The 144,179-nt window shown below is 36.6% G+C and overlaps 1 protein-coding gene across 1 annotated transcript; it reads left to right on the forward strand.

Moving 5' to 3' along the window:
- Positions 1 to 1,091: 1,091 nt before the first annotated feature.
- WDR72 (WD repeat domain 72) lies at positions 1,092 to 92,898 on the forward strand (the record flags this gene model as incomplete). The annotated part of the gene is made up of 19 exons (XM_084213467.1): positions 1,092 to 1,244; positions 2,217 to 2,323; positions 5,253 to 5,331; positions 8,067 to 8,241; positions 8,742 to 8,818; positions 10,513 to 10,632; positions 11,691 to 11,836; positions 12,198 to 12,294; positions 14,658 to 14,799; positions 15,098 to 15,343; positions 15,858 to 16,078; positions 17,380 to 17,575; positions 28,223 to 28,425; positions 43,789 to 44,606; positions 47,447 to 47,538; positions 48,974 to 49,056; positions 53,642 to 53,753; positions 87,026 to 87,124; positions 92,843 to 92,898. 19 exons carry the CDS (start codon positions 1,092 to 1,094, stop codon positions 92,896 to 92,898), a joined length of 3,222 nt encoding a protein of 1,073 aa, XP_084069593.1.
- Between the last annotated feature and the right edge of the window lie 51,281 nt (positions 92,899 to 144,179).

Genomic DNA, 144,179 nt, shown 5'->3' on the forward strand with positions numbered 1-144,179 from the left:
TATTATCTTGTTTCTTTTTGAACCTCTTTCCTAAGGATTTGCAAAGGGCTCTGGTGTCTCTTCTTTGTCCAGGACAAATTGGACCACACCTCTGAAAGGTGAATTTTGCGTAGTGACTGCTAAGTGGTTGCTCTGAAATATGCCTTCAATTGTATTATTGCTGTAAGATGACATAGGTGACATACAGTACTTTTGAAAAGAAAAATTAAAATATTTGTTTATTTAAGTGACCTCAGATAATGGTGCATCTTCTTGTTCACTGACACCTGAGAATAACATGTTGATGTCCAAAAACAATTTTGACATTGTTCAATCTGTCAGCTGTTGTCCATCTGTCTATTGCCCGGCTGATGGGAGTCAAAACTACTCTCAGCCAGATGGACAGCCCCATTAAATCAATTTTTTTTCAGTAGGGACAAATCTATTAGATGAATTTTTTGGGCAAGGGACTCATGTCTTGAGCAACAAATTGTATTCATTTTCTGTTTCTCAGCTTGCAGCTCTGCTGCCACCTTACTTTTTGTTCTTGTCTCTAGGATGTGCCACAGAATGGTTGGTTAAATGGTTAAGTATATAGCTTTGCCATCCTGGGCCTCATTTTTCTCTTCCTTCCTGATCTACCACCACCAGTTCTCTCCTTTTGGCCATATTATTTTTCTCTTGTCTTATCCTCCTAGAAATCAGTCTATTGACACCCTGCTCTTGTGCCACCTCTGCTCCAGCAGTTTGCTCCTGCTGTTGCCAATGAGCAGTGCGGCTGGTTGGAGGGAACAAGGGAAGTCTTGCTATTCCACCAGCCACATTTGGGGAGAACAATGTGAGCCCCTCAGAGCTAAGCCAGGCTGTGTGGGGCAGCACGCAACTCTTGTTGCTGATGATTCAGTATTCTGATAGTACTGGTCCCTGAAATTGTTAGTGTGATGTTGGCAACAGCAAGAATATGTTTCAACGCCTTATCAGTGTCTTACAGCAATATTCTATAGCTTCCCTTTCCAAATGTTGATTACATTCCCCCCCTCTTTAGGTGATTTTTTCCTTATGTTAAATCCTACTTAGGATCATCATGACTTGTTTGTTTTCAGGTGTTGACCATGAAGGCATCAGTACCAGCTGTGGCTGTGTGGGGGCGAACAGCTCCCTCTCACAGCATCACTGCTGTGATGATCACAGATGACCAGCAGACCATAGTTACAGGGAGCCAAGAAGGACAAATATGTCTCTGGGATCTTTCATCAGACTTACAGGTTTGTGTCCTCTGTGCTACAGTTTACCAAATAGACTGGAGTTTTATCTTTTAGTATTGGCAATAGGGTTGTGCTTATTTAGATGAATTTTTAAAGATAGTCTGATATTTGTTATAGGAAACTCATGAAGCAGAAAGTGAAATGCCTATACAAGCAACCTGTTATTTGCAGACTTTGGAGAATTTCTCACAGATTAGCATGCCCAGTGGATTATAAATTGAGACTTTGTGCTCTGAGCAGTGATAGCAAGTAAATATATACAATTATCATGATTTGTATCTTGTGAAGACTTTTTTCTTTTGTAAATCAATTGCTAAGCATGACCTGTCATTTAAAGAAAAAATATTTATAAAACCAAATCTGTCTACCAAGATGGAAGCAGCAAGATGAAGCTTTTATTTTTGATTTAACCAAGATGCAAATTATTGCTTTATTTCATATATATTGTCCTCAGAATGGAGCAGAGTCAAAACATTTCCTGTTTTTTTTTTATTCTGTGTTTCTAGAACTATGTTTATATTTTTTTTATATTTAGTTGCCCCATTTGGACTCACAGTCTGAAAGTTTGCACTTTTTTGAGGCTACCTTTTCCAATTAAGACCTTTGCATACAGTGATGATAATCAGGTTATTTAAACATGTGGTATGAAACACATGCTTAAGAGCTTTGGTTTATCAGTTTCTACTTCACTGTGCCACTTTTGGTGCATGCTGCAGGATGAAGACCAGAGATGTCCTGCACGTTGCCTGTTTTATATTTGATTTTCCATACATTTTTCAGAAGATGAATGCAGTGAATACAAAAACTTAGCTTTATGCAAACTTCATAAAAATTCTTCCACATCTTTCTGCATTCCAGAAACATGAAACAGATTGACAATTATAAAGATTGACAAGTAATATTATCTTGGTTTTAGATATCCTTAGTGTATATAGAAATTGTTTAAGATAAATCATTATCTTATTCTCCTAGATTTCATCTAGAGAAATTCTCTTTGGCCATACTGCTTCTGTAAGTTGTTTGGCAAAAGCAAGAGAGTTTGAGAAACAGCCATATGTAGTAAGTGCTACTGAAAATGGGTAGGTAACTATATATTCAATTATTCATTTCCTAAATCATGAAATGTCTGGCAAGTGTAGGTCAGATTATGCATTTGCAGAAATGTTTCAATCCACTTCCATGATACTAAAAAGACAGCAGCTACTTAGGATAGTGACTACATTGTTAATACACAATGGTCCAACTGAGAGATTGTCCCACGGACAGCAGGAAGGTTTAGCAGGTTCACATATCAACTTAGTAGACAGAAAAAAGGAATTATTCAAAGGGGTTGACTAGACCCTATTCAAAGAGAAATTAATGGGTTATTGGGTGGCAACAGCATTTGAATATCATGGTGTTTTTCTCTGTTTCTTCTGGAGTTCACGCTTGAGAACTGAACCAGTAGAAGAGGCTAATGTACTCTGATATGGTTTATGGTTCCTCAGTTAGAACATATGGAAACAGAATGGCCATGAATTAAAGGCATATGTGCTCCTTTTCTGTATTTAAATCTGATGTACTGTTTTGGACAATATATCCTTTCAGAGGACTCTGATCTTGCAGCTTTTCTGCTATGTGTGTGTTATGACATAGCCTGTCACTTGAGTCATTTCTGCTAGGTTACATTTAAGAATATTTGATAACTTTTCAGCTGGGGTCTGAGGACCTGTTAGGATTTCATCTGTTGAAAACAGTTAGGGCTAGCTTCTTATTTCCTGAAGGGCTTTCTTAAGCAATTTTGTCTCATGCTTAATTATATTCCGCCCCCCCCCCTTTTTTTTTTTTTTTTTGGGTTCATTGTTTCTAATTAACAGGACAGAACTGTTAAAATAGCTTTCCATGAAGAGCAGCTGTCAATTGTCTTTCAAGGTGTACCTTAAGGCTTCTGGTTTCTCACTGAGTAGCTTATCTTTTCTGGCTGCTAGGATCCCTGGCTGATTCTTTCTTTCAGTCATGAGTATACTACAAAGGGATAACCTGCAAAAAAGCTATTTCAGGCTTCTTAATCTTGGAAGATTAGGCAGCCTCACTGGACAGGTAGTGGTAAACATTACTGTTTATGTGCAGAGAGGGTGAGAAATCTACAGCTGGTTTTGTATTGCCCTTCTACAGTTCTGTTCAAGGGTTCTGAGAAGAAGCTGCTTTTCTTCCCAGTTCTGAAGTTCTGTTAGTGCAATACTGCTTTCAGATCATACTGGGAGCAAAGATGCTGTATTTCCAAAAAAAATCTGGGATGGAAAGTGTTAAGAAACAAATGAGGATATTGCTGTAGATGTATCATACAGGGATGTTCACATCCTAAAGATTATAGCTCTGGAGAGATCATTAGACTTGTTTGGAATGTGTATATATAGGATTGAATTGTGTTCTGGCCCCTTTAAATGTTTTTGGCCCCTTTTGCCAAATTACTCCTGACTTCCCATCTGTATTACATAAGTGCAAAGCATCCATCACTGATCCCTGTAAGGTTGCAACATGAAGTTGAGGTAATTACAAATAGGAATCCTTGTCTTCAGGAGATGGAGGGTTTGCCAAAATGCATTTTCTGGCTTGTGAATAATTCACTTCTGCCATTTTCAAGCTTCCATCTCCTTGTAGTGAGGATGGAAGATGATTCTATGATAAGCTTCCCTGTTTCACTCCAGAATGTTTTCAGAGTTGCTATAACTGACTAATCCCAGAAGAACAAGCATTGAACATTATTTTTTGGAAGTTATTTTATGGAAGTTCATAAAGGAGTCTCTAATGATTCATGAGTTCTCACTGATGTCCTATGAGTGACAAACCTGTCCTACAGCACATACTGTGTGGAATGTGTGATATTGCTCACTCCTTATTAGGACACACAGTAAACTGAATACCTCATCCAGAAACTGAAGTTACATTCTGACATTCTCATCTCATTTGTGTATGTTTTGTAGGTATGTATGTATCACATTAATGTAGCTAAAGCAGTAAAGTTCTGATATAAACAAGGAGAAAAGTATTGCTCTGAAAGGTTTCACAAGTAGTATAAAGCTTTCACTTAATTTCTGACTTGGGATCTACCAACTTTGATGCTGCTATTGCTCAGCTGAAAAATATTAAGAAATAATGCTTTGAGTTTAGCATCAAATGGGAAAGTAGGTAGGTTAAAATGTGAATCACTAAGTAGTATTTCTTATATAATAAAATGCTGTCCCCAATGTATTCTTTCAGTCTTGATACAGAAAATTTCTTACAATGTAATGTGAGAAATAATGAAATGAGAGTTTCAGTTCTGGAAGTAATGTCTAAACACATCAAAGTTTAACATTTAGTTGCTGAGCTATGATATCTCATACAGCCTCATTTACAATATTTAAGTTGATTTTTCTTTTAATCCAGTCCCACTGCATGTTGAATAATGTGTAGATAAGGAACGTGTGCCAAAGTCTCCTCAAACAACCCTAAGTGTGTCCTAGTGTAACTGTAGTGTTGCACAGGTATTCAGGTGGTTGAGTGTACTGAGAGCAGATTTTGGGAACAGCCTCATGATGGCACTGTTTCTTCTTAACAAATGTTGTTCCTCTCAAGAACTGAAGGCTGATGTGGGAGAAGATGCATGATGCTTTTCGAAACGTGTGGTTTAAGTTCGTGAAATGAATCATTTTCAGGAGGATGTAGTTCCAGTGACAGATAGTTACAGTGACATGTTGACGAGCTGTAATGGCAGTATACCTACAATTTGTTGCAGGCCAGAGTTGGTCTTAAAGTCAGGTTGGTTGCAAGGCAGCAGGGTGTAATTACCAAAACAAAAAGAAACAGATACTGTATGTCATCCCCTGCTAATGACTACATTTTCTTACCCAGCAATCTGTAAGAAAAAGCTTTATAAATGACCAGACTACACTTAAATACAGCACTAAAGAAAAACTTGGTGACACAAAATTATTCCAGCCAATTGAGTGGAAATGACAGAGAATAATATGAAGTTATCTTTGGCAGGGAGATGTGTGTTTGGAATGTCACTAGTGGACAGTGCATTGAGAACGCAAAGCTTCCTTATAGCCATACTGCAATCCATGTAAGTATAGCAGCTTTTTGTGGGGCCTGTGTTCCTTACAAGAGTTTTGCTTTATTAACATATTTTTCAGAAACAGTTATAAATGTATAGTTTGTAACATAGGAAAGAAGACCCTGTCACAAAATAAGTAATTTATCTTTTTCTGTTTTTTTTTTCTTCTAAGAAAAGAATTGAGACTTTTATGTTCCTCTGCATTCCTTAATCAAATCAGACTGATTACTTTTAAGCTGCAAATATTTGAAATGCAGTATTGATTAACTTACTGTTTGTGCATCAGGTAGTCAAGTGAAATGGTCTTAATCTTTGCTCTTGTCTTGTTAAAATTGCATGGAATCTTCAAGTTTGATGTTGGCTTTTTCGTGACATTTTAAAAGTACAAGTAATCTGGCCAAGCATTGTGTGACAATCTGCTGAAAGACTTATTTTTAAGCTTTTGAATGGTTTTGGTGCTGAGCTCCTGACCTCCAAAAGAGTTCACCCCTTTTTCAAAAATAAGCTTTCATTCATTGCAGAACTTTAGGACAAATACCTTATTTTCAGAGACTTTCAATATTGCTTCAGATAATCTGGTGTCTCTGGTTGAAACTGTAACCAGGTAAAATAAGTATCTAGATTTTGGAGTGTGGGAGAGTTTGAAATACATATGTGAGTGAGATTGAGGGGCCCAACATCTATGGGTTTGATTCTGGGACATGGCTTATTTCTGGATATGTTAGTAGAGGAGAAGCTCAGGGCTCCTGTGTTAGTTAAAATGCTGGTTTTCTTCACTGAGGAAGTCTAAGGTGGAACTAAGGCTCCAAATTATGGGTATCTGAGTCTTCATGTAACTCCAAAGCACAGGCAATTTGGAATCCAAAATTCTTAACCCTTCCAGAAGAAGATGTTTTTCCTGACACTGCTTTGGTTGATATGAGGAGTTCAAATACAGTTGTTCATTGTAAAGGGAAGAGGAAAAAGCTTGGATATATTGCCAACGAAAATTATGGAAGATTAACTTCTTAATTTTTTTTTTCATATATGTACATCTATAAAAACTGTATAAGTTAAGAATTATTCTACACTTTTATTTGTGCACATGCTAAAGTGTTTATATTCCTCAAATGGATATGTGTACACAAACAAAACAATACTTATATTGCTCCTCAAATTATAGTTTGACCTGCTACATTCTCGGGCTTAATTAGATTTTAATAGATAAAGTTACAGATAAATTCTGCAGGGAAGTAGGCAAATCTGGCCAATCTGATTAGCTGCAATCTGTACATTTTTTTTGTGGAGATCAGAGAGAGAATATTCTTTCCCTTCAAATAGGTGTAGCAAATACTTGTAGAAAATTGGTAGTTCCTCTGTATTAGAAAAGTGCTAAACCTATTTGTGGCTAATAATTCTATTTGTTTAATAACTTGGGCAAGATAGTTAAAGGAAAATAGGAACATCTAACAGGAAAGCTTTCTTAGGGAAAAGTAGGTGTTGCTGAGAGGGGAAACTATTCTTAAAATGCAGCCTTCAGATAACTATAATAAATTGTTTTTCTGTGTTTTGTTGTAGATTTTTTCCTTGTTGTTCCTTGGGGAATAGTTTCTTGTGCTGTAGTTAATGTTTGGTTTTAATTGAACTACTAACCTATCTGCTCTAGTAGGTTCCTTTTGTTCAGTGTAGATGATTTAGCTGTGAATGGCAGATGTCAAGTAGTGCAAACTGAATATTTGCCATTTGAAATGAAATTCAACACCAGGGTCAACACTTAAACATTTGTGGCTCTTAACCAGTGTGGAATTTTCTCAGAGGAATTACTGACTATAAAAATCCTCTATTTTAAGCCTAATTTAATGGTAACGGTAATTGTAAATTCTAACCATTTCTGCCTACGTTTATTCATAACGTCTGTACTACTGTTTATCCTATTTCCAGTTATTTTTACTACTCACTTCAGTTAGTTTACTGAAAAAACCAAGAATTATATAACCAAAGCTGTACAGAAAATTTGCAAATGAGGTGCAGTTTTTTGGGCTGTCTGACTACATGACTGTTCCCTTTAAGGTTACTAATAAATGTAAATCTGCTTTGCGGTGGCTGCTTATGCATTTATAGAAATTGTTTACAATTACAGCTAGACGTGCAATGCAGGTGTCCTTGCACATGTACAACACCTAGGGAAAAAAAAATCCTCATAGTCACTCTGCACTCTGTCTCTGTTCCTTTGCTTTGTCTGTTGTCTTTCTCTTTGTGATTGCTGAGAAAGAATCTTCTGAGCACTAGGGTGTTCAATGTCAGAATGAAGAATATCCTATGGAGTAGAAATCCTTCCAGGAAAGTAATCAGTAATTAATTATGAAAAATTTTATTACAAATATTCTGCATCTTTACCTGATTTTTCTTTTTCATATAACTCTTGATGAAAGGAGCTTTATGAAATCTTTGGAGAGGGGCCTCTCAGAGAAACAAGTCTCAAACTCCTTAGCAATTTATAGGGAAAATTAACACTTGACTTTCTTCCAAAGATTACATAAATCCTAATATTTAGGAAGGACAGATATTGCTTTCAGTCTGAAGCCCCTTTTACTAAGCTGTGTGCCTTGCTAGTGTCATAGTAATATTTGGTATGGTTTCACATATGCCTTAGATTTTTTTTTTTTAGTGATACTAGAAGTGTTGATTTTGACATGTTCAGTGTGAAAATCTTCATGTGACTTGTGTGTGTCTGTGTGCTGACTCTCTGCTTTCCATTCGGACAGTATTACCATTGCTCATTCCGAATGACAGGTGAAGGCTGGCTTCTTTGTTGTGGAGAATATCAAGATGTTCTTATAATTGATGCTAAAACTTTGGGTGTTCTTCACACTTTATCATCATCTCAGTCTTCTGATTGGATAAATTGTATGTGTATTGTACACTCTGCAAGAATTCAAGGTATATGTTTTACATGTATTTATGTAGGTAAATTAAATTGTGATAAAATATTTATGTATAGATGGTATGTTCTTGCTTGATTTAATATCAAATCGTTTCACAGAGCTGTTATATAGAAGATGTTAAGGTTTCATTGATAGCACAAGAGGCGTTTTGAAGGTCCCTAATATTGGTCCTGTTTTATTTAATATGTTTTTAGAGGAAAAACATCTTCTCACTGGCTGTAAGCAGCTCAGTTCTTGGATTTATGTGTAAATAAGTTTGTAATATCAGAGACATTAAATGTACAATACCCCAGGTCTGTGCCTTCTATTAATACATTGCTTACTTACACTGCTTACTTACATCTTCTGTATTTCTGTATATAATTTACTTTTTTGTATGTAAAACTGCTATTTCATCTAAGCAGTGTCCTGCAGAATCCTTGTTTTAGTGCTGAACAGATAGGGACTGTTTGAACTTGGCTTTAAGTTGACTATCTCACTGTTAACTTTTCACAGAAGACTCTTTAGTTGCAGTGTCTGTAGCTGGAGTTCTCAAAGTATGGGACTTGTCTTCATCTCTGAATAGCATTCAGGTCAGTGTTAACATAAATGTTCTCAGGTAAAGGCTACATTAAAGCAGAATATGAGTAAATTTCCATCTTCTGGATGTGTATTAAATAGATTTTATTATTTTTGTATGAAAATGCTGAAAACACATCTTCATAGCATTATTTAAAATTGCCCCATTGGACAGCTCTTGCCTTGACAACTGTACTACCTTTTGGCCAGGCTTCTTGTCTTTTCATATTCCAGGATCCTTAAGTTGCAATGCTTTCCTGCTATCCTGATAATGTCTTTGAACCCCTTCACTCTGTCCTTAAGCTCAAAGCTCTTCAATATTGGCCTTTGTACTCCCTCTTCACCCTTGTTACTCTCTTCAAAATGGTCCTTTAGATTTTTTTTTCCTCTGCTTTTCACAATGCTGTCTTCACTTGGAAAAGACTCTTGCTGTGTCAAGTGTCCTATTTTTCTACCTTCAAACTCACTCTTTTTTGGGTTAATATTCTCAGCAGCTGCCACCTTCCATGAACAAGTGCTAGAATTGGGATGCAATTTTTGTGTTCTAGTTATACTCTAAAAGCTAGGTTCACAAAGGGGCTTCAACAGTGAGACAGGAATGGCAAAAATATCAACAGACTGCTCTGAATGTTGGTAACTCACCCACTGCCTGGACAAACTGCAGGGTGTGGGCAGCATTACTTGTTTATGGGTTGAATCAGGCCCCTGAGGAGAGTCTGTCAAATTTGATACCATCCTGGTGTTTTTGATTTATCTGTGGTGTTTTGGGGTGCATCTTTTCAACATTCTTAGAGCAAACCCCACTGCTGTGTTGTAAAAATTCTGAGGATTCTAACAACTGATTACAGATGTCAGAGGAACATATGGTGTGGTGCAGTCTTTTTACTGCCTGGGGGCACCTTTTGTGGAGGGACTGCTGCAGAGTTCCTAACAATCCTGCTAAATTCTAAAGAGCAGTATTTTAATAAATATTGTTGGATTTACTTGGAATTAACTGAAGCTGCAAGATGTCATAAGAAAATGGCTTTCAGCTTTATAGCCATGATTCCAACCATACATAGCCCTTCTCTGAGGTTTTGAGACTGTTGGTATCTTAAAAAACAGAAACCACACATTTTAAGTGATTTAATCAATAATTAATAAATATAATTCCAATAGAATAATTTTGAGTGTGATGATTTTAATATGTCTGATATTCCCACAAAAAGTGTGAAAATACATACATTGTTTTTAACAGTACATTTAGCAATACAAAGCTAAGAAAATCTTTAAAGGTGTTAAGAGCAAACAAGACATATGGCAGCACCAGCCTCTCAGACTGTCCTGGCTGCAACAAGAATGAGTGGGAAAGTAAAATATTCATTAGCTTTTCTCTATTTGATCCTCTGTTTTATAGGTGTTGTAGCTATTTTTTGACTGAAGAATACCTGGCAGATACTCATTACAGCAGTTTCCATTTATGGCCTGCCTTTGGTCCTTCTCCACATTCATTATCATTTCTTTAAGTAATTTCACAGTCTGAGCCACACTGAATATTTGCATGTTATTTGTGACCTGTTGTCTTTCTAGTGTTAATTGAGAATTGTACGTTGCTTTGAATTTTGAAAGTCTCTTAACAGGAAATTATTTTCAGTGGGTTGTTTCTATACTAAAACCTCAGATATCTGAAACAAATTTTATAGCTTTTTTTCCCCTCTGTGCTGTAAAGGAGAAACAAAGTGTGTGCGAGAAGGAATCAAAATCTCTGGACTGCATAAACTGTCAAGCAGTAAGATTTTGTACTTACACGGAGAGGCTCCTTCTTGTTGTGTCCTCCATGTGCTGGCAGGTACATCATTGAGAATTGCACTGTCTTCTTAATTTTGAAAAGCTAATATGATTTTTACATGTAGATACTTATCTCCTTTGGTTAAAAAAAGCATTCACAAATTATCAGATATATTTATGCCTGTAACACTCCTTGGCTTAACTGTGTGAAAGAAATGAAGCTTTTATTTTTTATGATCGTATTTCTGCTTTAAAAGTTTAACTCCAAGTTGGCTGGGTAGAAGGGGGATTTAAGTGTTAGACAGTTTTAGAGCACTGAGTGCATTATAGTCCCCTCCACAGTGCATTTGAAAGGGAGACAAAGAATAAAAATCCCTGTTTAAGTATGACAGAAGTACTCACAGTTGGCAAGTCCTCAGTAGTCTGGGACCTTTGTTCGTTGATAGAAACAGCAAAGCTAAAGACCCCAGGCTATATTGCTTTTTCTTGAAGCTATAATAAAGTAACTAACATTTTAAAAAATTAAAAACTGTTTTAAGGAACATAATGTATTTAAACTGAAACTTATTGAAAAAAATCTGTATTTTTCTTTTGCACTGCTACAAAATTTTACTTGCATTAATCACTCAGGTTTATTTTAACATGTATACCTGATTACAACATCCTTGTAGGGACAGGAATGGGTCAAAAAATTTCACATATACCTGGGTCAACTTCAAATAATGTAGTTGTAGACTATCCTTGAGATATCTCTTGGGCTACTTAAATTCTATACAGAAACATTTATAGAGACATTTCATGTGTAGAATGGATTTTCCACTTTTAATGGAAAAACATCTGTAACATGCATTGTTTTCTATTAATTTCTATAATGAGACTATAAGACCCTACTGCTACTTTTTGGTTTTTTTTTTTAACTGTCAGTTTCTTTAACTTTGAACTGTATGGTTTGACTCTGACTTTGCAGTAGTTTATCAAAAAATGTTAGGCTTTAAAAAATAGTTGTTCAACTATGAAGAGTTGAACTCATGTTCTACTTCCTGTTTCTGTCCAAATCCAGTTTAGGTTAAAATGAATTTGCCAATACTACTTGTTTGTTTTGTTGTTTTTCTGAATTAGGTCTATGACTATTGTGATTTCTCCTTGCTTTGTACTGAGTTCTGTAAGAGTGGTCAGTGCTTTGCTGGTGGGGAAGTGCTGGCAGCTTACAGACTTATCATCTGGACAGAAGATGGCCACAGTTACATCTACCAGCTGCTAAACAGGTGGGCTCAGATGGGAAATTCACACAAAAAGTTCAGGTACAAGATGAACTTTGGGAGGGTTACTATGGAAAATCTCTGCATGTTGCAAATGATCAAAAACCAGAACAAAACCACTTTGGCACTCAAAGATTTACCCTGAGTTTGACAGCCCTCAGTCTTTGTTTGACACAGCAGGGGACATAGGAATAAGATTAGCCATGTAGAACTTGGGCAGCTGGTGCTGTGATTTCAAAAAGTCTCCTGTAATTACTTATTTGGTTACCTTTAATTGAACTTTTGAATCTTGGATGTTACTGTTCCGCTTTCTAAAAATTGACTTTCTAAAGATTGTATATTTACAATTTCTTGTTTAATTATACAGTGGCCTTTCTAAAAGCATGTATCCTGCTGATGGGAAGGTGCTGAAGGAAACAGTTTATCCTCATTTACTCAGCTTTACTGGTATGAAGGAAAATAAGGTAAATTCATAAGGGTTTGAAAGTTTATTTATTGTCTATTTGTAATAGCCTGAATAATCCCAAAAGAATTTATTAATTCATCAGCAGATTTAATTGTTGAATAAAAACAAGAAGTAATATTTATTCCTTCATTTAAAAATTGTTACTTACCAATTTGAAGAGGCTCATAATATATTTTGTCTTATTTTTTGCTATATTTAGGTTTTTTACACAGTGGAAAAACACCTTTATCTTCAACTCTAGATAGACTGGTCCTTGTTTCTTTTCTCTAATTTTGGGAAAAAACAAAAATATTTTTCTAACAAAGATGTGGTCTAAAATATTTTTAGAAGCTTCTGCTTTAAAATCTATAAAAATTAATAAAATAAATAATAAAAACTCATTAAAAATACAACCATGCCATAAAACCAAAATCAAAAAGGTAACCCATGAACAAAATATGAGCAAGTTACTTAGTTTTTGTTTTATTAAGGACTGTATGCATGTTTCAATGTAACTATATAAATAGGTTGTGTATCCACCTGAAATTGAAGGGGTCAATTTTATCCAGAATACTGCTGGCTTGAGCCTTCAGAGGCATAATCACATGCAGCACTTCCTTGCACTGTGAGCAGACTGATGTACCCAGAGTGCATAAAATGAGACACATATGACTCTCTTCAGATCCATGATCTTGGATTGAAGAAGCCTCTAATGTTAAGAAAAGAGGAAGCTGAAAAAGTAGCTGATCTCTACACTTTTGTTTTCAGAATTTATATTTAGTAGAGCATGTCACACCAATTTCAAATTTGAAGTTACTGTGGAGACAGGTATCTCAAATGGACACAGCTCTGCTGGAAAGCCTGCATGTTCACTCACTTTTTATGTTGTGTTTTGTGTGATCACAAATAAATAAGGAAACCCAGATGATTTGAAAAAAAGAAAATTCATTATAATTAGGGAGTTGAGGAATGGGGGGCAGGAAAGATATGTGGGAGGCCTTCTTACTTGGGCAAAAAATGAACCAGAGGAAGTGGAACAGATTATTCTGTGTAGCTTTGGTTCTGTTTTTTTTTTAAATTTTGCTAATGATGTTAATGAAGTTGCGATTGTTGGAAGAGGTGGATTTAATTCCTGCTTGAAATTGCTTTAGTTTGAGTGTTTGTGCAACAGCTCAAGCAGGTTGTTAAGCAGTTTCTGAAAATATGCGACAGAAACAGATTTTTATTTGTAGCTGACTAAAAATATTGCTAAATATATACCCGTGTGAGGTTTTCTAGCATTTTCTGTTGACAAATGTAGGCTTTTAGAAAGCAGGCTTGTTGCATAATACTGTGAAGCCTGACAGATTTAATTTTCAGTTGCAGGGAAATAGCATAAGCCATTCAGCTTTTCCACAAGTGCTGTGATCTAAAAATCAGATAGGATAACTGCTGAAGGATGCCAAAAGGTCAGGAAAGGTGAAGGAAAAGGAATAGCCAAAACACATGGCTTAGCAAATATTAGTGTTATGGTGGTGGTACAAAGTTCACATATGCTTCTTCCCCCCAAATATATGCTTTTTAAAAAATAATGACCTGCTCTTTTTTGATATTTCTGCTTTAATACTTGTCTTACTGTCTGAATAGTTTTTATAGCAGATTTGTGAGACAACCAAATCACCTGTGTGATCTGTTTTGAGACTATAAACTGAACTATTTTACAGGGCAGTTAATTATTTTGGAACTGATTATCAAAAATCTGTAAAAAAATAAATCTGTAAAACTGTAAATAAGTTTATCAACATATGAGGTAATTGTAGAGAGGGGTAAGCTTTCTCCTGAGCCTTTTTTCTAGAGTAAAGAACCCCAGCTTCCCTAACTGCGCCCTATCAGGATTGTGCTCCACACCCTTCAGCAGCTTCATTGCTCTTTGGAAATGCTCCACCACCTGATGACTGAATGATGGTGTTATAAGGTGCTATTACCTGTGTAAAAACATAATTCTTACCTTTCATTATTTGTAGTCATGCAAGCTGTGATGACTGAAGTTTTACTGAATTTTTTTGATGCAAAGATTATCAATATTTCACTGCATTGTATGTTCAGCCTGTCCTTGGTCCTTATGCTGGTGAAACTATAAACCTGGGGAGACCTCTCAGTCTACTTTTCCATTTAGGATATGGGTTTAACCAAGGATACTTGCAAAGCAAGGGTGATCCTTGAGAGGTTTGTACCAGGCAGAGTAGATTTGGTCTGAGCAGGATTTAGTGGCAGATAAGCAATCAGCTGTGGTTTGTTCTGTATTTTTACAGTTTTTGATGAAAGAAACCCTCTTCACATTTACAACTGTTACATTATTTTGTCTCTTTTCTTTCCAAATATTGAGTTACTTGTTTTTGACAGAGTCTTCCTTCTGTTATGGGCTTTATGAATGAGAGAAAGGAGCCTTTCTACAAGGTTCTTTTTTCTGGTGAAGCTTCAGGACGGATCACTTTGTGGCATGTTCCTGATGTTCCTGCGTCAATGTTTGATGGTTCACCAAAAGGTTTGGCACGTCTGGCACCTTACTACCATCTTTTTCATTATGTCTTGGAGTCAATTTTCATGAAAATCAAAATTCTTATAAAAAACTTTTTACACTAGAAAGTGATGCTCATTTATTTATTGTGTGGTGATTGCTTGTAGTTAGGAGGAATAACAACTTCTGACTTTCCAACCCTAGACTGCAGAAAGGATAAGTTAAGGGAAGTGATCAAGAGATTAAAAAGTGTGTTTTCTTTCATTTGACTTTTTGTATTTTGTTTCGCATAAACAAAAAAATCCTCTCTTGCCCCACCCTCTAGAGATCCCAATTACAACCATGTGGACTCTTCAGGATAATTTTGATAAACACCATTCCATGTCAGAGGGCATTATTGATCAACTTTGTGGATCTGAAGATGGATTTGGAAGTGCAGCTGTCAGTTCCTCTGTGTACATACCTGGTCTTGATAAGCTTGTATGTGGATGTGAAAACGGGAAAATTTTTGTAACATTAGGTTTAGAAACTGCAAGAGCAAGACTTTTAGAAAACTTATCTTTTCTTAAAGGTAAGTTTTAACAATTTGTTCAGATTCATTTCAAACACAGAAGAATTCATAATTCTGGCATCATTTCCAGTGATCCTTGTAAAAATTCTCTGGAAAGTAGGGTGGGCAGTCGGGAATGGAATGCAGAAAATGGAAGATTATGATGACCTTTCTCCTTCTGTAGCTGATCTTTTGGATCACAGCTTAGTACTACCAAGGTGGTTTCCAGTAGTAGGAATCTGGGAATGGCTGTGGGGTTGGATAGCCCCTAGAAGTGAGATATGTGGCATGTCACAGTTTTAGCAGTTTTCTATTTCATTTGCTCTCTAAAATATCATTCCACTGAAGGGAACATAAAAGGTACATCTCAGTAGTGAAGCTCAGAGTCCAGACCTTTGTTCTCCTTTTTAGGGATAGGTCCAAAATTCTTTGACACAATGTAAAGGCTGGTTATATTTATCCTGACTTTCAGGAAGTGTGCTGTAAAATATGGAACTCCTATTATTAAAGAGCAAAAATTGTCATCTTGTTTCAGATAATCTACCTTATAAGGTTCTGAATGGTCACAGTAGCAGAGTCACTTGCTTGCTTTATCCACATGACAAATCAGTAAGATTTGATCCCAGCTGGCTGTTATCAGGGGGCCAGGATTCTGTTGTGATCTGCTGGGATATATTTACTGGAGGCATCCTACAGCAGTTCAATCTGCAGTCTGGTGCAGTGATAGAGCTCTTGCGATCCCCAGAACACTACAGAGTAAGTAAAAGCATAAAAAATGTCTCAAAAAACCCTCTGTATACCCATCTTTGTGTGTGTATATATCTATATACAAGAGAAAATAAAACACTATTTGGCAGTCCTTTAGCCCACACCACTTAATGCTTAATTTAACTTCACTTAATTGTTGTCTTTGAAAGTTGCTTTTAATTGCAGGGAGTTGAGTTTTTGGGTTTGTAACATATTAAATTGAAGCTCTTAACATTCTCTTCACAATTTTTATTATGATGGTTATCGACTTATATGTCAATCTGATTAACTCCTTAACACTGAGTAAGTTTAAAAAACTTAGTGAGGCTAGGAGCTTGAACATAGCATTTTAATCTTCTCTGTTGGTCCAAAATACATACACTTCATTTTGGTTCCTGACACATCTTTTTGGTCCTTTGTGTGTACATTTTTGCATTTTATGATATTTAGAATGATTTAAAGTTGTGTTCTAATTAATTAGTTTTTGAAGTTAAATTTAGGTGATAATTTACTGTACTGAATGTTCTATGTAACTTTTGAGCTATGTATTATGTGGGGCTGGGATTTCCATTTTTCCTCTTACAAAGCCTGCAAAGACAGATTTGATACTTATGAATGACTCACAGTTCACTTACATGCCAAAATAAAGCAGTCCAAAAACTGATTTGCAATAACAAAGTTTTTAATATTTGTCACGTTCCTTTTCATCTTTATTCTGAAAACTGAGTAGGATTTAATGCCTGCCTGGCTCGTGTTTCAGTCTTGTTTAAAGAGCTGAATTGTTCTGTGGGGGAATTCCTCTGTGTGTCACCAAAAATTACTTACAGCAAGGGAACGTTTTGCAGTATCAGATCCATACAATATGAAATGAATTTTTAACTTTGTTTTTTTGTTAGAAATACATTACCCTTGGCTTTTTAGACCTGACATATTTTTATATCACATGAACACCAGTTTGATTTAAGGTAATTTTTTTACTACTTTCTCTTCTAGGACAACTGCTACTGTACAGTTAGTTTATATAATCACTACTTTGGTATGCTAAATATTGTGACTAAATGGAATTTAAATTATTATAGTTAAAATACTAGAAAAACAAAGATGAAGGTATGCTTTCCTGTCAGGAAATGAGTTGTATAGCCAGCCTTCTGAAAACAAGTTGAAGATGTTGGCTGACATAAAACATAGTTTCTAAAATGAGTATGTTCTGGGAAGGAAATCACTGTCATACTCTTCCAAGGCCTGTTAAAATGATGTGGTTATGAATTAAAGTGGTTACAGCGTTGAAACTGGAGTTTTCTGTTTTGCAGTTAAAAGACCAGAGTATAGTGTGCTGTGTGTGCAGTGACCACTCAGTAGCAATTCTACACCTCCAGAAGAGACAATGTCTCTTACATGCTAGAAAGCATCTGTTTCCTGTGAAGAAAATAAAATTTGACCCTCTTGAGAATGTGCTAATTGTTGGATGTGAAGACAATTCAGTTTATGTTTGGGAAATTGAAACAGGTAATAACACAAAGGGGTCATCCTATTTGTTTTGAAGTTTTGGTCACTTTCCTGAAGGTTGTGTCACATGGTGTTATTTATAGAAGGCCAAAACATTAGTAGAAATGCTAACACATTGACTATATGAATGGAGGAGTTTCAGTGTTAATATAAGCAAGAAAAGAAGAAAGTTTTCTTACAGCTCAAGGTATGCCACTGGTAAAATAGAATGGCTTAAGTCCCATCCTAATATTCACTGCCATGTCAGCTAAACTTCTGATTAAAGTTGGGAGCGCTAAATAAAAATCAAACTTATCAAAAAGACTGATGTTTTCAGTCTAAACTGTCCCAAGTTGGAATACAAAGTTATGCTTTCTTCCAAAAATTCATGATCTGAGATATTTTGATTTAATTGATAATCAGTTAATAGTGGAATATAGTTGCAAAGCTCATAACTGTGTAGACAGAACATCTAAAGGTAAGTGCTTTCAGGTTAAACTGTAGATTCCCAGGTGATTTGAGAATGCAATGCTAATTCATATGAGTAATAAATGTACTTACTTGAGCTTGGACAGACAGGACTATGAGGGGTTATAATGACATTAGACACTGAGTGTCCAGGCAATTCAGAGCTGTGTCCTGAGAGGAGGAAGGTGCATTGAGTCCAGAGCCATTGAAATGCACAGCATGTTAAAACTGTATCAAAACCCCATCTTAATAACTGAGCCCTGGGATCCCAATTTATATTACAGGTTATTATAACACGCTATCTACACTGTTTGCTTTAGACAAAACAGGAAAAATCAGAGTATATTTGAACTGTCCCTCCTTTACTTATAAAACCACTGCATGTTTGAAGATTAAAGAGGAAATAAAATTGATACCACTGCTCATGCATATTACATATTCAGACAGGGTAGAGATGGCTAAAAGTGTATCTTTTGTTACGAGTATCACGGAAGAATGAGTGCCACAGTCACCACCTCATACAGGAAGAGATGCTTTTATTTGCTCTACAGTAGCAATTAACAAATCTTTTTTTGTTGTTGCTCCTGTTATGCATTGCTGACTAAAAGGTGCCATCTAGGGTCAATACCTGAAAAATCCTAGTAGGATATACTGTAGCTGCTTTAATGTTGAATTACATCTGTATTGCAGCAGAACACAAGAGGTCGTGGCGTTGATCCTTGAAATTGGCCTGACCTAGATCAAGAGCTATGTAGATACTTCAGTGCCACTCAGGCAGACAAAGCATTGTTCAGATGCGTGACAGAGATGCCCCAGCATCACTGAGGCACCTCTGCAGGAGCACAGCACCTTTTATTAGGATTTCATCTGTTGGCAAATAAATGGGCAACCACACATAGTCCCACTTGCCTACACCGTTTCCTCTGAATGTGTTCTCTAACTCAGTTAAATAGGATAAAATCTGAGTGGTAGCCTTGTGCTTGAATTCTGTTATGGGATGGGACATAAGATAGCTTTTATTGCTTCTGCAGTCAAAAAGTGTTTATATTTCTTCTGGCTATGCAGTTAGCTTCATGACTTAGGTTTTTCCTCTAAGTTAAAGTCAGTGCAGTAATGTGCCAGACTCATATATCACTGCTTGCAGTTAAAAAAAAGGATCTGAACAGTGTTCCTATGCAAAAGGTAATGGATAGCTGGGAAAACAGCCAGTCTGTTTAGAATTTCAGGCTGTGGATTAAGAAATTTCTATGAATATTTCAGTATTTACACTGTTGTAGAGTCAGCAATAATTCTGTTGCATTTGACAGGTGACTTTAGAAAAGTTTAGAGACTTAGTACCACTTTGACTCTAGAATGGTTCTTCCATCACATAACTAATAGGGTAACCCCTAGAGCAGATGCAAGATTTTGTTATGCACTTCTTTGTCCAGTTTCCTGTGACAGAGGTTGACACATTTGTACAGAAAGCATTCCAAAAGACCTAAAAATGTTGGTCTCAACAGGCTCTCATAATTATCACTTTGAGACAGATGAAAATTTGTGCCCTAAGTTAACCTCAAAACCAGTGTTACTTTGTATACAACTTGCTGTACTCACTTTCCATGAGATTTACAAAGATGGCCTTATTTAATGTGATCACTGGGAAGTTTTCTGAGTACAATTGTCTACATATATTCTAAATAATTAGGATTTCAGCAGAGCTTAAGCTGAAATGTTAAATACTAGAAATATAATTGACTTCAAGTGTAATTTAAGTCTGTATCTCTTGCCCACTGACAACAAGACGAGTCTAAAAAAGGTCAGGGATAAAAAGGAAAAAGATAACTGCCTGTTGCTCTTACAGGTCTAGAATTAGATAAACTTATTTATATCCTTTATTCACTTGATATACAGAGCAAAGTGAAATTATTCTAAGTTTAAATGTTGATATTGCATCTGCATGTAGGTAGTGATACAGAAACAATACAGAAGCCAGGAAATAGTATCTGTGTAGTTTAATGCATTTTACCTAAATTTTAATATATGGATGCGGCAACTTTCCATTACAGTGGAATATCTTTCCATGACAATGAATATTGATCTAATCATACTTTTGGAATATTAATATAGTATATGTACAGGATATTCTCCAAACTTGTATTCTAGAAGACAAATATGAAAATCAATAACAAATTTTATTCTAATTAAAGCGCAAAATATTTCTTCCAATAGCCACCACTTGAAAACCCCCTCAATAAGGAAATTAGCTGTTATCTGTATTGCTTTTACATTTTCCTAACCATTTGGTACCTTTGATTTTTTAGAAAAGTAAATATCATTACAATAAGATTCAGTAATAAAAGGATAAAAGGATTTTTGCTTGCTGTGTACAGCATATGGCAACATGTCTACCAAGTTGCCTTTAGATCCAATGTGTATTAAGAGTGAGGAATGAATGGGTGGGCTTTAAATAGCAATCTTCCTTGCTCAGAGTTAATAATCTTCATTTTTTAGTGATAAATTGTTTTTCAAATTACCATGAGTTTAAGGTGAATTTATTTCTCAAAGTTCATAATACTTGCGGAATGAATCAGTTACTAATTTCCCGTTACTTTATTTTGCCTTGCAAGCCTTGCTCTGTTTTAAGGATGTGTTTAGTTTGGGTTTAAAGATGGAATAACATCACTTAATAAAACTTCAATTTATTGTTCAGTTCTCATACTGCATATTTAGCTTTACACTGGCTATGTTGTGGTTTTTTCATACTCCCCCAGGGAGTGCAAATTTTCAGAGCTATCTTACATGCTACTAGCTCCAACATGAAAAAAAAATTGAAACATGTGCCTAAAAAGATTTTTATGAGGTCAGATCTCCTGAATAGTCAAAACTAATTCTGCTTACAATCCTTGCTAGAAAAGGTCAAAAATCATCAATAAATGGTAGACAATAACTAAATATGCAGTATTTTGTTTTATCCACACTGTTTGTGTATCACTTTCCCTATTTGTACTCTACCCAAATCCTTTTCTGAATAGAATACTTATCCTTGTATTTTGGCATGTTTATTATCACAGTATCTGAGTGCTTAGTAACAACAGTTCTGCCATTTTCTTTATAAGTGCAGAAGCATTACAGTTGTCTTGGCTTCTAATGTCTGCATCTAAACAAACCAGAAATCCTAAGAATGACAGTTTTATACAGAATTACTCTGAGAACACTCTAGCTGGTAGGTAGTTTTAAACCCCCAATTTTTTGATGTATTGAGTATACCAGAGAGTATACATAGAATACCTGCTTCAGAGGTTCAATTCAGAGGTTTTCTTTGCTATTTCCACCTGTTTTTGCAAATGTAGCATCAGGGGGATACTGATGTACTTATATCAGGGTTTTTGGTAGAGGTAAGTCCGTTCACTGTAAGGAGACGCTTTGTCACCATGTGCAATGGTCTGTGTGGACCTCTCCTGCTTGAGTAAGCAGGAAAAACAACAGTGCTTCAAGCAATGCTGTCACTGTGGTGGGAGCAAGGTGTCAGCTTGGAGGCTCAGTTCACAGAAGGTGGATGTTCAGCTTTGAGTCCATACTTTAAGGCATCAAGCTTTCCTGAAATACTTGTTTTGTGACTCTAACAAGAATGATTAATGGCTTGAGCCACTTCTGCTGAGAAAGAAAAAAAAATCATACCACCTTAAGATAGCTGTCAATCATAGAAAATTTTACCTCTAGTGTTAAAAAGCTACAGAGGTATCAATAAAATAAACCAGCCTCTTAATGAGTTTTTTAGCCCTAATAAAATATGCAGTGTCTAAAATTAGTCAAATCCATCTGTATGATCATAAAAAAACATATGAAAAATAGAAGAGAGCTCAGAAATACTCTGAAAGTAATTCTTCTTGTGTTAACACCTTATTGATAAACTTAAATGTTGCATAAAACCTCTGCTGTTTCAGAAGTGCACTTGCTGTAGAGAAAATGAAATTATTCTGCAGATAGTGATGTTATGGATCTAGCCTTTGATCATATTGATGGTCAAACATGCTGGAAGATTTTCAGACACTGTTTAAAGATAGTCTTATGTAGTTATATATGCTCCAATATTTTTATAACTGGTGCCAACAATGAGACTTCTAAACCTGTAGTAAACAGCAAGTATCACATGAGTTGAAGAATGTGAGGGGCGGGTTTGGGTTGTTTGGTTGGCTTTTTTTTCCTGAGTAGACCTTTATTTAATACATCTGACAACTTTTCTCATCCTACACAGAAATTAGGGATTAAAATGTTTAGAAAGTTAAGGCATAGATTTCATCAGGTGGCTGTGAGAAAATAAGTTGCATAGTTTTAATGAAACCTAGAACTCAATCAGAGTAAATTTGGTCATTACTGAGATTTATGTCTAGATAATTGTAGAACCAAGAATAATTATGTTTTTTGTGACTTTGTCCTTGTAAAATTTAGTGATTTACAATCTCTTTTGATGTCTTTTTCATTTTCCCTGTCTCTGCATTGTTCTTTTTCTCTTCAGGTCGTTGGTCAGAATTAGATCTGAGTGTGTGATTGTTGCCTAACTGATAAATCCCGTGGTTGTGTTTCATCTGCTGGAGGCCATGATGTTGGGTCAAAGTCATAGCAGTCACTACCTTCTTGTTTCTTATTTAATGAATTTTGCATAGCCTAAAGATCTGCAAATCTCAAAATAAGATTTAAAAATGAATATATATGCCTTGTGGAACTTAGCATTTGGGTTTGGGGCTTTTTAAAATTTGTTTTAATTTGTCTTAAGGTAAAACTTAACTAATGTTTTGCCTTTTTTTATTGCATCTTGTATTTTATATGTGGGAGCCTGGGGTCAGTCTGTACTTGTACTTGAATATTTCATAGCTCTCTAAATTCAAGTCATCGTTCAGTAAATACTTATTGATGTAGAACAATAAAAGGTAGTGGAGCTTGGGAAGTCTGTCTCAGGGTAAAAAAAGACAGTGTCATCTTCTCCCCAGTTTGCAGAAGCTGAGGATACCTCACTCTTGCCAGTATACAAGAGTGTGTCTTTCTATGTATGCATACACATATGCATGTTTATGTGCTTTATGTACACTTGGTGGAACATGTATGGAATTTAGCTGTATCTATCTGTTCCCTCCAGGTGGCAATTGATCTTTATTCTTAATAAGTTTTTTTTACATGTGTGTACATGTATATACATGTATAGTGTAACTGGAGTGTGACTGAAAACTGCTATGATCCAGTGCAGTCACAAGAGTGAATGCCCAGGAGGGGGTTTCATTCCAGACACTAAGGGACAGATTCTCATTCCATCTTTCAGTTTGTGATAAGGGAGTAGATAGAGACTACATGCATATATTCAAAGTTCAGAGCTGGTAGCTTCTTCCATTCAGCCCAGTTTAGTACATTTATTATGTCTTAACAATTCATTCAAGGTATTATTGTCCTTTACCGTTTGGAATTGTTTAGGTGGAGTCAGGGAGAAAACAGGGGAATGTTCTTTCTTTTTGAGTCTTGTTGAGTCAGAAATCCTGATATAAGGACTGGCTGTGTTGGGGAATTGCTCTTTTTACCCACATATATAAACTAACATTATCAGTTATATTTCAGTGGTTTTCTTTGTCTTGATGTTGATTGCTTTTTTTCAGCTGAAGGATATTGACAGTAGTTTGCTAATGCTCTTCTGAAAGTGTGTATTCTGAAGAATGTCAATAACACACAGAGTTGGACATGACAGAAATCTTCCAAATGCACAAATGAGTAAGGAGGGTCTGCAAAGACACATCACAGGGCATCTCCATTTTTAATCTCATCCTTAAAGTAAAATAGCTTTTAAAATATTAGTAGATTATTTTAATAGGCTGGATTTTGTGTAATCTATCCAATTTCTATTTGCTAGATGGCGTTTACTTTTGTCTTGGTGTTGTTTGGAATATATATTCTTAATGCAGAGTTTGTTCCATCTGTTTTGGGCCAAGAGATGTTGGAATGGTAGCACTAGCAAAAAGGAGAAATTTTTCAAAGTGCTTGCCAACTGTCTTGGAGCAAGATTGTAGTATTGTAAAATTCAAGCATTTTTGTAGCAAGGAACATAACATTTCTGTATGCCTTACTCTACCATCATAGAAGAAAGTGTGTTGGGAGGGGTTTTTTCAGGTGAAATTGGTGTTTATAGAGAAGATCTTAACAGAAAATAAACCAACTAATGTTACAGATGATACTTGTTCTGAATGCTGAGTTTTCTGTTTTGACTACTCCTAAAGAAAAGGATTTGTTCTCGGCTACATGCTGTTTTTAAATAAAATCAATTCCGAAATAATTTCTCTTTCACAGAGCATTGTTATGCTGTAAGAGTCATCTAAGTTACTAGGTCACAGCAGCAGTGCAATATTAAGGATTTTTGATACTTTAGCTGTGACAGCAAACACAGAGCACTGGAGCCTGATGATATGACAGGTCATGTGATGGCAGTGAATGCCTCATCTCGAGGCAGGAAGATTTGCGTGACCTCTCCAGTAAAAATGCATCCTTCAGTATGCAGAACCCACAGAACTGTGTGGACAGCACTAACACCAAGAGACACAATTTGTAGTACTTGGTCCATGGGAAGAGTAAGATGTTGTAGCAGTCTCTAGCCAGTCACATCTGGTGGTCCAGAGCTGCCCAGGAGAGTGAAATACTCCACTCTTGTCTGTTCCTGAGACTTGGTTGCCATGGTCACAGCTTTAGAGAGATAAAGACTTTCTCTTCCTGTATTTTGTATGTATAGTAGGGGGTCATAGCAGTGGCGTTGCTGCTGTGTAGACACCCCTATCGCTTCCTGTTCATCCATTGTTATTTTATGCTCTTCAATCAAAATCCTTTAGACTTACTTGTATTTAAATACTTCAGGTTTAAGAGTGAATTTTGTTTGTTCTTTTTCCTGTAGTCTCACCTACAACCTATGTGTTTTCTTACTCTGTATTTTTATTTTCCTTTAAGCATATTCCTAACAAATAACAGTTTCTGAACAATAAGCACCATGCCCCAGTATTATTTTGCCTGCTTGCAGTAGTCAGAAAGTCTTTGTCATATATACAGGTTTCTAAATCCTTTCCCCTCCTCCTCCTGTTGGTTTCTCAGATGTATTCAGGCATCACAGAATATAGATATCTTCCTTTTTTTTTTGTCTCTGCCAACTATTTTCTCTGTAAATTAATATTTTGGGCTGTTCAGAAGAATAAAGTTAAGCTTAGAATATAAATAACACTTTCATGATCACACATTTTCCTATGCACTTTGTGCCATTTTATTGCAGCTCCAGCTGTACACACGTGCCTGTATATACAGATGTTTATAATCGGGAACAGGATTGGGGAATATATGCTAGAAAGGATGGGGTTTTTTTAAAGAAACTAGACATCTTCTGGAAGGTGCTACTTAAAAGTCATTTCAGGTAGCTGTTATGAGAGATATATAAATGATTTGAAGATGTAACAGAAGTTTTTCAAATTGATTTTAGGGTGTCATAATGTTCTGTTAGTAAGAAAATAAGCCAGTTGTCCAGGGCATTTGCTATTCAATGTTCCTCTGTATAAATGTACATTAAATTGAAAATTAAAAAGCATACCAATTGTAAGTTCTCTATGTGAGAAGCCAAGCCCTGTTTCTTGCTTAGTGTAAACCCAGAAGGGCTTTTTTCAGTTGATATGTTAATTTTCTCTTCTCCAAACTACTCAAAAATGGTATGCTTGCAATGGCATTGTTCTGATGCACTTAGAGAAGAGTTTGTTAGCAGCAGAAATGTTCAGTAACCCAACAACCTGTTGGTAGCTTCTCACTTTGCATCTGCTAAGTCTATAATATATAGAAGCATATCTGTCATCTGTTTGAAATAAGATGTGTGTTAAATATATAAAATAGGAATTTGCTTTAATGTACATGAGAATCCCTATATATTATCTTTGGGACATTGCCTCCCAAGGTTAAATTCTGCTGTCAGTTTTTCTGTGTTTTTTAGTACTTCTGGTATGTATCTTTTTCTGTCAAGTAAAATTTTTTTCTTCAACCAGAAGTTGAAAAATTGGCTCTGAAGCGGTTGCCAGAGAAAAACTCTGATATATATGGAAAATAACCCAAGTCTGTCTGTAGTATGATAGCCTTAACTAAATTATATTCTGTTATATATCCACTAGATTATCCCACAGAATGGTCTGACTCTGGGGAATGACTGTGGCTGAAGCACTCATTATGCATCTGGTGCTACCAAGACATATTTGGAAGTTCTGTATAATACCAATGACTATGCATAGTCAGGTTGTTGAAATTTCATACCATGCCCCCAAAAGTCTTGGATTTATTAAAAACTTATTGTCATTTCTCTTAAAAGGAACAAGAGACCTGGTAATTTCACAGGGATATTATGGCAATCTTGAGGACTCCAGCAGTAAATTGCACTGAAAAAAGTGTTACAGAAAATAAGGTTTGATATATGTGTGTATATAAATGCATACAAATATTCACTGTCTAGTGGACTTGCCACAGAAGAGGATAGAGAAAGCTTTGGCTCCTCCACTTAAAAGTAAGAAGAACAATGATTTATTGGAATTTTGCTCATATTGTGGTCTGAATAATCCACATAGTTCTGTGGCATGTTTATAGCTTGAAAGGCTACTTTACATATATAAAGAAGCCAAAATAATATTAGCTGAGTGACTTTATTATTTCCAAACTTCTTCACTTTGCCATTGCTGTAATACTTTTAAGAATGTTTGCTCACATCCAGCCTGAACTGTACAATCATCCCTTGTAGACATCTATAAACATGGTCCTTGTGTTCCTGAAACGTGTCAGTGCTTGGGAGCTCTGTAGATAGTCTAACTATAAAGACCTTTTGGGCAACTTACTTTCTTTTCAATACCCATCCTGCTCTGTAGTGGTCCCTGGCACTGGCTGCAAGTCCTGGGGAGGAATTAAGGAAATGGCATATTAAAAACAATTGAGTCTGATTCTTATTTCTTTCAGTGTAATACTACAGTCATCTGTGGTGTTCAACTGATTTTTATTAGGGGACAAAGAATCAGGTGCCCTTTTTTTTTCTGCTCTGAATTCAAAGACTTTGTCATATGAGTAGTAGAGGTGATAGTGCAGTGAAAGGAAATGGATGAGTTTCAGAGAAATAATTTCAGATAAAGAGATTTTATACACACATATACACACAAACACTTATTGTATGAGATCCCTCAATCCCAGTCCAATATTTTTAGCAGGTGTTACTGATAGAACTTCAATGTTACACATTTTTTTCTTGTTGCAGTGAAAAGGAAAATTCATGTTGTATTACTTGAGGGTAGAAAGAATTCAAACTTAAGGGAAAAACATTTCATTTTATAGCTGATATTTAATACTTGAAAAACCCTTTGGATGTATTTTATCCCTGATATTTATAGGAAACATGCTATTTCAGCAATTTCTTTTAATTCCTATAGGGAATGTGTAGTATGTAATAGTAGCTCATTTCAAATATATTTAAGCTCAGTTTTGATATTTTTAATGTTAGTTATAATTAAAATAGTATTACTAAAATTATTACTGGATAAAATTTTAACTCAAGTAATACAGCTGGGTATAACATCAAGAGGATTTAGATTCCAGAGAGTCGCACAAGTGATGTAGTCTCTGAAACATCACATTCATACCCCTGATGATTAAACTACATGTATGTTCAAGTAGAAACCTTCTTTACATCTGACAATTTTTAGGAATGGAATGAAAAAAAATTGAGCTATCTCTTGCTATTTGTAATTCAGAACGCTAGAGGACAGCACTAAAATATTACATAAATGTGTTGTTGTTTACACTGTTAATGATATAGTTGCTCTGGGAGGGGTTTATAAGGAGAAAACAAGTTTCTGTTTTGAACAGTTAGGGCAGGTGATACTTTTGTGAATATCTTTGGCTCCCTTTGAAACTGCATCTCATTCCAAATGTATAAAATATCCAGAGCTGCTTATGGTCTGATACAAAGTAATTTGCTGCAGTGATTTCTTTAGAAATTAAGGTTTATTTTTATAGTAATAGTGTACAATACATTTTTAGTTTTGAAAAGAGGAGTTGTTTGCCTCATCTTTTAATATTTTGTGATTTATTTGCTTACATGTAGTGTACAATATTAATACTACGATAGATGGAGATGTGATAGTATAGCTCATTGGAAAAGTTACAACTTCAGTTGTGTTTCTCTAGGCACACTGGAAAGACATGAAACGGGGGACACAGCAAGAGCAATTCTTGCTGCCATTGAAGATTCAGAATACTTAGTGGCAGGTGCTCTACTTCCTGTGTCTCAGGAGTCAAAACGGAACAAGAATTCTGGATACAAACACTCCAGCTCATATAAGCATGGCATGGGCCCTTATCCTGCTCATACAGAGAAATCTTCAGATAAGGTAAGAGTGAAGAGTGGAGCATTTTTCCAGGGCAATTAGTGGTGATTCCAATTCTTTACCCTATTACCCACTGATGAATAAATGGGATGGTGGCTTGGTTTTAAGTTTATAAAGGCCTTCTTGTGGCTGGCCCAGTTTTTATGCCTTCAACCCCATTTCATAGATAAATGAGGAAAATTGGCAGAGGGCCTTATGCAAGTTCATTAATAGCTAATCTCAAAAGGATTTTCTCAGACCTTATTACCTGTAGTTAGATCCTATTTCCTCATGCCTCTAGCTTGTGACAGCGCCTGTCAGTAGTACTCTGAGAACAGCTGAATACACCTTGCACCTATTCAAATGTGTATGTCTGGAGAACAAGCACATAGAGAACCCATGCTGTTGGTCTTTCACTTACTGCTCTTCTAATGAGACCACAGATCCCTCTTGTCGTTCAGAGATAGTTTTTTTTGGGTGTGTTTTCTCTTAGCATCACCACAGAATAGACTGCAAGTGCCTTATGTTTTTATTAGTGTGATTAAATTAGTACTTGTGTGAGGTACTGGGCTGCAAATGGGTATGATCATCTTCAGGAAAGATTTGGCCAGGGAGAGATTTGTATTTAGCTTTATCTAGAAATACTTTTCTACCAAAATGATTAAACCAACTAATTGAGACTGATGTAGAAGATGTGCTCCTTCTTTTTGTTTTGAATAAGTAATGGAAGAAAATATAATGTGCTTAAAGTAATGTTAATGTGATGTTAAAACTGAGAAAATGGGTACTGAGACATCAAATCATGAGAAGTAAGATTAAAAATGAAGTAGTCACTTTATTTTCTTGTGGCCTAGATAAAATTATGTTTTTATCAGTTATTTGTAGTTATTTTAAAATTAATATAGTATTTGCTAATCTTTAAAGGGATTATTATATCTGTCTCTAATATAATCTCAAATTCAGTGAGATGGATATTGCCCTTTTCGTGTAGGGAAAAAATGGTGCAAACGTATTTTCTTAAACCCCATTTATGCATCAGGAGGTAATACATACACTCTAATCAAGAATTCAGTGAATCTTAAGAATAAGGCTTTTATGTTGTTTTTTCTTGCTTATTACCACTTTTTAATTAATGGGTTTGGCTAATTCTGTTCTCTGCAATAAACAGAAGTCATGTCTGCTATTCCTCAACCCTCAATATACATAGAAGGTATTTTATCAGAAGTGTTGAGAGTAAAAATTGCTTTCTCTCAATCACACATGGAAACAGCCTTCAGAATGGACTCTGGCCTTTATTGTGACTTTATTAATTATAGGATATGAAGTAGCAGGTATTTCAAAACTGATAAAGTACAGCCTGATCAAAGTCCTCCATCTGGAATTTTGTTCTTTTCTTCATTGTATCTTCAAATTTACATATAACATTGAGTTTCTAATGACTGTAGTTTAACTCTTAATATTTTTCTTTGACCTTTTACTAACCTTAGTCTGATTTCTAAAGTTCTTTTTGATCCCATTTTCTGAAAAGTCTTATTAGCGCGTAATCCTGCTGAGCATGTTGTGGGGCAGATGGTGCACTAGTTGGCCATTGACACAGAATCTGATCTCCCTGTTAGTTTGTTAAAAGGAATAGTTTCTTCTTGCCTTCTTAAATAGGAACAAAAGAAAAAAAGTTTTGGTAGTTCTTTGGTAAGTAGTTTTAGCTATGTCTATTAAATGGAAAATTGCATGGATTTAACAAGGTGGGAGGAAAGAAAATGTGCTGATTATGGAATATGGGAAAAGAGTTTTTTGTAAACTTGAAAATGTGGAGTTTAACATGCTTTGGGAATTATGATCTTAAAGTGGGAGAAATATCACGACAGAAAACCATGGAAATGTAATAATTTGTAGTGCCTTTTTTTATTTGATCTTGTCTCCTCTGATTTATCAAAATAATATTCTATCATTATGTTTAAATATTTCTCATTAATTGTCTTGTCCAAATGAAAACTTATTAAGAATACTATTGATGTCTCTTAGACTTTTTATGTCAAAATCTTTTTTTAGTTTCACATTCTTTTTTGTCACTACAGACCTGTTAGGTTTATCTAAATTCATAATAAATTAAGTTTTCTGTTTGGGAAGGCTTTTTTCTTTCATCAAGTATGTCATCCAATACATTCAGAGCTTCTTCCCACATGCATCTGCATTGGAAAGGGGTCTGTAGATTGGTATGGGGGATGTTGGAACCTAAATGTATTTAGTGTAGCTGAACCTGGGAAAAACATAACAATGGAAGTCCCCTTAGTGCTATTGCAGAAGCCCAGTGCTGGCTGCACAAAAGGAGTGTGGAACTCTGCAGCTTTTTTAGCACTGTTCTGTTATTGCTAAATTGAAGGCTTGTTATGAAGTCTGGTTTTTTTTCCTTAAGTTTTGTGCAGAAAAAAATTCATTAGTTTTTTTCGAAAAGTGCTCTAGTGATTCTTTTGCATCATTGTCTTTTAGTATCTTGAAATATTCTAGAAATTCAGATCCCATTTAATTAGTGAGAGGACTGTGGTTATCAGACTTCAACATTCCATCCCCTATTAATTAAAGCATATATTTACTACAGACGTAAAAATATGACAAAACTTTCAGATTATTAGAGGGTTTCCATATAGAATGAGTGTTTCATTATCAATTTCCTTTTTTGGCAAATTGTGTATTAGAAATTTAGCAACATACTAAATTGTTAATAACATTTTTATCAAAAAACCCATCATCAATTTTAGCATATATTAAGGAACTCAGTTTCAGAGGATTTATCTGACAGGAAAAATGAGTGGGTAGCTATTCTCTCCTGTTAGTATTGTAATTGAGAGTGATCCTTTTATACAATGAATGATCCACATGAAGATTGCAAGTAAAAATTCAGCATTTGTTCTTGACATTATTAAATTGTTTTACCCTTCATATTATATCTAAGATGAAAGAATATTTTCAAAATAACGGTCTCTTTTCTCCATCCTGAAAAAGATAAATATCCTCACATAGTAGTCCAGCTCCAAAGGCTTTCTTTCAAAACTTTAGCCATCATGTAAATCATGGATACAAAAGCAGAATGTTTTGATTTCATGGTGTTTTGACCATTTTAATTCTTTTATTGTGCTGCACGTGCCAGTGGGAGTACCAATAACAGATGACTGTGACAAATGCAGTTAACACAAGATCCATATTAATGTTGTCAAATCCCCTTGATATATTTAAACAGATTTTAATTATTTTTAATGTTAAAAGACCCAAAATATATAGCTTATTAGTTCTTCAAGAAAGCTTTACTTAATATGTGAATGTAAAACCTCTCATAAAAATGAAACTTTTATATTGGCCCTAGTCATTGACATAGGGTATTCATCAAGTCAGCAATTTGTGTGGCAAAGTGCCATTTGAATAGTGTATTGTTAGAATACTTATGGTCCACTTGACAAGGGCTCTTGCTGTAAATAGTGCAATTTGACTCCAGCTGTTAAAGAGTGGCTTTGACAGCAGCCAAATAGAATGGAGATGCTTTACTGCACCGCAGAAAAATCAATATTGGGTTCTTGTTCATAGTAACCTGTTTTCTCTTTTTTTTTTTTTTGCAGATTTATACAATACTATCTAGAGTTCATTTGTGAAGGTTTAAATATTATTTTGAAAGTGAGGCTGTTTTATTTCCAGATTAATGTTGGTGGTGAATGATGCTTGTGTTTAGTTAAAAAGTAAAAGGTAGTGCTTTGTGGATATACACAAATGATGTGATGATGCAGCATTATTGCAACTCTATTTATAGGGGTAGATGTTAGGATGTGGGTGTATAAGTTGTGTAACTAATGACAAAAAAATGTTCTTTCCTTCCTCTGTGTTTTTTTCTTTTTGTAGTGCTACAGTAGAATCCCTGTCAATTTTCTAAGTATGGGTTTTTTTTAAAGCAGGTTTCTTTGTTGCTCTCCCTGTAACAACCCCCACAGATGTTGACAATCTGTAGTGCCATTGTAGATTTTCCTGAAGCATGGTCTTGCTAGTGCTGAACAGTTTTCCAGCAGTATTCAGTGACACAACGTTGCTATGATACCCGGCCAGTAGCAATAGGTATTGAATCACTGCTCTTAATTACAATAGAATACACACTAGACTGTGCTCATGGTATCATATGGAACTAGCTCTCATTATAGCTTTAAGTCATAGTTCTGTTTGAAAATTGAAGCTCTGTGAAAAACTGATTTGAAGAAAAAAAAAATTTGAAATGCTCCAGTGCATCATATGAAGATTTCATTGATGCACATAAAAAGCTGGATGTGTCTGGGAATTGTTTTCCTGATGTTCCAGAAACCCTGGAACATCAGGAAAGTTTCCTACCTTTTGCATGTTGGAAAGTTTCCTACCTTTTCAGCTTCAATATTTTGGATATAAGCCTGTGTTTATCATGCACTAATGTTTCTAATGATTTCAGTAATCAGAATGGTCTGGGTAAAAATGTTGGCGGGAAGATCATATAATCAGAAAATCTGTGCCATCGTTGCTGAAGCTTGAACTCTTAAATTATACTACTGAAAATCTAGATCAGAAAAGAATTTTTTTACTGTGTATATAAGACAAGGCAAAGATGGGGAGAGAAACATTCATTTATATGTGGACTTGTTTTATGTATTTTTTTATATATTAACTCAGCAATTTCTTAAAATATGTTGTAATAGGAGTCCTTTAGAACTTGATATTCACTTACATACTAGTATACATATTCTGCTCTGAACAAAAATATATGAAGGCAAGAATGCCTAGAAGTTGCAAATAACAAAAGAAATATCTACTTTGTTGCTGTACAGAATAAGTAAGAGGCAAATGAAAACTGTAGGATAATAGCAGCTATTTGTTTTAGTATAACTAGGGAAGCAATTTGAAAATAAAATTGTTATTGGAAGTCTGGAAAATCACTGCTAGTTAAATCTTACTGATGGAAAAATTGATAGAAAAATGGAAATAAGATACAAGCAGAAATACAAAATAATACTTAGCAAATAGGAAATCAGGAGTGGTACCAAAAAACAATGGTGTCACAGACGTGGATTCCTTTAATTTCTTTCCTTTTATAATATTTAGAGCATTATTATGGGGAATTACGGATCTTGGTGATTTATGTGAAGTGGATTATTAAGGACAAAGCAAAATAGAAAGTAGTAGAGTATTTCTCCCTAAAGTTGGTAACAGCACATTGATGCTGCAAGGGTTTTGTTGTTTTGGTTTTTTTCCTGCAACTAGTGTTCAGTAGCTATATTTAGTAGTTTATTAAGTAAGCATAATAGGAAAATGAATGAAGAAAAAAGGACTCAATATGCATAGGTGGGGATTTTTTTTCTTTAATTCAGTTGCAAAGCATTTTAGTACTACATTTCCTGTGAAATTTTACAATTAAGTATTTTATCAAGGGACCAAGGTAGCAACATAACTACAGTGAAGTAATAACGTGAGAGTTATGAGATTAAATTGGGAGCAGTTGAAAAGAACCATGATCCTGGGGGGTATTGATAGCTTTGACCACATGCCATCTTTTATGGAAGTTACTGTAGTTTTTGAATTGGCACACTAAGTCAAGAATTTGATGATTTGTGTTTTCACCATTGATTGCCTCAAAGCAAAACGAAACCAAAAAGTTGCCATTGTGTTATTGTAGCACATTTTAATCTTACACACGTGGATAGCAATTAACACAGGGTGTCAGAAATCTGATAAGACTCAACTACTTATTTCAGTGCTTCTGACACTGATTCTTTTCTACTCTGTGACTATACTGAAGGTGACTGACTTAAAACTTCTTTCCCTTGCTAGACAGCTAATTGGACTGTGATAAAGCTAAAGAGGCTGCTATAGTATCCTACTAGAAATAAATCTAAGGTCAATATCAACAGTCCTTGTGAAGTATTTCATGTTGAAGGATGATTTATTGAAATTAACCTTGCTATTGTCTTTGTCTTTTCCCATACCTCTGCCATGCTGCAATTCCCTTCTGTTTCTTGGAATTTTTAGCAAAGTTTGCATTTTGGTTAGGGATTTTTACTTATAATTAAAAACATACAGCTTCTCTCTTATGGAAGTGGTGTTCATGATATCCTATTTGCCACTTAGGACTTTTTCTTTCGGGTCTGGTTGTGGAGCTGGGCACAGTTTGAGTTTTCCTATCTTGGATTTTACCTTTACTACTTTTGTAGTCTAGAAGGTGTGATTTGTTCTGTAGATCAGCCTAACTGATTTTCCTTCCAAGTGCTCTGCCTAATTCCAAAGTAAATCACGTGATCTTTGTTTTAACCTTTATATTTTCATGTTGTTCAACGGTGTTTAAGTTCTTCACTATTTGGTATAGTGATATGGTGGAATCTTTACCGTTCTGATAATCACCTTGTCTATTCTAAACATTTATTCCCTGGCCTCTTATAGTTTGATTAGTATTACTTTAATGAAGAAAAATATTAACAAGAATTCAGAGTGACTTCAGTGTGAGACTTTTCCCTAGGTTTCTGCTTCACACATCTATTTAAAAAAAAAGCAGTGACTTTTTCAGAAGCACATCATCATCTTACGTGCAACTTAAAGCTAGGAATTGCAGCAAACAAACCTTACACGCAAAAGAAAGACTTGTTATCTGCGAGCTTCCTTCTGATAGCTAATTGAAACTCTTGTCTCAGTTATAGAGCAGAAATAAAATCCTTGGCTAACCTATGGTTTGATTTCAAACAAACAAAACAGCAGTGGTTATACATCCATTCTCTTGATTTTTTTTTTTTTTTTGTATATTAATACTCAAACTTTAATTTGTTAGGTTTGGTTCTTGCAATACTTAAAGGAAAGGATGAATCATCAGCAGACACCTGAGAATGTATGTTTCTAAAACTTGTCCTTTTGGAAGCCTCTGCAGTAAGCCTGAACAGCTTGCAAGGAAAGAACAGTATGAAATCTATAATCAGAAACTTAGCTGCCATCCTGGTACATCTCAGAATGCTATAGGGTCTGAGGAAAGTCCAGCTTGCCTATTCTTAAAACCTCAAGAATGCCACTGTTTGGGTTTTTTTTGGTTTTGCTTCTTTTTCTTTAGTAGAATGTCACTTATTGATCTAGAATCTTTTTTTGTGTAGGTAAATTTTCTGGGTGGGACTCTTATAACTCAAGGTGGGAAATGCACTCAGAACAGCCCAAGGAAAATATGCTGTTTCAGTTGGAGTCAGCACTCAGACATATATTGCTAACTTAATTTTTATATACATCAGTCCTTCTTAGGACAAAGCAATATTCTCAAGCTCCTGCAAAGGTCCTGTTGGCAGTGTCTTGATGTTCAGCATTATATCTCACAGATATTAAGATGTTCATTCATCCAGTAAATTGTCCAATATGATAATTCCTAAATCCTGAGCCAGCAGTCTGTGGCTTTGGATTGCTGTAGCATTTCTTGTCCAGTTGATGATCAAGAAAACTTTGGAGATGTTCCATCTTTTTTTCTAAAGTGCTGAGTGAGGATGGAAATTTTTCACTACCACACAGCACTGAGCTGTAAATATTTTTAAAGATATGGTTAGGAAATTTACTTTTACATTAAAAATAATGAATATATTAAGTTGTAGGCAGAGTATTTGAATATTGAGTGTATAAATAGTACTTAATTTTAAACACCATCTTATTTCTTCATTCTGTCTAAACTTTTCACAGCCAAGACTGTCCACATTGGGAATGGATGTTAGAGATAAGTGGATTTACAGTTCACTTTTATATTAGACAAGATTTTGTCAAAAGTGTTGTATTTAAAATTGCCTGATAGTGTGCCCAAACAGCCAGAGAGTTGAATTGAAGAGCAAAGCAAAAGTTGTCTGTAAACAAGTCATACATTTCTTCAAATATTTTTCTGAAAAATAAAGGATAGACTTGTTTCCTAGTGTTGAAAAGTTGTGAAGGATATTCAGGATATTAATTTTACTTGCCTGTTATTCTTTGATATCTTTTAAAGATTTGTCTCCAGAATCACTTTTATATCTACACTTTAATTAAATCCAACAGAAAACTCTAAGATGAGTGTTACAGAACGAGAGGGTGTTAGCTTGAAAACAAAATATGCAAAACATTAAATTTTGATACCAGACCTCCACACTGAGCAATTCAATAGATGTCTTAGTAATTCTTCCTGAACAATTGAAATTTTTGTGCCCAGTAGATCCATCTGGCCTACAATCTGCCTGACAGTGGCCTTCCACACATGATAAAAAGAGGGTTTATTCAGTTCCTTAGACTATTCATCACGCAGCTTGAGTCTGAGGACTCCTTGGCTTAATTACTTACATTGTGCCACAAATTCATCAGCAGTGATGCTACAGTTGCTGTTCAAGGTGCTGTGACGATAGTAAAGCCTTCCACTGGGACTTAACGAAAGAAAAAACAAAGATTACAAGAGTTGGGAGGAAAGAGGGTGACTCTGATTATGTTGCAATTAAGTTGATAGATAAACACTGGTGCACACTCAAAAAATACTGTAGCCTTTTCTTCATGGGAACTGGATTCTTAGGAGGATCTGGGCATCCTCAGTAATACGACCAGAGTTGTAACGAATACCATAATAAAAGTAATGCAAGGCAAGTTCAAAACAGCTTGTTTATACTAGTTCATATAGGAAAATTCATCATTAATTGACATTTGTTCAAGACTGCATTGTCCAGATGATGAAGCCTCAGGTCAAGCATAAATTGCATGTGAAAGCAAACTGGGGCACTACTACTGACTCCAGGCTTTTTACAGATAGTCCTTTATGTGTGAGTACTGAGCTATAAAAGGGTAAATGAATAAGAAAAAAGATCTGAATGCCCCATCAAAGCAACCTCTGTCCTGTGACTAGGTGAGGTGTCTAAAAGTAAGGAATATCAATGACCTTGGGATAGTGACACTGTAACTGTGTGATGCTCACCCCGTACAAGAGGCCAGCAGGTAGGCTGGCCTCTGTGTACACTTTGGGAGACCATTGATACTCTCAGTGACAGAAACTCTTCATGTGCTCCCTAAATTTGAAGCTCGGGAGGTGGGCAGGGTTAGACAGGGCTGTGATATGTTGGCTGCTGATAGGAGCTAATATTGGATTAGGAAGTACATATGGTTTTTATGTGGAGATGAAAGCGTAGCCAATAATTTGCATCCTTTCTTCCTCAGCAGGTTATTTTAGAAATGGTGTATGGTGTATGTTTAAGTGCTATTTCAATTATGTACCCGCTGCTTGTAACTATTTTTGAATAAATGCATCTTTGCACATGTCTTAGATTGCTTGTCCTTTCAGCAAGAAAGAAAGAAAATAAGATAGCTGTGTCTTTGCAAAAAGGTTATGAACTCAAGAAAGCAGGTTTGCTGATGGGATTTACCTGAAATAAGACATCATTCAATGCTTATGTTATTTTTAAGTTACAAATACCAAAACTAAATAGGATTCTAAGACCATATTTCTATCTAATTGTTAACAGTTCTTCAAGCATGACCTTGAGATTTTGAAGTTTCTTTTAGGGAAGACTTGGACCCCTATTTCATATTTCTCTAACTAACATTTCCTAAAGGCCTTGCTTTTTAAATTATTGCATCAAAATTCTATTAATAAAATAGATGAGTGGTGTTCACTCTGTCTTAGTACTGTTCCACTGAATGATGTTTGGTTGTGTGCTGTAGGCTGTGCTGTCACAGGAAAAGGTTATACTAGCTTTTCTTCTTGCTTGTCTTTTAGTGATCAAAGTAAATTAGGCTTCCTAAATTTGGAAGTGACTTAATGCTAAGTAGACACATAAGTTACATCAAGCTTTTTATTTTATATGGAGAAGACACATCCAAAAGATACAATTTCCCAGTAGATAAAGAGCTGTTCTGTTCATGGCGTAGGTTTAAGATGTGCTATTTGAAATCTGAGGTTTTTGTGGAACTTGCTAACTGTATTTTATGCTCATAAACCAGTTTGAAGCCCCAAACACAATTTCATTTATCTTTATATTCTAAGCTTTATAGAGTCTGCAAAAGTGTCCATCTGTTCAGTCGAGATTGCTTCAAATAGTGAGTGGTCAGAGAGACGTAGCTGATAAAGGTCAAAGGAGCCTCTTGACCCCGTGGTTCTTGCCAAAGCAATTGGAGCGTAGGACTGATATACAGTTAGATACAGCTTGCTAACGTGGGCTCCACTTTAATTGGTAATGATAGCAAGAATACACAGTAAAGTCGTTGCTGAAAGAAAACAAAAAGTATCCAATATAGTAATTTATTACCAGTCAGTGGGTTTCACGCACTAGGTTGTTTTACCCCTGCAGTGGTCAGAGAAAGCAAAAAGGTACTCTAACACTTAACTGAAAATGGATGCCCTGCTGCTATCAGAGATGCATGGTGGTCAAACGATTGCCTGTGCCATTAGCTTGGTAATGTTTTCTCTATTGTAAACTCAGCTCCCCATGTTCTTCCTGTGCATCAGCTGCAGATTGAAGGCTTTCTCGTTTGTCTTCTATTTGTGCTGCCAATCATCAAGCTGCTGTTCACCAAGCACATTTCAAGGAGGCAATTTTTTTACTCCTATCGACTACCATCTCTAGCAACTGAGGGCTCAGAGGATTTAGAAATAAATTTAATGCTTTAATTTACACTGTGCCAGCCATTTTGTGTGTTGTTTATGTATTTGTTTTCTGTGACAATTCAAGAGACAGTTACAAGTTTCCTATTTTGCAAAACTATGCATGAGAGATTTATGTTTTGGAGACACATTTGCAGGTACTTTATCTTATGCTACTATTTTCATTTAAACGGTTGAAGAGAAAAATATTTTTGCAAGAAAATATTTTGAATCTGTTCAGTAGTTAAAAATAGTTGAAAAATGCAAACCCAAATCCAACAAAAGCTAACACAGATATTCCTTCCCACCTGAAAGGATAAAACATTATGTAGAATAAAATAGAGCTGGCATTGGCAGTATACTTTAATGTATAAGCCCCTTAGATATGGTAACCATACTTCAGCTAACAATTCTTCAATCTCCACAAAGTGCAAATGTAACAGGAGGGTAGAAGTACCTAAATAGCTTTTACAAGCAGATGTGTGATGTACTTATTTTTTGTGAGTCCAGAGCCAGATCAGTGATGGGATGTGATTCTGAGAAGTTATGACCTCTGAACTTCTGTTAACAATCCAGTGACTGGCCTGATCAAGACAGAGAAAATTCTCACCCATCAATAAACTTTGTTTGACAAATTCTACTACCCTCCTCTTTCATTTCTGTGGCAGATTCTCCACAATTTTTTTTTTTTAAAAGCAAAATGTGTACTGTTAATGTTAATGATTGTTACAGAGGTAATGAAGACTGATTCAGACATTATATATGTCTTTACAGTTTCTATTTTCTTTTTAGTGTAATAAAAAGACTATGGTGAAAACAGATGACAAAAAATTTGTTAATTTCATTGAAATAAGCATGTTGATATTAACAAACATCATTGTGATAGTCCAAAAATTGTGTCAAAAAACTTCTAGAGCCCATAAGATATGTTGGTTCGGATGATTCTATATTGGGTATTGTTCAAAAAGTCTTGTTTGAAAATATAATATACAATTGGATATTCACAGAATATCTTCACTGAGCAAACAGTTGGGTGATGGTATTTTAATGATTAAGTTTGCATTAATTTCTTAATAGTAAGTAATTACTCTCTAAAAGTCCATCATGTAAGACTTAATCTTTTATCACGTCCTTCATTGAGCTGTTGTATCTGTATTAAAAGCCAATGGCCTAATTGCTGTCAAAATATAAAAGTGTATATCTTAAAAAAACCTCTCAAGCAAATCAGAAGTAGAAAATCCCTGGCCCCAAGACAAATAAAACAGCAGTGCACCTTCTATGAATGAAACAACATTCCAGTCTCTTTTGCATTACTTTGTGTAAGCTCCAGTCTCCTCCTGCTTAATCTACCTAAAAATTCCCATTAAAGTTGTTCAGCTTCTGTCTAATATTTTCCTGAGCTTTTGCAGGTGTCAAGCAATGGATAAAGGAGAGGATTAAACCTGTTCAGTGTTAATGAATCAAAATATGTTCTTTCAAAGGGGAAAACTCAAAGAAACAGAATTAAACCCCTTGAATATTACATCATTTAAAAAAATTATTTAGAATCAGTACATGAACTATCAACAGGATAGCTCCCATTAAGGGTTTTCACATCATGATTCCTTCTGCAGGCACTGGGAACGTTGGGACCAAATTTCTGCTACTTCTCTCCTGTTATGTTTTGGGATAGATTGAGAGTGCAATGAATAAAGAAGGCCATAAGTCTAGAAGAAGAGTCACATATAATACTTCAGGACTTGCTTGGCATAGAAGTTGATACTACTTGTGCTGTGAGAACTGAGCAACTTCTATTCAGTGGCATCAAAGCAGCTTCTAAGTATATTTTGAATGCTGGTGCTGGTGTTTTTTCTTCTAAAATTTCTACCTTGTGATTTTTTTGCCACTTTATTTCCTTTATGTAAAATGAATGTCAAGATCATTCCTGTCAAATCTGGTTTTAGTACAAAACCCTCAATAGAATACTTCTGGTAAAGAAGGCAGATACGTGGAGAGTGCATACATATAAGGAGCTGAAAAAGTATGGGAATATCTGTCAGCTAATGGAAGTGTGTATTTTAAGTGGAATACCATTCCCAGAACAAGTTGGATCCCAGTGGAGAAAGGCCTTTAGAGATGAGAAGACAGCTAGGTAAAACAACACTTGAATTGTACTTCCCATGAAATTTTTATGTGATACGTCTGTCCTAAATCTGTTAAAGATAATGGCATGTATTGATGCAGTTGGGGGCACAGTAAGCACAGCCCCCTGCTGCCCCCTTCTAGTCACAGGAAAACTTTTCCTTGGGTGCTAAGAATGAGTAAAGGGGAAAAGATGTAGAGGAACAGGGTTGTAACTTGTGAAGCAGTGATGAATTGCATGCCAAAAAACTGGAACAGGCTTCTGAGAGATGTGTACAATGCCCCAGGCCAGTGAGTGTTTAAGGGGCATTTGGAGAGCCTAGTTGGACTAAATGATCCTTGTAGTTCCCTTCCAACTGAAATAGTTTATTCTAGCTCTTGTCTGATCCTGGCTCAAACATCTTTAGTGGCAAGCTGGAGAGATGTTAGGGGATACTGGCCATGCATGGAAAATAGCTTGGCTTTTCAAAGCCTCCCTGAATCTTGCCCTTTCCTGGCTATAGAAAGCATTTTCTGCTGTGGGTCAGTGATGTACAAGAGGGTCACAAGTCTCAGGATATAATTTTAGTCTGTAGTCAGACTTTTTGCTTCTCTAAAGCTAGCAGCAGGCTGTCCCTGACAAAAATAAACTTTAAAACTAGAAATGGTTGAACTAGAAAAGAAAAGGTACAATATATAGTGTAAATATCTGTTCATCTGTTTTTCAATATTCAACAAATGCAGTTTCCAGCTCTCTAGTTTGTAGTTAGTTTTATGGGTGTCTTTCCATTCTCTGTAATCTTCTATTACAGAGAATAGCTTGCCTGTATGTCCTAAATGGCATTTTATATCTAAAGCTTTGGATGCCCACCTTCTTGCATTGGAATGAAATGCCTGTGGCAGAGAGCTAAGATAACTTGGCAGACAATTTTAGGATCAATGCCAATAAGCTTTCATATTGCCAGTAAAGCTTGAATGTTTATTGTGGCTTCATGTTGTAGTAGCATCACCAGATGTCTCAATGGATTGAACATTGTCACTGTGTTTTCCTTTGTTTGGATGCTGATTTCACTAAAGGTTTCTAAATGTTAATCGAGCAAATATAGGTATATAGAAAGAGAAAATGATAGGCTAAATAATAATAGCTTCAATTAATGTCAAAGCCAGCCTGTGAATTCCAGTATTTGCATTCCATGGTGTTCTCCCTATCTATTAGGAAACAGTGTAATTAAAGATTAAAATAATCCTAGTACTTAACTACAATGTTTTATTTTTTAAAAAAGGAAAGGGATAAAAAAACCTGAACAAGCAGTTATAATCTCTTACTTATGACTCCCTATGGAGATCTTTAAATGAGATTATGTATTTGGAGTACATTCTCATCTGGTTTGGAGCATCGTTCCCTAAATAAAAAAGCCAAATTATATTACTGCCCAAAACTAAATAGTCACGTGTCATAGAGTTTATGCAGTCAATTTTTTCCTTGTGTTATTTGTCCTAAAACATTAACAGTTTAAAAATAGCTAATCCTATGAAATCATAGTTTGTAATGTAGAAAGTGTTAGGTAAGGTGGTCACGAGAAAGATGATGTAAACAACACTGCATTCCAGCAAGAGCTGGTTGCTGCTCTCTTTCCTAACGTGATGGTTTATTTTGAGATTTAACTGTGTTCAACAGAAAGTTCTTTGCATTAGCGGAATGCTTCAAATTATCAGAAGAAAATTAAAACTAAGAGTGATCTGTAAAATTCTGTATCACTTGTGATATGGAAGCTGGCATGATAGTTTGCAAAAGTATCACTGAGATGAAAAGTTGCCTCTTGATGTGTCTCTGCTTGTGAAGGTGAAATAGGCTGACCATGGTGCTGAGAGCATAAGCTTGTGCAGGACAATAAAAACATACCAGTCGTAAATGCTTAAAGAAAAGGGCAGAAGTGTCAACAAGGAGTTTATATTCCCTCACTTCTGGTGTTTCCCTGAAGGTAAAACATACTTCTATGGGAGATGCAGCAGGATTATGATATAAGATGATGTGTCACTGTGTGAACTCATCAGGTCATTTTCAAAGTGCCTGGAGATATCCCTTCCACTGGAGTTTGTCACAGCATAGTGTCCACCTTGTGCCAAGGGCACTGGCAAAAGAAAAGATGTAAAGTTTTCTTCTTAATGAGAATTTATCATTTAAATAATGAAACTGCAAGGCTAAAGTAGAGTAATTTTTTTTTTGTGAAGACGATTTTGAACCTTTACTTATGTTCAGCTGACAGTTCATTAGGTTACTTCTACAGTTTAACATGTGATTCTGAAGTTGAGAGCAGCTGTAGTTCTTCTCAAATCTTCTGGTTTCAAAAACTATGTTTTTGGTAATTTATTAATGGCAGCAATTAGCCATATGTGTTTATTATGTTAGCATGTAGAATTGAAATTGAGTTTTTGCAAAGCTATGTGCTATCTACAGGATGGCTGTGTAATTGAAGGAGCCTGTTTTATAGTATATACACATGGATGTCTCTGGGTGTCTTAAGCTATTTGGAAGCAAATACTTTTACTTAATCAAAACTGAATAAATTTAATTTAATTGAACTTAACAGAGTTAATAGATTTTCTCTATTCCATAGGCAGTTCTATGCTGATATCTTGAAAATCACAAAGAACTGTTTAGACATTTAATATTTTTCTTTCAGTTGACTGATACCAGCTGCATCCAACAGCCCTTTACTATTTTACCAGCTAAGACAAAATGGAACAATGCAAGCTTTCATATTCTCTTATTTGACCTGGAAAAACTTGAGGAAATTCTCTCATCTCAACTCAATGGATTAAAGTCATCAAAATCATTCCACAACCAATACGCTCTAGAAAGAGCTAAAAGTACTACTGAGAAAAGGGCACAGACATTAAAAAGAAATAAAACTGCTGCCTTTTTACCCCAAATAGATGGGCAGGCAGAGACTGTTTGTTCAGACCAAGTTCACAGGCATAATAATGCAGCTAGGCCTATGGAAGAAGGTGGTGGCATAAAAAGATGGAAAAAAATGAAGAGTTCAAGAAAGATCAGAATGCAGCCATCAGGAAACACTGATGTGAACATCGCAACCGATACAGCCAAACTACTTTTGTCATGTCTCCTACCATGGGGTGTAGATAAAGAAATGGACAATCTCTGTGCAAGACACCTGAACATCTTGAGGCTTCATTGTCCTGTTTCTTTTGGACTTGTGTCAGATGAAAGCTACCTCTCACTGATGTTGCCAGGATGGAAATGTACTGATTGTGGTGTGCTAGGAGAACATGGAGTTTTCAATTTGTTTTCAAAAAGAGTCCTTGATTTATCAAACAAATACCTTGCTGCAACTAAAGGACAATTTGGAAAGAAGGATGGAGCAGAGAGTAATGATTATGGAACAAGGGACTTGGAAACAGTATTTTTCTTATTTAGCAGAATAGCTTTAATCAACAGGATAATTAACACACCTTCAGCAGTTACAGATGAAAGTGAAAGGTAAGAACTTCATTATGAGGGGCTTGTATTTTCTAATGTCTCTACATCCAAACCTAATTCTTCCTAGTCACACTAATGCACTTGGTTATACTTTTCTGTCCCAAAAACATGTAAAAATGAAGCATGCCTTAAAATTAAACACCAAGCCGATATCTTGGTTTCAAAGAACAAGTCACAGCAGAGTAATCTCTAAACAAAAATTATTGAATCGGTGTTATTCCTACCCCAGACTTTATCTCTGAAAAGCTTATTAGGTAACACAGTCACATACTTTTTGGGAAGAGGATCTTCAACATCTCCATACTTTGAGCTTCTGCACTGCCTCTGTGGGACTTTGAGATTAGCTCTGTTGGTTAGAGTATAGTGCACATGTCACTGAGCTTGTGGTTCCTATCCCTGTATAGGCCATTCATTTGAGAGGTGGGCTTGGTGGTCCTTCTGGGTCCCTTACAGCTAAGAATAGTCTGTCTTCCCTTCCTTTGTAGTGATGAAAAATGAAACTAACTTTTTTAACTTTTCTTAACTTTTCTTATGTACTTCTTTAATGGAGCTTGTGTTCTTTCTCTAGAGCTTTTTGACAGATGTTTGAAGAAAAGGAGATCAGGATATAATTGTCTTTACCTTTTTCTTTTTAGCAGATGAGAACTAATGCAAGATTTTTTTTTCATAGGAGCAAGACCTTGAATTATCTGTTTATACCCAGTTTTTCCAGAGATCTCTTCATTGCAGTTCAAACTAAGTAGAATAATGAGGTTGCTTTAGGCACATAGTGAGATGTACGTTAAGCACAGTTTTGCTGTTTAAACTTCCACTCCCGATAAGCAAAATGCTTCCTTTGCAATGGAACCCTTGACTTCATAGATAAATAAAACATAAGAGAGAAGAATAGTCTGCCCTAGTTATCCTATCTGAAGTACAATGCCCCCACTTATGATGGCGGCTCCTGGGAATGAATGCCTCATCAGCCCTTATGTTGTGAAAACCATCTCAAATAGCATTTATGTTACTCAAAGCAAATTTATTGACTAAATGCTTTTTCAGCATTAAAGGAAAAATAACGTGCTCAACATTATTTGACCAAGCCAAATAGAGCATGCTAATCAGGCAATGGATATTGTCCACGAATTTTTTGTTGTGTGGCAAATATAGCGTTGGTCTGTATTTAGTTTTTTAGGGACAATTAACTTCAGTGTCGGTGATGCTATGGCCCCAAGGCAAGAAGGGGGGGACAGAAAAAATCTTGCAGCAAATATCTGCATCTCCCACAAAGAAGCTCCAGGCACTCAGCCTCTCTCAAGACGTGTACACCATCCAGCAGGACAAATGCACATCTCTCATTTACTTTTGCTGCTAATCATTTTGCTTATTGGTCAATATTCAATACAAACACCTACATTAATACTTGTTTCAGGATTCCAGCTTGAACATTAATTCCTTTCCATGCAAAAAAAGTACTTTATGCTTGCCTTTTGGAAAGCACTCTTTTGGAAAGACGTTATGTAATTGAAATGAATTAGCATACCAAAATCAAACATTTTTGCCAGACTTGGACATCCTGGCTTTGGGACATATATCCTGTAAAATTATAAGTATTGAAGTTGCTGTAAGAAAAAAAAAAAAATCCCTTTTTTTTGTTTCTTTGTTCGTTTTTTGGTTTTCCCTCAGAGCAATGCTATATACTTTTAAGTTTTCTCTAGGATATGTGAAGATATAAAGCCTACCATCTTTAACAAATGTTATTTTGAGAAGTTTTACTTCAAAAAGTACAGTATGCAGCCGAACCTCTTTGGACAGTTGCTTCATCCAAAACTGCAGTATGCTCAAGGGAAAAGAAACCTGCACACTGAATTCTAATTCACCACAGTATTTGCAGAGGCAGTTAGTAGGACAGCTCTCACAGCTTGCATGGGTTCTGTTGTTTGTCTGTCTGTTGATTTTTTGCAACTTGACACAGCCTGTGAAAATAAAGGAACCTGCAGCAAAATGTGTCAGATCATCAAAGTGGGACAGAGACAGGAAGAAGCTGGGAAGAAAAGATCTTCAACAAATTTGTTTTCTCCTGCTTTTTAACATTTGTGTCTCGAACTTAGAGCTCTCAAGCTGCAAGCTTTCTGAGTGTTTGGTATTGTAAGGTCTTTTGAAATGTTACAACTCACTGTTCACTCTAGTGATTTTGAAAGGCAGATATATTATTTTTAAAATGACACATATATGTAGTTTATGCAGGTTACTATAGTGATTTAAAAGAAATAGTTCTAAATTGTGCAAGGGTTTTGAGTGTTTTCTTACTTCCTTTCTCTGCCATCCATACCCTTTGTTTTCAAGGGTTAGTTGCTGAGCTAGTGACTCAGAGCAAGCATATGTACATGCTAGTCTTAACTGTAGCCATCCACTGAAATCCCAAGTATTGTAATGATACTCTAAAATACTTACCACTGTGAAAAAAAAAGGGAAACCTGTTAAAGTCTTCTAGTTTCCCTTGAACTTTGTCCTGTGTATTAGGAAAAAACCCAGACAAATTATTTTGTAAAAATAGTATTTTAATTCAGTTCTTTACATATGAATTTTTCTTTATTGCAAAAAAAGCTTCACATTTGGCTCAAAGTTTATTAGGCTTAAATTCCTGCATTTGCATGGGACTTTTCAGTGTTGTATATTTGTGAATGTTTCAATTCCAAGTTGTAGACAAAAGAATGTGAGTGACTTCTGAGGAGAAACTTAATTGGGGTTGATAGTGATTGATATATGAAGTACTGTAAGAAAACCCCAACACTACCTTAATACATAAGATTTCTCATTTGTGTGTTCAGGTTTTTTATAATTGTTTCATATTCTTCAAGTCCACAGAAGCCAGAATCTGTACATGACAAATGGAGAAATGTAGAAGCCATAACACTTCCATGCCCCAATTTTTATGCAGAATTACCAAGCAGTAAGTATGTGAATTGGCAGTATTAACTTCTAAGTGTTCTGGTTTTGCATGGTTTTTGTTGCTAAAATATAGAATTGAATTTCAATAATGATAAAAAATGCTGCTCTTTATGCTGTCCAATCTGTGAACAGAGAAACTGAATTACTCTGTTTCTTTTGTGAGTATCATGAAAAATGTGTAAACAAAGTGTTAACTGGAATCAATGATATTTTTCCTGTTATGACAAGATGTTTAGCTGAGTTTCTAAAGACACTTTCCAGCAATGAGAAAACAGCAATGTAATAAGACAAACACTGCCCTCACCCCCTTCCCCCATCTCCCGCATCACCATTACGTGCCCACCCAATAATATATACAGCCCTCCAAGCAAACTGTTGCCTTAGTAATACAGGAGCCATCCTGACTGTTCAATAATGCCTTTAGACTTCTGGCTCAGGGCAGAATAAAGTAATCTGTTCCTGTTAATGTCCCACAGGCCATCACTCGTCAATCTTGGCTTTGCAAGCCAGCCTTGGTTTGTTTGCAGTATGTAACTAACCAAAGAACATTTAAATAAAAACCTAAACAGAATATGGATGTTTTTCAGTACATATTACCTGAAAAATATCGTGTTCCTCTTACAGAATAAGCCATGTCTAGACTGAAAACACAAATCTTGATGCTGTGCTGTATACGTAAACCTTAATATCCTCATCAAAAATTAGCTTCTTTTCCTTCTCTGAGTCTAATATGCACCACAGTTGTAGACCTTGTAATGGCAGAAGAAATGTCCATTGGAAAAAAGAGATGGCACGTAAAATCAAATGACAATAGAAAATAAGTAGGGGAAACACATGGAAATGGTGACTAAAATGTTCATGGACATAAAAATAGATTTACTGAGTGGCCTAAAAATTCTAAGGTAATCTATATGCCATATGTCCTAGTTCATATGGTTGTTCAGATGTACAAATTAAAATCTGATCTGAGACTTGCAGATAGGAGAGATGCTAGGAACAACCTGTTCTTTAGGATCCAGGACAGACTGGACAGCAGAACAGGGAATGCATAGGTAAGTAGTCCAAAACAGAAAGTATTCTTAATATATTTAGAAAGTTGTAGTGAAGAATACTCCATGGGATATCAGTTCTCTTTAAAAAAAAAATACCAACTAAAAAAAAAAAAAAGGAAAAAACCACCAAAACAAACAAAAAACTCAGGAAAAAATCCCCCAAAACCCCAACACTAATTTAATTTGGGATGAGAATAAATGTTAAATAATAGATTGTTTGAACACTTTGCATTTATTATATTGGATAAGAGCATGTTCTAAGAAATTACATTTTTTCAGATCTTTTCAGGTATGTTGCTGAAGATTTAAGGGTGTTAAAATATTTTTCTGTTTGTGTGCTTCTCTATATCTTGTCAGTTCATAAACTATCTTTGTGTTTTTCAGGTAAGAGTAGATATCATTCCCCAGACTTTGGGAGCATTTCATTGCTGAAACTCATTTGTTGTTGGAACGACCAATCTGTAAAGGTAGGAAATAGCCTGTGTCAGTTGTAGCAATGTTATCCTTAAGTGCCGTTTGCTGTAATTTAGTATTTGGAATCAGTAATGTGACCTAATAGTTATAATTTATGGGGAAACTATTACATAAGTCATGCCATTCAGGTCTGTGGAAAGCAGATTAGTATTACAGTATGAAGTATGCCTTAAAGTAAATGTTTAGATGTGAAAAAGTAACTCTCCTACTAATCTTTCATCTAAGTGCTCCTATTCATAGCATTTATTTAAGGAATGAGTTTTTCCCCTAACAACCACATGTAACTTACATCCAAAATGCCAGTTTTGGCTCCAGAAAAACAAAAGGCCAGAATAAGGACAGTGTCCTTTATTAATGTATTATTGTAGAAGAGACTGAAAATGCCTTAGTGAAGAGCAAAATCCTGAGTCTCTAATTATTACGTCAGTCTTTAAGAACAACTTACAAGTCACGTAATTATGGGTTCTTCAGGTCAGATGATGCTCATCCCTATTGTTAGTGAAGAATCTGAACTCTTGAGAGATACATTACTTTTTGAGAGTTGGCAGGCAGCAGTGAAACAATCTAAGCAGTAAAATCTAGAGAGCATTTTTCATTTTAGAAATATGCATTTAAATAAAATTGTGTTGTTGCTTGAGTGAGTTAATATTCAGGGATACAAAACTCAAGATGTTATACTCTGACAACAATGGATTTTATTCCAGAAAGGGGAAATAACCTGTTACAAATCTAGTTTATGATATTACTTTTGAAATTGAATGCAACTCTCTGCTACTTCAAATGCAAAGGATATTTTCCAGAGCTGAGTTTTGCAGGGGTGCTCCAGTAATAGTCCCCTGTTCTGTTAGACAAAAATAGTTTCTGCAAATATTCGCATTCAATTGATTCCGGCATTTCATCTTGAGCTTATCAGTTGTTTATTATATTCCTGCTGTCTGCACATCTTCCATATTACTTCTGAAGTCTTTTTCTCTCCCCTTTCTCTTACAATCAGAGTTTTTTCCTTTCTTTTTCAAACCTCAATAACTGCAATCGTATGTGGAATGCATAAAATCTCTTGCTGACCTGGTCAGCCACTGAAACTCTTCAGAGAGTAGTCAATACATTTATGAAGTTGTGTTTGTGGCATAACTAATTATTTGAGATCTATGTATTTATATTTTTGAGTGTATTTAGCAAATAATCATTGTATACAATGATACTGGTCTCATCTAGCACAGGAAGTGTGCTGAAAGATAAGGTATGGAATAAGCTGCATCACAATTTTTCACCTGAAAAGGCTTTAAATGTAAGACACTGAATTTGTCAAGTACTGCAAATATCATGCTCTCAATGCTTCTCAAATTTTAACATTACTCAGGTACAGCATTGTAGCTGCACTAAGCTTTGATAACCTACTTAGTAGCACAGATTTTAGATTGCTTGCCACCAAAGTGCCCTAAAACTTTTATGATTAAAAAAAAAATATGTTGGCAGTAGGTATGATATTTAGTAACCCCTAGTTTATATGAAACTATAGTTTTTGTTGACAATAAGGTTTTGTTGAAACTTTGTAATCACAGTTTAATGCCCAATCTATTAATCCTGAGCAGCCTGATGAAGAACTCATGTACATTTTCCAAAAACATCACTATATAAGCTGTTTTTAAAAACTTTTTCTGTTGTGATCTTCCGTGAAGGACACTGACTCTCAGACATGACCCAAAGGAGTTACCAATTATTGGTTCCTCATCTCCTTACAGCACTGTAACAGATTCTGTGCAAACAAAGGAACTGAAAAAACCTGCTGCTAATTTTTTGTCTGGGGTCTACTGACTTTTTGAAGTTGAAGGCTGTAGCACACAAACAGAAAAATATTTTCTGAATCAACTTTTAAAAATGTGTATGTTTTTTAAATATATTTTTAGTATTTTCTTTCCCCCAGATGATTTGATAGGAAAGGTCATCTTCATCTGTTTTGTTGCTCTTTCAGACAAAGTATAGCTATTCCTTGACACATTCCCATCCCACCCAGAAATGACTTGTGTGTTCATGTTTCCAGATAGGTACATGAAGAAAAAATATATAGTTCAGTAGAAGTATCTAGACAGCTGTCCTGACAATTACTGTGCAGAATTAGAGCAAAGCAGATTGGATCATTCAAGTTGATGTTTTGATGTGTGTTTTTGCTCCATGATGTGACTGTGTTATGGAGGCATCTGGGAGGCAGTTTCTGCAAGGCTCACACCTGTAGAGGCTATGGCCTGAGCAATAACCAGGAGTGATATCTGTTGACTTCACTCCTTAAACACGCTCATCAGAAAGAGAATATTAATCCTTGGAAGTAATTGATAAAGTGTAGAAAGGAAAGCCAGGATAACTTAGTATAGATGTAACAGTACAACTTATCTCAACTTTTGTTCACTTGTCATTTTGAATTATTCTGTATTATTCCTGCTTCAGAGTCTAACAATTATCTTTAACTTTTAATATCAGTATTTAGAGGTCAACATATGCGATGTGCCTCAGTCAAAGAAGCAGCATAATTTGTCACATTTAATAATCCAAACTAAACAACACATTGTGTTTTCAACAGCAATTACAATTATAGAGAAAAAAATGAAAGCATATATAGTCAATAAGGTAGCTAATTTATATCTAGAAGGACACTAAAGTGGAAATGATCAGAGAAAAAGAAAGGTGGTGATGTAGATTTGTTACATGTTAAGAACAGGAAAACCTTCTGGAGATCGTTAAGCTTGGTGATAAGGGTAGATGAGGTATATAAATTTTGGAGTAAGATTCCATGAGAAGACAAAACTAAACATGAAACCCACAGCAAGCGCTGTGGAATTGGAAATACAGACGCAGTCAGTAACATGCAGAGACATCTACAGGTGCCTCTGCAATAAGATTGTGTTGTGCCATTTGTTACAGGTTTTTGCTTTAAGATTCTCCCTGGCATGCACAGAAGTGATACAAGTAAAGAGCATCTAATCCAGATTAGTGACAGGTTCTTAGCAGATCTCTTTTGTGTACCTCTGTAAGAATTGTTTTCTCATTTTCCCCAGGACAATGAAATGAAATGAAAATGTGTCCGTGTTTCTTTCTCTTTCTTAATTATTATAGATATATTGTAAGAGTCTTCTGCAAAGTCAGGATCTGTAATCCCCAAAGCTCAGGGCTGTATAGATGTGAGGAACTAGAAACTGCCTTTGGTGTCCCCTGTAAAATAAAGTTCTATTATAACAAGATGAAGGTTTGTGCTATATTGAATCACATAGGGCTGGGTTCACTTGCAGTGAACTTTTACATTGTGAACCTGACTATGGTATATTTGTCTACAATAAAGGATTTGGTCACAAAGGACACCCACAGCCTTTGTTCCTCTTAATGATTTGAATTTACAAGGGCTTTTATAGATATTTTTCAGGACAAGTACTTGATTAGTGAGTTGAAATGATCTCTCTTCCAGGCAGTTTGAAGGATCCTGCATATCAACTTTTAGCCAAATGAAACTTAAATAATTTTAATAGTTTTTTAATAATATTAATAGTGTATAAGTGTAAAATGTTTATAATAACATATATTAAAGTTTTTGTATTCCATTTAAATTCATATTTAAGTTGAGGCTGAAACCTTAGATTCACCCCGTTTTTCAGGAAATTTCTTGTACTTGAGAATAAATACCTTCCCAAATGGGGAAAATTGTATTCCTTTTCTGAAGGAAATACCAAATGCAGAGAAGGTAGACCGTGCTGAAATTTAGACTAAGAATTACAAAGGTTTGGGGTCTTTTGTCTAAGGTCTCCATGTCCTTTTAAGTGTCTTTACATCTTAAAATGTCCTTAGTTCTTATGGCATCGGTTTGCTAAAGCGAAGGGAAGTATTAACTGTGTCAGACAGCCTCCACCCTGCATTGCCCTAATGCCCCCATGAGGTGCATCAGCTACTATAAATGCCATTTATAGGCTGCTCACAACTCCAATGGATGTTTCTTTTCCATAAGAGGGGTTTGAGGAATGATATTTTTCTTTGTGTCTGACAAAAAATTTGGGGGCATTATGTTTGAGCTAGAGGAATAGGGCATCACCACTAACAACCAAATATTCTTTAATTTTATCGGAGACATTAGATGCCAGAAATTCTAAAATAGTCAAAACCAAGTCACCCCAACACAACAAGGTCATTTTTCAGTCTATCAAGCACTTTTGCACACATCAGAAAAAAAGAATGGAGATACTTATTAGCTGTTATCACCTTGTGTTTTACTAGCATATTTTGTTAGTAATTGTTTATCCTTGAAATCAAGGAGGCAGTAGGTGACTGATTCTAGGTTTCACATTAAAGAAAATGAATGTTTATTGGGAAGCAGTACTGACTGACAACTTACACTATTTTATTGCCATCTAGTTAACCTTTTTTTTCCTCAGTGTGCATGTAGAGACACATGATTATCACTGTCTGAAAGACTTATTTTTCTAATGACATTCACCAGGACAGTCTCCAGATTTTGTGTAAGTTGCTTAAAATTGTCAAATACTTTGATAAATAATTGAGGTACTGATATCATCCAATAATAATTTGCATTTATGACAGATTGTTGAGGCAATGCAAGCAGTGCTGCTGGCAGAAGTTCAAAGGACTATTAATCCCTTGAGAAAGACAGCAATTTGCAGAGAGCCATTGGCCATAGTAGAGAATGGAAATGGTAAGTTTGGATACTCCCAAAGACTGAGGAGAGGGATTTGCAATACATTAAAAATAATAGAGTGGTTTGGGTTGGAAAGGACCTTAGAAATCATCCAGTTCCAACTACCTGCCATAGGCAGGGCCACCTTCCACTTAACAGGCTCTGCTCAGCCTGGCCTTGATCACTCCCAAGGATGGGCCATCCACAATTTCAGGCAGCCTGCTCCAGTACCTCACAACTTTACAATAAAGATTTTCTTCCTTATGTTTAAGCTAAATCTATTCTCTTTCACTATAAATACATTGCCCCTTGTTCTATCACTACACAACCTTGCAAAACATCCCTCTCAGAAAATTTTCATTTCTTTATAAGTGGAAAATTTGTTGGTATATAATTTTAAAAGAACTTCTCTAGAAATCGGAGCAAGTTGGGAGTAGAGCTCACAATACTTTCTATGTAAGACAAGCCAAATGGCCTGTTTCTAACTTTATCAGGCTAGGAGTTTTCTCATATGATTGTCAAGGAGTTAAAGGACTTTCCCACTCTCTCATCACCTCTGAATACTGAAGAAGAAAAGGTAAAGTTTCTTTGATTGTATAATAGGTCTGGTATTTGCAAATAAAAGAAGCACTGTATTTGAAATAGAATCAATAAATCATATTGAAAAGAAGTTTTACAAATTTATCTTTCCAGTGACATCCGACCTTACACAGCACTAAAAATTAATTGCTTAAATTTTATAACTTCATAATGTAATACTGAATATTTTATTTTTCTTTTAGAAATAACCTCCATGCAAGGAGATATCAAATGCATTTTACAATTAGATAATTTCATTTTACAAGACGCTTACTCTTTGCAACTTTACAATGGTGCTAATGTTTATGGTAAAAAAGATTGAACCTGAATTTATGTTATGAAGTTATACTCTTTTTTTTTTTTTTAGCCCATTAGCTGAGTCTTAAAATTAAGTGACCTAAATTTTAGATCCAATCTTATTAGTGAGCCTTCACTTGGGAAACTAATTTATTATCTCATTGAGTGTGTGTGTCTGTCATGAAAATTTGTTACCAATATCCTTGTTCCAGCATACTAAAAATGATCAGTGATACTTGCTTCAGGCCACAATACAAAGAGTTGTCTCTATAATTTTGAAATGAAAAACACTTTCAGTGATTGTCATATATGAGTTTATACTTTGCTTACATTGAATATTGTTTCAAATAATTTTGTTTATCTGGTTTGGCTCAAATTGCATTGTAACAAAAGCAGCCCCAACTGTAAAGTTCATGTATGGACTTAATTTCCAATTTTCTGAGTTTTCAGGGCATATTTCAATGAAGTATTTTGACAGAGATTTACAGCTGAAATGGAACTAAATGAAAGTTGCTAATGCAGGTGTCTTCAAACTCCAAATGTGTTTAGATCTTTGGGTTTATTTCAAAACTTTCTGTACTAGATGAAAAACATTTCTGTTAGATAAAAAGGGCTGGTATGATTCTAGTAGTCAATTGATATTTAATTCTAATTAAGTCTCAAACAAGTTATGAATTCAGAGGAGTTACTGCCACTCTCTGAAAGGGTGATTTATTTGTATGTCTAGTAACAGATAGTTTTTACTGTCTTTTTGTTCTTAACCTAATTATTTGATGGTTATTCAAAAAATAACTAGAAAATTGCTTTGCTGGTAGAACAATATGCATAAGCATTTGTACTGGCTATGACTTTTTCCTACTCCATGATCTGAACTACGTAAATACATGCTGCAAAGAGGAGTGGATGTTTTTACATATTTAGAATTTAATGTAGTCTGAAAGAGGCAGAAAACATACAGAATTATTGGAAAAGAGATTTTGCACTGTATTTAGTATTATATTAGATTTCCTTTTGTTCTGATTTCCACTTATGTTTGTTGCATTATTTATCACAATATGTAATAGCAGAAGTATTCTTGTTTTGGCTTGTAGGGTTTTGTCACATGTATTGTTAAACTTGATGAGTTCATAGGGAATTGAACAAATCATTTTATGATTTCTAATATAGGAAAGAGTCTATGTGTCTATATGTAACTATATGTGTCTTGTAATGATATGCAGAAATTATTAAAAACCCATGCAAGAGTAAGTCCACAACCAGTGTAATTGTTAAGACAAGTAATTATGTCTGTATTTCCTAATTTATCTGATAAGTATGTCATATTTTATTAAATACTCTGTATTTATGGGCTGTACAATAGCTGGGATCTTGTGCAATGTCAGGTAAAGATTAAATATTGTTTTGGGTTTTTAAGTTATAGTTCAAGACTGGCTTTGTGCCCTCTGATCCAAAGTAAAAGAATCTGAATCTTGGCTGCCATCATTATTGCATTGTATTGCATTTCATTTTTCTTTACTTGGAATTAATAGGTTAGATCTAGAGATGCTTAATCTTATATAACTCAAAAAAATTCCACTGAAGTGAATAGAATGTTGTTGATTTTTTTTTTTTTAATACAAACTTTCAGAATTTGCCATTCAGTTTTAATCTTTGAAGTTCATAGTATATTATATAATTGGGGATTTTTTTTTTCAGAAAGGTACTTATTCCTTTGAAGCTCCTGCATCCTTACTTCATGGTTAAGGGTGATCAAATGTAGACAACAGTTTCACTTGATGAATAATTTAAAATGCCATATTTTTCTGTGGGTCCATACAGACAGAATTGCTTATTTGAATTAAAAACTCCAAACAAACAAAAACCACAACAGAAGAAAAAACCCAAATCACCAAACTCATATTTCTCCAGAAACCAAGATAAGGAATTTAAAAAACCCAAACTGTGCATGTAAAACATGCCAGAGAAAGGGTTAACTCTGTTTTGTCCTAGTATTGTGGCTAAAAGGAATTATAAATGCAAACAGCTGCAATTTCTTTATGGTAATGTCAGAGATAATAATTTTGGACCTGTTCCAAACATATTGATAGCAATCTTACTATTGATTTCTGCAGGATTTTCTTCAGTTCTTCAAAGAAGCTTAGGTTTTCTCTAATTTTTTTGACATTCATCATAATTCTGAAAATGTATATTGGACTTTATTCCTTCTTGCCTTTTTCTACACAGCAATAATCTCAGGTTAATAGTACCATTTAACGGATTGTCAGTGTGGTGTTGTTTTCTACTCTCATGTGAGTCACAGGCAGTGATTTTCAGGTCTTGAAAATTTATTTATCCACTTTCATATCCACATAGCACGAAGCTAAGGGGAACTATGCTGGCATTCATTTTTCATTTGCAGTGTTTGATCTTATGACATACATACCTAATCCATACCAAATCACGTGCAGAACTTCTTTGATCAGAGGAAGTGTGGGGATAATACCACTGTTGTCATTCCCTAGTCCAATGATTGGACACAAAGAAATTGGATACTCCCTCCTGGCGTAGATCTGAACCTGTATCTTTCTCAGTGGTAACTCATTGCTTATCCTCAGGGCATTCAGCAATAAGCCATCTACAGATTTTTTTTTTCCTTTTTTTTTTTGTGGAAATATTAAAATATTTGCACAGTTAAGAGCTAGAAATGAGATTCTCTGACCTCCAGGTGCATTTTGTGTGTAGGACTGGAATCTCCCAATAGCTACTGCACTGAAGCAGTTTCCCATGTGCCATCCTTTGATGCCTGTTTCTTCTAATGCATAGGGAGCCAAAAATGTCTTATCTGGAACAGCATTACAGCATTCCAGTTCTTCTGGAATTGTGGGCCTCAGTTTTTTGTGAAATTTGAGGAACTGGATTTATTTACCATTTTAAAAAATTGTGGGGATAAATGTCTTTAAGAACTTAATACTGAGATAATAAATTGAGGAGATGATGCATGTGATATTCCAGGAATGCCAAAAACTGGAAAAGTGGAAGGACAGCAAAGTACAGGCTTTATTCCTAAATACAGCATAATATTTTAACTACCTGCTGTATTTGTGAAAAAATGAAATGTGAAAAAGTCACAACACTGAGACTAGTTTGCAATAAATTCTGGCATGCACTTAAAAATTCCTAGTTTAAGCAACTGCTAATGATTCAAGCTTTTAAGTATATTTGAAAGCTGTTAGCTATAACCTCATCTTTTGTATGTGGTTTTGGAGCCCTTTAAACTATTCAATTAAATAAATTGGTTCATGCAGGAAAAAAGCTTCTGCTGATAAATACCAGAGTGAAATTAATGGTGGCAATTGAATTCCATAGGCCAGTGTAGAGAATTGTCAAAGACTTACCTAGAATCTAACGATATGTTTTGTTAAAATGAGGAATCCGTTCAGTAATGGTAAATCAATGCAGGGCGGGATATAACAGCTCCTGTTCACTAGAGAGGAATAGTGACCTGTGGCACAGGGCTTTAAACACTTCCATTGTCAGCCTTTCAGAAACCTGTCCACTTGCAGATGACTTTTTTTATGTCAGCTCTTAGGAAATAATTCTGTCTTTCTACATAGCAAGTGAAACTCCTTGCCTGCTTGCTGTCTGAAGATTTTGTCAAGGAAGTGCAGGCGAAGAGGAGGGTTGCTCTGCCTCTGATATATTCTTTCACACTGTCGTCTTGTTGTAACCTACTGCCTTTTCATATTAGTCCAGATATGCATTCTGACTCTGTATTTGAACAAACAAAGACCCAAAAGATAATCCTGACTTGGAGCGTTAGCCTATTTGGATCACTGTTACACGAGATTTTAATGAAAACTTCTGTTGCCTGACTGCTGGGGAAGTAACTTTTTGGGGGGTAAATGCTTTGGCAAGTTTTAACTATAAATGTTTTTATATCACTTATATTGCTTGTGTTCTGGTGAGATACTAAATGTCCAGAAAACTCCAACAGAATCTGAGGAATCAGTAAATTATCTCCAAAATGAAAATTTTTTTCTCTATCCAATCTAGTCTTCTTATTAGTGCAAGCATTTCCTCCAATAAAACAAAGTTTTTAGGTGGAAGTGGTATTTGGTGCTCTTGAACAAGTTTCTATACATAACAATTCATTAAATTATTAGACATCAGGCTATTTTAAAAAATGATGTGGCAGGCCAGTCTTGTGTGTGTGCATTTGTGTCCATTAGCAATAAGTAGTGTAGGAATTGTATAATCAACATTTCATCACTATTAATGTGAATTAGATTCATCTGTAATCTCATTTTAGACTGAGAAACAGCAAACCAATTAATCTAACATTTATTTGAAGAATGTACTTTGGGCATAACCTGGTGACAGCAATAGCTTTCCTCTGTATGGAATATGCATTAAAAATGAGTATATTGTATCCTAGTTTCATATTACAAATATTTCCAGTAAAAGAATACAAATCAATGCTATATTTTAGCATCTACCTTGCAGTTTAACTATACCACTGTATCATGTCTTATATATCCAATTAAAACTGTAGTTTGATCCAGTAGTCTTTAATATTAGTGGTCAAGTACTAAAGGAAGTAAGCTTAAAGACTCATTCTAGAACTACAGCTTATTTCATTCCATGCATCATATATTTTACCAGAGGACTCCTTAATGTAGCAGAAATCAGATTTGGTGTGTATTTTTACACAAAATCAAATTCGAAAGGCGCCATCTCAGACTCCTACAAAACATTAGGATAGATAGGATTCACTGGTCAAGGAGGCATAAGGATCACATATATTCTAAATTCAAATGCATAGTAAACTTTTGTCAATTTTGCTTTCTATGTGCTTTTTCAGTGTTTACTGAATGCAAAGAATCTCTAATGCTCTATTTAAATCTTTAAAGCTAAATACTTTGGGAGGGGAGGAGCTGTTAATACAGGCATATAAAATTATCATTGGTTCATTTTTAGTCTCTTCTGTTTATTTAGAAGCTCATTTGGTGAGGTGAAGTGCAACACTAATCTTAGAAAGATTTTACAGTTCTGACTTGGGGCGTCAAAATAATGAGTGAAGGAACTTCAAATACTCCCTGTTACTAAGACTATCTTCTGCTGGTTGTTTTTGGTTTGTTTTTGTTCTTTTGTTGGCTTTTGGGTTTGTTTAGTTTGGGGTTTTTTTGAGGAGCCACTCCTTGTCACATCTTGTTTCTTTAGTTTGAATGTCTCCTTGCCTATATTGTTGTTCTTAGTTGAACACGGTGTTCAGACTTGCTAATAGTATATAACCTGTAATCCTTGTTGTAGCCTTGGATTTCTTGTGACTAATTTAGTACACAGAGCCATGGGTCAATCAAACCCTTACAATTGGAAGACATCTGAACATACCATAGGAAATAAGTGTATAAGTTAAAGTAATGTTTTAATTTCCTGTGTGTCATACTCTCATTTTTAATCCATTTGTGTCTGTATAACACAGTGATAATTTTATTCACAGAGGCAGAAAGAACAAAACCTGGAGGTTTTCACATTGGTCAGGTTATATTTTGAAGTTTGTCCTTCTACTATTTTAATTTGGTAATAATCTCTAACTGCTCAGACTCTATCCTTTTTATTGTCTACTCTGTTAAGGAACACATAGGCCTTAGTGATGTTTCCCTATTTCTCTGTGCTTTTTTGCTCACCCAGCCACACCAAATCTGATTTCTGCTACACTTGCCCACCCCCTGTAAAATCTTGTGAATAAAATAGCAAAAATAGATTACTTAAATTCTAGCACTTCCTCTAGAATTTTTTGAGCAAATAGTTCTTGCAAAGCTGGAGATTTTCTGGGTGGGTCTAATATGAGAGACAGGCTGAGGCGGGAGAAAAAGTAGTACTGTGTATGGTCATAATTAACACTGAAACTGAGCTCTGAGCTAACAGCCACAATAACAACACAGTATCCGAATACCTTGTTCATATTTATAAGACACCATCTAGAGTTTTCCTGTATTGATGTTTTGTAATCTCCTGATACTATTTTTATTAATTTCTTTGCTGTTCGATATTCATGTATGATACAGTGGGAACACAAAGGGCAGGAAAGACTTAAATAGGTTCTACCCTAGAAAGATTGTAGAGCTGGATTGTAAGCTGGATGCCTTTCTGAGAGAGGAGTTGTTCGGAACAGCATGGATAAAGGGATGACCTCTAGACAGAAGTTTTCTTCTGAAAAATATATTATTATATTGCTGCCATGCTTGAAAAATGTTTGGAAGAGTTTGGCAATATTTTCTTTGGGTTCTGTTGTCTGAATTTTCATGGGGAATAAAATCTTTTGGAGACATTTTGACTGCAGTTACCCATAGTTTCTACTGGGCAGTAGTGAAGGCAGAACAATCTGCAGTGTGCAGTTAACAATTTTTGTCATGCTTTAGTTAGTTTTCTGTCATATAATTGGAATACAATTTATTGAAGGGATTCTTTTTAATGATGCATGAAGCAAGGTGCCTTTGAATTTTGCATCTTACATTTTTTAAACTTTTAGGAGATACAGAATGAGTTCCTGAACCTGTCTGTAACTACATATATCTGAAATATTTCTGTCCTTGAATTCCAGAATAACAGACTCACTTACCTTATTTGGAATGAAATTATAAAATTAATCATGCAAATATTGAACCAACAGAATTACTAATATTATCTGGCAGTACGACAAGTTAAGTATTTAAATAGTTTTGTTTGTTTAAAAAAAAACTTACAGAAAGAGAAATTACTTCAAGCTGCTCCTAATAGCTTTCAGTAAGATGGAAATTTTTCATTATGTGTTTTGTGAAAAACAGGCTGAAAGGTAAAACTACTTTATCTATACAAGTAATTATTAGTATGGGAGTAGAGATTCCCAGCTAACACACAGCAGATTGACACAACTGATCAGTGCTTGTCTCTAATAATGAGATCAAGGCATCTGTCTCAGCAAACAAAAAATGGAAATAGCTCAAAAGAAGCCTTTCTTTCCTACCAAGAAAAGTATTCCTTATCAAGAAAATATTGAGCCAGTTGGAGGTACATATATATCCATCACCACTAGAATGTATCTCATCAGAGCTGTTAAATTTCAGGACGGACCATGTGTTCATCTCTGGGTGCACTTCTGCACCTGTACACATTTTTAGAAGGCTTAATGCATCTATTTGTATTTCCTGTCTCATGTGGACAGAATCTGTTTCTCTTTGTTATATAAAAGTAAACTCAGTGTTGTTTCAAAGCAAATGAGCATCATTAATAGAAATAGTATTTCATATTTGCTTTGTGCACAGAACCCCTCAGCACACAATGACTTCCATATTCTGAAACTTAAGTTGTTCAGTATTCTCTCATAGCTGGTTCATATTTAATGTTTCTCTGTATGCTTTATTTTAATGACCAAAATTATATCCACCAAGTATCCTATCTTGCTTCAGCATCATGTTTTAGTTCTTCAATCACATTGCTGGTAATGAAGTAAGAATTAAAGAATACAGAAACTTTTCTGGTCTATCTGAGGAAATTTTTTGTCTAATTCCAAGTGTTTCAGCAGAAGAATTTTTTCTCCCGACTCTTAGAAAAATCCAACTTATATCACACTAAAGATATGTATCGCTAATTCCCTAAAGACCGGGGGCCAGTATTGTTCTCATATGATGGATGTTAGTCACATCACCTGCTGCACTACTAGGAGATGCTCAGATAGCCTAGTGAAGAGGGTGAAGTAGGAACCTGAATCCAGGAAGTATTTCCTGTAGAATAATAAGTACCTTGTTTGTGTCTCTCTACCACTCGTTTATCTGAGTAGGTTTTGGATTTCTTTTTTCCTTTCTTTTTTCTCTTCAGAAGTGTAAAAAGAGAGAAGCAAAAACTATCTGACATAATTAAAGCATGCAAGCTCAATTTGATGTACTAATAATATGCTAATGCTAAAATTATTCTGTTTCTTTTGGACATGAAGTGCTGTCAGGGTTTTGCATCTCACCAAACTGTCAAGTTTGATGCTGGCAATGAACATAAGTCTTTATCTTGACTGAAAAGACAATCTTTTTTTTTATATATAAGTTAAACAGACACTGGTCCTAGCTTGTGTTTTCAGTGAAAAGTAGCATTTTGATATTTTGGGGAAATTGTTCTAATAGGTGTGTCTCAGATATTTTTATCAGATTAAGGCCATTATCACTGCACAGGAAAGAATTTATTATTTAATTAATATGTCCCCTTGAAAGGTTCAATAGGGCCCCCTTTCACTAGTGACCATTGTTATCTGTGTCAAGGTGTTATATATAGTGTATTATATGAATTACACTTCTGTTAGCAGATCATTTTGGTGAATAGTAAAAAAAAGTCCATGACTTTAAACCTGTGCTTTTATGTAATGAAATTTAATAGTTTAGTTGCATGGTTAGGAATGTTTTAAAATAGGACTTGGACGTGGTTGAGGACTTACACTGGTGACGAGCACATTAGAAATAAAGTAAAAGCACCAGCAGAAGGTCTGAGCTAACAGTCACAGCAGGCACATCTGCCTCACGTGTTCCAGGAAAAGCAAAGCAAGTCACCAAAAAAAATAGATTGGCAGATAGGGCAGAGAAGACCATTGTTTCCAGTCTTCTAATGACAATTGCATATAGTAGACATATTTTCAAAACAATTTCTTTAAAGTTCCATATCTTATGAGTGAGTAATTCAGCCTGGAGTAAGCTGGTTTTTGAATGCTCTTGGATGGTCAGCACAAATGTATGCTGGTTTTTACTTATGTTCTAATACAGATCATAACTGTTATAACATAATGTTCTTTTCCACTCTTTGCCTGTGCTTCCTAAAATGTGCTTTTCACTATCTCTGTTTTACTACCTAAAGAGGATTTAAGGGATAGAGCTACTCGGGAATAATAACTCCCCCTTTCCTTGTTGCCCCCTGCCCCGAGTCACACCAAAGTTGATACTGCAGTTGAAGCCTTAGCTCTGTGATGTGGGTTATTTTTTCCTAAATTGATGAATGAATAACTTGACAAGCATAATCTAATTTATGGAGAGACAAAATTGGTAATTTCGGGATCAGTGGTCAGATGTGTATGTTTTTTATCTTAAAAATAGATACATAATATTGCAGTATATTTACATGCCCACTACATAGTAATACAATAATACAAAATTAAGATTTTTCAGTCTTTTTCTTGCTGCTTTTGTGTAATACTTACAATTCTTTGAAATTTTATAATAGAATGTGAGGGGAACTGACCCCCTTATAAAAGATATTGTTGTAAAACTCAGTGCTTTTAGGAGTTAAGCAGTAAAAACCTTGCAACAAAACAAAAACCTTTAAGAACCTTGTTTATTGAATTCTGTTGGCTAAAACTGCCAAAAATAAATTAATAGCTGTTACCGCTGCAGTGCTTTTTTTGTTCACAAGAAAAATACCTTGACATATTTTTTCATTCTGTGATTGGTGCACATTTCAAGGGTATAAATTAATCTTCAAAGGATCCTAGGGAATATCTTTCCTGGACACTTCACTTATACATCAAGTTGGCCATGTTAGCAATCTAATCACAATCCTGTAATTCAGTGGACAACAATTCCTTATTGTGAACAGCATAGCAGCTTTTACTATCATTTAGGTCAGCCTAAGATTGCTGATGCACCATATGTTTCAGGCCATGGATGATGGATGGTATCCTCTGGTGCCCATCCCTAAGTGATTGGAAAGATTGAAGACACACAGTTCACTTAAGCTTGCTTACTATTACATCAAGTAATCAGTGTGATAGGCAAACCTGTGCTCTCTGTGTCACACTGCCCAACTTTCTGCAGGGACATTGTGTCAAAAAAACAATCTAGGAACATTTCCAGATGACAGGCCAGTTACTAGAACAACCATTTAACAACTGGATTCATCTAAAAAGCTTAATAACATGGAAAAGTCAATACATGTTTTTAAAACAGCTTTATTTATATGAACCAGACATGGTGTTTTGTTTTTAAAGGGTTTTTTATTTCAACATTGAACTTACGCAACCAAGGTTTAATAAAGCAATCCTTTTCATAGTTCAGCCTCTAGTATATCAGAACATCCTGTTCCTAATGTTAATCAGAGAGAAAGACTGCTTTGAGATAATCTTAAATGCTTTAGAAGTTGTTTACAGTTCTGTGGGTAGAAACACATAACATCAGTTTGAAGTTTAAGACTGAAATATTTTTTTATTTCCCAGTGCCTGTCTCTACTGACAGCGCTCAGTGTTGTTTTTATTTTCCTCCACTCTGTTGGGCCAATATGAAACCCAGGAAATGGAGAGCATCTTCCTTTTTTAGGAAGTTTTAGGTTGCACTGTACTCAGGAGTCTTTTATGTGATACAGGGGGAAAAGCCTAGATAATACTCTAAAAATCTCATTTTGCATAAAAATCCCATAAGACTTGCAGCATTTGTTTCAGCAGTCAGAATAGATCCCACCACATAATATCAAGTGAGGTGTTTAAAATGTTATAATTTAAAACTACTACTGGTGTATTTTATTGTAAAAATGGTAGAATAACTGAGTCGAAAGCTGAGTACATAGGTCATAGTATCTGTATGCCACTTCAACCATGAAAAAGGAGCTAGGCAATTCTGTGAATTCAAAAGTCAGAATTTCAGGGCAGACTTCCTCTTGTCAGTCCTTTGATAGATGACACACTGAATTCCATAACCAGACAATTTAGGCAGCAGCCTCTAAAGTAAATATTAAACTAAGGTAATGGAAAGAAAAAGCTATTCTGAGGAAGAGTTTGGGGAGTAGTGATTAACATTGACTTTAAAACCAAGGCTGTCAAAGACATAGGGAATAAATGTGTTGGTATTAGCAAGACTCATCACTGCAGAACAGAAAATGTTAGAAAACTGAGTAATTCTTGTAGACAGTGTCTGAATACATGAACCTGTCCTTGTTAGAACTGAGGTTTTTGCTGTCAGTGACACTTTGGTTGCTTACTGACTTCCTGGGGAGAGATGTTTACTGCTTTGCTGTAACTTGTTCTGCTCTGAGGATACTCACAGTGGAGCACTAGACCTGAGAGAGTAGCCCAGAACAAAGTTACAAATCAATGTGAGGATGAATTGAAGCATTTCAAGTATAAATTGCACTGGACTGGAATAGTTCATTTGGAAGAAGCCTACAACAATTGTTTAGTCCAGGACACTACTTTGGCCTTGTCAATGAGTGAGAGAGACCTATAATTAAGGAGAAAGGACTTTAAATATCTGAAAACATATTTTTCTTCAAAGGACATTTGAAGAGAGTGAAAGAGAGTAACTTCTGCAAAGTTGCTTTAGTGACCCCATTAGCTAATTAAGTTAAGAGGAACTTTAACTAAAATATAGCCCAGAGTCAAATGCATGTACTATAAAAATTCTTTGTAGAATTTTTTGCTTTTCTAAAATCAGAAGTGTCAGTCAATGTGGTAAGTGTAGAAGTGACTGGATCACAGTATTTGTCTCCAGGTTGTACTTCGAAATGAAGGAGGCAGTACAGCCTTAGCCAGGGTGAATCACAGGCAGCTGTGAGAACCCCAGACAAAATATCCTCAACTTGTACTGTGAATAGAAGTCACTACTCTCATCTGAACTGTACCCCACAAGTCAGGATTGTTTAGGTAGCTATAAGTACTTCATATTGGTCAGGTAGTGTAGTATCTTTTCCTAAAAAATTGTTTGTTAAACATCACAAACATGGAGATAAGTATTCCAATTCTGCTAAAACTAAATGTGCTATAATTGTCCTCAGGCTTTGCAAAGATATATTCTATTATATCTGTAGCATCGCGTCAGTGAAGATTGGAACCACCCCCAAGTCATTAGGAAGATAGGATTTACATTTTGGAAAAAGTAAATTAGTTCCTTTCTGAGGGAGGCAGCACAAGTAGATTTTGGCTCTTACGCATAGCAGGGGTTTACTATATCTTTTAAATGAGGGACTTCCCCCTGAACAATCAGCCCTATCACTGCAATAAGAACCCTGTGATAAAACTGATTATATTTTTTCAATCACCACAGTTAAACAGAAAAGGGGTTAAGCTTCTAACTGCTGCAATCTGCTGCCCTTTTAAAATGGTATAAAGATGGCAGACACTTATGTTAAACACAGTGGATTGTTGGTAAAGTTAACCGTGTGCATCCAAAAGTGGCAGAATATGGACTAAGGTGCAACCTCAATCTGTGCTGTAATAAAGTAGCTGTTCATCTGTGGTCAGAGATCGTCATGAAAGACCTTGAGTTCCTTCACTTTATTTTGCAGAAAGGCCATCAGACAGCTTTGCATCATCTAACTCTATCAATCAAGGACCTCAACCACTGCTTTCTGCTGAAAGCTTTCCTGTTTGGCTCTGTTTTTCACAGACAGCTCAATAACTTGTCTGTGGAGCTGTGATAAATGTACCATGTGCTTCTAAACTGTCTCTTTAACACTGAACTGGATTTCAACTCATAGTGCTTGTAACTAATTGTTTTCATCAGAAACATTTTTTTTACCCATTATTATTCCAGAGGCTCTGATTATCTTTTTTTTTTTTTCTGTTATCCTATGGCAATGGTAACATTTGAAAGCTGCCCTACGTACAATGAACTCCTAGAAAACTAGATTTTACTCTGTGAATAAGCTGCCTAGTATAAAGAATAAAATTAAAGGGAATCTGTATGAACAAGAAGTATAAATCTCTAATACTTTTTTAGGCAAGTATGTATGAAGACCAGTCGTAAGTGAAATTCAAAAGAAAAGACTAAAATTAAGTGCAGTTTGAGGATTGAGAAAATATGATGACTTATGACAAAATGTTTATAAAATCTGTCATAGTAATTAGGATCCTAAACAAGAATACAAGTAAAAGCTTTATGTTTTGTGTTGTTAGATATCTTGAGCTTATAAGCAGGGAAACAGTTTCTTTGAAATTAGAAAAATTATTGCAGTATATTTATTACTGTGATAATGTGCAAGTTCTACTTTGAAAATTCACAGCTGATTAGTTCATTCAAATTGCAAAACTGTAGTACACATTCAGAATCAGAATAAAACAATCTTTTCAAGGAAAAGTGGCATATGTAGTTACTTAAAAGAAAATGAAAGCCACAGATAGCAGAAACTATTCTGGTATGTGTGAATGTGGCTCTTCTCAAGCATAATTTTGCTAGAAAGCTGGCAACTAGGGCTTTGATTTTTGGTCTGTATTTGGATAAAATGTACCAAGATGAAGATCTAATTTCTAGTTTTCTTTGTAGTGATTTTAGGAGGAGGAGAGGAAAGAGCATAAGGCATGTTAATTGCTTTTGGGAATAAGCTCTTCCAGGTTAAGAAGAATAAATATTGTACACTCTGAAAAGCATGTTGATTTTTAGTGAACAGTACTAATTTACACATTCTTCATTTAGAGTACAGAGGTAAAATGGATCCTTTGGTGGATGTTGTCACAGCATAAATGTGCAGAATAAAAATTGAAATGGGATGGTGGTGTTGTATTGCATGAAAAGCAGGACAAGCAGTAGAAAAGAGTAGCCCATCATGCATTAGCTGTGACTACAATGGTGCAGGGGCAGAGGATACATCAAAACACAGCTAGATTTGCTTAACAATTTTAGTGTTTATTTCCTATCTAGGATGGTTTTCTGTAAGAGAATAGTTTCCTCTTATTATAGTACCAGTTGGGTACAGTAATTTTTCTGATTCTCCTTTCTATACATGTATCCTTGCAAGCCTATAGTGAGACCCACTCTGTTATTTGCATTTGTTTTCTCTTGCTGAGTAAAGCTAAATGGAATTTCTGCTCACAGGCTGATTCTACTGGGTGGATCTCTTGAATCCTCCTCTCTTTGATTACATTTTCAGGTGTTCATTAAGAGATGTATCTCCAAACCCTGAATCTAATCCCAGATTGCACAGTTCTGCTTTGCACTATTTTACCAGTAAATAATTAACAAAAGTCCAGCTGATTTATGTAATGAAAGATTTATTCTGCTAGGCAGAAGGTTCTGCTGATGCACAGCTTTGTAGTGTCTTGTTTGGGGAAAATGGGTATGAAGCTACTGTGAACAACTCTTGACTTCCAAAATTCCTTGCACTCTCATAGCTATGAAATGGAGAAGCCATTTTAAAGAAGATTGAATGTAATGTTTTTAAGGAAATCTAGCAGACTTACAATATACATATTGTCTAGTGGCAAAACAGAAATCAAAGCAGCAAGACTGAGTACATTTTACTGATGCACTAGATGCAGTCAGAAAATCTTCCTTGGTAGTGGTAGCTACTGCTGTTTTAAATACATGAGGAAAAGCTACAGGCAGATTTTGGAGCAAATTTTATAATTTAATATATTTATAATCAAATTCTATTTCAATTGCATGCAGGCTGAGAGTGCAGGAGCTGGTTACTGTTACTGGTTCCCTAAATGAGTGCGCTAAGATTTAGAAGCTGGGTTCACTAACAATGAGTTTAATTGGTATCTACACACAGTACTGAAGTCCCAAAATTGTATTCTGGGCACACACTTGACTCAGTGAAAAATTGGGATAGATTATGTAGAGACAGTGTGTAATTCCCCTTGCAAAGTCCTCACAAGTGCAGAGGGAAGGCGAGTAGCCAAGACAATCCCTTGCACGAGCTACCCAAGCTACTGGCAGCTACAAGGTCTTTAGAAGCAGTGATAAATTTGAGGGTAGTCATCTGACTTGCCTTAATCAGCACTGATTAAAAAGATCTAAATGGCTCCTGGCAGCCCCTGGATCAGAAGGATACAGATGCTCTCTCCCTAGTGGCTATGCCAGTCACCACTGGGTAGGTAAATTCCATCTATAAATGTCAGGGGTAACATTTCAGTCAAAAGTTGTACAGTGGCACTCAGAAGAGCTATGTACTGTGAAGATATAAGAAGAATGTAAATAACACTGCAAAGTTTACAAATTTATTATGTACATTGATTGGTAGGTCTTTTGGAGAAGTCATGTTCTTTTTTACTGACTCTGAAAAGCTATGACCTAAATAGAGGACACCTTAGAGATAGGCAAGAAAAATTAACAATATAAATATGATTTTAAAAGCTGATTAGCTGAAAGAGAAGATAAATGGGAAATAATATTGTAGAAGTATACATATTGTTTGACAAAATTAAATCAACTAATCATTCTTTATCCTCTTTCACAATTCAAGACCATGCAGGAATGCAATTAAATTGAAAAGCTGAAACTTTAGAAAGTTGAAAAGAAAATATTTCTTCATGTAACCTTGTGTCTCAGATTCCCCTCAGTGAAATGGGGCAATATTTTTTCCTCCATCTCCAGCTAGTATTTTAATTTTTCTGAGTTCTTAAGTGCCAGTTGTTGTATAAGTTAAAATTAGTTATGCAAAGGAACACAGAATTGAATAGAGTGCAATAATTTTTCTGTAGCATTTTTAGTGTAGTCTCTAGACTTCAGTAAGTGGCTAAAAGACATCTTCCATAGCATTAATAATAGTGACTTTAAAAAGACAGAAAAGCTAATTTTTGTGGTTGCTGTAGTTAATTGTATTCAGGTTGAATTATTTGCAGATGAAGAGAACCTAATCAATTATCTTTCCGTACAAATCAGATCTCAAAAATTATATTTAGAAATTTGGCCTTATACTGCTAATTCAGGCAGAACATAAATATATAGTTATATGCCTACAAACTCAAACAAGCAGTGGTGATATACCTGAGGAATGAGATGATAGCTCGTGGAACTCAGACCCAGCACCCAGGGTGATGTTGAAACTCAGGGTTTCTGAGGTCTGGAATGGAATAAGACATTTGCAGAGTGAAATATAAGGTAGGGAAGAGAATGAATTTTAGCACACTTCTGTCTCTTCTTCATGAACCATGTACTGTGTAACTCGTTTCTGTGTGGAAGTGTTCATGAGGCAATGAGAAGAAAATAGTTCTTGGTCTTTAAATACCATAAGCCTGTCTTTTACTCACTAGGAAGAAATATGTTGGTTTGAATTTAAATAAAATAAATTCAAACTTGTCTTAAAAGTAATTTTTGTTGACTTTTATTGAATGTGGTGCCAAGAAAATGTACTATCAAAGTCTGTCTTTTCGAAGTACATCCACTGAATGAGAGCCATACAAGCGTGAAAAGACCTTAGAGGAAATGTTAGTCAGGTATTATATTTTCTGGTTAATGGCCACCTAGGAGAAGCAGTAAAATGATTATTGTAGTGAAGATTACAAAGTATGTCATATTGCACCTCACTGTAAATATCACTTTAATTTTTTATGGCACAGATTATTTGTAAGTTTATTTTATATACTGCATAGCACTTAAATGTCACTGGATCTAAAACCTTTATCCGGAAAGCTCATTAGGTGAGCTGTCTGCGTTTGTATATCTGCCATCAGCATCTGGTGAGAGGGCTGCTGCTGACCCTGCCAGACTTGGGTCATGAGGTCAGCAGGTCTCATTTATTATTCAAAATTGCTTTCTGACCTTTTATCAGCTAGGTCAAAGAATGCTGCATTCTCCTTGGCTGAATTTTATAGTGAAATCAGTATCACGCACAGATAATAAAATTACCAATACATGTTAATCTCATCTCTCTCTCTCCAAAAAATGTACTCACTTTGAGGTTGATGAAGTTGGAAGTGTTGCCTGAGCAAATATGTCTGTTTCAAGATCATGGAGGCACCTTGCCATCCTTGTGAAATAACACACGTAGCTTCACATCTAGCTCATGATTTGATTGTGCATCTGCTTTCCCCTGGTGTGGTACAGAGGCAGCTGAAGGCAGAGCTCCATAGTTAACAGATGACCTCTCATGTTTATCACTCCCATATTTTTGCACAGTTACCTATGAACCGTTTCTATTTCTGATGTATTTTCACTGGTAACTTTATCTTCTACCATCAGTTGCATACCTGTGTCAGTTGAATATAGAAGAGCTTAGAAGCATGGTAAAGCAAAAAAAGTCAATAAATATGAAGACTTTTTCTTAGGGATTCTAATAGAATGTGGAGAGGAAAAACATTGAGTCTAAGATATTTTTTGATTCAAGGTGTGATCTAGATCTAAGAATTCACAGGCCAGCATGATTTTAGTCCAAACAGAATCCAGAAGCACCCTAGCAAAATTAAAAAGAACTGATGATCTGAAATTTTAATTCTGTGATGATTAAAATAGGAAGCATAACTGACATTGCAGTAAGAAAGATATTTGGGGAATTTCAGAACACTAAACCTTGAAGAGAAAATTAGCCATGAGATCTTAACAAGCCATACTACAGTATGGAAAATTGGAAACCATAAATGGCAGATTGATTCTTAAAGGGAGCTGTGCAGTTCAGCATTATCCCTCTGGAATGATTTCATCCTTTTTAAAAGAAGGAGCCAAAGGTCACATTGGTCTTGCCCTTGAAGCAGACAATATGAGATGTCAGCTTGTGCTTTCTGACACTGCATATGATGAATAACCTTGATGTAGTAATAAACAAATAACCTATATTAACGCTTAGAAGCACAGTGAAGTATTAATGCAATATATACTTCAACAATGTATTACAAATATACAGCTTTCATAGAAATGGATTTCCTCTAGTTTTACTGTCATAAGTTTATGGTTTCTTATATGTTGCTGTAACATAAATTCTTTAAATAATAGTATTTGTACCTATCTTAAATATGACCGATCATATGCATATTAATGAAGAAAATTGCTATGAAAAAGTAGTGATAAAATTATATTAAAAACCCCTGAACATCTGTATTTGTGTAGCTACTCGAATTGTTGCAAATACTGTATTTCTAGTATTTCAAATACCTGTAGTCAATCACCTTTGTAAATGCAGCTCTGTCACTCATTAGTATTCAGTAAGGTTATCAACCCTCCTCTTTTGATATTTCTAGTAGGAGAGAAAAAATGTATACCAGTAAGATGTCAAGGTGTGCATAACATTCGGCTGGAATGAAGTGTTTTCTTCTAACTATGTTAAGCTGAAAGTCTGCTTGTTGTGGGGAGAGTTGTAACAGGGTGCAGTAGTTCTTTTAACAAATTAATTAGCTTTAAGAACAGTCTTGTACTCCTTACTGTCTCAATGACACATTTAGGGTTTTTATGGTTGGGTTGTTTTAAACTGAAAGTTAAAGCCATTAGGTATTAATGAAATGCAGAGTTTAGCCCTTTGACTGAAGTGAAGAATTTCTCTTGTTCATAAGTAATATCTGTACCTTGCAGATATTCTGTAGTTTTATATATCATATTTGTTTGTGTCTACCTACACACTGTGCTCCCAAACAAGTAACCTATTTTTAGTACAGGTGAGCTGTGTGAAGAGTTCTCAGGGTTCCCTCTGAATCTTCTAGAAACATGGCCATGTGCTGCCATATGGGAGTTAACCCTGGGTCCTACTCTGGCCTTTATTATCATGCAAAACAAAACAGAAAAAATCATGGTGCAATAAATATTCACAGTAGTTTGTTTCACAAACACTGTCTTAACATTTGGGAAATGCTTTGGCACATATCTAAGTGTACTTTAGAAAGTGAAAAAAGGCATTTTCATTCTGTCGTTCATCATTCTTCTGTATGCATATTGTGAACACTACATGTCCATTAAAGATAATTTTCAGGAGATTTGTACAGAAGGAACCAAATCTAGATTTCGTAGTGTCCTAAAAACACTTCAAGTGTTCTAGAATTTAGGTTTAAGAAATGTGGAGAATGCCATCAAATTGCTTGATGAAAGAAAGTAATACTACTAGTTAAAAGGGAAGAGCAACTCAACAGTAATACTTACAGATATATAATGAACAGAAAAATACATAGAAAACAGTACTTACCAATTAATGAAAAAATAAATTTCATCTTCCTCTTTCAATAAACATTTAACTGGGCAGAGATTGATCTGTCTTTACAAGTACCAACCAAACGAACAAAGAGAAAGGACAACCCCTCTACCGTCTTTACATTGAGTGGCAAGTGAAGCTCCCTAAAAATCAAAAGTAAAGAAAAGAAATATGTATCCAAAAGAGGGTGCAGTCTCACAGAAACCAATAAAAAAATCTGCTTTTTAGAAGGTGACATTGGTAGAATAAAATAAAAGACAAGAAGGAAAGTGAGCCCTACCTATTCATTTACATTCTGTAGCTATCTTCATGGGCTGAAACAAATCAAGTAATTTGTTCTTCTAAACCACATTTTCACTTTCCTTTAGCTCTGAATGAGTAATTCCCTGGGAATGGAAACTGAAGTGGCAGCTGTGTATGCAACTATAAGTGTCAGGTAGATAGAGGTAATGTTTTTTATAACAATAAAGTATGGTGTAAATACTGCTGATCCCAATTTTTTAATACTGAATTTATTATTTCCCACTGTAAGAATTATTTAAATCTCTTTTTAGCCTTTCATGTTTTCTAGGGAAAATAGTGTCTATAAGTTAATACTCCTAGGTACTAATGCCTTACACAGCTGTAGATCTGTTTGCACCCTCTGGAAGTCCAACAGGCCGCATGCACTGTAGGTATTTTTTCACAGACTGCCACAAGAGTTCTTGCAATTCTGTAGCAATGTAAAAATGTGGAGCTCTCTTGCCAGAGGTAGGCTATTCTCCTTTGGAAAAAGCTTTGGGCTGTGGGAGCAGTTTATGGCTAGAGGTTCACCTGCATTTGTCATTTGTGATAAAAGGTGTGCAAAGACTGGGTGCCTGTGAGTTTCAGTGGGCTCTGTGCATTTAATTAACAATTGAAAGCAGATGCACTGCTACAGCTGCGCAGTCTCAAATCAATGGAATAAGACGTCTGAAGCTGTATTTTGAAGTTCAGAATTTACTTGGGTTATTTTGGGAAAGATTAAGCAGATTCCTGAGTGCCAGTCATAAGTAAACTTGTCTTCTGTTCTTCTGAATGTACGTATGGAAAGTCATCTTATTTTTACAGTATCTGTTCTAATCCTTTTCACATATCCATTGGAATTTCTACACTGCTTGCTTCATCTCGGTCACCTTGGCCAAACTCAGATTGTGCTAAATCAAGAGCAGCTCTATTGCTTTTTATAAAAGTGCACCTAGTCAACACAGAGGTGAAGAAGGGAGTGAGCATTCTGTGATTTATTTTACAAGACTGCTGTGCTTTCTGTTAATTATGCTACAGCCATTGCACAGTGCTTTGGAAACTGCAGTCAAGGTCCTGCTGCACATTTGTACCTTTTTTGTGCAGGAGCCCTTTTGGCATTTCCACTTCACTCATCTTACAAGCTGGAGTGCAACCTTCAGTGATCTCCTGAACTGGCAGTTTTGTATCCTGAAACACTAAATTTGTTTTTATCCTTCCATATGAACAAGGATATATATGACTGTCCTTTGATTCACCTCTGAATGTGCAGACAAGTTGGTAGTTGAAAGGAAATAGAAACAGAAACAAATCAACCAGTAAAAGAGAAGAATTCCAGCAATACAATTTGAAGTATCTGCAGCAGACTGGTAAGACACTTCCATATGGAATTTCATGTGGAGGATTGGATAATTTCCCAATAGTCAGTGTGTACCTACCTTTTCTATGTGTGAATTGGAATATAGATGTGCACGAATAAACACCCTGGTAGATTTAAGTTCCAGAGTACCTAAATAAAGATATTCCAGATAATTTTGACAAGGTGTAATAAGAAAAGCAATAGAAATTTTTATTTTCAGAACTAACTAATGATCAGACTCTAATGAAAAAACAAATTCTAATTAGTGATTTGGCTACTATGTTACTATAAATGTTGTCAGTGAATGTAATGTTTCACCAACACTCATCATTTTATGGTAAATCTTGTGGTATCTTGTGTGTTTCTTTCCCAAAAGTCCCAGTCATATGGCGAAGTAATAGCATGAAATTATTGCTATATGGAAATTATTCTTCCTGAGGAATAAAGGCTCAACACCGAAAAAGGCTAACACTTAAAAAACAAGTGAAAAAAGAACCTAAAGAAAGATTTTCTTCTTCTTCTCTCTCTTTTTTTTTTTTTTTTTTAACCTCTGGAGGCTTGAGTCCTACACTGAAAGTGAGCAATACGGAAACTGATTACAGGTTTTCAGTTTGGTAGCATTGACAAATAACAGCATCTTCTTGTTACATTAGACCAACCTTATCTAAGCAAAGTGAAGTAAGTTTGACATTTTAAAATATCCTGCCACTTCTCCATCGAGGTAATTTCTTCCTCACATATACATGACCCTTGGATGCATCAAAGAGCTCAAGGAAAAGCTCACACTTTTATTACTCCTTGGCTCTTTATCCCACCATGGTCTCTAACTCCAATAAGAATGTGATTTTGTACAATGTCTTACCTGGCAAGGCAGATCAGCTGCCCTTTTTGGACCCATGCTTTTTAGTTCTTTGCACATGTGGTCTCACATAGCCTCTGGAGCACAGAGGCAGTTGTCAGTCACCTCCTTAGATGTCCAGCCTCTTGGAAGTGCCTGTGGTTCTGTCTTGCCTCTTTATTACCTGTCTCAAAGGGGAGGCTCCAGGCTCTTTTGTTCATTTACAGGTAGGTCTTGCTGATGGCCTGAAGAATAGGGGTGAGTGTAGGTGAAGGTACAGTATTTGGCAGCAGTCATCTTTTACCCATTAACAGATTCTTGCTTATCTATTCATTTGAGGGAGTGCCATATTAATTTTCTGGAGATACATGTAGTAGTGCTGAAAGTGGACAGCCTGTTTCCCAAACCTGTCTACTTTGTGGTAACTGCAGTAGATGATCCACATTCATTACCAATATAACTATGTATCACCTGACAGTTTAACAAGCACCTTTCTGATATTTACACATAGCAATAGATATTGCTCATTAATTCAGAGAATCGTAAGTCCAGATTTTGTTCTAAGTTGCATCAGGAGAATAACTGCCTTGAAATTAATCTAAACTCATGTTTCTGTAACAGAGCACAGAATTATTGCCCATATATACAAAACTGATTTCCAGCTACAAAATGACAAAGGGGACAGCAACTAATAACTGGTGTTTGGGAAAAACCACAAAATTAAGGTGTGAGATGTTAGTTTGCTGCCCTAAACACTAATTCACTACAAATCTTAGCCATGTAACTGGAAATCATTAATTAAATCCTGTGCAGCCAAGAATCATGCATAATGTAACACAACTACTGCAAACAGTCCGCTCCTCATCATTTAAATTTCCTTCTTGCTCTTACCGACATGAGGAGCTTGTATTTGAAGTAGTCCCTGATGAGATTTTGCCTTTTCATCCTTGGAGAATGTCCTTGTACATATTTATAGGACAAAGTAGAAGGATTACCTATGTGTGTTTTTTGCTTTTAGGGTATTAAATGTATTAATGTAAGAAATACATACCTTGGTACAGTATGATCACTTCAAAAATCTTTTTACTCTATGGAAAATAAAGGGTCTAATGCTCTAAGCCTTTAAGTAATCATACTCTGATTGGGTCATGTTCATAAGATAGCTACTTTTAAATTGAATATGCAATTCCCTGTGAAAAATACCATTTCCGTATCTTCCATTAATTTTTATGAAGAGGATTTTAGTAAGCAGCCCACTCCAAAGGGCAGTGTTATTGCTAATCCATTGTCACCTTAGGGGTGAGAATAGATAGGCTACTCCAGCAACACTGCTAATGTTCAAAAAGGCAATTTGTTTAAAGGATGGGCACAGAAGGAGAAGGAAGTGGAGTTCACAAATTAAAAACTGCGCAGCAGTTTCACTGCAAACCATCTACTAGTCATACGGTGCTATCCAATTAATCCATTACTCCTAGAAGAGGAATCCCTGTATATCCAGGTACAATCCTTGCCAAATATCTGGACACAATCATAGGCTTTTAGGATTACAAGTAACATCATAAAGGATAATGATCAAAAATTAAGTGCACCACTACAGAATGCTTGGGTTAACTGGACTTGCCATGTGCACTGTAAGGCAGCAGTCTGTTAGGTTTAAAGTGAGATTAAGGAGTTGTGTAACCTGCAATTATGCTGGTTTTCATTAAAAAAATAAGATTATTTGGCTCAGTAGGGCCCTTCCTTATATTTACCTCTGTTTAATTGGATTTGGAACTGCTTAAACATCTTTGAGTTGGAGCTTATAAGAAGATGATCCCAGCTGTTTTTCAAAGCTTAAGACAGCAGGCAGACAACATGATCATGTCAAGACTCATACTAAAGCCTTAATCCTACTTTTTCATCAACTAGCACTACAGCTGAGTCTTTAACCTTCTAAGTACTAAATGTGCTTTGGATCTCTCACAATACATTTGCTGTCAAATGTTGTTCTCGGATAATATTAATTTTTGCTTCCTTTTAGAATAGGCCTTTTAGAATAGGCCCTATCTGAGTTTGGAGAGCTAGAGTGTAAGACTGTATTTTTAGTCCTTTTATTTTTAGTATTTTTGAAAATACTGCTTACAAACTTGCATTTACTGAAGTCTGTTGTTCTCCATGGGGGCAAGGCAATGCACTGACATGTAGCTCACATTGCTGTAATGAATAATCAACTATATTGGTAACTATTTTTCAATGTACATTGATTGTATATTGAATATATTTTGTTTTCAATAAGAAAGAAATGAGAAGAGCTTTAGTTTCATTCAGGTCTTTTTACTAGGAACTGACACAATGACCAAAAGAAAATTTTCCGAATTTACAGCCTCAAAACATGCTTTGTTTTGTAATAGTGCATTGTTTACTTTAATAATCCCAGGTTTGGAAAGAGATTAAATCTTCTAATTAGTTATTTCTGCATCTGTAAATAGTAGCCATGCAATGCAATAATCTGTGTTCCTTTCCTTTCCTTTCCTTTCCTTTCCTTTCCTTTCCTTTCCTTTCCTTTCCTTTCCTTTCCTTTCCTTTCCTTTCCTTTCCTTTCCTTTCCTTTCCTTTCCTTTCCTTTCCTTTCCTTTCCTTTCTTTCCTTTCCTTCCTTTCCTTTCCTTTCCTTTCCTTTCCTTTCCTTTCCTTTCCTTTCCTTTTCCTTTCCTTTCCTTTTCCTTTCCTTTCCTTTCCTTTCCTTTCCTTTCCCTTTCCTTTCCTTTCCTTTCCTTTCCTTTCCTTTCCTTTCCTTTCCTTTCCTTTCCTTTCCTTTCCTTTCCTTTCCTTTCCTTTCCTTTCCTTTCCTTTCCTTTCCTTTCCTTTCCTTTCCTTTCCTTTCCTTTCCTTTCCTTTCCTTTCCTTTCCTTTCCTTTCCTTCCTTTCCTTTCCTTTCCTTTCCTTTCCTTTCCTTTCCTTTCCTTTCCTTTCCTTTCCTTTCCTTTCCTTTCCTTTCCTTTCCTTTCCTTTCCTTTCCTTTCCTTTCCCTCTTTTTTTTTTCCTTTCCTCCTCTCTTTTTTCCTTCTCTTTTCTCCTCCTCTGTTGGGTAGTGCTCCGATTTGTCCTAGTGACACAGGGCTGCCAGCAGGAAAGCAAGCGTAGTTAATGCTCAGCTGCTCAAACCAGTCAAGCAAGCTAGCAAGTCCCAGCTGTGCTACTTGATGTTTTTTGATTGCACCTAGTCCTCAATCTGTGAACTGTTTCTGGACTTAGATTCATCAAGCTCTGCCGCTTTAAAAACTCATGCAGGCAGGCATCCTAGGATATGCCATTATAAGCTGCTGCCAGGGGATCTTCTAGGAGATAAATGGAATCTGTGTGAAGTAAATTAGTGTGAACCAGTCAATCTGTGTGTCAGCCTTGAGCCACATCCATGGGTAACTAGCTTGCTGACTGAAAAGTCCACTGTCTTTTGCCAATCAGAGGTCTCAGCCACCAGGAAGCAGTCCTATACAACATTAGTTTCTTGGAATAATGCCTGTTTGACCAGCTAGTGAAACTCTTCAGTATACGGTTCTGTACTGCTTGAGTTTACTTATTGCTTACAATTGAACTGAAAATCTTTTAAAGTCAGATAACATTTTAACAGTAGGGAGCATCACAGAAATGTCTTGGAAATAAGTACTTCCACTTTCCTACAGCAGCCATTCAGCAGAGTCATGCTGTGCTGCAGTTGGCTTTACCTCCCTATCGGTAATACATCTCCAAGGCCATAATGCAAAAGAATAACAATAATCTGACCAGAAGAGGTTAATAAAGAGGCTCTGTGTATTTTTTTTTTCTATGGATTAAGCTATTTGGACAGCTTTGATCGAGAGATGGGAAAACTATAAAAGCTCTAACACTCATGCACAAGGATGTGTCAGTGTCATAACTGTGCTGTTCACATTCATTTAGTTTTGTTTTTAAAAGCAAATTGATGCAAACTTTAGCAAGAATTTCTGTGTAGAAAGGAACTAAACTAGAATCCTCTGCAAGCTTCCTGATTAATGATTTTATATTTGAACATCAAATCAATCTACTATCATGAAAATAATAATGTCAATGTTGTCAAGCATGCAATTTTAAAAATAGGAAGTATTTCTTTGTTGGTTTTGTAGGTGCTACTAACACTGTGCTAGGATTCACATCTGCGCTGTGTGCTCTGCAGCACTATTGGTCTAAAGTACAGAAACCAGGGCGAATTTTGCTGTATTTCTCTAGAAAAACATTCTTCATCCTTGGGGGTTGGTGGCCAGCAGGCACAGGAACAGACTCCCCAGGGAAGTGGGCGCAGCCCCAAACAGCGTAAGAGGAGTTTGAATAATGCTGTCAGACACAGGGTGGGATTCTTGGGCGTGGTGCTGTGCAGGGCCAGGAGTTGGACTTGATGACCCTTGTGGGTCCCTTCTGTCTCAGTCTACTCTGTGATATTTTAAGAAATTTGGATAGGTGAGGAAACACTATATACTTTAATTAATAAAGAGGCTGATTATCTAGTAACTATCAGGTTTTGGCTTTCGTTACTATTTCTGTAACCATTTTTTCTTCCCTATTGTCTCCCAATTACTGGTTGGGAAAAAAAATGAGAGAGGGATAAACAATGTTGATCAAATAATTCAGTCTTACATCATGTTTGATTAAATGACACACTTAGGGAAATTAAAAAAGAGAAATTTAGACTTTCTATCCAGAGAGGACATTGAGAAGAAGAAGCAGCATATAACAATAGAAGAATTGATAAAAGGCAGTTTGGGGTTGCATTTTCCTTTTTAAAATACTCCTAAGTTTTACAGAAGCTTGTGCTTCAGAGCTGTGCAGTAGATGCTGTGTGGAATTTTATGGGAAAGTATTTTATTTCTTGCAGCAGAACCCACAGAGACAAATTTAACTAGTTAGGTGTTTTATAATATATACTACACAGAATACATGGACAGAATCTGCTATAAATCACAACTAAGATCAAGACAACTGCTTTAAAATTGAGTGAATGTTTCATTGCACTAATGAAACAAAAATGGGATGTCCTTTGAGAGCATAATTTGTTACATGCCATTATATTTTAGTTGAGAGAAGTAGAGAAGTCCCTCTGGGTGAATAAAACTTCAAGGTATATTGGGAAAAGAATCGCTGAAAATTTCAATTTTTCTGTTTGGAGGAATGCTGCCCTCACAGACATAGGGAAAGATGAAAATGGACTTTTGAGGGGTTTTTTTGATATATTAAAATCTTTCTCACATACAGAAGGAAAAATGTTCTTTAGTAGCCATTCACTTGGCGAGTGGCACAAGCTCTGTTTGCAGGTGCCTTTGAGGTGCAAAAGCCAGCTCAGGCTTCCCAGGAACGTGGGTTGGTTGTTCTGCAAACTGAGCTCTGCCATCAGGTCCTATTTCTGCATTCATTGTAATGGATTCAAGTTACAGGACCTTCCAGTTTGGCTGGTTATTTCTGGCTTATTTCAACTTCCATGTACTGCAGCATTCACTTCAGAATAATAATGTGTTTCTCTAGGTTAATATATTCTTCCTTTTTTTTTTTTTAATTAAAATGTAATGGAAACTGGGCCAATGTGATATTTAATCATCAGAAGATAACAACCAGCCATTCTCAATTAAATGACAACTACATACATTTGTGCAGATTTTTTCAAATTACACTAAAATTTATGAAATGACCAGCATCTTACGTCTTCTGTCAGTAAAATGAATTTTTGGTTTGTAGAGCCTGAGAAGTGGCCTAGGAAGAAAATATGGTTCAATTCAATAAGGATGAGGACAGGCATCTAGATTGAGGTAGGATTAATCTTCTGGAAGGAGACAGGTTGTGGAAGAAAAAGCAAGATAACAATTTCTCAGGAAAGAATCTGGATCACAAGCTCAGCATGAGTCAACAGCATTCCTGATGTGACAACAAAGGCAAGCACCACACTGGGGTGTGTCACCTGGAAAACCTGAGTGATCCTTGAGCTTTGCCACCAGGGGCCCAGCCCCACCCAGGCAGACTCCTGCCTGCTGGGACCCTGCTGGGCGGGCTGGGAGCTCCATCTGCGTGGTGCCACCTCCGTTTCTGCTGCTCCCTTGTCTCTGGCTCTGCAGAGCTTCTGCTGATAGTTCTCTTGGTAGCTCATGAATGTGCTCTGCTTTTCTTGTAATATTTGTGAAATAATCTTGCCCTTTTATTTCCCTTTGGCTGGAAATACGTGGAGAAAGCAGAGTAGACTAGGAACCATCAGTCTGGAAAAGAGAGAAAACAAAGGATTTCAGCCACAGGGGCTGTGGAGAAAGTGTGCTGGGCTCCTACCTGTGCCTTTTCTCAAACAAGAAGTTGCACATTAAACCAACAGGGAATAGGCAGACAGACAAAATGAGGTGCCTTCCTGTGGGAGAAAACTATGGAGTTTGCCATGTCAAAGTGAGTTAGGGTGTAGGATGTAAAGGATGCAAAAATTCCACATTTAAGGAAAAACTGAAGAAATTTGTGAAACAGATATCTACTGTGAGTTCTTACAGGAGTGGAAAAAATTTCTTTGTAATTCCTTGAGTGTCAGATTGGACTTTAGGAGAAATTTCTGATAAAGTAATTTTTTATGGTTGTTGGACACTTAAACTGATAATTTTTAGTCTCAGCAAATATGGCTGTTCTTAAAGTTTTCATTATATTTTTATGATATCTATGAAGTGTGCTTTTAAAATAGTACTCAAAGCATTTATTGCTCTAGGAAGCTTCTTCGGTATAATACAGTAAGTGCCTTTAGAAGCCAAAGATCTCAGGACTGACATTGCAGCACAATTGTTTTATCCATTTACAAAAATGAAAAAAAAACCCCACCATTTTGTTTTCCTTTACAGCTTTTCTTTTTTCCATGCAGTTTTATTTAGATTCTGGTTGTTGTTTTGTATTTCATATTGAACCTTAAATATATTTATCACCTGAATCCTCTCTTGCTTAACATCTTCGAATGAAAAATAATTTTTGTTGCCCTATCCAGTCATTTTGAATGACAAATAATTTCTTGTTTTCCCTGCAGACAGACTGTCTTTAAGTCACTAATCCACCTTATCGATAACACAGGCATCTTCTCAGAAAATGCTAAATGTTTTATTTGCCTGAGTTATGCAAACTTCTTTCTCCAGTGTGTCTGTCCTCTAAAAATTGGTATGCAGAGCATGTTTTTTAAACTTTAGTGTAGGATATTTACAGAGTGGAACAAGGCTTTTCAGAGTTTCAGCCAAACGTGTAGAAATAAATGACCATGGTGAGTTGTTGCTGTATTTCATGATTAGGCTATGTTCACAAAGAACAGCTTCAACAGTTTGTTCAAAGGCTGCTCTTTAAAGACTGATCACTAAAAAGTATCTTTTTGGGAATTATTTACTTTTATTGTGTGGAAATGTTTTAAATATTTTGAAATTAGATATAAATGTTTCATTAAATGCTACTATCTTATGACATTGCTTTACTATTCTAAATCCCATATCTATATTAATGACTTTTTCTGTTTCAATAATGTAAGAAAATGGGTATCAAGTTCAGTAAATAAATCCTAAGAGCTCAATAAGAAGCATCAGAAAAAATACTACAATTCTCAAGATCCTGTGCAATGAAGATTTATCTTTATATGCTAAGTTCAAGGTCGTTTGCTTCAATGAAATATGTGCTTTTACTTTATTTCCATGCTAACAAAGGTAATCTCTACTGTCCATGTAACAATGGAAATGACACTGCACTGAATAGAAAGAAAATATTATTGGAGTTATAATATCAGAAATAGTTTTTAACTTGTTTAAGACTCGTAGATTTGAGGCTCATTTATACTCTATTTATGTCACTTTGACTACAGAGATTACCTTTCAGAGGGAAGCAAAAGTAATTTTAAGGTCCATTTAAACCCAAAGTAGGACAGAGTGTCTTCTGAATAAAGATGACACTGTTTATGTTTAAATAACTTAAATTCCATCAGCATTCTCAGTATAAGCAATTCAGAGCACTCTTTCTCCGATTGATATTTGTACATAAATCCCTATTCCCCTAAGAGAACATGCAGTAAAGTAGGTGTTAGTGCTGAGATTTTTTTAAATATTTTTTTCTTGATTATATAATGCCATTTTTACTTTCATTCTTTATTTAGGCCAGACTGTACTTTCCTTATTTTTAACTTTTCAATTCCCTTTGTTCTTCTATGATATTTTTAAGAAACCTTTTTTTCCCAGTTGAGCATATAACGTGACGTTTCAGAAAAGAAAGATCTGAAGGTCTCTGCCTTGGTCCCTTTCTTGCTCACTGCATGCACTTATTATGTAACTTCATAAACCAGGGTCTTGTGAAGTTTATTTGCTTGGTTTTGCCTAGGGAGGTGTGTGTACTTCTGAGCAGGTGACAGGGCTGAGGGAGACTTCCCTTACTTGCACCAGTGACCCCATCCCAGCCTGTCTCCTGGTTTTCTGTAACAAGCACTTCCCTCTTTTCACTCACACTTGCTGAACTGCCTTCCTTGCCAGCTGTTTTTGCACAAGTTGTCCAGAGTTCTGTCTCTGTCCCTATGAAAACCCTTTCCACCCCTGCTTTCCACTCCCTTTAAACTGCTCCTAATGACCAACTGTTATTGCAAATGTTTCATGCTTTTTGGCATTTTTCAGCTCTATCACCTCTGCCTGTCACTCCTTTTTTTTTTTTTTAATTTCTTCGCTCTTAATGACTCCATCCTCTCAAATGTCTGCAGTACCTACTCAGATACACCAACTGGAAATCCTCCTGCTTTGTCCAAGCATCATGCTGTCCTGTCTTGGTTTCTTTCTTGTTCATTTCACACCTTCCTTGTGAGGTACCTCATCTGTGTATGGACCTGCTTCTGGTTGGATTTTATTTGTCATGCTCTGAATTATCTCTCAGCTGAATCTGGTATCTTCGCTAAGAACACTGTTCAGTACTGTATGGTAAAATCTAGCTGGTCAGTTGAAATTATCTGACTTGTGCTGACATGGCCTGGGAAGGAACAGAGCACTTGAGCAGGTTTGTTTTAGTCCCGTGCAAGTCAGTTGCAGCACAGGCTTCCAGTAAGGGAAGTCTCTGCCAGCTCCTACCTGGGACTGATTCTGGTGCCGTAGAATTGTCTTCCCTCCTCTGTTCACTGAGAGTTCTTGACTGGGTAAAAATACACAATTCCTTTTGAAAGGCTGATTCTGAATTTTTGGTGACTACTATTAGACCAAAACAGGCAAGTCTTGTGATTTTTTTGCTTTCCCCCCAAAGGCATAGCTGTACTTTTTGTTTTCTCTCTCTCATCACAGGGTACTCTGTTGGAAATTTTCCTATTGTTCTACTTCAGAGTTCTGACTTTTAAATTCATGCAGCTGTAATGACTCAATCTGTCACTCAGCACAGTGCAGCTGACTCCACTCTATGAAGAACTGTTTTAGGAAAAAGTGTTCTAAAAATTTGGCATAAAATTATTTTGGTTTTAAATATAATATGAATCCTTGTATATTCCAATTTTTCTTTTGAAGGGGGAATATTCACTTAGTATATTTAAAAATTATTTAAATTGTTGTTAAAAGAGAAAAACATGGATATCTTTAAAGACATTTCTTCCGTTACGTATGATAGGTTTTTTATGTGTGAAAAAGAACATTTGTTATTTGTTATTGTAATTGTTCTTCAGTGTCAACTCACCCCATGCAGATTATGATGTCAACACTTCATGCTTTACCTGGGCAAGGTTTTACATCCTGATTTGTTGTTATCCAAGGCAAATCTTTTAAGCAAAATTTACTGGTTTTTTGGTTTTTGCAGGTAAAATGCATGATATCACTATCATAGATTTTATTATATATTATGTTTTAATTTAACATTTTCAAGGTTCTAATTCCACAATAGTATTGAAGCCCTGATTGCTTCAAACAGACTCTGTGTAGTTGCAAGAGTCAAGAATGATGGAACCTTTTGGTGACCTGGGATCAATAGCTGCAAACCCATGGAAAGCGCAGAGCACTGAAGTGGAATATGTGTCTTTTGAGTTCCTCACGTCTGCATACTGCCCTGAGGCCTTGTTGATTCACTCATAATCCTGGAAAATTTAAATAGGTGTTCAAATTACATAATCCTTCAGCAAATATTCATTTGGTCTAAAAAAAAAACTGTCAAAATTTATAAGGGAAGGAATTTCTCTTTTGAAAAGAAGACAGAAGAACATGGAGATTGTGCATAGCCATTGGTATCCCCATCCCCCAGAAGTTTGGAACTTCGCTTAGTTTTCTAGATATTCCAAAAAAAGAAAGTATTTTCTAGCCAGTGCTATTATCTTAGGGAATAGGATCAGCTAAGAGTTTTAACAGGACAGAAAAATCAAGATCTAGTCTTTACTGTGCTATTATTCTATAATATACTACTTATAATTGTACTTCAACGTCAAGCTGTATTTGTGGCTCCATGTAGAGATATTAAGCAGAAGTGAGGGAAATGGACTTTGACAAGGGAAGCACCTCTCTTCTCCTCAAGAAAAGTTACGTGGGATTTGTTCAAAAGCCAAGTGAATTAAAAAGTCATATATAGACTGGTAATTGTTTCCCTGAAAATATTTGTGTGCTCAGAAATGGAAGTGTTTTTAGCAGTTAAGTAAAACATTTAACCAAATTTGGTAATCCTTAAACTGCAACTCAGTCTGGGTTTCACTGCATTTTGGAATTATGAGTAATTTTCTTACACATCCCAGCTTGTTGTATACAACATATTTTCATTTTAAAACATACACCATTTCTCTCCCTGCTGAATGACTCCAGTAATTACAAAACCATCTGATTAAGCTTTTATGTTGTTTACTGGCTTCTTTGGTGAAACAGACAGGCATTTTTTATGACTTCTTAATTATTTTATTATTTTAGGATTCTGTAAGAAAAAACTGGTTTACTGCTTCACAGGGACCTCATTTAAGAAGATGCCTCAAACTTCAGCCTGCACACATCCTTGTCTCTAGATTTTTCAGCTGTCATATGGTTGCATATAAGTAGTTTGTGTTTCTGGGGTTTTTTTTCAATCTATTATTTGTGTTTACAAATTATGTCTTCAGCATTGAAGGCTCTGCAGAAAACCAGGAAGTGTTGATTTCTGCATACATTACATTTCTCCCTGTGCTTTATTCTTATTGTTCCAGTCAGTGTGCTGAAGCATGACAAGTGCTCCAAGTCGGCAAACTTCCAAGATGTGGAGGATACATCTGACAGATGTGTCTTGGAAGAGTCTGAGAGTCCAGGTGAGAGGCATTTAAAGACAACCACCAAGTATCAAGTGATAAATCTGACAGAGCTTTTGGGTCTGTAAAAAAAGCAGATTGTAATGCTGTTTCCTTTTTAGCAGCTGCAATGTCAAATTAATGGTCACCTCCAGGGGTCACAGTGTGGAGCTGTTATCCTTTCCTCTTTCATCAGGAGTTCAGGTCTGAAAAAGGATAAAGGCTTTATGACCAAAAAGAAAGCTGACACTACTAGTTCATTATAATTACTTTTGGACTACACTGCTTACCTAATATATGTACAATGTCTGACCCTTTGAAGGTAGCGTGAGATTATGAAAAATTAGAAGTACTGTATATACTGCAGCTGAATGCAGCAGTGGACACTCAAACACCATATCTCTGGAGGAAAGCAAATTGGTGGCATTAAATAGCTTGATTCTTTCCTCTAAATCAGCTCACAATCATTATTTCATTTTAATGACTCTTAACATTGATTCAGCTAAATACAGGAACATCCATAAAGTGCATCCTTTTTGATAACCAAAAGATTTATCTTCATGTAGTTTCATTATCTTTCTCATTATGGAACATCTATGAAATTTATTAAATGAATCCCAAAAGGAAACAACTAAATATAAATTGTATCGAGTCACAGCTGATTAAAAACATTCTGTGTGACTAAATACCAAGATCTTTTAAGCAAACTGTGAGCTTGACCCATATAGAGCACACACATAACCTGCACACAGTCCTCATTAGTGAAAGAGTTAAACATCTTTCTTGACTTGGTATTTTCCTTCCTGTTTTATCTGGTTTCTCTGTACCCTCCTGCATCTTTGTGTGCTGATCCGTGTATCATATTTTTGATTCATCGTCTCTGCGGCCTGTCAGCTTAGTTAAGAGATTTCCAAATCTTGCAGCCTGTGCTGACAGGGGGCAGCTGCCAACAGTCCCCTGATCCTTCCCCAAGGAACACTGCTGAGATTTAATTTTCAGTCAAAGGGTGCAGTCTGAAATCCATGTCAGGTCCCCTAAGTCATCTCAGAACCCGGATAGGACCCATGTCTGGGGGATTATATTTCAGCACACTCCACTCTTCCAAGATTCCTTGGGAGTTCAACTACTGTCATATACCTGATTTGAACTACATTCCCTTTTCATCTTTTCCAGAGAAATGAACATCAGTATATGTTACAATTATTGAAACCAATGAATTGTAAATTTCTATTCATTTTAAAACCACATAGACTTGGACTCAGTGTTGTCCAGCAGAAACCAGCATGAGATTTAGAGAGAAATAGGTAATCTACTCAGAAAGGAGCCAAGTTTGACAATCTGTGATGTTTAGTATCTCCTTAAGAAACCATCTGTACAACACTTCAACAACAATTATGGGCCAAAGTATGGATTGTCCAAGATTTGATCAGTTTTGAAGTGAGAAAGGATTAAAGGAAGGTGGCCCTATAGTCTTCAGGGGAGAATTAATGTACCTTAAATTTAACACTAATTTTAACCTTAAATTAATTCTCTCTGGCAAAGTGTGCCTTTTTGGATGGGAACTTAGGTATTCAATTCCTCACTCTGCATATCTATATGAAGTAATGAAAGGAATAAAAGCCTTTCAGGAGGTGAATATTGACTGGCAAAAATACATGTTGATAAAGCATCCAAACTTAAAAACTGAGTTCCAATCGGTCCATCTGACATCATTAAACTAGTAATAAACAATGAATTACTCTGGCTTTTGTTTCTGTCCATTCCTGCATTTTAAGACATCTTGTCTTATAGGTCTGAAAACCTCAGGAGATTTCACTACTGGTCTCACTGCTTTCCACTGAGAATTTGTGGCTTGGTTGTCATGGAGACATCGTATTTCTCCAAGAATTGCTCATATTGATCCGTGGACAGGCGTAAATGGCCAGGCGAATGTGAGGAGTAAAGGGGGTTGGGCAGTACTATAAAATGACCAGAGGTTATGGGTCGGAAATAAGCTCATAGCAAACACTTAGGTAAAGAGAAAGAAACAGTTTCATTTTGTTTCAGGATTTCGTTTTTGCACTTTATGCCATTGTCTTCTTTCACTATAGACTGAAAGAAACTTGTTAGTCACTTGTCATGTCAGATCTTTGGTGCTTGTCCTGACACAGCTGTCAGCCTTCCAGCTCTGTGCAGTTCAGGGACACACAACAAAGAGCTAGGAACATGAATTATTTATTGCTCCTTGTGCGGATGAAATTCTGTGATAAGAAATTAAGACACTTCTGACAGAAGTGCTTGTTTGAAAGGTAAGATTTGGTAACACAATACATTTACTTAAAGCTTACCATTTACTTTTAGTAGCAAACATTGAAACAATAATATGACATTCAGTTGGCTATGATTTTCTCAGGTGCTTTAACTTTGAATCATGGAGCCTGAGAGTGCTTGGGAGGTCAGCATTTCATTTGGTGAAACCTGTGAGTTAAGAATCTTTCTCACACATATTCAAAGTCTGGGCAAACTTACAAACTTATACATTTCTATTAATAAATCTGTAAAGAGTCTCTCGTGCTTGACTTGACAAGATGTCATTAGTGCAAAAGTGATGTTAAGAAATATATTTATTTTATCATCTCTTCTGACGAGGAAAAGGTGAAAATTTTACAATATACATGGAAGGAATTCCAACTTTTGCTATAATAGTACTTCTGCCAGATTCAGGAAGGCTGTAGAGCAACCGTTAACACATCTATCTGTACATTGTGGTTTTTGGTGGTGAAAGGTGCAGTCTCTTTGCTTGACATTAGAATGAGCTTTATTTTCAAAATTATCTTTGGTGAAGCTTGCTCTGTTTGTTTTACTTTCACATTTTCTTTGTCTGCACATGTTTTCACTGCTATGCACATTGGCCTCCAGCAAGTGTAGGAGGCAGGTACGCAGATGAATAGCAGGAATCCATTTGACTACCCAAGACACCAATCTGAGATTTACCTGTGATTTCTTGTGTTTAATGTGTGATCTGAACTACTCTCAGATAGGTAATGAAACCCCTCAACCTGCACTTTTCTCTCGGATAATTCACAGTAAACATTTTTCACAAGTGATGGACACAGGTAAATATCAGACTGCAGTTTCTTGTCTAAGTGAAATGGATTTTAGTTTCTCCCTTCATGTGGCTACAGGCTGCCATTATCTGTGATAGTGGCTCCTGTCTATTTTAGGCCCCACACAGAGGAGATGCTGGGCTTCTCTCCCAAATGCCTAATAGTAGGTTTATCACTGCCATTTTTCCCCACATGCTGAGGACTTCTCCTGTTTGACATGCAAAGCCTTGGCTTTTCAAATTTGTCTCTGCTCTGGCCTTGAAAGTAATAATCAGATAAGAATTGCAACAGTTTTCTGTAGAACTTGACTTTTAGTCAAATCAATCTCCCCTAAAGAATTCACTATCCCTTAAAGTGCTTCTTTCTTTAAATAAATATTCCCAGCAGTTTTCCATTTTACGAGACAAATTTTCCACATTTAAGGAAAAAGAAGCTGAAAGTGAGTGTCCATGGATTTGTTAGTTAGGCTCCTAGGTCTGAGCTATTCACCTGAATTTTCTTGTACAAACAGTGGTGGAAAATTTACACCCCAGATGCAGATCATCTTGTCCAAAAGGGAGTTGCTTGAAATGGTTCCTGAGGGGATTGAAAATGCTCTGAATTTTGTTAGTCAAAATCTAACAGGGTTGTAGCAGGACTAAACACAGCTTGAGGTGTCTTAGCTTTCATATGTGGGGCAGTCCCACATATGAAAACTAAGACCTCTGCAAGTGCAGCTCCTGTGGGAAGAAGGAATAGATTTGAGCTGAAGTCACAAGAAACCATGTAGACACAGATGCCTCTCCCCTCTTATTTTCCCCAAAAGACACATTGCAGTAAAGTAGGAAATAGACTATTACTTCACTTGGTAATAGAGGGAAAATGAGCCTCACTAATGGAAGATTGAATTGGAAGCTGTAGATGGAAAGTATAGTGTTTTCCATCTTTTGGATAGAAACCATGTGAATGGTAAAACCCATGTTTGTTTATGGCCTTTAGTATCAGACACTCTCTGCCTGGTCCCTTCTGCTCATGATCTCTCTCATCCCTTCATTCCAAAACCATTGCACATATTAAATTTTCTCTCTTCAATTTTTCAGTTTTCAGGACAGAATGTAGTTCTGGGTGCATAACGGATTGTAGGGAAAATCCAAGCAGTTTTCACAGTCTTGCTTAATTGCTTTTCCCATTTAGAGACCTTGGCACAGAAATAGTGTGTGAGAGAGAGAACTGCAGCAAATAGAAATAAAAATGTATTATTAGCCACACTGTGCTTAAAAATATAGAACTAAAAGTGTGACTATCTTGTTATCAGGCAAGTTATAATTACTGCATCAAATATTCACGTACCAGCTCCAGGTTCCATTCCTGAAGAGTGTTTTTAAAATCAGCATTGTGTCACCTCTAGACTTTTGATCAGAACACAGGCAGAATGTAAAACTAAATATTCAGTAAATTTCCAGGTACAAAGCACCCTAGAAATTAATGATTTTCTGTGTTTGCATAGTCATGAAAAGCAGGAGGCAGTAAATGAGGACTGACCAGGGAATGGGGTGCTGGAGGCTGTTGCTGGTGAGGAAGCTGGAGCAGGAAGAAGATGCAATGTAGGGACAGCCCACTGGTCACAGGCACTGCTGGCTCAGGGACTGTGTATAAAATGTCAGTGTCCAAGAATTATTCCAGAAAGAAGCTATGGAATTTCCAGTGTAGGCATGGATGAATTCATCATCATTTTACTGCAGTAGATGTAGTGTCATATCCTATCAGTGTTCTGGTTTACTAGAATCATGACTCATATGTTTTGGTTTGATTTGTAATTTTTTTGTTTGCTTTTGGTTTTAGTAGCAAATTAAACTGTAGACTCAGAAGACTGCATAATAGTCATCAAGAAAATGCCTATGTCTCTGTGTCTATGATACAGATAAAAAGGTCACAGATAATATGGTAAATTTACAAGATATTCATTAGATGGGAAAAAAATAATGTGTGCTACTTTCTCAGTGTTTGTATAGTCATGAAAGGCATGGTTGTACCTGTCTGAGCAGTGTTTCTAAAGCAAGTAATATTTAAAATTCAGGTGGCAAATATTACCCTACCTCAAATTAAAAGAAATCTTGAAGATAAAAATTGGTGATTAAAAGCTATTCTGTGGAATTCTAAAAAAACTTGACAGGATTAAAATATAATATTACATTACTTCTGTTTACAGCTATTGTAGGATTATTTCTGCTAAGAGAATATATATATAATATGACAATTATTTTTGCAGAGGAAACATAGAACCCTATTAATTCAAAATAGAAATTATCTTCCTTCTGATCCACTGGAGCACTTTCCTTTAAAATGAAAGGAAGAAGCAGAAGTCTGTGCAAGAGAAGAGTTTTGAGGAATGCCATACATTCTCTTGAGCTGTTTCAGGTTCCATATTGCTTCCTGTGATATATGAGATATAATGTGAACAGTCTTCTGGAGGTATATTTCTGCACCTTTTAATGCTAATATGAGGGTGTTGAAAGTTTTTATTCCATTACAAAAATTATAGAGTTTGTTACTCTATAAAAAGACTCTAAAAAAACATATATTTTAGTAACAAAGTCTCAGCTATTGTCTTATATTATAAAATCATTAAGCCTCAAATTATAAATCATTAAGAAATTATGCATTTCTTTTCCAGATGACATGAAGCAACATCCCTGGATATCTAAGGTCTGCTCCTGTAAGGTGTGTTAGAAAAAAACCATGCAGACGAAAGAATTGGAAGATGTAGAAGGACAGCCAAGAAATGGGACATATATGGTGTGATGGACATGAAATGGCTTTTTGCATTTATTATGGTACCTTAAACAATTCATTTTCAGAAGAAATACTTTCCATAAGGTCAGCTTCTTTTGGCTGACTTATTGCCTTCAATTTACACTTCCGTTGCTAATAGATTTACATATATTCCACTAAATTTGAGTCATTTTGATATAGAAAATATCAACTTTTCATTTTTTGACATCATTCACTTGTTTATGTAATGATCTTTAGAACTTTGATTGCCATTAAATGATTATATCAATTTTAATATTGTTTTACATACATAGAATTTAAATTTTTCTCCTTCTTTACTTATGATTTTTTCTATCAGTAGCATTTGAATACTGAGCTAAACCAAATGCATTTCAAATAATTAGAAAATTTATTTTTACTGAAAATTGAAAATCACAGTTTGAATTAAACATGGAATATTTAAAACTAACTAAAAACCAGAGTATTCTGTGCACTTGTTATCAATTTCAATTGTTATTATTGAATGCATTTGTTATCAATTTCCCATTCTGAGAGAATGGGAAATTGATAAAAAATCCGGTCATGCCTAGGATGTAAATTTTCCTTTTCTCTAAATACTGCTATTACCATCATCTGTAGAAATGTAGTACCAGTATGGAACTGGAGAAGCCCACTGGGGTCCTCTTCTGAAATTATGTACTTCATTGAATATCAATTTGTGCTCATTGGGAAAAGCAGCTGTACCTTTTTTACTTTTTTTTCCCCCTAAAAAAAGTACACTTATATTTGTAGAATAAATAAAGCTTATTAGACCCATTTATCACCTGATATTCTGTGGGACTTAAGCTGGGTTGACAAATAATGGCTGCTCAGAGCAGTAAGTTCACTTTCTTTGTGGCCTATAGCTGGAGTGCTGCTGAAGGCAAAAGGTCTTGAGGACGTGCCTTATGGATCTGTACCTCATGGTGGAAATCCTGGTCTGATTTATCCCTTCTAATTGTCACATTAGCCATAAGATCCCTTAACTAGGAGAGTGGAGATTTCTTCAGCGTGGAAAGATTCTCTAGCAATGAATCTCTTTTTCTTGTGGGGAATCGTCATGGCTGCAGGAGTGATAAAACCTGGTTTCTATTGCCACAATATGGTTTGAATGAAGCAGACATGAAAGCTTCTTCCTTCTGGTTTTTATATCCCATAAGTCCATGTCCCTCAGTGCAGTGTATGGTATTCTGACACACTGGGTGGTGAAAGAACATTGTGAGAAGAAGTATGCCAGTTTTTATTTAACTAAAGAATATATTAATCAAATTGGCTGCAATCCAGAGAAGATAAAGATAATTAATGTTATTTTTTGTGACTGTGAATAATATGCAGAAAAATGGCATCTTTGGGCAGAAAAGTCAATGGTTTTAACACATTTGGTATTTCTCAGAAACAGCTTTCCTTGTTCATAGAAGGCACTTTCCTCTTTAAAATGTATCTTTTGTTCATATGTGGTTGTATTTGAATTATGATGACTGAATATTGAGTGCTATGGCTTCATTCTTGCATTTCTTGTGCTGAATGTGTGCAATAATATCATTGATGTATTTATACTTGCACAACAGAACTGAGAGCAGAACATGTCTTTAGCTAACATATCCTCTTAACTTTTGTGGCTGAGTGAGAGTTGCAAACATCAAGGAGGTAAAAATAAAATCATAAATATACCAACAGAACTTAGTAGCCCTACAGGAACCTTGCAGACAGTAGAACAAATTGCAAACAAAGGATGGACCCATCTCCCTCCTGTGTTCCTCTTCCGTATGAACAACTGCATCCAGTTGTTGCAGCAGCCTCTTCCATGGACATGAAAAAGTCCGTTCACAACAAGCATCACTGCTTTGCATCAGCATTTGCTCACTTGGACCAGGATGACAAATCTTTTGAAAACTCTTTCATCTAGATATTTCAAAAATGGATGTGTTCAAGGAGGTCTCATAGCTCAAGGAATTGGCATTGCCCATAACACCCAGTACTGCTGTAGTAGCAATTACATTTGAGCAACATGATATTTGATTGCTTGTCTTTAATTCTGCAAAGCAGTGCACATCCGCAGCCTGCCGATAGAGCCAGCCCTCTGGAATGGTTTGTGCAGTGATGATCGGTGTTTGGCACATGCTCGTGCGTGCTTCCTGCTAATTATCATTACAGGATCAGTAAGGTAAGGCAGGAACTTTTTTATTAGGTACATTTATTTCCCAGCAAATATATTCCCCTTGTCTTCTGGATGTCTTTCAAACAACCAACTTTATAATATGTGCTCGCAGTGAACTCACTCAGAAAAATCTTTTTGCAACAAAGTGGCAATTTCAGAGCTGAATACACAAGTACAAATAAACTTCTTGCAATAGTTTCTTAAAAGTCAAACTGAAGAAACATTTTCTATGAGTGTGGTCTGATGTACTACTACATTCACACTTATAGAGATGGAGTTTACAACAACCTCCCAAGGCATTTAAGGATATATTTTTCTATTGTGTTACTCTGAAGGAATTCTGTCAAAAGGAACAGTATGCTAATATTTTGAATAGTTGTTTAAATTTTAAATATGGGGTGGAAAATTAAGGAATGTGGTGTTTTGGTTTGGCTTGGATTTTTGAGAAGTCACAGAAGTCACAGAATCCAATGACCTGTGTGGCTCAAGGTGGGGTTTCACAGTCAAGGGGATTTCTCCCCACTCCAGCCTCAGGCTTCTGTGTCTCCTCACTTGTGTTTGCACTACTGCTTGTGTGCCCAGGCTGTGCCAAGGCAAGCACTGGCCTCAATGCAAAGACCAGAGGAGGAACAAACAATCTAGAGTGGAAATGTGGAACAGTTCACATAAAAACGAGCATGAAATTGAAGTTTCGAGTGCTATGTGCAAGGGTCTTATTTAAACATAGACTTTTGGCTTTCAAATCTTATAAGCATTTTTTACATTACATGCATAATTCATTATATTATTTTTTAAAAATTAAAAGACACTTACTGCTTTTAGTATAAGACAAAATCAAAAGCTTTTAGTATAAGACAAAATCAAAACATCTCTTTTATTTGAGGGATTTTGAGTTTTCCAAATAATTCATACTTTGTTTGGCTGGTCATACTGAATGGTCACTGACTTAGATTCCTGTCTGGAAACCTCCTGAAAGTTTGAACTGTTCATTTATGTCTCCAAATCCAAACATTATATTTTGAAATCTCTTGTGCCATTTACATACTTTGAATCATTGTAATAAACTGCTTCCATTTTGGGGCTCATTTTGTGAAGCAATGCCCTTCCCTAACCAATGAAAGATGTTTTCAAAGCACTTTGGCATGGGACTTGATTAGAGTCAGTGCTTCAGATAAAGAGATGCTTTAACAAAACCACTATGCAATGGGACTACAAGCTCCAAACAGCAGTAGTTTAGCAAAGGAAATGGTTTTACAAGTCTGACTGAGCTGAAGTGTTGAAAATTCAGAAAAGAAGGAGACAGTTCAGTGAACAGCATTACGTTTGCCCAGGATTTTACTGCTTTCTGAAAGAACAAGCCCTCTGAAGGCAGACAGGGCAGTGAGCTCCAGCACAAGTCCCAGAGTCATTGCTCCAGTGCTGAATAGCATTGCACCCATGTCCATGATGGGGCATCTGTGGAGAAAAAGATCCCTTCTTGTAATGGAGATTTCTGCTGGATTTTGCAGGCCATACTTCTTGGATGAGAAAAAGATGCAAAGGAATTTCAAGCACCAATCTTCCCACTTTTTCCTCCTCATTGAATATGTAGTCTGAACTGCTAGACAAAGATCTTAGCATTACTGTTAGCATTTGAGTTGGGGTATCATTTGAATTCATACAAAAATTGAAACAAACTGAAAATTCATCACTTTTACTTTTGGAAAAGTAGTTCTGAACTCAGATGCAGCATAAAATTCACACAATAACCCAAGGTTGTCTTCTTGGGGCCCATGGGAAGTTTGTTTTTTGAATGACACCTGCTGGAAGGTCTAAAGTGTGTCTGAGAGCTGTGCTGTGGGACAGAGGCATGTCACAGCAAGAACACCTTCCCTGTCTTCTGATGGATGTGGCCGTGATGGGTGAGTACAAACAGAGCTGCCAAGGTGAAGCAGTGTGAGTTGCTAAACAGTGTCAAAGATATGAAACTTAGCAAATGTCTGCAAAGATTTTTTTAGAGCAGATTGTGCATTTGACAAAATTTCTTAGCGGTACAAATTTAATTACATTTTTCTTTTTCTTTTATGTATTTCAAGAAGGTTTAGCTTCAGAATACAGAATTGTGCTGCCTGAATTTACATTGTGCCATGCAAATATAGGAATAAAACCTGGTTTTCTTCCTCTACAATGCTCTCAATAAGACAGTTGTGAAAAATAGCCTTACTGGAGAAAGTAGTAAATGTCAGTATATGTTGTTTTATTAAGTACATTAGTCCTTCCAGTTTTACATCAACTGGCAGACTTTCATTCTTTTTTGGGGGAGGGTGGGGGGGTGGATTTGAAAGCATAATACTCATCAGAAAAATATTAACAATATTCAAAACTAGTAAAATAGTGATTATTTTCCTTATTTATTCTTAAATTTTATCTAAATAATGTACTTTTTTTTTTTTTTTTTATAATAAGGATGTAGGGAAATCCTACCCTAAATCATCATGAATTTTCCACATAGAAACTCAGGGTAATAAAAGATTCTGTTCAGTTTCAGAACTATATTTTCTATCATCATACTGATCTGCAGACTTACAGCTCTCACCAGTAAATGTAACATACAGATTTTTGTTGTTTGTTTTGGCTTATAGTCTTCCTGCCATGTAGATGGCAGCAGCACTCAAGCCTTGAAATTCACTCTAGCTTTTTCTTGAGTTTGTTTGAAAAAAACATGTTTAGGAATATTATTGCTGAGACTGAACTGAAAACCTGATTACTTTAAAGATGGATATTAGTTTAGTACGTGTGCCTCTAAAGAAGTTTTATAACTTTGTAATATGAGTGTTTAAAAGTCATATCTATCTGTATTAACATAATTGCCACTGTTACTTTTTTCTACATTTTGACTTTTTTCCCTGTGTATTAAATTTCTAGAATTCTTCCTACTTCACTAGATTGCAAGACACACAGGATGTTTTTGAAAGTTCAAAATTTTATTTCCTTGCAGAATGAGCAGCAACCCTGGCAGGAAAGCTGATGACTGGGGACGTCCTTGTCAAAGATACAAAGAGGAAGGACAGATAAAGGTAGTGGGATTCACAGTGTAGGATTTTGTGCTACAGGTTCTAATGGCAGTGTTTTATAGAAAGTATCATGAATTATCTGGAAAAAAAACATTTTGAAGGTCCAAATATCTTTATCTTTGCATAGTGTAGAACTGTCTGCACTGACATTTGCTTTGGCTAAGTAGAGAGATTTTGAAAGAGAAGTAACAAAACCTAGACCCAGAATCAAAGCTGTCTAGTAGTCTTAGTTTCTGCAGTGTCAACTGAAACCTCACGGAGACTTTGTGGGATCATCTCCAGGCCCTCAGAGATAAAAGCAGGTGTTATATGTGTAACTGTGCACAGAGGGAAAACCAGCACAAGAAAGCATAATGATCTCAGTGCCTTGAACTAGAAAATACTGTTTAAATGCTGGGGGCAAACATTAATGTTACAGTGAGCTGTCATACAAAGCAGATCAGTACTAGCTCCCTCAATAGTTCTAAACCAGTAGCAGCTGAAGATGGAGATGAAATATCCAAGGGACAGCATATCTCATTCTACAGGATCCTATCTGAGGATGCATTGGGTGGAGATTTAAGCCACACAGACTATGGGATCAGCTAAAGTAACTGGAAAAGTGGGCAGACTGTAGCACTGAGCCATCCTCCTCCAACTGCCTCAGCTGCAGATTTGGGCAGGTCTGTTCTAACCCTCTACAGAAGGGGGGAGAGAAATGGGAACTGATATCCCTCTATGGTCTCACTGTGTGGTGTGAAATGGAAACCCTTGGCACAGGGGATCATCCAGTTGTTTGTCAGGAAGTCTGCAGAGGCCAGGATTCCACATGGGAGGGTCTGTCACAGCTTCACACTGCGCTCAGTGGTTGGGCTCTGACCAAACAATCCTCTAATGTCTGCGACCAAAAACATGGTACAGATGTTGTGATACATATCCTGGCGTGACAGACTCCTTAACTACTGCTTCAGGCAAAGGATTTACAAAGGGAAAGCAGAAGTTCTTGGCTGATAAAATGTGTGACAACAGTAAAAGTAGATGAGTGATGAGAAAAGAGCAGCAACTGGACACATGTTGCTCCAAAGCACTGGGGTAGGCGGCTTTTGCCTCTCGTACACTTGTTGAGTACAGTGCCTTGGACATTGGTAACAGGAAAAGCACTTCTCTTTTTAAATGTCTTCCAAACTAATGCATGCTGAGAGCAAATATATTTTTGCTGCTTTTAGGATATTGTTTGAAGATTTGATGGGTATTACTTCTCACTTCATAGCATCCATTAAATCAATCTTTAGATTTCATTTCATTGAGCAGATATTTGTCAAAAAGCTGCTTCAATGTCTCCCAAATCCACTTTTTTCCCCCCTATATTTTCAAAATTATTCCACTGCTTAAGTAATAAAAAATATCTTTTCACTTTCCCTCTACCTCACTGGTAATATACTCAGTGGGAGAGTATACTCAGAGAATATACTCAGTTATGGGAGAGTCTATGCATTGCAACCAAGCATACATTTAGAATTCATATTAGTGCTGATTATTCGTGACCTATAATGAGAATATATTTTAAAAGCTCCTAGGAACTTGAAATAGCTGTCACCATGTTAGTGTTATCTCTGTGTAGCACATTGGAGCAGTTTTGTAAGGATATATAAAAGATGGTCGTGGTATTTTGCAAGTTAATACAAAAGCAAAATTCCATAATAAAAATGTTGGTAGACTGTTGTTATCCCTGCCCAAACTTACTAGTCTTAAGCAGCACAATCACCTGAGTAATACAATATAGAAACTTTTAGAACTACCAAACAGGCTTTCCTTAGAGATATTTTTGCAGAATCACTTTGAAGTATAACTGCTCCTTAGGAACTTGAGATTTGCAGCAATAGCATTTCAAGCTTTTTAAAGAAGGCGATGAACAATTGTAGTGGATCGGATACTAAGAAAGTATCAGAGGAAACATCACAAGCAAACACTCATTTCAGGCACTCTTTCTTATATTTGTTGCTTTGGCTATATGAAGTGACAGCCCAATGAATCACTGGGTGGTCTTTTGGTCTGACAATTTGGGTATTGTCCAAGCAATTAACAGGCAGGCAGCCAGTTGCAGCAGCCAGTGATTAAATTGAAGAGGTTTTTTGGTGGTTTCCATAAAGAAATTTCTGGGAAGAGTTAGATGGATCTACCACCTATCATATGATGAGCATGTGTCCTAGTATGTGTATACATGTTTATTTGACTAAATACTTAAGAATATTGCTTCACTTGAAAAGAGTCAATATTTGGAAGACATTCCATCCTTTTGGTTTCTCCTGCACTAACCCTGTGTGTGAAGAGAATTTATGATACTGTTGTAGTAAACCTTAAGCTTTGTGTGAGGTTTTTTAATGTGAGATTTTGAATATCTTGAATCACATCTGACTAACTGCATAAGTACTTCACAGGTTTCCTTCTAGATTTTTCATTTTAAAATGTCTTCTCTTATATAAGTCCTTTAAGCACATATAATTGATGTTAAATTTTTGCTTAGCCCATGGAACATGTAGCATCCTGTGCTATCTCCCTTAATCTATAGATGCTAATCTCTGTTCCTGCTATTTGGCTGATTTTCCTTTGTGTGGGAAAAATCTATCACACTTTTTCCAGAATTTTGAGTTTTTTCTTCCTCCCATGATAGTCAGTGGTTAAACTTCCACAGGGAGAGACCAAAGTAAAAGCAGCAAAAAGGAAAAATAAGAGGAAATAAACTCTATTATCTAGAGTAAATATACCAGCATGGTCAAATTGTGATTACACTGGCCTCCAAGCTGCACTCTGATCTTTTATGATAATTCTGAGCAGTGTTCTGAAGGTGGGTGTAAATGTCAATACTCTAGGAAGACTGGAAATTTCTGGGAATTTGCATAGGATACATAGAGCCATAACTACAATCCTGAAGGTATTGGTTCAGTACCCATGCTGATGGGGACACTGAGCTCTCATGTGGCCTTTTTGGGGGGTATGGGACTGTAAAAGGAATCTCAGCAACATTAAGTTTTCTTTTGCATTTAGTCTTTCTCCAGGGGGTAATTTTTCTGGATTAGCTAGGAAAGTGCCCTTGCTGCTAGCAGAAAGGAGAGGACGTAGTTCTGTATATTTTAATGCTTTTACAGTTTCTGTACTAAAAGACATTGGGAATAGCAGAGAAGCTTACACACCTTCCTCAGAGATAGACTCAGCTCCCTTCCACACAAAGGTTTTGCCGAGGTTTTAATAAAAGGAATCCCCACTGTAGATCACTCCTATACTTATCCAGTAGTCGCTCCTGGACCACATCCTCCAGCAGCTTTTATTCAGCCAAAGCTGCTTCCAAAAGGGCTCAGGGGCATCACTCGGTCAGCAGCAATCAGTGGGTTAATACAGCCTCACTTCTGCCTCCCTCAGATGTTCAGGAGAAGATAATGAGGCAGGGATAGAGCCTGCAGGTTAATGAGATACCCCAACTGGAAGACAGAAATCTGAGAGGAGAGACTGGGAAGCAGAAGAGGAAGGGGAAATGTGAGTTTCTTTATATTCAGGTGTTACTCACTTGAGAGAATTGCTGGGGCAGGATTGTTTTCCAGTACTATAAAGACCATTTGATCTGTTAGTGCACTGCTGAAATTACTCATCTACCTGGCAAAAGCCGTCTGCCTTTTACACTCCCGTTAAAATCAATACTGAACTCCATTTGGAACTCTGTTATGCTAAAAAGAAGTGCCCCCCACCAACAGTAAACAAAACACCAAAATCCAAAGGTGCTCTTGTTAGGATAAACACTGGAATTCTTCTGAAAAATTCTAATCAGTGCTTGGGTAAGCATTGTTAGAAACATCTGTCATGCATTTAAATAAATTCTATTAATAAAATGAATGAGTAGAACTTAGACAAGTATAGAGAGGTAATACAGTAAAACAAATGGCCCTACTACAGTGAGCTGTTGTACTGTGCTGTTTTGAATATCGTCATGAAAGCAGCTTACCTTTCAGCTGAGTCTTTTCAATAATCCTGGGCTGTAAATGATGCAGCCATGTAAATAACTCTGACAGTTGCACTTTGACCATATAATATGAAAAAATAGCTTGTTCTCTATAATCACATTGTCCAAAAATTCCTCCTTCTTATCAGTATGCAACCTCCCGCTACAGACAAGCAGAATACAGAACAATCTGCACAGTCTGCAGCGTTCAAGATCCTGTTCTTACTGTTATTATCAGCCATGACGATTATCTCTAAATGCTCAACAGTAAATCCAGAGGAATAAATGGGAACGTTTTTCCTAAGTGGTGTATAACAATACCTGACATTTATATAGCACCTTTCATCTGTAAGAATCCCAAAGTGCTTTACAAAGTCTGCTGGGATCACTTCACCCACCACTGAAATGTAGCTATCTCTACAGTGAAATTCAACTTCTATTCCACACCAGTGCCATTGCACAACGGTGTTTTTGAAAAAAGTGACAACTAAGTGAAATGCATTGAACTGTTCTTGTGAAAGCTATCATAAGGTACTCTGTGGCTGTCCATGGCTAAAACTTTGCAGTGGTATCCAGAGAAAAACACAGCAGACCCTCCTTTGCCCTCAGGCACTTCCTTCCCAGCAAGAGTACTTCTATTTGCTTTCTGGTCTCAGACCTATCAGTTGAAATGCTACCAGTGAAGGAAATTCTACTAATGAAATCACACTAGTAAACCTGGGTGTCTGGAGTTATCCTTAGAAAGTAAGTAATAATGAAAATAAAATGCTTAAAATTTTATAGGACAAAAATTGGCGTAACTAATCCATAACTGTGCTTCTCTGACAACCTTGGTCTATTGAGCCCAACACTGTGAAATTAAGTACTAATCTATTTTTCCTTATGAGGTATTTATGTTCTTTCCATAGTTTTAGTACTACAGCTATGTATTTATACGAGCAGGTATGACTCACTGTAAGGTGACTGTAGAAACAGATGCTGTCTGTGTCTGTGCTGGTAAATTAGAGTGAGGTAACATTCTCAGGTATGGAAAATTACAAAAATTTATCAAATGATGGAACAATATCCATGCCCTTGACGTACAACAACAACTGATGACCATGCCTGATAAGTGTTTGAACATGCCCATGCTTTTCTGGGGGGTAAAATAATTTCTCACTCAAACTTACTTTCAGTTCTACTTGCAGTTGGCTTTATTGCCAGAAAACTAACCGAGGAACATTGCTATTACAGATATATACACAAAAGGTATGCACAGGATGATGGACTGTATGTAAAGTATAGTATTTGTGCCTTCCTGAATGTGATAAAAGTGGATTGGATCCTCTTCAAGAGAAATGCATGCTATGCATTATGAGTAATCTTGAAAGTGCTCTACCAATATTAATCAAATCATGGAGCTGAAAATACATGTTCTTGCTAGAGTTTCCTATTACATTTTCATCTCACAGAAGGATGGGAGCAAGCCCAGCCAGGAGTTCTGAGCCCTGCTAAATTTTGGAGAGCTTAGCTCTTGCTGTTATTATAGATTTGATCTCTCCAACTCGGGTTTATGTCTGTAATATGTCACTTTAAAAAAATCAAGGTCCCATTTGGGTTCACTCCACTGCAGTGTTACTGCTTTATCTTATATTTCATCTCTTCTGTGGTCTTGGCTTTTCTTTGGCAAAATGTGAGTTCCTTTTCTTTAAGACCTGGGGAAGCATTGGACGTATGTCACCAGTGAACTACAAAGTGTGTGGGGAAATTAGCTAAGTAGACAGAACCACTTACTGCTGAGAATAGAGTGGTCTCTGCTCTTTCTTGGCTACAGACAGGAAAGAGAATCAAGAGTGTTGCAGAAGTCACTGACCTTTTGAAATTAAGCTGTTATGTTTCTTTAATGGAACAAATGCAGGTAAATGGATTCATATACCTGGTCATTATATTGAGAGATTAAAATGTAATTTTCCTTCTCCTAAGAAGTTTCATTGTACTTTTGAAATAAACTGTGGAGTGAAGCCTGAAGAAACAGCAATAACTGTGAATCCACTCTGAGATATTCTGAGAGGTATCCTAAGAATGCAGGGTGTGAATAGACTATCAGAGTTTATCCTACCATAAATCCGGAAAATCCTGTGGCCAGAGAGACAAAATTATACATGCTTATGATGAATGTCTGGTTTATGAAACTTATATGTGAAGGTGTAAAATATCTCCTATTAGAGATGCTAAATTAAAATGTTTACTAGGTTTTTAAAATGCATTAAAATTCAATGTTGCAAATTTATATTAACAACATCACATTTATCTGCTGTGGCCCCACTAAAACAGATGTACTGATTCCAAAGTATTTTCAGTCAAGCCTTGTGTGCATGTACACAAGCATGTGTATGTGTAAGTATTAATTTGTATCCACTGCTGTATATTCCGTTTTTAGACCTATTTTAATAGTGAAGGTGGAGATTGCAGTTATATCAGGAAATGTCAGCTCTAGGACTGCAGAAGGAATGGTAGTGGCAACGCTTAACTGTTCCTTCTGCACGTATGTATTGCACAACAATCTTTATGTGTATTAGCCCATGTCCATTCATAATCAATACTATTGCCTCATCAAACTCTTCTATACTGTTATATACACACATATATAGAGGTATTTTAGAGGTATTTTAAAGATAAATGTGTCTCATTTTGGTCCTGACAATCAGACCACAACAATACAAATTATAGACTTGGCTTAACATTTGAAATGTTAACCTATTATGAGGCCGGTCTTAGCAAACATGCCAACAAACAAAAGAAGAATCTTATCACTTATTTTCTCTGTCTTCAAAGACTTCACCTTTCAGGCAGAAATTTACAGTGCTGCCTTTTATATTTCATTATTATTTTACTACTGCATCTTCAGTAAAAGCCATATCCTCCTTAAATTTCCCAAGTTTTTTTCCTTTTGTTGACAGACAGTTGCTAATCACATGTATTATACCCTGAGCAAATTTCAGGCCATAGGGGGATAGGATAGCTTCCTGCATATTTTACCCTCTTCCATCCTTATTTTTTTCAGTTTCTGAGATTGTCTGCTTGCATTTATGAATGAATGCTATGATGTGTCTTGGCTGTGTTAAGAAGAGGGATCATGCAAATGTTAAGCCTTTAAACATAAATGGTGAATTTTAACTGAGGCTTTCAAATTCACCCATACAAAGGCAACAATTACTGTTCTCTATGCCCACTTTGAAGCTCCCAGCAAAGAATCTGCTGAGCACAAAGAGTCAAATATTATTTATACCAGTCCTGGGCAGTTATTTTGCATTTGCCTGGCAGAGAGGATAGGACAGCATCTCTCTGAGTGCTGTGCTGGGCCTCTGCTGGTGACGTCTCTGTTGGGGAGCACAGGGGTATCAGACTCTTTAGCTATTATAGCAGTGACAAGAGAGCTCCAGGGAGATTCTTTTGAGAATAATCATCCACTCCTGAAGCTGGGTTCCAAGTTTTCAAGTTTTGGCATACGGATTTTAATCTCTGAGTTGCCTTAACAGAAAGCAAATTCCATAACTTCCTCTGCAAGGTCTGTTTGACTTGTTGGAGGAAGAACGCTTGCTCAAAGCCAGCCCAGCAATCATCATTCATCACCCTGTCAGTCACAGCAGATACCAAGGTACCTTCAACAAACGTTCTGCAGTGTAACCCCTGGGTTGGTTGTTAGCGTTTCCCACAAAGTTCCAGTAGTCAGAGGACATTTTTGAACTTCATGGGATTTATATTAACTCATTGCAATCTCTGCAAGTTGCCAGAAGGTGTAAAGAAACTAATGATTAACTAGGTTCTTCTTAGTAATTTAGAAATATTGATGAGTGCTCATTCAAGTTGTTGCTACCAGCAGTGTATTGCCTGCAATGCTTGACTCCTGATGGGAAGGAAGTCTTCTGAACTCAACGCATTCTTACTTTTGCTTTTTTCATGTTTTAATGTGCAGAATACTTTTGGTGTTGTATCTGTGATAAAATTCATTTTCAGCAGCTCCTGAAATATTTAAATCCTGCCAAAGACAGTCATCGGCTGTGGAGTCCCATGTCTAAAGCAGATGCAGTAGTGTCCTCAAAACTTGTTGTAAACAAAACAATAATTCTCTCTAATAATGCAAAAGTATTTTAATTCATATCTGAGACCATATGAATTTGCTTCAGGACCAGTTAATAGGATGTCATAATGGGTATGTATGTTACCTTAAACTAGATTTAGTCTTATTTTTTACTATGAAGAGAAGTTGAAAAACATTTAGACTTTGTTCAAACACTGTTTTGTGTATAATTCATTAAAAAGTACCTATTTGATAATGACAGTACCATGTGCAGTTTTCCCAGAGAAGGCTGTTTACTTAAGGCCTGAAGCAAGGGTCAGTTTTGAAGAAAACTTGACAAGGATGATTTCTTACTTACCTTAACTCCTAGACAAAGCACAATAATAATAATGATGGGTGGTTGCATTCCAAGCATTTCACTCACCTGAAACACCACAGAACAATTTATATGTATTTCTTTTTTGCTCTCACCATAGTGTTACAGAGCTAGCTGAAATTTCAAAATAAACCAAATAAATAAAGCATTTGGGTCTCAGAAAGAGCTATTGAGCTGCCTGAACTCTGCTCATTCATCCACAGCAATGCTGGTTTTCTTCTGAGGCCCTGCGCTTAGAAATGGGAGGACCACACTCCTGTTACTTCCTTGCATCACTCCACTCTCTCAAATATTGTCTCATGCATGGGGCACTTTATGGAACTATAAATGAGATTCCTTTCTTCTTACCTAGAAAGGCTCTGCAAATCCCTTAGAGGAATTTTGCTCTTTAATCCATCCTACTCCTCCTCTTTTCCCAAGATCTAGACCCTTGTGTTCCTCTGCCTTTTGCAGCTTTCATTTAGCTCTCTGGATGCCTGAGGGATATGAGAGGTTCTTTCCCCTCTGCTGACTGAGAGATACCAATACAGAGGTGACTGCTCCATTGAAGCCTCACCACTTGCCAGAGTGATTTTCCTCTGATACCTGGGCCTGATCAGTACATGGTATTGGGAACTAACACTTTGTCCTTACCAATTCACTCTCTCTGTGCCCTGTTAGTTCTGAACAACAAATGCAAAGGTCAGTGTTTCCTGGTAAACCAGTTGATAATTAAAATAGGTAAAAAATAAAAGGGACCTTTACTTAGCTCTAGAAAATCTTTTCATAAGTGCTTTGGGTTGAAGCAAAGTTTTGTTCCCTTGTTTGTAGAGCTCTCTAATCAAGATCACGTACTCATCCAAATCACTGAAGTACCATCATTGTCAGAACTGGCATTACTGCATTTTTCTGCCATATGTTCTAAAGACAGTTCTGCATCATAAGTTTAGACCTTTATCCTGTAGCTGGACAAGCAGCCCCGGAGGGTATTTGTCTGCTTTTGGGAAGGAACAAAGATTATTTGATGTCCCTAACTCATCTTTTGTCCCATTAAGGTAGAAAGGTGCAGGATTTTAATGTACTCTGCTTTTCAGTATGTGGTTTTTTTCTCACATCAGATGCTAAAATCTTTCCATGGATATTAAACATTTTTATATGGCAAGGTCATGTGTCCATCTGACTCACCCTCTGGTTTTGAGCTGTGGGTCAGTTTTTCTATGATGCCTTTTGAAAGATGGAGGTATCAGTTGAGCAAACCAGAGCAGGCAGTTTCCTGTAATCATCTATGCCATCATCTGTGCTGGATCATGGCAGCAGCTGATCAATAGAGGAGTATTTAAATATGTTAGAGCCTGAATCTGATATTCTACATGTTTAACTGCATAAACAGATCAATGGGACGGGATTGATCTCCATTGATATTTGGCAGTTTTCAAATACAATTAAACCACATTTGGAGTATTGAAAGCACTTGAAATAAACAACTGGGCACTATTTATAATTTAAAGAGCTACTCAAAAAATTTAATAGATCAAGTAGTTGTTTCAACAATGCCAGTGTCAGGGGAAAACTTGAAATCCATATGCTCTATATAAATAGCAAACTGAAATTGATGGCAAACTGAAGTTCAATGTGTTCTTTAGCACATATTACTATACACAGATATTTCTGTATTTATGAGATAAGGATATGCAATTAAATTGTCATTAACAGCTATAGATGAATGATTATGCCAGAGCAGAAATTGGGACTGGAATTATTGGACATGCTGTTGATAAAATGGCAACCATACCTTTCTCATATCCCATATTCTCATATCTCATATTCTTGGAATTCAAGAGCTACCCAGCCAGTTCTTGGTTTTGCTGATCCCTGTTGGCCATATTCTCCCTGTGTCTGACAGGGTTCCAGCAATTCCCTGGATTTCCTGTATGCATCTCCATTGCTCCTTCTAAGAACCTGACATCATCATGTGTTTAGGCTACCACCAAAACCTGTTTGCTCAGTCTGGGAATGTCCTTGGGTTGCCTTTGAGGGGAATGTAATTGTCACCACAAAGATGCAGCAGACAGCTAAAGGCTGCTCAGAGGGTTTGACTCATTCACATGTGCAATACTGGTGGTCATAAAGAGAACCAGTGTCCACAAGTTTCAAGACTGGCCAGTTCAAGAGAACCACACCAAAGCTGACCAGAAGAACAGTCATTTGGGAAAAAATATTTATTTGCCATTCTGGGCTTCCTCTGGGCAGTTTCACAAAGCAGCACAAGTGCAGTTGTAATGTACCCTATTGAGGGAGCTGAGGTCCTAGTCCAGAATATACAAGGTGGTTAGTAGGGTTACTTTCTAGAGAATTCTTTGCAAAGAAAGGCTTATGGTTCAAATCAATTTGAAATACATAAATACATAAAGATCCATGGATCTTTAAGACTACCCTCGGCTATAAACTCAGAGCACTGCTGTAAACCCCAGGTTCTGTAAAGACATAGACTTAATTCATTGCAAGGACACTGAATGTCAGCTCAGCAGTACATTTACCAGAGTGTGGGCATGGGGAAATGTAATTTTGCACTTTTAGTGACAACATTCTGAAACGCAGATAAACGGTATCAATGTGATTTTCTTTCACAGGCCTTTTGAAAACAATCCCCTCCGTTTTTACTAAGGTCCTTATCAGAAAAGTTAGGAAAGGGATTTCCATGCATACCCTCTGCTTGATCCAGTGCCAGTGTAAAAAATCAAGGCTTTAGTGGTGATATGGATTGTGAAGAGGAAAGTGTAGCAAGTTCCTTTTGCACACGAAGGACTGGTTTAACAGTATTAAGTAAGGCTTCCCAGTACAGGTGTGTCAGATTTGAGACACTGCAATCCTTGACTCTTCAAACCTTCCCAAACCCCTCCCAGCTTCAGGAGGGCCCTGAATGAGCATAGAAGTGTGTACCCTTCTCCTGAAAGTACACACATATCATTCCCAAGGGAACTGCTTTTTCTGTTGATGATATCAGCAATGCTTTTACGTGAGTGGCTCTTGCAGGGTGAGATTCAGAGGTTACATTCAGTACTCAACTCTGCGTTGTTCCAATGGCCATGGTACGTTCTGGTTCCAGTCTGTGCTGCACCGAGCAGCACAGTGAAAACTGTACAGCAGAAATACTTTGGCTTTTTACCTGAAGAGACATGGTGATGACTTATAGTACACCCTGAACAATTTTTCTTCTCTGTGCTTTATCTGGACCAATAAATGCTTATGCTTCTGGATGCAGGAAGAGCTGTTTGTTCTCCTCAGCTGACAACCCATTAAAAAGAAAATAAAGTAAACATATCAGAATTAGTCCCCTAAAGCTTCCATCAAGCCTTCTGCCATGAGCACTTTGCTGCTGTTTTTGTTTTTTTCCATTGCCAGCTTTTGGCACTCAGGGGCAATCTATCTTTGGGATAGAGAATAGAATCACTTTCCTTCCCCAGGATGTATGATCCAAGAGCTAAAAATAGAGGCTATCCAGAACAATATCGAGGGCTGCATATCAAATAAGTAGCCAAAACTGTTGAAAAAGATCTTCTTCAGGTGTCAAGCAGTACAATACCCTTAAGAAAAATTACAAAACCTTACAGAAAGCAATTAGGTGACAACTAATTAAAAGTTATTTTCTTACCCCTTACAGTAGTGGTCAGCTTAAATAATGAACCTGTGGCAGTTTCTGAGAGGAAATACCTGAATTTTGGTGATATGCCCTAAAACCAGCATTTAAGTTTTCTTGTTCACCATCAGAAGGTAAAGAAAAAAGAATCATCACCAGGACAAAAAAAAAAAAAAAACCAAACCAAAAAAACAACAACAAAATAAACCACAACAAGGTGCCAATTCACCTGAATTTTTCTATAAGGACTGTCAAGCACTGGGCTTTAGGACCTACTGGAAATGCAAGCTCTAACAGCTTTCAGGCAAGCCCTTGTTTTCAGCTGATCATTACCAGTTCTGACCTTTTAAATCTTCTGCTGCTAAGGGAGAATCTGGTCTTTACAGAAAAGCTGTTCTGTATTCCATTCATAGACAATAGAGAACTTAACTATATTTACTGGTATTTAACATATGGAGCATATTTGCCTGGAAGGTAGATGAAATCTCCTGCATTTAAGATCAAATCAATTTGAATTTAAGGTCACATTTGCAGAAGTCAATGTTCCGTAAAATCAAAGACGAGCTTAATTCAACTATTTTTTCTCTGTCAATCAGCTGCGGAGTTTCACACAGTGGAGTTGTGCAAGCCTTCCTCCTGCAAGGAATCCTTGCACACACACACAATCAGACACAAAGCTTCAGCAGGACTTGCATCTTCCTCACCTGAGTGGAGCTGTGAGTGTTCAGGTCCCAGACAAGCTTCCTGTTGGTAATTCTTCCTCCCACAAATAGTGTCGGTCACACTGCTAAGACTCCTCAGGCAAGTATCTTACCTTCTCTCAGGACCAAACCTCTTTTCTTCTGATGAGATGTATCCAATTTGGCACATCTAATTCATGTGCTTCCAGGACTAAATGGAGAAAATAGGCTGATGTGATTTCAAGGTGAAAGTGTGTGTATCTTCATTCATAAGCAAGTGCTGCTACTTCAAAGGGGAAGAGATTTGCAGGAATCAATGATCTGCAATATCTTTTTGCTTAAAGTGTAATTGCCATCCAAGAGCAATGAGGGATTTTGCTGCTGCAGAGGACTGGGAAACACGAGCCCAAAATATAACTTTCTGGTTGGGAGATTTCTAATATTGGAACATTGTCTTTGAATGCTACTAACCCACAGCCTTTCCCCCTGGAAATTTAAGCAGCAGAGGAGAGAATAGGAGCTGTCGTTGATTTCTGCTGCTTTCCCTAAGAATGTCTGATACAGCAGATCTGAAAATGGCATTTATGTTCTTAATAAAAAGATTTTTGTCTTTATTTTTAAATGAAAATATTGATTACTTAGCCTTGATGAAATAATGAATATAGTCAAAGGGCAGTGAAAAAAAAAAAAAACAGCAGTATTAATTGCTCCCTTGTGGTATAAAAGAAGATTTTATTTAATTTTTTAACATAATGGAAACAACAGCAGAAAAATTGTGCAGAAAAGTGGGGGATATTCAGAAATGCTTATTTAATGGATTTTTAATTTACGTTATTCACAGTCCACCTGGGATGGTCAATTGAAGTACGTCTAGCAGTATTCTCTTCTGATGAAAATTTGTCAGCCATTTAGCCAATGAGTTTGAATGATAAAATAAAAGAGGAAAAACTACTATTATCACAAATTTCAGGAAAAGTTAACAGAAGTATCTTTCTGGTTGCTGTTATTTAGACTTAGGTAAACATATGGCAAACTGTAAATGTCTCTTTATATTTCATGTTACTTCGTTGTTGAGGCTTTTTAGTACATAAAATAACTTGGAAACCCCTGTTTGAATACATTTTGGTAAGATGTCTTGATAAACATTTTTGAAAAACATATTGATATCTTCAAATAATATTTGAAGGAAATAAAGTAATGAGAAATTTTGAAAGGGGGAGGGAATTTTTTTTCCTGTATGATATGCCATGTATTTGTAAACATTACCAAGCCAAGCCTTCTTCGTTGCTGGGTGTGCTGTATCTTTCACAAAAGGATTCCACTTCTATTCACAGGAGCCATTCTTAAGCTAGCATTCATAAGAAATCTTCTCTCATATTGCTGAGTTGACAATCCACTCCTCCCTTATCTGTGGCTGCTGGGATTTGAGTCTCTGCTGCCATGCAGACTCTCAGGACAAATTCACCTCTGATGTAAATGTGCTTAGTTCCATTGAAGTCAGATGAGTTGCTTTCTCTTGCACCAAGGCTTAATTTGATCCTCGATGTTCAGATCACTAAGCCATCCCCTCTGGCTTAGCAATTCCCCCATTGAAAAATTACTTCCTGACTGTAAATGCCAATGGTCTTTTTACTCTGGAAGCTGAAGTAGTAAGAGCATGTAGGGCTTCATGAAGTGCTTCACATGTGAAGAGACAGTCCATTGCATCCTGGAAGTGTCTCTTACCCTTCAAATGAAGAAAAGGAAGTCTGGGTGAATGAAAGTTTACTGTATTTTTGTGACTGCTACATCAAAACCAAAAGAGTTTGGGCCTTTAGAGATGAGGAGGATCATTGTAACTCCTTTCCCTACAGGACTTATTCAGCTCTGAATCAACAGAGCTTGTAGCCCTCTGACATACAGATTGACCCGAGGGGGAAGAGAGAAAGAAGGATGTAATTGTGCCAATTAATCTGGAAAGGCATTTGAGAGAACAATGTCTTTAAAGAAAGCCTGGTAATGATCTTTGTTAGATTAAAGTAAATCTAGAGCAATGTCACTGAAATCAAAATATCATCCTGTACTTGCTGGCTATAACCTGGATCAGAATTTGGCCTGGAATTGATTGTTCATCCTGGACTAGCACCTCTCAAAGGAGAATATAGATGGATGTAATTAATACCAAATATTAAATAGAATAGAAAATATTTTCAATTCCATAGTTAGAAAACACAATACATTCACAAGGTTTTTCTACTACTTTTGCATTTTGCTACAAACCCCACAATGTATTTTGAGCATGGATTTTGTGTCATGCCTATCAGGAATGGAACCAGAATTAGTAATATCTACAGGTCTGAGAAATAGGTTTATTCTAAGACCTGTTATATTCCACAGAGGGGTCAGGACATCAGAAAGCCTTGGTAATATACTGAAAGAAGACACTGAGCCATCTATAATTTTGATGATTAGCAAATCTGGGAAATAAGAAAAATGTTGAGCAGAAGTATGTTCTCCTTCCCAAGAAGTGGAGGCATTTGTGGGTCCTAGGGAGCTCTAAAGCTAGAAGTAATAGGAGCTGTCCTGTGCTGCTCCCTTTGTCCATGTCCACTATCCTACCGAGGCAGAAGCAGAGCCAACCTGTTTGCTGGCTCCTGCCATAAGAGGGGCTGCCAGCCAAGGAGAAATGTGAAGAATCCAGCCTTTATGTGTACCTACACACTGAGGAACACCAGCAGGTCCTCTTCTAGTCCCACTTCCCAATATGTCCAGTAAATGCAGGATTTACTGGACATATTGGGAGACACACTGACAGAAAAGCCACTGTTAGCACATGATTTAAATAACCCCTGATTAACTAGTGAAATTATAATTTTAGGAAGTATTGAGTGAATTGGAAAGTGTGGTGTTCTGCTGAAACATTATATTGATTTGATGCCTTTTAATTTGTTAGAGATGGTAACTACCAATTCTGTTCACCTATTTACTCTTCCCAAGTTATTTATTATTGACCAGAAATAGGTCTGGATGACAGCTGTTAATATAAAAGAGCCAGGATCTGCCCAGACCTGAACAGGGGAATGAGTGTTTGGAGGTGAACCTAAAACAGATCTGAGTTATAGTCAAGGCTGTTTAGTTCCATCAAGCCTCTCCATTCCCTAATTTGCATGCTGCTGTCTCTTGGAATAGCCTTCACATATATAATTGTCAATGTAAAATATAAATCAGCACACAATGTCGTATCCTGAGCCCCAGAACACTTCCAGCACTCTGGCAGCAATGATAGCCATTGATGGAAATGTCAGAAAAAGAAGGTAAAGGCAGAGTACCTAGCTTTTTTTTTTTCTTTCACTTCTTTTGAAAAGGTAGTAAGCTTTTCAATCAGAGATTATGCTCTGCTATAGTGAAAAGGTTTGTGAGTCCTGGTTTTTGGCTGCCTTTGGCACAATCACTTGCATGGGTTCAATTGCTTCGTTGGCAAGCGTTTTAACACAATGTGCTGTAATCAAAATTTTCCCTTTTCAGCATTGAGGATTAGTCCTAACTGTCCAAATCAAAGCCTGCTGGAATGGTACAAGTCTTTTTAGACTCAATGGCTGCTACTATTGTTTCTCTGATTCTGTCAGACACAATGAGAAATTAGGTCTGGATTTTAATCCACCTCTTCTCTTAGGAAGATGCAGTTGGGAGACTTAAGATCTGGTCCTGTAACTTCTGTTTCACATGAGCAATCTCACTGCAGATTAAACACTAATCATAGAAGGATTTGGAGGATTGGGCCCTTTGATTTCTCTTCATGTTAAGGCTCCTTTATCTGGATCATCCCGTTGATTATCCTTCTCCTTCTCCATATGCCTTTTGCATATGGCTTTAGAAGTAATTAGAAGGAAATAAGATTTTCTGACTTTAACTTAATCAGTAACATGTGTACTTTGAAAAGTTACATTTTTACATGACAGAGAATGCATCATCCAAAAAGCAAATATCTCCAAGGTATTTGGACTCGCTTCGAACTGACAGCCGGACGTTATCACAACTGTGTGGCTGCTCTTTGTTCTGACTCACAGACACTGTGAATGTTTGATAAATGTTGCCTTTTTAATTCTTGATAACATTATGAAAATGTTAAGAAATGTTACAGCAGATAACCTTCCTAGACCAAACAGGAGCATTAACCATGTGAAGTTAATAACTGACTACGGGACATTTACTTAATTTACCTTTAAAAAAAGTTTTGCTCACACTGCTCAAACTTTCCCTTCATTTTTATCTCCCTTTCTCCAAGGCCACAGATAAGATTTTTCTCTTACTTACTTGCAGGTCAGCTTTCCATGACACTCAGGTCTGCCTACAACCAAAACCAAATATTTATGGGTATGTGGGTATGAAACACCATAATGATAAATGAATGATAATACACCAGAATGAAAGATTTCAAGACAGTAATGTTTGCTGTCTGAGCTGGACATTTACTTAGTCTGTGTAGACAGGAGCAGGTACTTTGATATAAATCAGATGAAGTGGTTTTGAATGAATAAGTCTATACTGTGAAGTATGACTTCAGGGATCAGGACATGCAGGCACACAGGTGTCATTTTGCAATGAAAGCTGCTAATGCTTTCTGTGCATGTCTAAAAACACTTTGTTTCAAGGTTGTGCTTCTGAGGATATAGCTCTGCAGGTTTCTTTTAAAGAATGATGTGCTAAATAATGGATTAAAGGCTAAAAAAGGATTTGAAAGGTCTTCACCGTATTTTTAGCACATTTCAGTCATACTTTTTACTCCTTAGACACACACTTCCAGACTGTATTTAAATTTGAAGCATGTCATGACATTGCACATTCTTAGAATGATCAGATAGACTTGGAAGATTTAATGTTTAACCTTCATCAATTATTACACACAGCTCCTCACCTAAGTAAGCAGATTCTTGATTTTAAGTATTTAGGAGTCACGCTAGTTTTATTCTTAAACATTTTGTCAAATCAAGGACATAGTGGACTTTCACAAAAGTCATTCAAAAAATATAAATACACTCTTTGTTTTATGCAGTTTTGTGAGAAATGTAACTACCAGAGTCTTTAAATTAAATGCTTTTGCTGTCTGAAAACCCAAGTAGAAAGTCTCTTCCTCACTTTTTGCCATTAATAAAAACATAAATTAGGTCCTTTCTCTGAGTACCTCTCACAAGAATTCTCATGGGAGAAAGCCATGAGCCAAAGCACCAGTTTCACTTGAGTTGAGGGGAAACAGGGTCTTCTCTAAAAGACACTATTGGCAAAACCTATACTTTAAAGTGACCACAATCTGTTTCTGTCATTTCTTTTTCATATCCTTATATATAATCATCCCAGTTTACATCACCCTACAAAATCATACTACTTTGGACATATTTGGAGGGAGTCATTTGAGGGCATGGGTCAAGCACAACCAAGGAAAATCACCTCTAATTATTCATCTGTGCACTCTACCAAACAGTGCTTAACTGGTGCTAAATGCCTAGAGGCCAGTTTGCTGATACCTTTCTTCAAGGACCCCAACTCATTTGATGATTTGGTGTCACTGATTTTGCTCTTGGATCCCACATAAGTTCCTAGGAATGCATAACCTACTCCATTTTCAAAAGTAAAAACCAATTTCATCCAGCTGCAGATGTTAAGGTGACTGGTTAATAGAAAAGTTCTTTCAGGATTTAGCTGTAGAAACAGTAGCAAAGTCCAGAATCATCAACAAAAACTATGGGAGATGGATTAGCCCTAATTTTCTTCTTTGTTCCCTTTCTGTCTTAAGACAAACCTTATAACACTAATTTTTCAGCTTGTTCTGTAAGCCCACTGCCATTTGTGAAGCATGATATGAATGACATCATCTCTCTTTAAATTTTGTGAAGTTCAAAGTACAACAGAGATGGAAGAGCAGAGATTAATATAATTTCATGTCCTCAAAATTACTTACTCTCAGTTACCACAGAGTTTGAAGGATTCTGTCACATTTACCTTTCTTAGATGAATTAAAATTAGTGTTGGTATGTATTCTCATTTCCAGTGTTGCAGTCCTTAACCTTTGCAGCTGTAGTTTCTTGATTTTTGCTTGACAACATTGAAAATTCAACCTGAAACATGAAACTATTTCCTTTTGTTTACAGAGTTCTGATTTACCTTGTATATACTATTATGGCATCACTGAAGATGTGCTTAACTGTGGTGACCTGTTACATCTGTTGAAGTGAACATCAAAAGACCATTTAATCACTTGTAATGCTTTTTTCCTTGCCTGGGCCAGTGTTTTGTAAGGGTAGAGTTCTGCTAATGCACACTTCTGCCGGGAAGCTTCCCAAGGTGGGGCACAAGAGATGCTAAGTGGCAGAAGGAGGATGAGCAGAAGCCATTAACATTTCCCCAGCAAGGTCAAATTTGATGTTTCCTTTGTTTGTAGTATCCAAATTAAGAAGATGCTTCTCTGCTGAGAGTGTTGCCTCTACATAAACATACTCCTGGGTAATCTCAGGCTGGTCACTTCTCCTCACCATTAGCCACCCATTAACAAGCTGATTGAAAAGGGCCCAGTACAGCTTACACAAAGCACTGACTATTTTCCAGGAAGAACAAATTTCTCATCAGATTCACCAACACTTCAGACTATCAATAAACAAAAAAAACATTCTCGTTCTGAAAGGCTATGATCACAGGAGAAACCTTTGAGTTCTTTCTTAAATTTTTTTATTGAAAACATGTTGGGGGAAAAAAAGGTGTTATCTTGCTTTTTTTTTTTTTCCCTGAAGCCAGTATTACCAGCCATTTTACTTGTACTTTACTATTATTATCTAGGTGATGGCTGTGACATGTTGATCATATATGGCAGTGAGAAAATTGATTTCCCTCAACAGAAATGCTTCCAATTTTCCCTGAGCCATAATTTTATGTCCACAACAAAATAAAAGGGTCATTTTCCTTAAGATGAGGGAATTGAAATCTTTGATAAAAGCCACAGTAAATGTTGTACTTTTGATTGCAGAAACTGCAGTTTTCACAAACATCTCCCTGTCTGCTCTGTGTATATGTGTGTTTCTGGGGGAGAAAAGGAGATAGATAGAAAGGAGGCAAAAAGCAGCTTTTGGAAAGATGGAAGTTGCTTTAAGAAGTTCTGCAAATCTGCAAATTCTTCCTGGACACAACTGTTTGTTTTCTCAGTGAAAGTTTAGGACTCTAGCTGTCAGTCAGGATTCTCCTTTTCAAAAATTACTCTAGGGAAAACCATACTTCACAATCACCTGTTTCTATGTATGGCTGCCTAATTTTCTTGTGTGAGTTTGGAAAATAGGGGAAAAAATTGGGAATTATTTATATAATTAAAATTACAAAAATTTGCATTTCTTAAAAGATTATAATCACATTAGATCCCCCCCCAAAAAAAGTAAATAAGCTTTTTTTTCACCCTTAAAGAAGGATCTCTTCTATTGTTTGGGGGTTTTGGTAGGGTTTTTTTTGTGGTTTTGGGGTTTTTTTCTGGTTCTGTTGTTTTTTGGGTTTTTTTTTTTTAAAGAGAATCTCTTAAACCCTTAAACAATCGTGTAGCTATGTTTATCAAATTACCTTTTCAGGGAAAATATAGAAACTATTGGTTAATGTGAAAATCTACTTAAGACTTACTCTTCTGTTTGAAAATTATTTTAATATAAAATAGACTTTTTTTTAAATGTTTGTTTTGTTTTGACTCTCTACAATAGCAAGTATGGAAGGTCTGGGAAGTTGACCAGGCAATCCACAAGCAGAGTTCCTTTAAATTGGTTTTGTTCAATAGTCAGAAAGAAATCTATGCTGAATCCTTGAATATTCAGGAAATCTTGAAAACTGACCTTTTGGTACTTTTCTGCATTGATCTTTTATGTCCATAGTCCCATGTGTGAGTGTAATGCATGTGATAATGTCTCACTAGAAGTTTTTGCTTCTATCAAACTCCACTCTTTGATATCTCACTTCTACAAGATGAAAGATTCCCATAATTGGCCTCATCTTAGTTTGGTTTGTGGAGTGGCCAGGGAATTGTGCCCAATCAAAGTTGTGTTTCCAGAATTTATAGTGAAGGAGACAAGGAGCTGGAGACAAAGCATGAACAGTTTTTTCCATAAGGGTTTGATCTAAGTCTGGTACCTGAAGAGAGACATGAAGAATAGCTGTTATTTTGACAGAAATACAGTGTCAGGTAAATAAGAAGTTTTCTTTTACTTTCATAGAAGTGAGACAGAGTTTACTCAGTTTGATGGCTTGATGGTTTTTCCTTGGCTGCATTTCTTCATACATGGCTTTTTTTCTGAATTTTCTTTGCTTATAAATATGGAAATGTTGCAGGAACTCAGCACTTAAGGAATAATAATTGTATTATTATTTTAAAATAATAATAATAAGGGTGTGAAAAGTTTAATTAAGATGCTGAGATGATGTTAACAGTAAAAGAGAGTAGTGATTTAGAAGTGCTTTGCGTGTTATGTGTATCACAACATCCAGAAGATGTGCATTTGTCAGAAGAGTTAATCTTATGATCTCTGTTTATTTCATCTGTACTCAAGAGAGAAGAGAGATGGAGGTCAGTTCAGATGCCTGGGTTCTGATTGTTTCACCTGGGACATAAACAGGAGGCAGTAAGTCATGAAACAAAGATAATGTTGAAAAAAAATCACAAGAGCTTTTTCTGAGACAGTAATTTTCCCAAAGCCAAGAAAAGTAATTCTTCCCTTTTTAATTGGAAGGTATTTTTTGTTGGTACCATAATTATTAAATCATCATTCTAATATTTATTTTTAATCTCAGTGGATTAGATTGTAGCAAAAAGAAGGCCATGCTTTTTGCACAGCTGGTGTTGGAAGGGCTTAGTTATAAGAGGCATTTTGCATTTTGTGTTCGCTGCATGGTATATGAGAGAATAGATTTGACAAATTTTCTGAGGTTGCTGCTGAATTTTGGTTTTTTTTTTTTTGAGGTACAGCACAGAAGTTTCCCTGTGTATGATATTCACAGGCAGAACTAGTGTCAAGGGAAATACATCTTGAGAACAAAAGAACTTCTTGCACTTTGCTTAGAAGTGTTGGAAAAAAGTCACCCACAAAAGTAGAAAGAACATACACAATAAAAAACAAGATCTACTTTCTGGTGGAGTGAGTGAGAAGTAGACAGATTTATTATGACATTATGTCTCGTCAGATAGAACCAGCTCTGTAGCATCAAAAGAACTTGAGAGACAGAAACAGATGCTAGAAAGGGGCTTTTCTTTTTCCTCCTAGAAGAGACACACTTTTGTGCTCTCATCTTTAAAATTAATTCAGAAAACAGTATAAGAATGAAAAAAATTGGCTTTGAGGTGACATTGATACCAGCAGTGACGTTATTGGTGCCTTTTGCTGTCCTCTCTCAGCGAAAGGAGGAACTCAAAACACACTGAAATTCCTGGACAGCCAATACCTGGCTTGATCTTGGAGACTGACAACCAACCATGTTTCACATGCGCTGTGTCTTACAAACCTTTGTAAAATGTTTGGAATTGGGAATTGGGGTTTATGGAACACTGGGGGCCATCATCCATGATGATGGGAAATGGGATAGCAAAGAGGAGCTGTGTCTGCTGGGATTCTGAAATTACAAGAAAAAAAGTACATGGGAGCTAGATGTGCTTGAAAATCTTAGGGTGGGTGGTTATGCATCATACACACTCCCTGTGCTCCTGTTCCCAGAACTTCTCAAGGGAGGCTCCTCAGCATCTTGTATTGCTGTGTAAATGCAAAACCATTTTGGGGCAGTTGTTCTCAGAACTGAGTAGGGCAGGCTCTACCAGGAGCTGCATCTGAGCAATTCTGTTCAGAGAGCTCACCCACCAGAAACTGAGAAAGGAACCTGCACCATCTTGGGTATGCATATCAATACAGCTGTTTGTGATCCAGTTGGCATCTGGCTCTTTAACAGAACATTTTCACATTAAACAATTCCTTATAGATTTTTCAAAAAGACAGGAAATGCAGTTGTTGAAGTGAATCTTCTGGGTTCTTTGGAGCACTGGAGACTACTCAGTTTCAACCAGCAGGCAGATTTTAAAGAAAAAAACCTGATGAATATGTACCTTATTAAATAATAACACTACTATTGCATATTCCTAATTCTCAAATTTATCACCTTAAATCACCTGGATTCCAGGTTTGTCTGACCAAATTTCAACAGCTCTTACAGGAGAAAAATTTCAAATAGCAAATGTTTTTCAAAAGGCATTGTTTCTTTGAATAAAACTGAGATATAAATAACTGGTATTCATAGTCAAAGTGGGACAAAATGCATTGAAAAGAAAGTCTGAATTGAAAGGGTAAGAAACTGACATTCTAGAAAAGTAAAAACCATTTTGATACATGCTCATGCAAAAAATACTTGTGAAAGTGCTGCTTTACTATATTTGAGTGCACATTCTATACTCTGTCTGTACAGGAAGGTAAAAATATTTGCCATTGTCATCCTTAACATTTGCCTGTTATTTTCCTTAGGGAATCTGCATTCTCTAATCATTGATTGTTTCTATTAGACTCGGGTTATTTGTCCTTGCTTTTCCTTTCCTTTGTATTTCCCTGGATCTCTACAGATTTAGAATTTGTTAGCTCCTACTTTTTTCTCTCAGATACTTTTTCCATCATCAAAAATGCTATTTCTTAAGGATCAAATCCACACCTACATGGTGATAATTTGAGAATCCCATGAAGAAACATGGATGATGCTACCTTACTAACACCTGCAGATATTTTCAGGTTTTCAAGAATGGTAGAAAATTAAATCCTGGAAATCAAACACAGAATATGCAAAACTAAGACCCACCCAACAGGGTTGCTTATGAAAATTTGAGTCTGGTTAAAATATAGATCATCCAAGCCAGAATCAAGGAACAAAACTGTTCCTATTTGATGCTCAGCCCTTCCAGATGTATTTCCTAGTGGGCAGTTTGCCAGTATGGGATAATGTTACCAAAACATCTTACTCTTAGCAGCCAAGGGAATCAGGGAAACAAGATACATTGGCAAATGAGAAACAATTCACGAGGCAGACAAGAGCTGCCCTGAACAGTGGTGGGGAGGTGGTTGGCACGGCCAGGTTAAGAATCAAGAGACACCTCAGAAAACATTTGAATGACTGGAACAAAGTTTATTCCAGGTCACTTCCAGGGGTGTCCTTTGCTGTAGCAGGGTTCTCCATCAGTGACACAGGTCCAGTGCAGAACTCACATTGCTCATCCATATGAAATCCATGTAAATGATTTCTTACCATATCTGTGAGGTTACTGAGCCCTGTCTGCTGGTGGAGCAGTGTAATTGGGACATAGTGGAGGAGACACTTGAACTCCATAGCAGTAACAAGGTTATAGCTGTCTTTGTATCCTACTAGAATATTGCAGGCACTATATCTATTTTGAATAGTGCATAATTTGGTACCTTTTATAAGAATAAGGCTTTATTTCTTTCATGATTTTTAATAGATTTCTCCATGTTTCTCCTCAGTCACCTCATCCAGATATATCTCATAATCCTGTAACATGAGATTTGGTGAAATATTACTGCATATTTATACTATATAGACATATATATATAGATTGCAGATACAGGTGGAACGATTGGGGCAAATAAAATGTTAAATTATTGCTTAAGGAGCACAGACTGGTGGTCCCACCATCAGGGATGTAGGTACAAAGTCTCATTTAAGAGACAAGTCTGATTACTTACTCTTCAACATATAAGAAGAGAAATTCCTAAATTTACAGTTGGAGGCTGGAACCAAAGAGACAATTCCAGAGCTCAAGCAGAGTCCTCTACCTTTCCTTTTCAACGGGTAACAGGCCTCACTGACTATTATTAGAAGTGATTTGGCACTTCAACATGCAGTAGGCATAGAGTGAGATTTTTCAAAACCATTACACATCTAATTTACATTGACTGAAAATCCCATGAGACACCTAAATACCTCTGGACAACCTTACTGTGCCAATTCATAAATCACTTATCTTCCTCTTTCCTCACATTGAGGAAACTCCTGATTTTTACTATGTGAATCATTATGAATTCCTGTTCCCTTGATTAGGATGCCAAGTTTACATGTAAACAATTTCCAGCTATTATGGGAATCCTTTGTAAGAATGCTTTCTTTTTTCTTTTTTTTTTTTTTCCTTTTTTTGTTGTTTTGGGTTTTTTTTGGAATATTGGTTGCAGTTCTCTGCAGTCACCCTGCTGCTGAGCATGCGGATCAGATTCAGACCAGGGCAGTGTGATGCAACAAGCTGAATTTCTTGACTGACCTTCAGCCTTCCCCCTCCGTGGAGAAATACAGCTTTCTGTTCTAAGTGAAAGTCAGCAACAGGGCCAACTGAAATGTAATTCTTTTCACTCTTTTGCAGAAGCAACAAAAAGGTTGCTTCTGTAGATGAGAAATTCTCTTGCTCATCTCTCCTGGAGACTGAATTGTTTATTGTATTGACTGCCCATCATTGTGGGCCAGGTTTTAACAGATATGACAATTTATCTGTATCAAGGATGGGGGGTGGGGTGCTGTTGTGATACATTAAATACCTTTGCAATCTTTTTTTTCTTTCTATCTTTCTTTCTCTCTCTCTTTTTTTTCTCTAAGCACTAAATCTCAGCATGACTATATCCTGCAGTGGAAAATTACTACCATTCAGAAATGTGCCTTGCTGCATTACAGTTGTATATTTGAAGACTCAAAGCTCTATCTGCAGCACAAAGGCAGGCTCAACAAATGACTTAGCATCTTTGGTCCTTTATCACAACACTTTATGCCAGTATTTTCTACTTGGTATGAGTCAAGGTACATTTCTTAAATTATTATTCTTGCTTTTTATTTTATATAATATTTATGCATCTGCATTGAAATGTCATATTATCATTAATATCCATCTGAAATTGTTTCTAGTAGGATCAGAATCACTCCATGAATGAATTCATAAATGAATGTTTTTATTGCATCAGATGACAAAATTTGCAAATCTCTTTATCAAAATGATTGTATGGGAAGATATTTTAAATGAGGCATAATTTTTAGACCAAATTCAGAGAGACTCCTTGTCAGCTCTGTGTGTAAGATACAGAAGGCAAGAGGATCCTTCTACACCTACCCTTCTGGGGAGTTGATTTTTAAGAATTTCTCTTTCAATATGCACTTGGATCCACATTAGAAGCAGTCAGAGGCTTTTAAGGGGAGAAAATCTCAGGACAGTGTACAGAATCAGAGCCAGGGTCGTGACCTTGACTATTGATCCAGCCTCTCTTATTTCCACAGCTTGCTGAGGCTTGTTCTTCCAACCTGCTGGTGTACATTAGAGCAGAAATCCATAACATGGCCATGTTCATCCAAGCACAGGAAGAAACTAAATTAAATGTTAAAAAACAATCTGAGGCTGGAGTTGGAGACAATTCATCATGATCCTAGACGTCAGGCAGGTAGGATGACCAAGAGTTCCTCAGCCAATAGACCCCAAACAGAATATGGAGGGTCCTCACTGCCTCATTTGTCAGGTACAGAGCAGATACTCGGAAAAACACTGAGGGAAAAAAAGTATAGCGAAGGTCAGCGTTTTAATTCCCAACCATGCACAAATATTCATCTTTTGGAATGCAACCTGTAATTGAGGTTTAGGGGAGAAAGGGAGGGCAATAAAAAAAAAAATCTGACATTAATAAATTAGCAGTGAAAACTAGAAGAAAATAAAATTTAGCAACGAAGTAGTGTAGTAAAAATTGAGTTCTTACAGTTTCTTACCCAACTGAGTTCTTACAACTCTGGAACAAGGTTTAGGAGAAGAATTTAACTGCAGACTTGAGTAACCTATTAAAATCAGCAGTCTGTCTTTTTCACTTTCAAAGGTTATGTCTGTGGACTGCTAACCTTCCTTCTTGATGAAAAAGGTTTATACTGTATGATCTGTGGGGCACAGAATGGAGAATAAAAGAGAGATTGTGTAGGATGTTTAAACTGTTTAGAAAATTCTCTTGACTTCTTCTCAAACTGTTGTTATTTGTACTGCACACAGAACACATCCCTTATGTACTCACCCAAACCATGTCACCTAAAGAATCCATCTCTGGTGGCAGTATTTTCTTCTGGGAACTACAGAACACAAACACCTTGACAATACTGTGCAAATACTGCGCTGATTGAAAATATTCACAAACCCAAATATACTCTGTATGGGTGCTGTTCAAAATTTGCTGGCTGGTGAGAAAGAAGAACTTGCCAGTTTTGTGAACATGGATTAAATTTCGTATTGTGGTTGAATTTTGTTCTCTCTCAAAACATGGATAAGCAGGTGTCTGAGCTGAAAATAGTCTTCTGCCCTTTAATTTTATTCCTAAGTTATGTTACACTATTTGTGCGTTATCAGCATGTGCTGTTAAACCTCATCATGCTGAATGCCAATCTGATGAAACATAATAAGACATAACACAGTTTGACAGCTAATATTTAAAGAAGAAATCTTATCTCTCACTATCTAAATAGCAAAGGGCTCCCATTCAGACGCTTAGAGATTCTTAGTGGATATCTTGAGAGAGCAGTTAACCTGAGCTTTCTCAGAATGGTTCCCCAATATAGGCAGCAGCTTTGAAGCTTAAAACACAATGCATTCTCACAGACTGGTAAATTCACACCAAACAATTCCTGAACTTCCTTTTTAATCTGTAGTGCTCTAAGCAAGACTATGTAGGAAATAGGGGTGAACTGATGGAATTTTGTTCCCTAGATCTCTCTTACCAAATACACTGCAATATCCAAATGAGATGATGTATTTTAACAAGACAATGAAAAATGAGGTAATTTCCAGTTTTAAAATGTGGGAAAGATGTGACATATCTTATGGATATAGAAGTCTGATGAACATATAGTCCTGCATGCTGTACCTCACAAATTGCTCTGTTTTCTTTTCTGGCTCTTTTCAGTTTATTTTCCTGCATTATTATTACTTTCCATTCACACAGGCTTAACAGAGTACTTGAAGATCTACATATTGGTAGATCTGTACTCTACTGTTAAAGATTTATACTTTGCCATCTTTTTCAAGTGTCTGGATTCCTACTTTCATCCATCATTGGCCCAATTTTTAACACCAAAACTAACTTAGAGTTAATACTGCTCACTTACAGTAATTTCAAATTAAAGGAAAAATATGGATACTTGTGAATAAATATTGGGGCAAAAATACTGTATGCTGAGCACTTGCTATGAAAGCATCTCAGCTTTAATTCTTTGGAAAATTTGACTTGAATATACCTAAGTTGCATGATAACTTTCTAAATTGTAAAACCTTTGAAATTATTCAGGTTGAAAGGAATTTCACTACTATTGAAAAGATCCATTTGCTTCCCAAAACATTTTTTTCTTTTCTTGAAAATTTAGGATCAACTTTATATCTAGCAAAATCAAGCTGATTTTGTTGTGTATACATCTGCTGCCACTGAACTGCAGAAACATCTGTGATCCAGACTGCCAAGCCTCTGTGGTAATCTCTGTCCAGATGATGAGTTGTGTGCATCCAGAACCCCACTCTGAGGGAGATGAGGTCAGCACACACCTCCTGATAACTCCTCCTGCCCTCACCTATGCACACACCTGTCCTTGCCAGCTCCCACACAAGTACCAGCATCAGATAGACCTGGATCCTCTGAGAGAGCTGAAACAAAATGCAAAGCCTTTCTCAATTTGTCCAGGTAGGAGCTGTTCTCATGGCAGCTCTGTAGCATTCTGACAAAGGGGCACTTCCCAATTGTGCTGATAGTGCCCCATGGCTGTTCCCTGGAAACCTTTCTCATGACAATAGTAAAATTTCTGGTTTCCCAATAATCAATTAACAGAAAACCACACTAGCAGGATACGGAATATTCTTTCAGGGAAATTCAGGCAAATTTTGTCAAATTCAGCAACACTGAAATATTAATTTCCCATAGCACATTAGCAGCTGAATCTACATAAATGTTTGTGTTCTGTTTGTGATTTAGCGTGTTTGAATGAGCAGGAAGAGACAAAATGAAGGAGAAATGTGTCAGAAGTTATGGCTCTGAGAATCCACTTAATACCATGACCTAATAAATTATTTTTTAAAAAAATCAGGAACACATGCTTCTGAGAAACTTAATGTGGTGTGGCAGCCCTAGACAGTCTAGGGAGACAAAAACACCAATGGGGTATAGGCAGCTATTTGCACTGATTTTGCAGTCACTGTTGAATCTCATAAATCTATGTTTTAATGCCTTAATCTAGTGTTTCCTACACCCTAATCCAAAAGATTTTTCAAAGTTATTGACACAGTTTTAGGGTACGTTCATCTATGTGTGCTTTCCTTAGACTGAATGTGATCCTACATATTGTTTCACCCTGAAATAAGAAAATAATACATGAATGAAACAGGCATTGTTTAGCTAAGTAAGCCAAACTAGACTGTATCTTTTACTGCATCACATAAAGGCTCCTAAACATTGTTATTTGACCACATAGATTTCTGAAATGCCATGAAAAAAACACATTTTCCCTTTCATTTGGAATTGGTATTCTCTAACTTTTATACCCAGTTAACATCTTAAAAAATAGACTTGAAAATAGTTTTGTGGTACAGTAGTGAGAATGAGAATCTCTGAGGATATGTAATTTTAATTGTTTGCTTAACTTAGCTGTGAAATTTGACCCACCTTTTTATTGCACTTGAGCCCACACTTCCTCTTCAAAACACATCAGGGCAGTTCCCCACTGCTTAGGTAATAGGCAAGAGTGTGGCTGATAATTTGCTTCACTGGAGTCCTTGTGTTTTCTTTCTTGCATGAAGGAAAGTGGCATCAGTATTTAGATGTGCAGCAATAGAAACAGAACAGGATTTAAAAGTCAGAACATAATTCATCATGGTGTCTTTATGGACTGTAATCCAGTAGAACGCAATAATGTTCTGCAGTGAAAAAAGTACCTTCAAAAGTAAAGTTTGAATCTTTTTTAGTAGTACTGTGCAATTGTCTTTTTTTAAGACATCACAGAGGACTTAAAGGACTATGACAGATAAATGCAGTCTTTAAAGCTACTCATGCATTCTTAATGGACAGCCTGTTAATTTGAGGTCTAGGTCAAGAATTTGAATGCCATTTACTAAACACCTCTTTGTCAACAAAAGCTAGTTTTCCCTTAGGGTAAATTGTAACTCATTAATTGTAATTAAATTAAACATATGCGACAACTAGAAAACCCAGGGTGCATTCTGTGAGGAACATCATCCTAGCAGTCCATGGCTGAGTGCTAGGATGTTCAGGGGTTCTGCAAGTGAGGAGATAATAGGTCTTTAGCTAAAGAATACTTTGAATAAAGAGGGCAAGTAGTAAATATCTTACCCAATTAATATTTTTTCCATTATACAGTAAATATAAAAAAATGTTAACATTAAATATCATGTAGGGGTTTTTGTAAGTTTAAGGCAATAGACATGATATTCGAGATATTTTGCATCCTGTTTATCAACCATAAGAAAGTATAATTTTAAGCCTGTATTTATGTTTATGTCAGCAATCAAACTGTGTTAACAGCAGAGACCTTTTTGTTTGGAAGCTCTGTATAATCCATCCTCAGATTCTAAATTAAATCAGTTTGGTTGTCAAAGAGGAGTCCCTAATGGGCAATGGTCCACATCACAAAGCCATCAGGTAATTGCCACTATTTGGCATATTTGGCAGTTCCTATTAGGTGAGGCCCAGGCCTGAGCTGTACACTCAGCATTATATCACTGCAGATTGGAGACACCAAACAATGATTGGGATGGAAAAGTTATACTGGTTTGGACTTGGCATTTTGTGGTCAAAATGAGGAAGCAGATTTTATTCAGGAGATTTAGAGGCTTTTTACACTTTTCTGCATGGTGACGATTGCTCTTTTGGTCTAAACTGAAGCAATTGGCTTTAAGGGGTTTTAGCATTTTCATTTTTACAAAAATGATTTTTTCCAATTAATTTTCTATAATTATTATAAATTCTTTAAATGCTTCTCATATATTTGAAAGAATATTTTTATTAGAATGTTTAGTCTGCTTTCATGTGAAAAAACATAGTTGGCTGAGAAACAGTGTGCTGAAGTCTGATCCACAAGGAGAGAGCTCTGGCGCATACAGATGCTGCCACTGCATTTGTGATCTGAACAGTAAGTGGCTAACTTGAAGACTGAGGACATTCAGAAACAGTAGATAACTGACCTTGTGTTTTTGTTGAGCTATGTGCTTATAAAAATTCACTTAACATGCTCTCTGCAGTTTCCTAGCTGCAACTCTGTTGGGAGCACATCTCTATTTAAAACACATGTGTTGTTTAGCATCACTATTTGTATCAAAATCCCCACTGTGAATAGTCAAGTGACAAATATTAAAGTGGGGAACCATGTATAAACAGGAGTACTAAGCCCCTTTGAATGTGTTTGGAAAATGTTAAATGGAGTGTAGGTGGAAGATATACCTCATGGAGGGGAAGGTATACCTCATGGCTTTCCTATGTTATTTACTCAAGAGAAACATAATAACATGTTATTATTAAATGCTCTAGTATTGCAGATGTATGAGCTCTACATAAAAACTAATCCATGAACTCCTGCGTCTAAGGCTTCTTTCACATTACTGACTGTACAATCCAAGGATCCCTCTCACCTTCCTCATGGATCTAGTGGTGAGGAGAACAGCATCTCAGCAGCAGCAAACATGCCATGGCCAGGGGTTCTGACTCAGAGAGGCAATTTCACTAACAGATGGCCAGCACTGTGAAAAGTTTGAATCACTCCCTGCTGTACTAAATGCAAGCTACTGTGCAACTTATATGATTACATGAGAAATGCAAACTCCCAAAGAAGGCTGCAAAGCAGAGGGAGAGAGGAAGATAAGTATCAGGTTTGCTTCCTTCACTGGAGCTAGAAACACAATCTTGAGAAGAAGCCATTTCCTGGAAGCTAGGCAAGCCTTGATGTGAATGCTGGCTCTGTCACTATTTACTCCTGAGGACTGGGAGCTAATAAACCTAAAAAGTGCGGGGAATTCCTTTTTTTCCTACTTCAAGTTACAATGTAGCAGTGCTTAGACAATACAGGAGTGATGAAGGGTAGGAATTATTGTTTTAGTTGACAAAACTTTGTCCAGCTTTCATTCAGCTCCTTTAATAGATCTTGGCATGAATCCTTGCTTCTTCATATCTTCTCTTTCCTGTTTACTTCTTTTGGAGAGCTTGCTCTATCAAAAGCTTTCTGAGAAATCGCTGTTTAAGCTAAGAAAGCCTGTTTCACAAATAGCTGAATGGAAGCTGGGTGGGGTTATATGCACACCGGTTTCAACCACAGCCTGTGAAGTTCTTTGCTGTGCCCTCACTGTGATAAACTCTTCTTTTCCCTTCTCTGTTAGTGACCCTTGTGCTGTGGCTGGAGTCTCTTGCCTGTCTGAGGCAGTGTATTTGTGAGACTGAGTGATGATCAGGAGGTGACATACCTGTTTTGCTTTCCAAGGTGTTGTAGACTCCTCATCACTCAATGTGAAGAGTACACTCCTGCTTGCTTTGTCCCCTGGGAAGGTTGTTCTATCTGGTTTACTGCTTATGCAAAGAAATTGCTTTCTGAGTCCTGACGTTCATACATCCAGTCACCTCCCATCCTGCTACCAAAACCTGAGAGAGAATGGCCTCTCCCTCCATTGACTTGTTAAATTTTCTATCTAAATCCAAAATTGGGAAACTGTGACTGAGAATTTGTTAGGTGCAACATGTAGTGTGAGTCTTTGCCATGACACTTGGCTTTCTCTGGAAGTCAGATAAGTGTAGAAGATGCTTCATACCTTAGCAGGTACCACTCCTCTGTAGGCTGGCTGAACTTGGCAGGTTATGGCATTTTCTGACCATGGATAGACACAGTCTTGAAACTGCCCAGCCATTTTCCCAAACCTCAAGGTTTACACTCACATTTGCACTGTGGCCACGGTCCTTGACCACAGCTCCTTACCTACCCAGGTGGCTGTAGGCCACTCAATCACATTGACCTTTCTTACTGAAAATTACTTTTACTCATTCAGGTGGGACACATTACAAAATTTAGTTTTTTAATCCCATTGGCTCTGTTTGTATTCAAGAAAGAACTACTTGACTGGTTTTAGCCTATCTGGTCATCTCAAAAAAACCCCCTTTTTTACTTCTACAAATGCTAGGCATCCCCTAGGAAGTATCATGTCATTTGTAATTATAGCATGATGACAGTGATCACAGCTTTATCACTGTGGTCACAAGAAAATAATGGAGGTACAGTAAGTGCAAGCAAAATACCCCTTGCTGGCACCCTTGAGGGGCTGCTTGTGACCAGAATCTAAAGTCAGGAAGGACTGCTGTGAAGGAGTGGTCACAGCCTCCTCCCAACATTCCAGGTTCAGCAAAACCTCCCTCCCTACCCAGAATAAGTGTGGCCATGGGACAGCAGTTACGCTGCTTCTGGTTTCATGAAATACTCTATAAAATCTTCCACAGATGTGAAAAACAGAACTCACGGCTAAAGCTAGTAAAGAAAATAGCTCACACTGAGAGAAAGCACTGATGTAAGTAATACATCTTATTCACAGGTTGGTGTTAGCTTGCTTGGGAATGTTGAATTTCTGGCTGTTTGGCTGTACGATTGCCATTGTTCAGACTGGTCAACTGTTTGTGATTTCATGAATTGAATGTTCTACGTCTCCATAAAATGAGGTTATATGCAGATACATCAGTGCCATGGGACATCATTGCTAGGTTTTTTCTCCAGTGCAAGCATCCTCTGCCCAAAATATGAGATCAGGCTGAAAATACTTTTCAATTGGGAAAAAAGTAACTAGGTCACTTCTACATCTGTAGTAACTCCGAGAAGCTAGTTTGTAATAATGGTATTAATACTTCCTTTTCTGAATCAGGAATTGATGACATGATTCTGTGGGGATATGTGTGTATATCGCTATTAGACTACCTGATGTCAAGAATCTTCATGTTGTTTGACAATTCCAGACAATACTAATATTCTTTTCTACTTGCTTAGAGCTTGTGTGTTGCCACAGACCCCCAGCCAGGTATTAATTAGCATTGACTCCATGATTCTCAGAAGGCTGATCAATCACTTTATTATACTATACTTATTAAGAAACCCATCACCCTTACAGACAGTCAATAAGAATTGATAAACAATTCTTATCGTCACTTGCTGCACCTGTTGTTGTGAACAGGTGGAATGTGTTATGGAGATTTGTTTACCAAAGGGCGGTTTCTTAATTGGCCACTGGTGATGGTGTTTAGATTGAAGGCCCAATTGGATTCAGGTGGGCCCAATTGGATTCAGGTGGGCCCAATTGGATTCAGGTGGATCCAATTGGTCCTGCCATGAAGAAGACAAAGGTTTTGCTGAGGAGGGCTGCACAAGCTTTTCCTGGCTGTTTGTGCCTGGCCATGGGGCTGCATTACGGCTGAGGCTCTTCATCTGACTCTGAGGCCATCGTGACTGAAGTGAGCAGCAGCCTCTTGTCTTCTCCATTCTCCAGGCAGAGCTCTCTCTGTGTAGCTTATGAGCTTAGTGGCCATAATGACTCCGGGACAGAAAAAGAAATACTTCAAGGAGCTGTACTGACAAAGGAGGATGGATAAAAGGCATCATATGCCTTTCCATGGCAGACTGCATAAGGACACTTGAAAGCCAGAGTGGTGAGCGGTGCCTGCTGGGCTGTCTGAGGAGAGCGGCTGAGACACAGGTAAGAGATCTGTTGGGTGCTGTGGGTGCTCACCCCTGATTTGGTTCATATAATTGAATCCTCCTGGACTGAAGGAGTGTGCAGCTCCATGATGAAAAAGAATGAGGCAATTGATGACAGAAAATATTTAAGAATACAGAGAATGTAGGGGAAATATAGGGAACAAAACTGTGTTGCCACATCCCTGGCTGCAGTACCCTTCTTCTGCTTTGGTTTCTTCATTTTATATTCTTGGATGTTTCTTGTGAAAAGTAAAGGCTCAGGAATTCAGAAGCAATGGAGTATAATTAAAGCAAGCCGTTTCACCTGTTGCTAGAGTTCTTGTTTGCTGTAAAGTCAGGAGACAAATATTAAAAAACCTGATCTTCTTAGGGGTTGATGCTATAGCACAGATTAAGGGATAAGATATTAAACAGCAGAGTTATTAACTGTTTTTCATCTGGTTTTACAAATGAAGATGGTGGAGATTTACTTAGACTGCATTAGATGTTTAAGGCTAACAGATGAAGAATTAGGAAGTGTGCAGATTAACACGAGTAATGATTAAGAAAAGCTTACAGGCTCTAAATCCTATTAATGTTTTTGACAAATGAGAAGGGATACAAAAAGTATATGCATAAATGTGGCTTGAAGGGGTGAGGAAGACCTTGGAAACAGTGACCCTCTGCCTCTGGAAACAGGTAGAGTGAGGCTTGGTTTGGTTTTGTGCTCTGAACATCACTGCAAGGATAAAGTTAACTTTGACAAACTCCCAGCTCTTTAGAGATCTCTATTTTACCCTTTTTTCTGTGACCTATTAGCTCTGAATATGTTTGGTACATGTCTAGCACTGGCTGCACAGTATTGAGAAGCACTGTGTGGCTGCAGGTTGTTACTTGTTTGACTAAGACTGCACAAGTCAGACTTGAAAGGCAAACCTGGGTCATTTGGTTTATACATAACAAATAGTCCTTATCCAGGCACACTGTTATTACTTCAGCTGCAAGAAAAAGGGGTCTTTGTTGTGGATATATGAGGTTTTGAGGAAATGGTTACTGTCAGTGTAAAATATAAAACTGTGGCAGAAGTTTTACAGAATTAGCAGTAATACGAAGATTTCTATGTTTGAAAATCATCATTTTGCCTCTTGAGCTAAAAACATCTTAGTACCTGAGAAGTCTTACAATTAACATTTGGTAAAAGCCGCCTCATCTTTTTTCTGGGACCTGCTCTATCACTTCTGGGAGGAAAACAAAAGGAGAAGGCTGACCCATACAGATGGCCTCAAGGGTGGGGGTTGCTAAGAGGACTGTGTTTCAAACCCAACAGAAAATAGAAGGGCTAAAACAAAAAGGTTTTTGGAAGTTTTGAGGGAGTAAGAAGATTAAGCCCATGTGCTTGGAGATAAAAAGGCTGAAATAAAGCAGAGGACAGAAACAGAAGGTATATGGCAATAGGAATTTTATCCACTCATCACCAAGCCTGGAGTTAAGAGACTGTAAAGGTAAGAGAGGCAGCTGCAAGTTGGGAGCTGGCAAGTATTGTGAAGGAAGAGGGAAGGAGTTGGTACTAGTATAGTTCTGGCTGACACTGGTTGGGAAGTCTTGCTAAGACAGAAAGGGGGAAGCCTCATGGCAGGGCTGGAGATGCAGTAAATTCTGGGTTGTTGAATGCTATTTTGGTGAAAGAATGAACACCACCAAGGCAAGGTGAAATGCTGAGGGAAGTGCAGAGGTTGTTACCACCCTCCCCTATCCTTATGAGAGGGGAAATGGAGTAAAATGGCAAACCTGGTTTTCATTCTGGTTTCTATCTCTACTTCGTCTCAAGTCTGGATAGTCTGCCTTACTTGGTAAGGGGCTATGGATTGCGCTGGCTCCTTTCTGTTCTTAGTCATAAGTGTGTTTATTCTGACTTCTTTGTTTTTGTTTAGTGCCCCCAACATCCCTGAGGAGTTTTTTCCTTATCTGTGAAAATGCAAAATTAATCAAATTTGTGTGAGCCATCAAAGGTGTTGTCCTTTTGTAGCTTTCATGTGGAAACTTCTGCTTACTCTCTTTGTACTCAAAATACTACTACAGGGCTATAGAATACTCTAAAAATATGTTATGCAACCTTATGCACCCATTGATTACAACATATAAAAGTTGAAATCCAAACTGATTGTTACCACTGAATTCTCAAAAAATTTTGAGGCAATGTTAAGTATTGCTGTTATCAACATATTTTAACAGCCCTAGAAAAATATAGGGCTCTTTTCCTTCTGGTATAACCTGACTTGAGAGGGCCACAGCAAAGTCTGCCCAGGGAATCCTGGCTCACAGTTCTGATTAAAGGGTTTTTCTCCTGAGACACCATTGGAATGGTTGCTTCACTTTTGAAGATGGTCAGATGTGTGTCAGAAGTGAAGTGATGCTTTCTGGAACTGTATTTTTGGTAAATCTTTCCACTGAAATTGTATTTTAGGTTCTATTAATCCAGCTTCTCCAGATACTTCCTCTTGTCATGTCTTTGTGATGCATTAACTGGGAAGCAGAATTACTGTAACTGAAGTTCTTACACAGTCTTATGCTGCATACTCTGAAAAATTACTCTGATGGTTTTGTTTATTTGCAGAGATAATAACTTCAAGAGAAGTTTTTGCTGAAATGGTGACTGAATTACTTGTTGATACAAGGAGTTGGACTCTTTTTAGATCTGATCCAAGAGCTAGTACTCTCCTTATTTTTCCTAGGTACATTGACACTCTGTCTTATTACATTACACTTAAGTTGCTAGATCTGATGGAATGTTTTAAAATTACCATTTTACCAGAAAATGTGGTTTACCAGAAAACTACACAGCAGTGAAGTGTTATCACCCTGTGCCACATGTGTATTTGCAGAGCGTATATGTATGCAATGATTGAGCACAGGCTCCCAGTATTGCCTTTCACACTTTGATAACTTTGATATTTAGATTTTTGAACATGTTAAGGGCTTTTCTCCCTTAATAAGCAATAATTTGCCAAATATGCAGACAGAGAGAGGACTGGGGAAATGGAATTGTGCTCCCTGGATGCTGGTTTAGCTGTCTAAATATGAGAAGCTTTCCCCATCTGCAAGGAGCACCACTTAGTGATCCCTCCTGTTTTGTGGGCTAGAACAGGGCAGAGGGTGGCGTCCAGGCTGAGCAGCAGGTGGTGGATGAGGCATCCCAAAGGGTATCAGGGTTCATATTTTAACATAAGTTGGTACAGAATCTCTTTGCATCCTATTCAGAGTTATGGCACAGAGATCCTGGCAGTTCTCAGAACATGGAGAAGATCTGTGACAGTGAATCTGAGGTTGTTCCTGTGGCAAAGTGGGTGTTACCTCATGGCAGTGAACTGCTAACTTGCGCCACACTGTCTTAAGGTCTATAAATTAGTTTTTTAGCCTTAGATTGAAGGGGGAGATGGGCTGCTGGGCCAAGCTTTCAAAGTACAGCATTAGGGGGAGATGTACAGTGAGTGGTGAGAAACTTTCAAACAAAAATTCTTCCATAAAAACTGATTTTAAGAGTGGAAAGGAAGCTTAAAGAGAAATTGTGAATGAGTTTGATTATGTCATGGCTCAGGCTTGTTCCTAAAACTATTGCAGGAGCTGGAATATGGTAAAGAGCTGAGGCAAAAATTCTGAAAGCTCTTCTAAAATCGGCAATTAAAAGTTAAAAAGCAATGTACAATACAAATAAGTTTTGGTGGTTTTTTTTTAAGCTTGCTACAATAGAACAGTAGAAATACAACCTAACAGGTTTTTTGGTATATTAGAACAGATAACACATACAGGCATGTCCCTGTTGTAGTTTTGTGTTCCCGCTCTGGTGCGGCGGCGATCGCAGCATCACCAAAGACTAGTGACCAGTAATGAATGTGTCGTACTCAAGATCCCTCCAGGGTTCTGATTCAATCTTTTGAGTTATAGGATCAGGACAAAATGAACTATTTTTCAGGCTTGTAAATATGTGACAAATGACAGTGCAGGAACTATTGATTCCAATCACACTGATACAATGTTTCATAGTCAGGACAGACCCGCTTTACAAATTACTTGCAAGTTGAAGAGCAAAGCCATACATAACATGCTTCAAACCATATCAATCTTCTAGGGTGTTTCTGTCACTAGTTGCCTTCAGATTTGAATAAAGTGCCCAAAATTGAAATGTATGTTTTAAATATTTTTCTGGATTAAGTCAGTGCTTTGACTTGAAGCAGAGTCAGAGAGTGAGACTTGGGCCCCTGACACAGGACTGGGGCTCATGCACAGCAGTGAGCACGTGCTGTCATTTATCTAATGCTGACAATGTTTAAATAGCCTGTAAATGTGAATAATGGGCTCTCCTCTCTGTAGAGATTGTTGCTGCAATTATTGCAGTACAAGAAACATCTGAAGATGAGTCTAGGACATGTCAGCAGACTCTGAGAAGCAAGTTAAATTTTTGGGGAATTTCTTTAAACAGTGGGCGCGATTAGAAAATGTGATTGAGTTTTCTTTCTGTTCCTAAAGCTAAGACTATAATGGGATGAAATTGTGGTAAAGCACTTGATTATGAATATTTAAGATTGCAGGCTGATAGATTATTGTTACCATCTTGGTAAAGAGATTCAATAATGAACAAAGAAAAACTCATGTTGCATGCACATGTTGAATACACAGTTTTCTCCTGGGAGATGCTCAGAGGAGCCAACTGCATGCAGCAAGTTAGTAGTGTTAGTTCATGTTTTAATAAAAGCTGCCTGGATGCCGTGGTAATGAAGGAAATATATAACCTATACCAAATGGAAAAAAAACCTCTAGTCCAGCGCCTGTTGTATAAAAATAATGGTAGTTATTGTTTCTTGGTGGTAGTTATTTGTTGCAGCTAGGGACCTACGCTATTGATAATGCTTGAAATCTCCCTCTGCTGTTCAGCAAAAAGTCAAATGAATGCTGGAAATAGAATACTTATTTTAGGTGGGGATAAAATTACTGGAAGTTTATGAAAGTTACAAAATTTGATTAACTGGTAATAAATGGTTTACAATATTTTTTAGTGGGACATGAATAAATAGCTTTACTTGAGGACAGCCCTTGATCAAGTAGCCATCTTCATAGGTGCAGCAGGAAAAACATTAAAAGAAATATCCATGTTTCTAATGAATTATCATAGTGCACTCTAGGTTACAGAAAGGGATACGTTACTTTGAGATATGTAACCATTATTTTTGATTCCTGGCTCACTACTATTATCCAGAATTCAGTCCTAGCTCACCATACTTATCACATACCTTAAAGGAGCCTTGTGTGATGATTTATTATAGGCCTTTTTCCCTGCTGCTTCAAGGAGTAAGCCATCTGTGTACCATAAAGGTATTATAAAACCCTTTACAGTGTTGTCTGTGAGGCAGATCTGGGCAGTCATTACAAAGAGCAGCTCTTGTTTTAGAAGGTACTTCTACTGCTGTGAGCTCTCTGGACCAGCTGGGATTCAGTTCCATCCTTTGCTTCATTCGCTTTCCCCTCCTTACTTCTAATCTATTTTTCTTCTCTATTAAAGTGTGATAAACCAAAAAGCAAGAGAGATTAGGGAAACAGTGATGCTACAACCAACCTCTCATTAGAAAGTCAAGCTTCTGGCAGGGCTGTAATTAATTAGTGTTTTGTCTGACCACATAACTATATCAAACCTTATTATTGGCTCAGTCCACTCAAGCCAGGTCAAGCTTCAACTACTGACCTCACTCAGTGAAATCTTGGTCGGAAAGCTATTTTAACTGCAGCATGCTTCTAAATCTAGGCTGTAGTTGTCTGCATTTGGCTGTGCAGGCTGCAGTTATAACTCAGTCAATGCACAGAAAATTCAGTTTTGCCAAGTCAAGCCAGACTTGCAGATTCCCAAGCGAATTTTTCCTAAAGCTGGAATCCATTTTTTTGCTGCTTCACTTGGTTGGTCAATGGGTCTCATTCAATGATAATATTGACTTAAACTATCTCAGAATGTCAGATGAGCTTCCTATCTCTCTGGCTTACAGAAGGCAATGGTAATAATCTGCAGTTCATAGGCCAACAGCACAAAATTAATAGAGATTTTATTTACTCCTTTCCCAAATCTACAGGAGGATGTTGCTTCAGTGCTTTGTGAAGGGTTTGGAGAAATACTTTATTGCAACTCTTTCACTAAATTCTGTTACTCCGGGAACCCTGTGCTTGCTGATCCCTAAGTGTCTAGGATCACAATTTCTGTCTCAGTATTGAAAAATAAATCTGTTTAATGTTGTATACAGCAATTGGTTTTTAATCTGTTGCAGTGTGAGATTTTGTGTTGGCATCCACACTTTGAAAAGGAGCACTCACTTATGTCTTTTTATTTCAAGCAGCAAGTGAAAATGCAGTAGGATGTTCCAAATCCTTTTTACAGAACACCAGTGTGGCTTAGAGAAAACCTTAGAAAAACTCAATTTCAAATATCATAGGTTCTTATTGTTACCTTGGTCAGTTTGTATTCAAGTTCTGCATTGTTATGACAATCTTCATTTGATGTTAGCTAGTAAAAAAATTAAAGGATGCAAATAGCTTTTTTTATTCCTCTTTCCTATGAGTTGTCCCTGGAAGTTTGACACTCCTGAGTTTCTTTGCCTTTGAATGATGCAGTACACAGGGTCATTTTTACGGATGCAAAGGTGTAAAAAAAAAACCAGAAAATTTCTTATTGCTGCCTTAGTATCCCAGTAGTGTTGCTGCTGCTGACAAAAACAGCTGCTGTGGCAGCTCCGTAAGAAAAGGGATAGACTTGGCTCCAGCTTCTCACCCTCCATTGGTCATTTTAGCTGATGCTCTGATAGAGTTCACACTTTGTGTAAACCTGAAGAAAAAAAATGTTTCCAGTATTTCTGTGGGAAACCTGTGGGAAAGGGAAATAGACCAGCACTGTGACCTTCAACTGAATGTTTTCAGACATATATACTGACTTCAGCAGAGAACATTCAGGAAAAATACATTTCCACCTCTTTCTACTCATGGTCTACAGAGATTTCTTTGCTGGAAATATTGGTATCAAAAAGCTCTGTATGAGTAAATATGCAGTGCTGCCTTGGATAAAGCACTTTCTGAAATGGTCATCTAGTGAGTGGGACTGAGTACTGAATTCCCAATGAATATAAATTTATATCAATTTTTTTAAGCAAGCTTTATTAATCTTAGAATGGTTCAGGTTGAAACCTCTGGAGATGTTCTTGTCCAATCACCCTGCTTAGGAAAGGCCATCTAGAGCCAGCTTTCTAGGACAGTGTCCAGGTGACTTGGAAATATCTCCTTGAGTGGAGATCCCATAAGCCCCCTGAGCAGTGTTTGATCACCCTCACAGTAAAATGTATTTTCTGATGTTCATACAGAACCTCCTGTGTTTCTGGTTTTGTCCATTGCCTCGTGTCCTGCACTGGGCACCATTGGAAAGAGCCTGGCTCAGTCCTACTTGCACAGTCCCTTCTGGTAATATATCCATTGATAAGATCCCCCCAGCCCTCCTCTTCTCTAGGTTAAACAGTCCCAGATCTCTACCCTTTCCTTAGAGAAGAGGTCCTGGCCTCTCTATCCTTCAAGTACCTTTGTGACCCTTCATTGGACCATCTCCAATGTATCCATGTCTCTTTGCAGTGTAAACTTTTGAATTCCTGGACCCTTGGCCAAGATCTGTGTCTACACCCCAAGTCTGGGCTTCCAGCCTGCCTCCTCCTTTCCTTGTAGCAACAGTAAAATGGTAGGAAGAGTGGTCCATGTGTCTCCTACAACATCCCATTCCCAACCATCATGCTCTGTGCCATGTGGGCAGTTACTTGCTACACTTAAGAAGCTAATAAGAACATTTAATCTGTTAACTTTTCTTTAAACTTCTAGCATTAAAATAAGAATCCAACTTATTCCGTCCTTTAGAATGTGAGATTAAAGCCTTGATGCAGCCATATTAGTGAAGGGAAGATTAGGGGTTCTCAGCAGTGGCACCCAGAGTCCCAGTGCTCCTTGAGCCCAGACTGCTGGTGAGAAGGGATTATGTCCTGGCAGGGCTTTTTCACAGTCCTGGAAGGGATGTCTGCTGTCTCTGAGCTGACACAATTGCAAGGCTGCTCCATCTGCATACAAACCTTGGAAGTAGCAGATGGTTGACTGCTATTATTAAACTCTGCACCTTTCCCTGAAGAATTAAGATTGTCCAAGTGAAATAACCTTTCCTTTTTATCTCAGAATTCTTCTTAAACAACAGTTAAGAGGGTGAAAGCTGCTGAGAAAACATTCCCCCTTCATCTTGGCTACTTATTTAGATAATTTGTGAAGTTTATATGATGTAGACAAATAAAAATTTGAGTGTTTGGTTAACATCAAAATTTGAGAAGCAAGGAAAAAAATCTGTTCAGTTTAAATAGAGATCAAGTGAACTGCAGGAATAAAGCTCTTGTGTGTAGTCTTTCTACAGTTATTAAGAAGGGAACATGTAATACTTATTACCACTTTGGTGCTGCCAGGATTTTACAACATCACTAAATGATTCTCCCATAACCTCTGGCTCCTTAGCATTTCTCCCCACTCAGAAGGAATGTTCTTTATTATCCATGAAAACATAAAAAATTATTGCATTTAAAATTAAATATGTACCTCCTCAAGTGTTCTGCTATATTTCATTAATACTGAGTAATGTCACCCTTCTAACTGATAAAATCAATCTCTAATAGAGCAATATTTTTGAAAGAAGTAATAAAGTGGCCTTTGAAGTGTCCACTACTTGTAAATTCATTAGATATTACTTTAATTTTAATGGCATGAAGTCCAGTAATACTTTGTTGCTAATTTGCTGAATGGTTTTCTACTGGAAAAAAAATAATTTAATCTAACTCATATTCTCAAAATTTGCATCTGTTTTTCAATTTAGTGTTTCCACATATTGCTGTTTTATTCAGTGCTTAAAGCAAGCTCGTGTGCATGATTTTGCACAAATAGGTAATGTGCCGTTACTAATAGTCCAGTTTTTAAACCATATCAATCCAGTCCTCCCAGCGTGAAACAAATTAACTATTGGGGATCTAAACCAGAAATCATTGATAGATCCTAGTCAGGTCTTCAGGGTTAGCTTGAATCATAGTGCTGGGGGTGAAAGGTCAGAACTTCAAATACTTCCCAATTCGTTATTTCCTTTCTTAATAACACTCACTTAGGTACAGCTGTTACTAGCTCCAGGTCCAAATGTGTGGCTTTGTTTGATAAAGATAAGATTTCATTCAGGAATACCTATGTGTAGTGTCTTCTTAACTTTGGGGCTGAAGCACTTAAATGATCAAACCCATTGCCAGGTCAGTTGTACTTGCCATTCACACACAGCCCCCAGTGCACCATCACAGGCATCAAATCCTGAGCAGGGTAGAAGAGGAACAACTCCCTTTACCCTTTGGTAATGAGCTATTTTCTATCTATTGAAAAAAATTAGCTGAAAATTGTAAGAATTAAAATGGATCCTTGGCTGAAGGGAATTTTCTCATCCCATTCATGGGGACTTCGTGAACTTCTCTCTACACAGGAATAGGACCCATGTCTGTATTAGTACATAGAGCCCTTGTAGAGGTTTTCTCTTTAAAATAATGTCCAGGAGTAGAAAGGATATAAGCTAAGTCCAATTATCTCTTCCTGGCAGAATGGGTCCCCACAGGGCCAGTCCAGTTGGTGTATTTGGACCGATTCCCTGGTTCATCAGGTGGTTTATGCAGTTGCAGAGCCCAGCAGCCTGGTAGGTGTGTGGTGGGGGCTGCCTCACCCCCACCATCATCTGCACAGAGATGATGTCTTAAAGATCTGCCCTTGTGAGCAACTTGTCTTAAGGTACAGACCCTTGTCTGGGGCTTTTTGCCTCAGCACAGTTTGCCAGAAGCAGTGTGGTGAGACACTTTTATATTGGGGACAAGTGTCATTTTTAGGGTATTCTCCCAAGACAAGTTAGGTGTTAAGAGTTGCCTTCAGGAAGCAAGGCTGGTTTTGTGACTAGTAGTCTCTTAAAGTAGTATTGTGTCATTTGCCTTTATCAATGTTCTTAGAACCTTAATTTAATCAATAGTTTACAAATAGCTGGAATTAAATGTCAAGTGAAATTTCAAAATCTGGATAAATGCATTAACTTTAAACAGAAGCTTTCCTTTCCTATTCCAGGTAAACAATTAGTGGCTGGCCTTTTCTGATTTTGTTTTTCTCTCAAGCATTTTTATTTCCCCCTAATTTGTTTTGCTTTTTTTTTTTTTTTTAAATTTTTCTTCTTCTGACTGATAGGAAATGTATCATGGGGGATTTTTGGTGGTTTTTGGTTTGTTTGGTGTTTTTTTTTTTTTTAAGTTGTGGTACTTTTGTGGTTTATTTCATCTTGCTCATTTCACTCTCAATCCACCAGTCCCCAAAGTAGTCAGTCACTCACTCCCCCGTGGCTCAGTGCACCCCCCTGAGTGCAAGTCTATTGCTTCCTCATTATGAAACTTTTAGGGTTAGCTCTACTTAGGTAACAGATGAAAGCACTCCTGGGTCCTGGCTGCAGCTTCCACCTGGAAGTTCACTGATGCCAACAAAATGTTGCTTTCCCCAGAGATTTAACACTTTACTTTCCCAAAAAGGACTTGCAGTTCTGTCATTGAGCTTGTCTGCTAAAAAAATATAGTTTGCTGTTAATCTTGGCCACCTCTTGCTGCTTCTATTTAAAGTCCAGATGTGTTTTTAGTCCCTAAGAGCTGTATTAATAATCAGCTTAATGAGCTGTATGTATTAATTCTTCAGCACACTGAAAGAACCCAAGTGAAAACAGCTAGTAGCATACATTGCAAATGAATTCTTGGACACAAGTTGTAACTTTTTTCCTCTTTACTGGAGACTTCATTCATGAAGTGTCTTTTTCTTTATTTGTCAGATACACTTTTATGTGATCAGCTGAATGGATAATTCCATGTCTGTTTCTACCTCTGAATTTTTTTTTGCCTAGCATGGCACTTAGACTACTGTTGCTTTACAGTTCAACATTAATTCCAGGGAGCAGATAACATTGTTTACTTGTCACAGTGCTATAATACTTCCATTGTTTCTTCTCTTGTTTAATATATGACTCTAGAGAGTCAGTGAATGTAATTTGCTTCTAGCTTTTATAAGCAGAAACATATGAAGTATCATTGGTCAGTGGTAGTATTAGAAATGTTCACAGCTTCATAACTAAAAGTTGTGTGATTTGAAAGAGAACAGAAGGCTATTGAAACATATGGTAGGTCATTGTGATTGACCTTACAAGCATCCAAAGTGATTTCAGGGCCAAAACTTAATCAATAAAGTGAGTTTCTTTCTTGAATAAGTTTATTTCTGTCATTGTCAGGAGGTAATCTGTGTGCATCTGAATTCTTATTAGTGCTTCCAGGTTTAAAACTTTGGATGCACATTGTGCTCTCAAGCTGAAACTTGAGATGCGACATTGCATTGCACGCAAGCAGAGCTGAGGTCAACAGAGAAACAGCAAAGCCCTTGTGCACATGACCAGTGTAAACTGAAAC

This window comes from Fringilla coelebs, assembly GCF_963513975.1.
Source record: "Fringilla coelebs genome assembly, chromosome: 12".
In the NCBI taxonomy this organism is placed as follows: domain Eukaryota; kingdom Metazoa; phylum Chordata; class Aves; order Passeriformes; family Fringillidae; genus Fringilla; species Fringilla coelebs.